The sequence below is a fragment of the Trifolium pratense genome, linkage group LG2 (genome assembly GCF_020283565.1).
Source record: "Trifolium pratense cultivar HEN17-A07 linkage group LG2, ARS_RC_1.1, whole genome shotgun sequence".
Lineage (NCBI taxonomy): Eukaryota > Viridiplantae > Streptophyta > Magnoliopsida > Fabales > Fabaceae > Trifolium > Trifolium pratense.
Genome location: NC_060060.1, coordinates 71365579 through 71485745, shown reverse-complemented (window position 1 = coordinate 71485745; position 120167 = coordinate 71365579). Strand labels below are relative to the sequence as shown.

Below are 120167 nucleotides of genomic sequence, written 5' to 3'. Positions count from 1 at the left end.
GATGACATCATGATTTGAATATTACTACGTGAGCATGAGACTTTTGTTTGTGTTTTGGTTGCTGGTTGGTTGGTGTATATATAATATATGTGTGTGTGGTGGGTTGGCGACTTGGTCGTCTTGGTAACTACAGTTGTAGGGGAACCTGCCAAGCACCTTCCTTCCATAATAAAACAAACAAACAAACAAAACCCCCTTTGATTCTTACACACTTCCTTTTTTGAGTAATGTAGTGAATGAAGCTCTTTCAATATTGACATCAAGCTCTTTAGAATCCAATTAAATATTCACATGCTTGTGTTTATTTAACTTGTAATTGAACAAGTGAGGTAATGGTATAGATGCTAATTAAGAACTAAATATTAGGATTATTGTTTTGAAAAGATCATTTTCAATTCCTTAAAGAATTTAATATTTTGGGAGGAGATTCTCTCCGGTTACTTTATCTTCATTGTAATTATGGTAATTAATTTTGAAGAGTTGTTTACATAATAAAATAATTAAATGAAAGATGTATGTATAATAACACTGTATCTCCTCCATTGATTTTTTCACAGGAGACAATTTAAATCCGAATACACCACATAATTTTTGAGATAATACTATTTTAATTTTTTCACATGTGCTCTTAAAATATTTATTAATTAGTATCATTTTTTACCGAAAATAATCTTTTTCCTAAATCAAGTTTAGAATGACCGAAAATAATTGAATGATGCATATTGAATAACTATAATTTGTGAACAAACATTAAGGCATGTCAACTAAAATTACAAGATAGTAGTAAATCAGTAACTCATTTGACATGTTTCTTTTGCCATGACCATGAGATGTAAATGCCGTTAATCTTTATGTGTCTCAATAGCATATCAAATGATTTTGGATTTGTCTGAAATTTTACACAAATGATCTATATGATGTAAACTTTCAATCCAACGGTGGATTTTATAAAATTTATATCGGTTAAAACGTTATTGAGAGGTGTAACATTTGGTGTCAAACTAGTTGGTGTCAACGGATCCTGACTCATATATATATATATAATTTAATGAAAAATCTTTTGGGTGCAATTGATTTTGAAAAGAAAATCAAAAGAAGATAAATATGTGTGGGGAAAAGGTAAGAAGTATTGTGTGCGCAGAGGAATTCTAACTTGGGCACAAACACAAAATAATATCACTTAGGCACACATACTCATAAATGTAAAAAAGTTAAAACAAAATTAAAATTGTCACATTACTTGGTCTTTTCTCTTTAATTTTTTTTACTTATATGTGTCTAAATGATTTTTTTTTGGGTTTGTGTCCAAATAAGAATTTATCCGTGTGGGACTTAGAATTTGAAGCTTTACGTTGAAAATTTGTTTTGGATATGTCCAACGTGTTAGGCACATTTTCATGTGTGCTAGACTGCTAGGCACAACATAATTTCCAAGCAGTGTACTGTTGGTGTTGTCCAATGTGCTGAGTGCGGTAGGAGCAACACTTGGCTGGACACGAGTTTTTGAGTACAGGATTTAGACACATACAAATTAAAAAAAAATTAAAAGAAAAATAAAATTATCACATCAAATATATTACTTTAGCCATTTTTACTTTATTTTGCTTTATATCTTGTAAGTGTGCCTAATAACAAATATTTGGGCTTGTGTCTAGAGAAATATTTTTCTGTCAGTAGAGTGTGTGAGGAAAGGATTCAAAGAGAGAGGAACACTTCCATAGGCACAAATACAAACTTTCAAATTTAGGCACACATACATACCTAAATAAAATTTAAAGATAAAAAAATTAATTGATATTGATTGATGTGACAAAATTATTTATGATTTAATTTTTACCTTTGATGTGTGTGTGCCTATATAAAAAAGATTTAGGGTTGTGCCTATAGTAGAATTTCTCTCAAAGAGAAGGTGAAGAGTAGTGTGGATGTATTGAATGTGTCAAAGAGAAAAGGTAGCACGTCCTTAATTTTAGAATTAGAGCTAAGTGTTCTGTATAATTATTTTTTAAGGATAAAAAGGTAATTATCACTATTTGATTTATTTATTTATAATTGGTGGCAGCGTGGAGATATCACGAAGGTCATAAGTTGGTGGGATCAAATCAATTTTTAATTGATTTTTAAGTATCAAAGGATGGTGCAAATTGTTTGGTAAAAAAGGGAAAGAGATAAAGTGAACAAAAAGATAATAAGAGCCTTTCAGTTGTTGCATAACATAAAGAAAGAAATATAAGATAGATAGTGTACATTTTTTTCCTCTCAAAATTTCCTAAAAAAAGAGAGAACATTGAGAATTTTTATTTATCTATATATATAATTTCTAAATAGTTCTCCTACTATCCATCTTAACCCTAATCCACATCATCCACTTACATCCAATTAAATCACACAATAATGCCACATCACTTCCTTATATTATATCATTTTCATCTCTATTTTTTTTTTTTATATTATATCAATCTCATAATAAATAATAAAGAATTATGCTTCTCCAATTATCCAAAAATTGATGTCACAAGATGTTACAGTTTTCTACATTATTATTGAATTATACCTCTCCAATTATCCAAAAATTGATGTCCCAAGATGTTACACTTTTCTATATTACTATAACATTCCTTAGTGACAATGAAGATGAACATATTTGGATTCTCTTTCAACATTTATCCCATTTAAATGTCAACCGTTTTCATAGAAACAACAAAGAGTTTATAATTTAGTCACACAAAAAAATACGAAGAGTGTATACATTATTGACTTAATTACATTTCTATTGAGTTTAGTTTTTAGTTAAAACAAATTACTCTTTCAAACTATAGCTCCTATCTACCCTCACGTGTCTGTTATAGTAGCTGGAAAAGCAAATCTAAAGTTGAAAGTTCGAATTGTTAATGTGTAGAATGTAACAGACAAATACAAATCAAACTGAGGTTACGTCTATGAATATGTTGTTTGTTGATGAAAAGGTGATGTACTATCTTGATATACTTCTCACATTTTCACAAAATCTCTATTGATGTTTTTTTTATTGACTTTTTCCCTTTTTTTTTACTTTGATCATTCAGTGTGATAAGATTCTTGCTACTTTGGGAAATAGTTTGGTTTCAAAGATAAAAAAATTGGTTGACGAAGAATCAACATATAAGGTTGAAAATATATTGGTTGGAGGAAGTGATAAGTACATCACTTTATTATTATTATTATTATTATTATTATTATTATTATTATTATTATTATTATTATTATTATTATTATTATTATTTTCATTTTCACAACACTTATTGTTACAATTTATATGAATAATTTTTCAACATTATAACATAAAATACCACATAATACCTGTGCATCGCACGGGTGTGAGACTAGTATATATTATTAAAAAAGAAACGCTTCCCATCTCTTTATTTTTAAGCTATCTTTGTCTTTCTTTTTGAAAATCATATTATTTCTCTCTTTTATTTTTGTCTTTAACTTTTTTACTTCTTACTTTCCACCATCTAACTAAATAAAATGACGATAAATTTTAACTCAACTCATTATAACGGTTATTACTAAATTGAACATCTTCAAATTTAAATTTAAGATATCATAATTATATATAAATTTTTAATTTTGTTTGATCTGAATAAAAAATACTGTACATAATAGTACATGACAGAACAACACATGATAAACATTTAAGGTATTGAACAAATTTTATATTGTACGGTGTTTTTGTGGACAAAAAGATTATTTTGGTATTTTATACAATTTGTGTAGAAGACAAAAGGTTGTCCCGTGGTTCAGTCGGGAACAAGAATTTCAGTTATTTTCTTGTTCCTTGCCCCACAAGTTTGTACAGTACCAGGAACGATTTTAAAATTAAACACAATATTGTCTATTCCTTTAATTTTTAGCAGATCAAACGTAGCTCTAGGCTCTGTTTTGTAAAAAATATCGGATAGCTGATAAGCTAGCTTATGGCGGATGAGCTTACATCGGATAGCTTATAAGCTAGATGATTGAATTTGTAGTGTTTGATAAAATTAGCAGTTGAACTAGCTTATAATTATAAAATGACAAAAAAAATGTTTAATTAATATTCAATTTTTTTCAATTAAGATGATAGGGGTAAAATTGGAAAAAAATGATAAGTTACAAGCTCATAAACTACTTGAAATAGCGTTTGAAAAATAAACTATAAGATAATAAAATAAACTATAAACTCTTTTTAAAAAACTGTTACCAATCTAAAAGCTCTAAGCTAGCTTATTGATCTATCCAAACATCCCTTAATAACATTTGTCACATGTAGAAATTATCCAAATGTAAAATTTATGACAACAACAAACAAAATTATCCGGTAAATTATAATATGGAACACTTCGTCAAGTGGTCGATGGTGGACCAGTTATGAATACCATTATAACGAATTCGAATTTTATAAAATTCATCGTTGGATTGAAAGTTTATATCATATTGATCATCCATAGAAAAATTTAGAAAAATTGAAAATCCTTTGATATGTTATTGAGACACATCAAGATTAACGGTTTATTAAATAACGTAAATCTTGATGGGTCTCGATAACATATCAAATGATTTTCAAAATTTTTTAAAAAATTCATGAATGATCTATACAATATAAACTTTCAATCCAACAACGAATTTCATAAAATTCATATTCGATAGATCACTTATCCACGGTGGACCACTCGTATCATTAGCCTCCAAATGTAACGTAACAATTTTACATGCTCAAATCACACTCTCCTTTCTAGTTTCTACCCTTTACTCTCCTTTCCTATTCCTAACTTCATTTTTTCCCTTTTGATCAAAAAATTTCCTAACTTTTTCCATTTCCTAATAACTTATTATACTTCTCAATTTTTGCTTATTATTGCAAGCTTCTCCTCTGCATCTTGATATCAAGTATCACCTGAATCTGTCTCTGATGGACAAGGAAGGTGCTGAACTTCAAACTGTTACAGTTTCAATGATGTCAGATTCTTCTCTTCATAATCAGGTGATTATGCAAAAACCCCTTTTGCTTCTTTGTTTAAATATCTAAATGCTGAATACCCTTTTGCCTGTGTAGCATGATTTTTCTATAGATCAAATGGGTTCTCATTGGTTTGAACCATAGGGTAGAAAATAATACAAATTTCAATTTTTTAGCATTTTTGGGTATAAAGAAAGTTTACTTTTTTATTTTCTCCCACTTTAAAGAACTGATTTCGTTCTTCTTCCATTAGATATCTTTGTGTCACTTTTCAGATTTTAATGAGTTAATGTAATACATATTTATATTTTTTAGCATCTGGGCTAAAGAAAGTTTCATTTTTTATTTTGTGCCACTTTGAAAAAAATTAATTTTGTGTTTCCATTGATATTTTTGTGTCACTTTCCAAATTCTAATGAGTTAATTAATACATATTTCTATTTTTTAGCATCTGGGCAAAATAAAGTTGTCTTTTTTATTTTCCGCCTCATTGAAAAAAAATTAGTTTTCTGTTTCCATTGATGTTTTTGTGTCACTTTCCACATTCTAACGAGTTAATGAAATACATATTATTATTTTTTAGCATCTGGGCAAAATAAAGTTTTCTTTTTTATTTTCTGTTTCCATTGACATTTTTGTATCACTATCAACAATTTAATGAACCAACTTTTAGTTTGATAAGTTTTTAGGCATGTGCTAGAAATAGAAAAGATGGTCCTATTTTGTTGATTTCATTTCACCACCCGTGTCTAGCGCAAGTGGTTGGCGTGCAGTGTATACCAGTGTTGTAAATGTTTGGTGCCGAGTTCGATTTCCGCTGATGAAAAAATATTTTTTTGATTTTGCAGTCGAGAAGACCTAGTCTCTCATCCCTACAAATACCAACAAGGACACTAGAAAGTGCATTATCTTCTTCTACTAAGACAGATGGTCCTACATTGTCAAGTCCAGGTTCCACTAGAGGACTGCCACCAAGGCCACATTCTACTACCAAAGTGAAGTCCTCTATGAGAAATTTACTTTCTGATAGGAGCTTTAGGACAAAAACCATTTCACAAGATAGCGAAAAGACAGTTTTGATTGTTCCTGATACTTTATCATCATCGGATAATGGTCCTCTAGATAATAAGCCTTCAACTTCAAGGTCCCTTTCACTTAATAAGATTTTGTTCCCTTCATCAACAAAAGCTGCACATTCGTTACCAGTTACTCCAATTGCAAATTCAGGCGCAGAGAATCTACATGGAAGAAATGTAGGGGGTGATTCCGAGTTAAATGTATGTTATTGTTTATGCTATTTTCATTATTGTCTCATGATTAAACCATTTACATTTGTATACTGAACTTCTCATAGCAAATTTTTTAAATATTTTTATGTACAAAAATATGATACATGGATGCAAATTTTCTTGTGTACAGAAAATGAAAGTGAATAAGCATATGACTCGATCATTTTCGGTTCCGGTTAATGTCAAGGCTACTAATAATTTAAGGCCTACAGATTCTAGGCGTCTGGTTCGTGTAATTTCAGTAAGACCACATCCAGCAACTACTGATGACAATTCAACTCTCAGTGATTCAATGCAAGAGATTGGTAAATCTTCATGATATATGGAACTTATACTTTATTCTATGTATCCCTTTTAAATCATCATGATAACCTTTTTATGATAAAAAATAAATTAAATAACTTAGTATGGTAACTTTCTTTTTATCTTTTGACATTTATTTTGTTTTCTTTGAGAATGATACTCTATCTTTTTATCTTCATAGATATCAAATAGGCAACGATGCCCTATCAAATTTTTGAATATCTATCAAGAGAGATTTAGACACAATTTTGCCATGACAGGCTTATTTGAAATTTCAACAAGAGGATATAATTTCCCGTTGCATTTATATTTGCACTTTTAATAATATAACTATTTTTATCTTCATATATAGTCTAAATAGTAATTTTGTGTGTTTTATCATGCCGTATTGTTCTAGTCATTGAAGATGCTTCTGAGGATATTCCAGAAGAAGAAGCAGTTTGTAGGATTTGTTTGGTGGAGCTTGCGGAAGGAGGAGATACTCTTAGGATGGACTGCAGTTGTAAAGGTGAGCTTGCACTTGCTCACCAAGACTGTGCAGTAAAGTGGTTTAGTATCAAAGGAAATAAGACATGTGACGTCTGCAAACAGGATGTCCGGAACCTTTCAGTAACACTCTTGAAAATTTCTAGCCCTCCAACTGTTGTTCGGCAGACATTGACTGCATCACAGCAGAGAGCAGTGACTAATTACAGGTAAAAGTTTAGTGCTGTGTTAACTTGTGTTCAATTCAATTTCTCGTCAAACCAACATATAAGGCCTTGTGATCTAGATTACACGGTCATCTAGAACATTTAAGTTCCAAGACCAACACGTTTCAGTACTTTTCTTTTCTTTGAATATAAAGCTGGTTGTAGTCTAGGGTTGTTGGGTTTCAAATGTCGCAAGTTGACTTTATATATAGTTAGTCCTTGGAAATTTATTGTACCTAATGAAGAGAAATCGCCAAAACTATGGAGGAAAATTTGAATACTGAACCTGAACGAGTCAAAAAGACTAATCTGTATGTAATTGGCTGTTAGGCTGTCTAGCAAACATGAAACTATAGAGAATTCTGAAATGTGTGTCTATGCCGGACAAGAAAAGGCTACTACAGAATTTTGAACTACATCGCATAATTATCCGGAAACAATCCTTTGTTAGGTCTATAAATTTGCGACAACTTACTAGACAATCACTGGCTTTCTAATTATAAAGCACTTTACAGGATCTGGCAGGATGTACCAGTACTTGTGTTGGTCAGCATGCTTGCATACTTTTGCTTTCTGGAGGAACTACTGGTATGCTACTGATCTTTAGAAACACCAACCTAAACTGTTCGATCATTTTAGAATACAAATAAAACAAGTTGAAGTGGCCTCTCCATTGGATCTGGTTCAAAATTATAATATCAACTGACATAAAATTGAAATTATAAATATTATGATGTAATCTGCCATCACTTTACTTTAAAATATTTTGTACAAAATGGAAGTATTCTGACTCAGTGATTTTTAGTGTACCAGGTTTCGGATTTGGGCTCACGTGCTCTCGCAATTTCATTGCCTTTCTCCTGCATTTTAGGCCTCCTTTCTTCTATGATTGCTTCAACCATGGGTAAGCTTGCTTCTTTATTTTTGCCTTAGCATGTCAAAGTAATTTTAGTTGAATGATAGTATTTGAGCCTAATCTGAAACGAAATCATAAATGTATCTTCAAAGAATTGGATCTATGAAATTTGGGATATGTCAATGAAATTATGTCTTTTTTCACGTTACAATGAATGCCAAATTGTTTCACGATTCAATCACTATATTTTCGCAAATTATTACAAGTGTCTAAGTGGCATGTCATTGTTTTGTCGTGTTGGCGTTTCATTGTTTATACCATGAGTGATGATTGGAACAAAACATGTGACCTGTATTATTCCTGTTCGTTAAACTCTCTGAAGTTCTACTAATCTTTTGCTGCCACAGACGTGATAATGACTTAATAACTTCTTGTTACCATAATCACTTATTAGCTGAAAATGATTAAATATGTTAAACAAATTTCAAATCACATCTTTTTTTTTTTGTGGCAGTGAGCAGGAGTTACATATGGGCTTATGCTTGCTTCCAGTTTGCATTTGTCATCCTGTTTGCTCATATATTCTATTCTATAGTAAGATTGTGTCCACTTTTCATCATGACATACTTGTCATTTTTCTCGATTTCAATTTTATGAAAGATGTCATTTATGTTAACACATATGCTTGATGTTTCTACTTGTAGCTTAATGTTAGTGCGCTTTTCTCGGTTCTTCTTGCAACATTCACTGGATTTGGAATTTCAATCAGCATGAATTCTCTACTAACGGAATATATTAGATGGAAAACAAACAGGCAGATTCAATCTGCTAATCAAAATATTATTTCGAGACAACTGCAGCAGCAGCAACAGCAGCAAGAAACTCAAAGACAACAACATCAACTGCAAAGGATGCAGCAAGAACAGCACCAATGACAGTAGTTGATACACAAGTGGTTGAGACCAGATTAAGTTTTGTTGTTTCTTTTTATTTATTTTACTCAATTTTCTATGCTACTAAATATTGGCATTTACTATGTAAACTGAAGACATATAGTCTAGGAATGTTTTGTTAAATATGAATATATTTAAAGAGTGTAAGGTTTCAATGTGCTTATAATATCTGACTCTCATTTTAAATCATTAAATTTTTGCATCAAGATTTAATAATATAGTTACAATTTAAAAATATCTGACTAGTCTAGGAATGATAAAATCACTTGTCATAAAGTCTTGTTGATGTTGACTGTTTCTGTTTGAACATCTTGCACGTTCACAATGTGTACATATTTAATTTCATGTGCACAAGAATCTATCTAGTAATTATTTTCTGTTGTTCAAAGCATGTAGAATATGACTTTCGCATCAAATTCTCATTTTCTTCTTCTCAAGACATTGAGCTTATAAATTATCTCTCACTTATATGTTGTTCAATCTCAATTTTTTCATTCAATGAGACTATTCACACTTGACATATTACAACAGAAATTCCTGTTTTATTATTTATAATCAAATATAACATACTTCACACTTATTAATCTCCTTTAGTTTATAATTAATCTCCTTCATTTTATAAAAAATAAATAAAAATAAGAACACTTCTCTCATTTCAGTTTTCATCTAACTACGTGACAGTAGGAGATTGCAACCAAGCAATTCATTGCAGTTTTTATTTTTGACCAAAGCAATTCATTGCTGTTAAAAAATGATTTTGTCGTATTTTTTCCTTGAATATCAAACATTAAAAATGAAATTTCAGAGAAGTCTTTGTGCATTCAAAAATGCAATCCACAAAACTTAATGATAAATAACACTTCATTTTCAGTACAAAATTTGTTAATTTAGAATATTCATTTAAAAATGCTAATTAAGAATATAAAAAAAATAAATAAGGAACTCCATGTGTGGAGTTGCACAACTACGAGAAACTAACAATATAACTGATCACTATATTCGAAATATCCATTCCAAAACAAGAGAGAGTAAGATCAGCTAATCATTGATGTCCAGACAATACAAGGAATTCTATGAACACAAAACTGTGAAAGTTTGAATGTTGATGCTTGATTCAACTATGCCGCTACATTTCAAATCTGTTAATATGGAAGTAAATTCTTCCAAATAGTGTCTGGAATCTCTTGGAGATGCAGGAGAGTTGCTTGAAATTGTCATGACTTCAAGATCTACTTTTTAGTCTTTGGTTTAGTTGCAGCTTCAATAAGTCTGTACATCCAACGGTCCAGCATCCCTGTTCATGTATACGAGTTTTACACAATTTGAGTGCAAGAAACAAAACAAACTGCAGTAGGAATAATCAACATTTAAGAACTTAATTGTGAATATCATAATTTTACGACCCTAGGAAGCAAGGGTATCACCTAATTATTTGAATTCTTGCTGAAAATGCTAAATCAGAGTAGAATTATACTAAACCAGAAGTCTAGTGTGTTGTGAAAACTTGGCTGGATTGCCTAGTTCGACTTGTTAAACCGGGAACCAATCAGATGTCTAGCTATGTTGCCTAGGTACGGGTACGGTACCGGTATCCGGTACCGGTACTGGTACGCGGTACGATATTTTTAGAAAATTTAAGGTACGGGTACGTTAGTATAAAATATTAGAAAAATTATTTTTAAGTGATCATGCTTTGAAGATTTAATTTTTTTTGTCTACTGTCTCAACTATTTTCAAAAAAATGAGAGATAATTGAAATATAATAAAAAATTATAATGTTTTAAGAGATTTTTCAACAGCCAATATGTTTTTTCCGTATTCATCATCATAAATCAACCAAATAAAAATGGGTACGGAATCGGTGCGTACCATACGAGTACCATGGAGTATCCGGTACTGATACGTATCCGGTACGGGTACTTCACCATTTTAGGAGTACCCCCATGCTACATAGATGTCTAGTCTCCTTAACCCAAAAACTGGTCCATCTCATAATCGGTGAAATGGTACAAATATCGTTGAACCGATACAAACCAGATAACAGCCAGCCACGTTCGATTTTATATTTTTTGTGATCTTTATTTTTAAGTTTAAAAACATATATTATTTTGCCAAATTAAGGTCCAATGACAAGTTGTAAACATTCATATTCGTGAATCTGTATTATTACTTATTGGCAAAATATAGCTCAAAACTATAATCATATGGAACACATGTGGTGCGTATTTAGTATTTAAAGGAAAAAAACCTGTTACGGCAAAGGTTCCACCTAGCACAGCACAAAGCCGAGTAATAAAATGAAGAAAACTGCGGCGCTCTTCCTTGATAGTGACGGTAATAGGTGATAGATCATACAAAAAGTATACAGCTGCACACACAAATCAATAGGAATTAATTAATATTTGAAAACTGAACCCATAACTCAGAAATGTATAATGCCAACTTCAAACAAAATCCAACCTGGCCATGTCCGATCAAATTGACTAGTAATGGGGGAGAAATATTCTGTAACTGAGAACTGATTTGTCGGTAGAACTTCTTTTGAGATATATCTATATTCAGTTGGAACAATCTGCATCATAAACAATTTGAAAACTCACTGTTATTCGGGCCAGGTTTAAAAAATATTCAAGAAAGAGCTCAATATTCAAACCTTTATATAGTATTTAAAAGTTCCACTCGCATCATGCAGAGTCCTTGTTGTGTCATCAAGTGGGTTATGAATTCCTGGATATTTGGGGCCAAATGACAAATCATGGATAACGTGACTAACGTTCACATTCTTCGCTCCATCAAAGATCTGAAGAAAACCATCACTATTAAATTAGGTAATCCGATATACACAAATCATGAATCTGAGGAGCATCTTTGTAAGCAAATTTAAGACAGGAAGGTCTGATACAAGCTGCTGGATGTCACATTGCAATAAACTTATCTGCTAATTCCTAATAAAGTTATTTCTTTGGCAGTAAATTCAATCTTCTTAGTAAGTTATGCACTAGTAAGATTTAAATAATTTATACCTGCACCTGTCAGCTTTAGGAATTTTTTTAAAAGGAATTATAATATGCATGTATGTTTAGCGCCTGCAATGAAGTATGGATTTAATTTTTTAGGAATTAAAATATCTTACCATTTGTGCAACATATATGTTTAGTCCGTGCACTGAAATATGGAAATTTCCAGCAACCCTTTGAACATCTAAAACGCCATAAACCTGCAATAGAATTAAACTGAATATTAACTTACTTTCAAAGTGGATGAAAAATACCACAAGCAATTCATGATATAGTAACTGCAGAATTTACCCTGCATCCTTCTCCATTTTTTAATGCCTCCTTCACCTTCTTGATAGTATTTTCAGTGGCTTCATCAAAGGTTTGTAAGTGAACTTTTTCTTCTGAATGCTCATGATGATCCTTACCATCATCTGTTGACAGTTTTCAAAAGGCTGTAAGTAAAAAGAAAGTAACTATAAAAGAATGCATGTGTAAGACAAATTGTGAGTTCTACACTTGTCATAATATGAACATGATACACAAAGTCAAGTGTTTAACAGTTAATGTCACACTTGTGTCAAAAAAAAAAAAAATTATGTCACACTAGTTAATATTTAATATGAATTTAGAAAACTATGATTTATGGCATAAAAAACGATAAATGTTGTAAATGTTAGAGATGATATAACAAGTACGGCTGTTTCCTCTTCTCTTTGCGATGTTGTAGATAATAAACGTTGGATGGAGAGTAGAGATAAATGTTAAGAGCAGTAGTTTATTCTATCAACAGAAATTTTTGAAGCAAAAAGAACCAGCCTGTGGTTTAACAACCAATAGTTTTTGTCGAGAACTAACTATGCCAAAGGTTTAACTTATTGGGTGAAGACACACAGATGATTTTTACACGTTAAAATGGGCCTTGCATAAGAGCTGTATGAGGATTGATAATGCATATGCTTAGCCAACCAAGCGTTGAATTTGACTTTAATTTGGAGTAACGCGACAAAGCTCGAACTATCCCACATGATCATTGAGTTTTAGTTGCTTTAACATGTGCAATATTGCACATGTTAGACAAAACCTAACAAATATTATGTGTGTATTTTCTATAAAATTGGTATATCTGCAATGGCATTAAACCTCTCATCATTCCATGCACCCTTTGACTGATGTTAAGTCTAGCATTTAGGACTAATTATTGAACCACTATTCCACCAACAGGAAAGATTTGTAGTAGGAGGGAATCCCTTTATTATCCCAATAAAAAGAAATGAATCTACTCGTCAACAAATGAAAAGAAACACATCAATTGCAACCCATGTAATTTTAACCTATAGTTTTGAAATTATATGCATGATGTACCAAGACATTACCGTGTTTGTGAGCTTCATGTTCATGTCCCTTTTCAACAAGATCAGATATATATTCAGTGCCAATTATCTGGCCATAACTGTTCAAACGAAGCTGCAATAAGTAAAACAAATTAGTGGAAATAACCATTAATGATACGAGGATTAAAAAAAAACTAAAAAGGGTTATAAATTCACTTGACACAGAACTCCATGGCTATTAATTAACAAGTAACAACCACCGCATATTCAACAAGTTTCTATTTATTAATATCTATTGAAAGTATACAAGAAAAGAAAACGTAGAGAAATACAATGAGCTGTGTCTCACAGTCACAACTGCGCAATAGGGGATTGATATAGTCATATATTGAATTAGTTTAATAAATGCAATGATACAACTTCTATTTTTCTAATTATTATAATCACGTGATTTGATTAGAATGTAGCCTCTATATATAATGAATGTGTGATGCTGATTCAAATATCATTTATCCAAGAACATCCCCAAAGGGCGAAGTGAAAACATCAGCATCTACTAGTTGATAATGTTGTCTCTAAAGTAGACTCTTCTCTTTGACAAATAAAGTGACAACCTATCTCAATGTATTTTGGCCTCTCAACATTGGATTCAAGGGTTTATGTTAACCAACTTGATTATCACATATAAGTATCATATATATAGTCTCCCCAAATTAAATATGATAAGCGTAAGCGACCCATCACCAAGGTTTACACCCGCAGGCAGCGAGCAAGAGAAGCAACAGCCGTGAACCATCAGCAGCAGGGCACTCAACACTCAAGGGGTGCAAGTCACCCAACAGTCACGACCCATCCAGTAGTACAAGTCACCCAACAGTCACGACCCACCCAAAGATTGCAAGGTCAGGAGATGCGAATCAGGGGGACATGACCTTTGGTGAAGAGACACACCCATCGGTGCCAGTAAGTGCATCCCAAGAGGATGCAACTGATGGAGAAAGGATGCATCATGCAACCCTTGGAGCCAAACAACATCAAATCTAGAGTAGTTACAAATGGGGACAGTCACAACCCTTCAGATTAATTGTGCCAATTGGGAACAGATGTTAAATGCAATATAAATAGAAGCAAAACAGAATTAAGAAGGCATTGTGGAAATTAGGAAGAATTTGAATTCAGGGACGGATCTATGGGAGGGCAAGCAGGGGCTTCAACCCCCCCTCCCTGCCAAGCATGATAATATTATATATATGTATTATGTTATTAATATGTAGTATAATATATGGATCATATTATTTATTTGTTTATTTGTAGTATAATATACACAAGTTTCTATTTTATTAGTCATTTTAGTTTTCAAATATATTATTAAGTAGTCAATTTAGTCTTCAAATGTGTTTTTCGTTGGTTAGTTTAGTCCATAAATTTGATAACAAAAGACACATTATGAATGTGTTTGCAATTTTAATATATTTAGGAATTAGGAACTATCATGATTTTGTATCTTAGACTTCAAATATACAATGGAGCAGCTGATCCCAAAAACCAATATAGTGATATAGCACATTGTAGGCAGGCCACTATACCAAAGCTAATGGATATCGTGCAAATACATTATAATATGAAAGACTAAAATATAAATGCAGAAAAGTTGAATAACAATTAAAATTAGAGCTATGTTTGTTATTAGTAATAAAAAAAATTCATAAAGCTATACTGCAAACATACAAATTAACAGAAGGAACTTGGGGAAATTTCTATGAAGTTAAACAAAGAGATAACACTGGTGAATGAAAGGGTTGAGCAAAATGGATTTTTGGTCCATTGTTGGTTATGGTTGGTGTACTAGCTGCTACAATTGCAAACTGGCTGTGAAATTGATACCTTCCCATCTCCACTAAAACTTTTTAATATCCTAGTTTTTTTTTTTTGTTGTTGAGAAAAACAACATCCTATTTATAACAGTCATTTTCCGTAAAACATTGTTCTGCTATGATGGCTTTATTTCCTCGAATGATTGACAATTATGACAATACCCAGAAGCAAAAAATTTATCAATAGGAGAGAACCTATCAAGTCAGCATCAGAATATTGAAAATTGAACAATATGAGTTATCTTCAAAGACGAGGCCATTTTGTGGGGTAGCTACATCCCAACGACCCACACATGGGAAATTTCAAAATTCTCTGTTTTTCTTTAAATCATTCCTAGCTGTTTGGTCAGGACTAAAGTTTTGGAGGAAAATTTTTCAACAAAGATTACTATTATAAACTGAGGGGAAAACTAGAAATCGATGTACACTCAGCAACTACCTAAACCTGCCATAGTAAGCAATGCGATAAATAAGTATTTGTTTTACTTTCACGGCGTATGAAAGAGTAGCAGTCTATTTTTTCTGACATGGAAGGATACTTCGAGTAACCTTGTAATGGATATCTCATATCGGCATAAAATAAAGCAAAATACAGACTCCTAGAAAACCAAAAACACATAAAAAGAGATATATAAAGAACTACTAATAAGCTTACTTTCCATATGTTTGTATCAAGATCCACCTCATGCTTGCCAGACATATCAATAGCATCAACACTTAAAACTGCCCACCGAAAATAACAAAGAATAACATTTAGAATCTTCATCATTGTATAGAATAACAAATCTGAATACACATCTAAAACCAAAAAGAAACTCGAAATCAACATGAAGCAGATAAAAAACATGTGCTAACCATCACAAGGTAGAGAAGGGAATGTCATATTTATATGAATTGGCAGTGTTTCTCCGCGTTTCAAGTCTACCGACATCTGCAAAAATTTAGTATAATAAGTGAAAATTATATGCATGCATACACAGCTTTTGCTAATATACATATAATACTATGAAGCACGGACACTCTTCGGATTACATGTGTTGGCACCGACACTTATAATTACATTGAATTGTGTCATTTTATCAAATTATTGTTGGTGTCCATGTCTATGTTCGTGCTTCATATACATATAATAGAACTATCATTGATATTGATATTATACAATGAGAACGAAATAATTACAACCAGACCCTTTTATTATTCAAAAATTAAATACAAAAACTACAAAATTAGCTTACTAAATTGAAGTTTAAACAAAATTAAAACCTGATGAACAGTGTAAGTTGTGAGATAATAACCCAGCTCGTGCAGAAACAACGTAGCCATTATAATCAAACCGATTATGGAAACTGCAACCCAATAAAAAAAATAATAATATAAAATAAAAATCACAAATTTCTTATATTAAAAAAATTCAGGAGAAACAAAAATGGATCACAGAAGGAAGAAAAATGGATTACCAAGAGCACCAGATTGAGTTTTCTGCAACAAGTGATCCTCTGCACGAGGAAATGCGTCGAGATTCTTAATAACTTGTTTCATTCCCATGTTTATTTTTCCCCTTTTTTGATGAATTGAATTGAGAAAAAGAGTGTTATGTATGAATGAATCGGGAAAAAGAAAAGGAAATTGTTGGAATTGAAGAGTGAATGGAGAGAGAAGTGATGAAAATGGAAGAGAACGGAAAATCCAATCGGAAGGAGCTATCAGCCACCGGTTTCAACCACCACCCGCTTCCGATGGTGTTTTCTTCTTCTCTTATTTTTTTTTTCTTTGTTTTGTTTTGTTTTTTCAAAGTCTTTGTTTTGGCCTCTTTTTGTCTTTTCAAATAAAAATCGCTATCCATGTGTTCCGGTGTCCAAAAAAACAAAAAAATTGAAGTAAATAAATTTTGAGAAAATTAATAGGTTATTAGTGTAAAGATGTGGGAATAGGCTAGGCCGAGCTAGGCTTTGCCAAGTCTGAGCCTGGCCTGTCAAAAAATTGAAGGTCTGAGCCTGGCCTGTGGCCTATCATAGGCTTAAATTCTAGGCGTGAGCCTGACCTTTTGAAAGTCTGATGTGGCCTGTTAGCCTGTTTAAAAGCCTATTTCATATGAACATATTTAAATAAATAATTATATTTATTTTGAAATATACTTATGAACTAATAAAATAATGTTCCATTTGATATTTTAGAGAATTTGACTATATATGTCATCATATTTCAATTCTAGTTTATAATAATACATTTATATATGTTAAAAACTAATGTAGATTAATAAACTTAAATTACTTAAAAAGTTAATAGATTTATAATTTAATCAAAGTATAAATTTTAATATATAAATAATAATCGTAATAAAAATATTATTCATGTTAACTTAAATATGTCGGCCTAGTAGGCCTCAAAGGCTTTTTTAATGGCCTGCGGCCTGGCCTTTTTAGCTAAATAGGCTTATAAAAAAGCATTGGCCTGCTCTATTTAAAGAAATAGGCTGGCCTGACCTGAGCCTATGTAGGCTAGGCCTTAAGGCCATGTAGGCCGGCCTGGCCTGTTCCCACCTCTATTAGTGTAGTAGTGTATTCCAATTTTAGAATAATGTTGTTCTTGCTGTTCTTATTGTAAACCATATATTGCAATCGATCGTTGGTTGTTTCAGTGATGACTGACGCTAAATTTGGTAGGGAGGATTACAGTTCGATCTTCCGCAACTACGATCGGATGTGGACTGTAACCACTTGATGCTAAATTGACCTCCGAACCAGAGTTAACTAGTGGTGAAAACCAAAAAAAAAAAAAATAGTCAAAAAATAAAAATTGTTGTGTGTGGCTTGAGGTAGAGTTCAAGACAAATGACACTCTTGTTGAATCAGACTCTTACTCGCTATGCAAACGTTCAAGTCTACGCTATTTTGAATTTTTCTTATAAATTCAAGTTGGGGATTTGTTGGAACAAAGACCATATTAGTGTCTGCATTGAAAATATATATTTTTTAGTCCCTCATTTGATATTAGAGCATACTAGTATGTATTTTGACAATATAAATAAATTAAGTATCACGTTGTTGAGGTTACACACTTTATTTATTTATTATTTATATTTTCAACCCTATCTAAAATGTGGTTATCTTCCATCTTCCATTTTTAAAAAAGATCAACTGTCCAAGTAAGCCCTACCACTAACCTTTGTCACAACCCTAACCCTAATCTTTTTAGCCTATAATAGTGTGACATTTTGGCCAATAAGTTGACTACACCTTGCTTGGTTACAAGTTGACTATGCTTCTTGAATATAGCTGGTATTTTGATCCCCTCATTTATGTGTTATACATGCAATGCCTTTGATTTAACGCTCATTAAATGTTGGTTCCTAAATGCTCACATATCTGTCAAGCAAAACTCACCCAAAATTCCAAAATCCTCTTTCACGCAAAACCTCCTTTTTTTTTCCACAAAGTATTCATCTACCTCTCTCTTTCTCAACCAATCTCAACACCTTTCATCAAAGAATTCATCTCCCTCATTTCTCATCTTAAACCCTTCACTTCTTTCACCACTCATGGATTCATCTTCACCACTTTCCATCACCACCGTCGCCGCCACTGCCACCGCGACCATCTACGGCCGGAACCCAACCACCACCGCACACCACCGACCCACTCCACCGTCGGTCCTCTCTCTCTCTCTCTCTCTCTCTCTCTCTCTCTCTTTCTCTCTCATTTTTTCTTTCTTTTTCTTCCATTGTTGTTTATAATTTTCATTATTGAATTGGGTATCAAGAAACAAATTGTGATGTTTAACAAAAATTAGTTGTGCATGTTCATTTTGTTTACAATTTCAACCTCAATTCAGTTTTGATTTTGTTTGTTAAGGATGTTGAATGTTTGATTGTTACCATTGAATTGAAAGGTGTTTTTACTTTTAGTAATGAAGTTGCAATTTTTACTATTTTCAATGAGTGATTGCACCACAACAAGAAGGTAAAATTGCTTCTTTTTTGTTAAATATATGAAAACTTTCTTTTTTCTCATATATATATATATATATATATATATATATATATGTTAGAATTTCACTTATTTGGTGGATTTCAAATTTTATTTACTCATCTTCTTGAATTTTCATGTTGCTCTTTTTCAGTTTCATACATGCAGCTCAAGTGTTCCATAAATGGTTTGCTTGAGTAAGTTTTTTTTTCCTTATTCTTGCCGATTCTATTTCTCTTTTTTCCATGTGTTTGGAGCCGATAGTTTAAGTTTGGAGTACACGAGGTGCCATTTTTTTCCCCTTTCTTTTGTGTTCTTTTATGTTTTATTTTATATTATTTTATATTTTTTGTAGAAGCTTCTTTTATGTTTTCGTTAGTGTAATGATAATCATCAAACAAGATTTGTTACAGCGATGTATTTGAATTCATGATAAGGTGGAGGATTCTGTTATTTGTGGCTTTGATGTTATAAATTGATTTATCATAGTATTCTTTTCTTTTCTTTTTTTTGGTAAAGATTTATCATAGTATATAATAATTTCATTACCCTATCTTTCATGTTCAACGCATCATGGAATATATGTTATCTCACTTTTTGCCTTGTTTGAATATTATTTTAAATCGGGATCTCATCGGCATCACCACTGCAAACACGGCGAGCTATGTTCGAGTCGGGTCGAATGATGATTGTTCGTCCCATTCACGCTGCACCAGAACAGGAATCAAATAAGGTAGAACAGATCATAAAGAGTGCACAAGAGATGTGTGCTGATGATCCAGTTAGTGGTGAATGTGTTGCAGCGTGGGATGAGGTGGAGGAACTCAGTGTTGCGACGAGTCATGTGAGGGATAGGAAGAAGGAATCTGATCTGTTGGAGAATTACTTTAAGGATAATCTGGAGACTGATAAGTGCAAAACTTATGATAATTGATTAATGAGATTATTAAACTTTAATTGTCGCTTTATATGATTAGTATGATTATGAGATTTGAGTAGTGCAGTTTTAATTGTGTGTATTTTTATGCATGTTTATCTTAGCATCATACAAACATATATAGCATGTTGTGAATTGAAATGAAATTGAACCAGTTGTTATAATAGATTCATAATGATAGTATTGCGGTTTTAATTGTGTGTATATTTTTATGCATGTTTATCTCAGCATCATATGTATATAGCATCTTATGAATTGAAATGAAATTGAATAAGTTGTTATATTAGATTCATAGTGATTATAAGTGATTAAAGTTTTAGCATCTTGGCGTAATTTAAAGTTTTAAACATGACATTTATTTTTTCTTGATAAAAAAATATTATGTGAGTTAAGTTAACAAGTGTCTTCAAAACACATGTTAAGAAATTGAAGATAGGAATTTATCTTAGAATTGAAGATAGAAAGTCTATCTTGAAAATTAATATACTTAATACTATTTTTATAGTATGTAGTTCTATAACATGTGTCATTGCTCATTAGTATAGGGCTGCTACTAAGATAAATTCACTATAATACTGAACAAGCACTCACACACACTTATGATAAATTGATAGTAGCTTAATATTTTGTATTCAAAATAATGGATATTTTTAGTAGATCTCAAGAACTAAACCGTCTTCAAAAATAGTTGGAAGACACAAAGTTTAAAATTGAAAAGGACCATGAAGTCCTCAATGACAAGAAAACCAGCCTAAAATTAAACTACCAAAGGCCACTCTTATATAGCAAGAGGAGATTTGTATTTCATTTTCCTGTTTCTTTCTTTGTTGCCAAACATCATTACTTTCTGTTGGAACATGATGAAGAATTAGAGGAAACTTGGTATTGAAGTAAACACATTTGTTAGAACCATTGGAAAAATCAATGGCTGGATTGTTGGAACATGATGAAGAATTAGTGTGTGAATTGAAAAAAGGCTCTTTGAGTCCCACATTGGAAAAATCACACTACTTGGTAGTGTTTATATATCACAAGTTGGCAACCAAGGGTGTGCCCTTGGGGTACCCACTTTTGTAAGAAAGGGAGACCACACACAATGTCGAATATCACACGCGCGCGCCGGCTCGGTTCGGGACTTCGGGCCGGGCTTGAGCTTGAGCTTGGGTGATATATTAATTTATTTAATACTAAGAAAAAGAAATTATTTCTTCAGTTTTTACTCACTTCTTTTTCTCTGCATTCTGAGAAAACTGCTTCTTTCCTTCTCCTTTTTCTTTCTTCGAAATTATTTTGTTGTTTCAAAATTTGAACGGTTGTAAACCGTAGAATTGATATTCGTATATCAATTAGAGTGGTTCGAAAATTCGTACCATATTTGGTGTTGTTCTGGCCGATACTACAGTGCAGTAGTTCATCGGTATTTATTTGATAAACGGCTGTTTTATCCTGGGGACTTCGCGGTTGATATACTACAGTGCACTTCTTCGAGTAGTTCCGCGAAACGTCTTAAAGAAAGCGACCTAGTACGCGACTCAGCCAATAATTTGTTTCTTTGCCAATTTTGAAAATTCGTTTTTCCTGTTTTTATAAACTCAGTAAAACCGTTTTACAACAATTTTAAGACGTTTCGAAAATATCATGGCAAACGAAGAGATTATTGGTAATTCATCTGTCGGTGCTACCGAAAGGCTGTTTAAGTTTGAGGGCAATCATTTCAAACGTTGGCAACAAAAAATGTTTTTCTTCCTAACTCTTAAAAAGTGTGCCTACGTTTTGAAACAACCCATTCCTGTGGTTCCTGCTGAAGCTTCGACTTCTGCTTCTGGAACTAATGAACAGACCGTTAACACCAACGGTGATGCTGTATCTGCCGAAAAAGACAAAGGCAAGGCCACGGCAGAACAGCTTAAAGAGAAAGCGCTGCAACTAGAAATAGATAGGCAGCTCTGGATTGATAATGATTATGTTTGCAAAAACTATATCATTAATGGATTGGAGGATGATCTGTATGATTATTACAGAACCTATAATACAGCCAGTGATGTGTGGGAGGCTCTGAGTAAGAAGTATGATACTGAGGAAGCTGGAGTGAAGAAGTATGCTGTGAGTAGGTATTTGAAATACCAGATGGTTGATGAAAGGTCAGTGGAAGTGCAGTCACATGAACTGCAGAAGATTGCTCATGAAATAATAACCGAAGGTATGCCTTTACATGAGCAGTTTCAAATTTCTGTCATTATTGATAAGCTGCCCCCCAGTTGGAAAGACTTTAAGAATCAGCTCCGTCATAAGACAAAGGAGTTTTCCATTGAGGGTCTGATTACCCGTCTTCGTATAGAAGAAGAATCTCGGAAACAAGATATGAAAGAGGAAGAAAAGATATTGGTTGTTTCTAACACCAATAAAAAGAAATTCGGTGCAGCTCTGAAGCCTACGGGCAAACCTTTGAAAAATCAGAATCAGAGCCGCATTCAAAACCGAGTTAAGAATGGTAACCCGGTTAGGGGCCATATTGCTAAGCAACAACAGCAACCACCACCTCCTAGAAATGACGCTGTTGAGCCTTTTTATTGCTTCAATTGCTGGAAAACAGGTCATATATCAAAGAAGTGCAGAAATCCAAAGAGGCCTAAACCGGCTAATCTTGCACATATTAATGTGAATGTGGCTGATGAGCCATATGCTGCTATGATCACCGAAATTAATATGGTCGGTGGTACTGATGGATGGTGGATAGATACTGGCGCTACTCGCCATGTCTGTTATGATCGTGCTATGTTTAAAACATACACGAATGCTGAAAATAAGAAGGTGCAGATGGGTAATGCTCATACATCTGATGTTGCTGGTGTTGGAGATGTTGTTCTGAAGTTCACATCTGGAAAGACTCTTATCTTGAAGGAAGTCCTTCATGTTCCTGAGATGAAGAAAAATCTTGTTTCTGGTTTCCTCTTAAATAAGGCTGGGTTTAATCAAACTATTGGGGCTGATATGTACACCATCACTAAGAATGGTATTTTTATTGGGAAAGGGTACGCCTCTGATGGCATGTTTAAACTCAATGTTGATTTTAATGTTATGAATAAAATTTCTCCTTCTGTTTACTCTTTGTGTGATTTTAATATTTGGCATTCTAGACTTTGTCATGTTAATAAACGATCTATTTTGAATATTAGTAACTTAGGATTAATTCCTAAACTTAGTTTTAATGACATAGAAAAATGTGAATTTTGTAGTCAAGCTAAAATAACAAAGAGCAAACATAAATCAGTAATAAGAGAATCTGAACCAATGGACCTTATACATTCTGATATATGTGAACTAGATGGAACCATGACTAGGAATAACAAACGTTATTTTATCACTTTTATTGATGATTGTTCAGATTATACTTTTGTTTATTTAATGAAAAATAAAAGTGATGCTTTTGATATGTTCAAAATTTTTGTGAAAGAAATAGAAAATCAATTTAATACGAAAATCAAGAGACTTCGTAGTGATAGGGGAACCGAATATAATTCTAGTTTATTTAATGATTTTTATAAACAACACGGAATTATACATGAAACGACTGCACCATATTCCCCTGAAATGAATGGTAAAGCAGAAAGAAAGAATAGAACTCTTACTGAATTAGTTGTTGCTATTATGTTAAATTCTGGTGCCGCTAAACATTGGTGGGGGGAAATAATTTTGACTGTCTGCTTCGTTTTGAATAGAATTCCCAAATCTAAAAGAAGCGAATCCGCTTATGAAATATTAAAGAAAAGACAACCAAACTTGTCTTATTTAAGAACTTGGGGATGTCTAGCCTATGTCCGTAAACCGGACCCGAAGCGAGTTAAACTCGCTAGTAGAGCCTATGAATGTGTATTCATTGGTTACGCAGCAAACAGTAAAGCATATAGGTTCTTCGACCTAAATGAAAAAGTGATCATAGAATCTAATGATGCAGATTTCTATGAAAATAAATTTCCCTTTAAATCAAGAAATAGTGGGGGCACTGAACAGGATAATATTCCTGAGTCGAGTCACTTACTAGTGATACCAAACGCGGATAACAATGACGAAGTAGAAAATGAACTTCGTAGAAGCAAACGAGTAAGAGTTGCTAAAGACTATGGTCCAGATTATGCGACCTTTACATTGAATGAAGATCCAGCAAATCTTCAAGAAGCCTTGTCATCGATGGATGCAGATCTTTGGCAAGAAGCTATTAATGACGAGATGGATTCTCTAGAATCTAACAAAACATGGCACTTAGTAGACTTACCTCCCGGTTGCAAACCAATTGGTTGCAAATGGATTTTGAAAAAGAAACTAAAACCCGACGGCACGGTTGAAAAATACAAGGCTCGTCTTGTAGCCAAAGGTTTTAGACAAAGAGAAAATATAGATTTCTTCGACACATTTTCACCCGTCACTAGAATAACGTCCATTCGAGTACTTATTTCAATAGCAGCTATTTATAACTTAACTGTACACCAAATGGACGTTAAAACTGCTTTTTTAAATGGTGACTTAGAAGAAGAAATCTATATGGAACAACCCGAAGGGTTTGTTATACATGGACAAGAAACTAAGGTCTGCAAGTTAGATAAATCTCTGTATGGTCTTAAACAAGCTCCGAAACAATGGCATGAAAAGTTTGATAACTTAATGATATTGAATGGGTTCAGACTCAATGAGAGTGACAAATGCATTTACTATAAATGTGATGGCAACATTTGCACTATAATATGTCTCTATGTAGATGACATGTTGATATTTGGCTCAAACCTTTCTGCCATAAATAATGTGAAATCAATGTTGAGTAACAACTTTGATATGAAAGACCTCGGAGAAGCTAGTGTGATTCTTGGAATAAAAATCACTAGGTCTGAGAAGGGGATATCCCTAGATCAATCACATTATGTGGAAAAGATCCTAAAGAAATACGGTTACTTTAACTGTAAACCTGCCTGCACACCTTATGATCCCAGTGTAAAACTGTTTAAGAACACTGGTGATAGCGTAAGACAAACAGAATACGCGAGCATCATTGGTAGTCTTAGGTATGCCACTGATTGTACTAGACCCGACATCGCCTATGTCGTGGGACTCTTGTGTAGGTTTACCAGCAGACCCAGTGATGAGCATTGGCACGCTATTGAGAGAGTCATGAGATACCTGAAAAGGACCATGAATCTCGGATTACACTATCAGAGATTTCCAGCTGTACTTGAAGGGTACAGTGATGCTGATTGGAACACCTTGTCAGATGATTCCAAAGCTACTAGTGGCTTTATATTTAGTATAGCCGGTGGAGCTGTATCATGGAAGTCTAAGAAACAGACCATTTTGGCACAGTCCACTATGGAATCTGAAATGATAGCACTAGCAACTGCTAGTGAAGAAGCAAGCTGGTTGAGATGCTTGTTATCTGAGATTCCCTTATGGGAAAAACCTATGCCTGCTGTCTTGATCCATTGTGATAGTAATGCAGCTATCGCTAAAATTGAGAATCGTTTTTATAACGGTAAAAGACGTCAAATTAGAAGAAAGCACAGCACAGTGAGAGAGCTCATCACTACAGGTGCTGTGAGAGTGGATCATGTACGCACTAATGATAACCTAGCAGATCCTTTGACGAAAGGACTGGCTAGAGAGAAAGTCCAAAATACATCTGTCAAGATGGGACTAATGCCTATGAAGTGAATTACTTATGATGGTAACCCAACCTAAAAGACTGGAGATCCCAAGAATTAGGTTCCAATGGGTAAACAACAAGTTGTGAGTAATATGAGATGAACATGCAAATTAAGAAGCATGAATCCTGAAATGAGAAAGGTTGAGTTAGCAAAACTCTTAATGAAATCTATACTCTATAGGAGTGGAGTACATCAGGAGTACTCTTGATAGAATCACCTATATGAATGTGGAACTGAGGCCGGTTCCTCTGGAGTTTCGGGGCGAATTCCTAGAGCATTCATGAAACTGGGATAGACGTGCAGGGCCATTAATGCACGGGCCTTAGAAAACACCTTAAGAAAGGTTGTGTGCTGGTTTGAGGAAAATCTGAGATAGAGTTCCAAGACTAAACGTCACTCTTGCTTAATCAGGCTCTTACTGGCTACGTGAAGGTTCCAAGACTTAGCTCACCTTCGCTTATGCACAATCTTACTGAAACGTTTAACGTTATGACTGAAACAACTTTTTTAAATTCAAGTGGGGGATTGTTGGAACATGATGAAGAATTAGAGGAAACTTGGTATTGAAGTAAACACATTTGTTAGAACCATTGGAAAAATCAATGGCTGGATTGTTGGAACATGATGAAGAATTAGTGTGTGAATTGAAAAAAGGCTCTTTGAGTCCCACATTGGAAAAATCACACTACTTGGTAGTGTTTATATATCACAAGTTGGCAACCAAGGGTGTGCCCTTGGGGTACCCACTTTTGTAAGAAAGGGAGACCACACACAATGTCGAATATCACACACGCGCGCGCGCGCCGCCGCGGCCGGCCGGCTCGGCTCGGTTCGGGACGGGCCGGGCTTGAGCTTGGGTGATATATTAATTTTTTTAATACTAAGAAAAAGAAATTATTTCTTCAGTTTTTACTCACTTCTTTTTCTCTGCATTCTGAGAAAACTGCTTCTTTCCTTCTCCTTTTTCTTTCTTCGAAATTATTTTGTTGTTTCAAAATTTGAACGGTTGTAAACCGTAGAATTGATATTCGTATATCAATTAGAGTGGTTCGAAAATTCGTACCATATTTGGTGTTGTTCTGGCCGATACTACAGTGCAGTAGTTCATCGGTATTTATTTGATAAACGGCTGTTTTATCCTGGGGACTTCGCGGTTGATATACTACAGTGCACTTCTTCGAGTAGTTCCGCGAAACGTCTTAAAGAAAGCGACCTAGTACGCGACTCAGCCAATAATTTGTTTCTTTGCCAATTTTGAAAATTCGTTTTTCCTGTTTTTATAAACTCAGTAAAACCGTTTTACAACACTTTCTATTGTTTTCTTTTCATTTTTCTATTGAAAGAATGAACCATGAAAGTTGGGCAACTCTAGGCTTGAAATTCCAGCTTTGGGATGGGATAAAGTTATTGAAGTTACTCCTTTTGGATGTTATAATATCTACAAATATCTTTGCAAACTAAAATATCTACAAATAATTTTATCAAATTAAAAAACAAGTTGTAATTTTTTAAAAGAATAAAACCACGAAGTCCCTACTTCCCTTTCACACTGTACCAGCTATAGCTGTTTTCATCATATTTCAATTTTAAGTTTTTGTTCATTTTTAATCTTTTTAAAAGTTGTAAATTTATAATTGTATCGGTTGTAAGTACATTGATTATTAACTTATGAATTATGGTAGAGACAATCTTAAATGTGATGATTTATGTTGGGTCATCACGAGGGGGCAGCCGGGGATCATCCATATTGGGCTTAAGAACAACTCTACAAGTGAGTTGGACACCATACTCTTACCCAAAACCTTAAGGTGTTAGGTTTATGGGTCCTCTCACTTATAAAGTGTTCAACCTCCACTTTTCTAAGGAATGTGGGACTTAACCACTCACACTTGCCACAACAATCTTCCCCTCAAGTGTGAGTCCATCCACTCTTGGATATGCTCCCCCTCAACCGGAAGCTTTCTTCATCCTACACTTGTACCGCCGTAAGCCACACTGCTCCACGGGACTCGCCGCCTGACCACCTTTGTCAGGAAGACTTTCGATACAAGGAGCCAGTTCAACCCTTCGTCGAACCATCGGCTCTGATACCACTGTTGGGTCATCACGAGGGGGCAGCCGGGGATCATCCACATTGGGCTTAAGAACAACTCTACAAGTGAGTTGGACACCACACTCTTACCCAAAACCTTAAGGTGTTAGGTTTATGGGTCCTCTCACTTATAAAGTGTTCAACCTCCACTTTTCTAAGCAATGTGGGACTTAACCACTCACACTTGCCACAACAATTTAGTGTAGACTTACTTCCTCCTTCATGTCAAACACCAATATCTCTCATTCTTAATCCAAATATATTTGCCTTTCTATTTCTAAATTACCTGCTTAACTTTTTTGCTTGCAATTCAAGAATTAATTACTAAAGTATGTTCTTTGCCTTTCTTTTTTACCAGATATTTCATTCCATCTGACGGTATGCAATAATATAGTACGGTTTAACAGTTTCAATATGTTGTTACATTTAAGAGGTATTTGAAAAGAAAGCTCTCTTAGTTTAGTTCGGGGATTACTCAATATACCTGTCTTTAAGAGCGCGCCGCTGCGCGCATGCGTGTATAAGTTGTTTTACGATCAAAGTGAAAATATGAAAGTAAACTTTAGCTTATTGTTGGGTTTTGAATGTTGGCTACAATTTTGCAAAAACAACAATAGCCAACTGCTGGACCAAAGATGCTGTAGCATGTCCGTACAACATGTGTCTCCTGAAGCTTAAGCGCGTTATACTCTGTTTTGAATCTTTGGAAGATTTGATTTACAAATAAAGTTCGTCATCATCCAGCTGGCCAAAACGCGTCTTCCACTCCAAGTAAAATAAAAGGCGGTTTGTTTTATTTGTTACAAAAATATGTTTCAATATTTTTGTATCAAATCTTTTAATTGAAGAAAGATTTTTTTTGGAGTAAATCTTTTCTCAAAAAAAAAATTTTGGGACTGAAGATTTTGTTGAAGATTTATTTTTCCAGTAAATCTTGCGAGCTATCATTGAAGATTTAATCAAGATATTCTGAAGACCTAACTTGAAGATCAAGATTATTCAAAACTATAAGGGCCCGTTTGGTGCGCAGGATAGGATAGAGATAAGATATGATAAAAAGCTGGATAAGGAAATGATAGGATAGTGACGGGATAAACATATATCATGTCATGTGTTTGGAGCACACCGGATAAAAAATAGGATAGCATTATATTATCTTGTCATGTGTTTGGTGCAACTTAATATTGACAATAAAATATCTATTATATATTTAAATACCCAAATTATATTAGTGAAACAAATACATATTTTTAAAATAAATAAATTATTATATTTTTAATTGACATTACAAATTAATAAATAATCAATCAAAATGTAACTTTTTATAGAAAACAAAAAATAATTATTTTTTTTTAGGAACAGGAGCACAATTTATTCAATTAGGAATTAGAAGCATATGAATACTAATTCACAAAAACAAACCGATTCAATCTCTGAGAAACAAATCCTTTGATGATTAGAAGCAAATCAATTTTGGATTGTTACATGAAAGAAGGTGGAGTTGAGAGAAAAGAGGTTGTTGCAAATTAATTGTGGATTGTAACATGGTGGAATAGGAAGGAAGGTGCAGGAAATTGAATTGATTGTAGAGAAGAAGATGACAGTGATAGTTGCAGCAAACGAACGATGGATCGAGAGAGAAGAGGAGGTTGGTACAGAGAATAAATGACAGTGGAGTAAAAAATAAAATAAGAAAAAATACGATGTTGGTAGAGAGTGAGAATCGAAGGTCTTTCCTGTGGAATAGAAACAATACGCGTGTTACCTCTATCCTATCAGGTTGCTAACCTACCAAAAAATAAGGATTAAAATAACAAAGGAGTAATATGATAGGATTATTAATAGGTTAGATTTATCCTTTCCTCTTGGTGCAACAAACAAGAGATTTAAACAGGATATGATAGTTTTATCCTATCCTGTCGCCTTATCCTGCGCACCAAACGGGCCCTAAATACATAGGCCTAATCGTTGTTTTACTCATGTAATCTAAATCGAGTCTACAAAGCGTGAGTTTTAGGGTTTAGAGTGTTTTAATTGGGAGCCTTTCTTGTATCACGTTGATGCAAGCTTAGGACTAAGGTTTGTGTTGTAAGTTGTGTACTAACTCCGAAGCTTTTAAGCAAGGAGGTTAGGTAGTTTTGTAATCGATACCTTAAACTTTTAAGCACGGGTATAGTTCGATTGTTTCTTGAAGGGTGACTTCGCCATTGTTATTGCTTGTAAACTATCACAACAGGTTGTGTAGTAGTGAAAGGGAGTGAGACGAGGTCTCATATCTAGGAGTTCCTAGGTAGAGTATAGCACAGGTAGTCGCTAGGTGATAAGTCGTAAACGGGTCGTTTGCTGAGGGCTTAGAACTAGGGCTATTATAGTGGATTCCTCCTGGATTGGTATCCCCCAGAGTAGGTGTGTTTACACTGAACTGGGTTAACAAACCTACTGTGTTCTTTATCATTTTGCACTTTATTATTTTGTTAGTCTGCTGCGTTATATACTTAAGACAACTGCTGTAACTTCTGTCACAACACTTGTTCACAGCATGCCAGGAATTTCACTTATAATAACCTATATAGAGAATAACATGATTAATACCTCGATCAATTAAGTGTATTTGATAATTGATATTTAATTTTTCAAATTGAAAATCCAGGCCTCTTCCATAAGACTTTACAAACAATAATTCAAGTAGATGGAGAAGATCATTGAGGTGATAGAGAACAAAGTGGACAACTAGAGAATGAGAGAAATAGACCTGTCAATGCAATACCAATTGCTGAAGGCACGCTAAGTGTGAAAAAGGGTGGCAAATTATGCATTGATTCTGCAATATTGGGGTGAAATTGGTTATCTGATGAAGGTTTTGTGATGGGTTCAACTGTGATTGGTGAAGGAAAAATGAGTACACCTGTTGGTAGTCACTACTTAATACTCTTGATTTTATTTTTTTTGTTCATTGCACGATGAGTTTTCAATTAATCTCATATTAGTTTGATTCATGATTTTGTTTTATTTTTTATAGATGGTGTCTTATGATGGATTTTGATCCATGTTGATATTTCTAGACTTCAAATATTATGGTAGTCTTGAAACTAGCTAATAAACTGTCAAAACATCCAGAAACAAGCCTAGGAACATGCAGCTTTGATCATGAAGAACTGATCCATATGACACAGGACTCTTTATTAGTATTTAGGTAAATATTAGTTAGGTAAATTTGTCATAGGTGTGCGCACAATTTTGTTGGACCAAGGTCTTCTATCAAACCGAGCATTACTTTATTATGTTATAAGCACCACCATGAAGTTGGAATTGTCTTTTATGATTAAGTTTGTATGAACTTTTGTGATATGGCTATTTTGTATGAACTTTTATATTATCACTTTGTATGAACTTTTTTTCTGGAAAAAGCACTTTGTATGAACTTTGGTTTCTTAATATCTTGGTTTTAATTTTTTGTTTGAGTACTAATATAATATTAATTAGTGCTTAGCTCACTTAATTGTGTTTAATTTATATCATTCTCTTAATTTAAATCAACATTCATGATTGACAACATCCATGATTGACATATATATGACGTTTCGCCGAACTCGTGCAACGCGTTGCACGGGACAGAGACTAGTTGAGTTGTTGAGAGAAAATAGGAGGAACTGAACCTAAATCTAAAAACCCTATATATAAGTGTTACGCCTAATATTAATAGTAGTGTGTGAATAGATTGTCTTACACATGTTAACACAAGAAAGAAAATGAAACTGCGTCAGCTACTCAATTCCAACAAAGGTAAACATATGTTGCCATGAGGAGCTTATTTTAACTATGTCACAATATACAAAGTAAACAACAAAGGTTGGTGGTATCATTTGTTTTGTTTGAATAATGGTAAATGATTTTTTTTCCAACATCAGTATCAACTAATCTGACTTAGGAGTCAGTTCTGACATCAAGTAACTTCAGTATCCTTCCGATTGCAGTTGTGGGAGATTGAACGGTGGTCCTCCCTACCAAATTCAGCGTCAATCATCACTGAATCAAGTAACGATTGGTAATGATAAATGATTTAAGAATCATCATTATCGATTAGTTGCTTTAATATATATATATATATATATATATATATATATATATATATATATATATATATATGAGTCATGATCAAATGATACCAACTAGTTTGACAACAAATGTTACATCTCTCAATAATTTTTTAACCGATATAAATTTTATAAAATCCACCGTTAGATTGAAAGTTTATATCATATAGATCATTTGTGTAAAATTTGTTAGTTTTGATGCATCTCAATAACATATCAAACGATTTTGTATTTGTCTGAAGTTTTACATAAATGATCTATATGATATAAACTTTCAATCCAACGGTAGATTTTATAAAATTTATATCGGTTAAAACGTTATTGAGAGGTGTAACATTTGGTGTCAAACTAGTTGGTGTCATTTGATTCTGACTATATATATATATAAAACATTAGCGTGCATAGGCATCACATGATAATTATGACATCCCAACTATGTTGGCACCCCATAATCATCACCTATCATTTGCAGCACCCAAATAAATTTATTAAAAAGAAAGAAAAAGAGACAAACTTGGGGGGACTAGACCAAAACCCAAGGAAACAATAATACAAGGAACCTACCACTACCTCTGAAATCTGACACGCAGTGAACACAATGCTGCACAAGATGCTATAGCCTATGTTGCAGCACGACAGTCGCAGAACACAGTAAATAAATAAATAAATTGCAGAATAATAAATAACACAGATAGTTGTTAACCCAGTTCAGTGCAACGTCACCTACTCTAGGGATACCAATCCAGGAATGAATTCACTATAATAGATCTAGTTCAAAGCCCTCGACCAACACCCGGTACTTGACTTATCACCTAGACACTACCCGTGCAATCCTACCTAAGAACCTCTTAGATAATGAGACCCCGTCCCAAATTCCCTCTAACAACACGTACTATGTTGCTGTCAATAATAATAATCACGATGGAGACACTCTCCTAGAAACTAGACCACACTCTTGCTTAAAAGCTTATGAGTGAATCACACACACTAACTCCGTGCTTCAAAGCTTAGGAGCAGCTTACAATAAACAACCCAAACCCAGTCCTAAACTTGCATCAAATCGACACAAGAAAGGCTCACAAAAGACACAAACTCTAAACCTTAAAAACTCACACTTTGTAAAATACACGGTTTAGAATGCACGAGTTGAATAGCTTGAGGCTTCACATATTTATAGTCTTCAATTGTCTTGATGTCCAAGCTAGGTCTTCAGACACAATACAGCTGTAGGAATTGCGGCCAACCCTATATTATTTTCAAAAATATAATTTGTTTGTTTCATGTGTTACCAAACAAAAAAAAAACGCAAAAATATAATATAATTATATTTTTGTTTTAAATAACATTCCTTCAGCCGACTTCAATAAAACTTGCTGAGCAAGGCTCGTTTTGCCCAGGCGCACGTGCTTGAATATATAATTGAAGCAAATCTTAACTGAGATTTGAAATAAAAATTCTGTACTAAAACAGAGCATCAGGATGTTGTACTATGATGCTACAGCACCTCAGTCCAGCATTTGGCTGGTTGGCTTTTGCAAAAATGTAGCCAATCAAAACACCAACAATCTCCCCCTTTGGCAAATTTTGGCTAAAACAACCTTAGGCCAGTGCATAGAGAGATACAGTCTAAACTTTCCTTCGAGTCAACATAAGCACACAACTAGGAAAGAAAGTAGAACGATGCTAAGCTATTTAAACTTTCCTTCGAGTCAACATAAACACACAACTAAGAAAGAAAGTAAGAAGTTCATCAGATGAAAGGATAGCTAGCACGTAAGCATCAGAGGCATACAACAGCGGAACATATCACATCTTAGCCTCAAAGTACAGATAGAGAGAAATAAACTCTCACATAGTGGATTCAAGATCGGAGAAATAAACTCCTTAAAATTTAAGCAACGCCACAGAGAATAGGAAAAATAAATTCCTATATAAACATGCATATCATAAGTAGTAGAAAAATAAATTCTACCTACTCCCCCTCAACATATGCATAAACTTCACTCCCCCTCAAAACATGCATATAGACCAACATGCTATACTAGATGTTATAGCATTCTTCATCACATAATTTTACTCCCCCTTTTTAGCCATAAATTCTGACAAATAAAGTCAGTACCATAGAATAGGAGCAAAAACAAAGATCCATAGAGTACCAAGTAGCATAGAGTCACAGGATATCAGAACATAGGGAACCACATAGTACAAATTACAAACCATAAGGACTAAGCCTTCAAAAATAAAATCCAGATAAAGAGAAAGTTACATCCAAAGAAAATAAACAGATCATATGGAAGGACTTTCATCAGTGGCCATCTCCTCTTCTTCAGTTTCACCACCTGCAACATCATCATCAAGGGGAACACCGTGGGAAGGACCTACTCCAACCTCCTCTGCTTGTGTCTGCTCAAGCTCCAAGGCTTGGATCACACCATCCACCAACTCCTTCTTTTCACCCAGCATTTTACTAACCTCCCTGAGATTAGCAATCATCTGTCTCTTAGTCATGCCTGCAGTTGGTTTCTTCAAGGATGCTACAGCAATGTCTGCAGCATGTTTACCTTCCAGCAATCTAAAATCCATTGTCAAGGCTGAAGGTCTAGTGACAGGCACATCAGACTTAGTGCAGATATCAAGATGTTGGGACAAAATCATATCACAGATCATGGTGGGAAAAGCTATTGGCATCTTTATAGCAGTAGAGGAACCATGTAGAATTGTTGCATTAAAGATATAGGTGCCACAATCAAAAACAATACTAGTACCTATGGCATAGATGAGTTTAGCCAAACCTGTAGCTACACTATTGGAGTGTGTAGTGGGAACCTAGTTGGCTGCAGCAATTTTGTTCAGCAGAGCATACTTTGTGGTCAATTTTGCAGCAGACAATTTCTCAGCTTTTGGCCACACTTTCACCTTGTCACCAGTTATTGTCTTGCATACTTCATTCATAGACATCTCCAACTCAGGTGCAGGAACATCACATCTATCCAGATGTTGGTTGTAACACCCAAACCCATTATTTTTATATTTCTACCTTAGTAAAAAATCTTTTTCAAAATACGCAACGGAAAGTAATGTTCGATATTATAAAAGTTGTGGTTCGAGTATTACATTCTTCAATCAAAATAATACTAATGTAGTTAATTAGTAAAAACAGTGTTTATACAAAATAATCATTTCTCAAAATGTATAGTTTTACAAATAAATATCGAAAGTCATAAAGACCCTATAGTCTAAATACAACCCTTTCCCGTGTCACAATCAGAGCGGAGCTTCATCGACGACTCGACATCGAATACCACAAAATCCTGTAAAATCTGGACCCCCAACGATCCAGCACATAACACATAAAAGAGAGTTAGATAACATACTCAAAATAATACAAGTGTAAGTAAATTGTACTTAAACACTTCTTCATAAAAACATGCATAATCATACATTATACATATACATCACCATCATTCATGCATATTCATATATCATGCATATTACTTCATTTATCACATAATCAATTATCTACAATTATATACCAAACATATAGTTTCACGTCGTCTCGGACAATACCAAAACATCAACAAATACATTGTTCAGATTATGGTCATGACGGACCCTGCGTTGTTCATTTTATAGTCATGACGGACTCTGCTACTCACATACGGATTAACAATCAACATTTACCAAGTATGTGTCAAACATCATTTATAATAAAATGCACACATAATCCCTAATGCAATCTAATGCTTCACATTCATGTTATGTCCTCTAAACACCTCTAATGCATGTGGTACCATCGTCTTTATCAGAGTATTTCACCTCCGATATCCGTCTTTATCAAACAAATATAGTTCGATATCCTTCTTTATTGGACAAGCCAATATCCCTAAATATTCATGATGCATGCACTCAAACTCATGAATATATTCATCAATAATTTTGGCATATAGCCCGTCAACAATAACGTGGAACACTATCCAACGTCCGTCTTTATTAAGATAATCAATACCTTAATATCCGTCTTTATCGAATAACATAATTCGATATACTTCTTTATTAGAATAACATACTCTAATATCCTTCTTTATTAAGTTGATTAACACCTTAATATACTTCTTTGATATTTAAACAAACATCATCAACAATCAACAACAATTATAATTCACAAATATAATCAACAATTCATCAACACATCATTATAAGCATCAACAAGCATCAACAAGCATCAACAATCATCAACAATCATGTAAGAATAAGATACTGATTCAAAACTACATGCAAAGGAAGATCGCAGATGAAAAACTGGTGAAAACTGCAACATTTTCGCCTGAGGCGAAACAAATTTCGCCTGGGGCGAAATTCTACTGGTCTACTGGTTGCTCACTGACTAATTTTCGCCTGGGGCGAAATATATTTCGCCTGGGGCGAAATCTCTGCAGAATTAACTGGTTCTGATTTCTGTAGGACAGCCTCTCATTGCAACGATCATAACTTGGGCTACGAAAGTCCAATGGAGACGCACATATACTCGTTGGAAAGCTAACAAACAGGGCTACAACTTTTATGTTGGCCACTAAAACCAGTTCACAACGAAAAGAGGTCAAAATTGCACGTAAAGGTTCAGACCTCATAGATAACAATTTTCTACATTTCTCATTTCAAACTCTAAACTCCCAAGACTCTCACATAAACCATTTTTCATGTTATAAACCCCAAATAAGTTCATATTCAAGTGCAACAAGCATATCTAAACACAAAAGGACAGTTCATTTCTCAGATCTACGTCATAAACATCGAAAAAGTAAAGATTGAACACTTTTTCATCAAAACTCTCAAGAACACAAAGTTCTTGAGTTTAATCCATTAGAACACTCGTTTTTAACCATTATTTTCGTTCATTAATCCTGTTAAAAGCATGTTAAACATATTAAGAACCTTAGAAACGATTTCCATCAAGAAAAATCCATTTCAAACTAAAACGAAAATGGGGTGGAGGAAGTTCGGGTGAGGAGAAATCGACATTCTCCCCTTCCTCGAGTCACCCACGAATATGAAATCTACTCTCTTACCTGGATTCGAAGAAAACACGACGAAGATCTCGAATCCCTAGCTCTCCCCTTGCTCTAGCTCCCAAGCTCTCCTCTTCTCCTCTCAAGAACACAAGAACCATGAGAAATGAATTTCTCTCTCTCTTCCTTGCCCTTAATGGGCGCCCCCTCACACACACTCAAGGCCCATTGGGCCTCAAGCCCAATTGGCTTGGCCCAATAACACGTTAACTCTCTCTACTCGCTTAATAACTAAAGTACTCGATAAATAACTCAAGTTATTAACTTAATTAAAATGCCACGTTAAATAAAATATTTTAACACATAAAAATAATAATATGAAAATTGGGTCGTTACAACTCTCCCCCACTTAAAAGATTTTCGCCCTCGAAAATTACGCAACTAAAGCAACTCCGGATAACTCATGTATCCGACCCTCCAACAAAACGCTCAAAACGCTACACATTACCAAGTTTGACAAAATTAGTTTATCCCATCCAACACAATTTTTGTCCATTTATCAACAAGAGATCAAGGACGGCCAGTTCCTCAATTTGTCGATAAATATTCAACAATCATGATATCGGCACAAACCATTCTTATCAAACCGCTAAAACATCCACTCCGCACGAAACATCCACAGACTCACATTCTACGGTACTCACAACTCTACCCCAAAATAGGTATAACCAATCGAACTCTCCGAAAGATACTTCCGTGGAATACTTCCACAACTCCATAACTCCACAAATCCTATAAGTCTCTGATTCCCTCATGGATCACTTAACCGTGTTACATCACTTATTCATATTCGAATCTTATTCCAACTTATCACTCGATAATTCAATTCCAACAATCACTTGATGACCAACATTCTCAAACTCCATTGACACATGCTAAAAACTACCGTCTCTAACCGTCAAATTCCTTTTCTCACATTGAGTCGAATCCCAACACGACTATTCCGTTCCCAAGTAATCTCTCAACCAATATTTGCATTCCTTAACGCAAACATTTTCCAATACCACTTCTCCTTAATCCCTTAGCAATTTGCTACTTCAAAATTAGGCTACCACCTAAAATTGGTTCTCCAAATGATCATTACCTCTATCTTGTTGATTCCAACAACATCTTCAATTCTCTCACACTCCACCTATCCATGTTCCCCATCATCTTGTATTGCAACAAGCACACTCTTCTCCGTTTATTCACTCATCGAATTAAATCCACAAAGCTCCAAATACTCGTCATACGATCTAATCCCATCCATTAAATTCTAATCGACCTTTGTCTTAGTATTCTTACTCATGACTCCTTGTCTAATCCCAATATGACATCTCTAGAAAATTTCCAAAATTCTCGTCCAAATACCTTTTAAGTTATGCACCAAGTCACTACCGTTTCATCATCCATGATGAAACAATTTAAAATCCTTTACTTCATTGTCACCGATTGTGACCATACCTCATCAACATCCACGATGCATCTAACAAAACTAGTCTCTACCGACTCTTCCATTCCACAAATCCAAATTCCTTAACAAATACTTACTCACTCTTAACACGTTCTCCAACGGCTAACTTTCTTATTCTTCATCATTCAAAAATAATACCTCTCTTTTAGCTTCATCTCCACTTCTAGGATCTCATTCAACTTCGACACAAATTGCCCTGTCATTATCCAAATCCAATTACCCTTTCTTCGGCAAGCCTCTCTCAAAATCCTTCGAATCGTTATCCTACTTCCATCTTCGAATTAACTCGACTACTCATACAATCCTTACTTCCAACGATTCAATAAACATACCAATCCTATTATGATATTTCTCAATTCCATTCTTATTTACTTTAAAACCTACTTCCTTTCATCGATTAATTAACACCAACGGTTCACTAATCTTCACATCTCTTTCTCTAAGCTTCTCAAACTTCTTCCGAAAGTCACTCCACACACTAGACTTAGAACTCCAAATTGTTCAACCAACTCATCCTACTATCATATGCACGACTCACATAAAGCTTCTTACTCCAACATCCGGTACAACATCCGATCCCCTTGGATGACAACTTACTTCAAAATCATCACCTCTCAAGAATCCTAATCACTTCCACTTCTACATATTCAACTTCTTCTAATCGAATAGGTACTTCAACTTCGCTCCACACAAACCATATATCCATACTTCTAGTGCAACACACGATCCTTGATCGTCCCGAATGCTCTTCATCTTACTTAACCAATCTCACTAACGCCTCACGGCGAAACACTTGGTCCGACAACTCCTCTTCTAGTAGTTTCTCAAAACTTGTTGCGCCCATTCATTCCACTTTGAACAACGTCGCCAATTCCTAAATATTCCGCTTCAAGAACATCTCTACTCATCTCATCTTCTCATGATCGAAACATCTCGGAGGGATATAACCTTCTCCCCCACTTATCTCAAACCCACCTACACTCTTCCACTAGAACTTCTGGTGTTCACACCTAACGGTTCTATCGTCTCTAAACATATTCTTCCTAAGAGGAAACTAGTATCGACATCGTTTACACGCATGTCACATACAGGGGAAAAACCCAACCCACGATACCTAAACACTAACACAAATTCATGCAAGCATTCAAGTAACCTATACTTCCCTCACTTCTCAAAGTTAGGAAATCAAAACAACACAAGAAAAATGAACATTGCATAGCAATAATTCATACTCACATTCAATCAACTCAGAACAAGACGTCAACGAAATAAATTTCTTGTCTGGCTCCCTCGCTTAGCAAAAGCTAGCGAGCTCCCGGCGAGACAAGTCAAAAACACTCACAGGATTTAGCAAGACTTAGCGAGACTCAGCGAGGTTCATTCTTCGCCTAGCGAGCACATCCAAAACTCTGGGTGCTCTGCTACGGTTTTGAACTTACGCTCACTAAACTCTCGTTTTCTCGACTCACTAATCCACAAAATCCAAAACATCAAGCATATAACATCATTATATACTTGAAAGTACAAATTAGAATCATGCATCACAATTACAACATAGAATTATGAGATCTTCATGTTTTTACTCATAAAACGCATAGCAATTCAAATGCCTAGTAATCATCTAGCACATGTTATAAACAAACATATAACAAACACATACCAGGACACATTAATATCCTACTCTTCTCACCATTTTGAAAATTAATTTTCACTCACCCAAAAGAAAATAACTCTATATTTTCACCAAAATCTTCAAGAAATAATATTAGTTTTTAAAATTATTTCAAATCATTACCACATGCAGTTTTATATCATGCCGGATCGTCACATGCAGTTTTATATCATGCCGGATCATCAACAATTAGCAATAAGCATCAATCCATCAAGTTTAAACTACAAAAAGGTTAAACTCTACGCATATACAACTATTATAAACATAGGAGTATAGCACTCACACCATTACTCACAAAAAGAACGAATAATTTAATTCAATTCACATCACTCATAGTTCCTAAATGAACAACATAAGTGATTTCACAAAACAAACACAACAAAATTGTTAGACAAACACGACTGACACACAATACTCACTTGGTCTGACTGCACAGACCTGCTCTGATCGACACATAACCCACACAGTCCGAAGACGACCTGCTCTGATACCAATTGTAACACCCAAACCCATTATTTTTATATTTCTACCTTAGTAAAAAATCTTTTTCAAAATACGCAACGGAAAGTAATGTTCGATATTATAAAAGTTGTGGTTCGAGTATTACATTCTTCAATCAAAATAATACTAATGTAGTTAATTAGTAAAAACAGTGTTTATACAAAATAATCATTTCTCAAAATGTATAGTTTTACAAATAAATATCGAAAGTCATAAAGACCCTATAGTCTAAATACAACCCTTTCCCGTGTCACAATCAGAGCGGAGCTTCATCGACGACTCGACATCGAATACCACAAAATCCTGTAAAATCTGGACCCCCAACGATCCAGCACATAACACATAAAAGAGAGTTAGATAACATACTCAAAATAATACAAGTGTAAGTAAATTGTACTTAAACACTTCTTCATAAAAACATGCATAATCATACATTATACATATACATCACCATCATTCATGCATATTCATATATCATGCATATTACTTCATTTATCACATAATCAATTATCTACAATTATATACCAAACATATAGTTTCACGTCGTCTCGGACAATACCAAAACATCAACAAATACATTGTTCAGATTATGGTCATGACGGACCCTGCGTTGTTCATTTTATAGTCATGACGGACTCTGCTACTCACATACGGATTAACAATCAACATTTACCAAGTATGTGTCAAACATCATTTATAATAAAATGCACACATAATCCCTAATGCAATCTAATGCTTCACATTCATGTTATGTCCTCTAAACACCTCTAATGCATGTGGTACCATCGTCTTTATCAGAGTATTTCACCTCCGATATCCGTCTTTATCAAACAAATATAGTTCGATATCCTTCTTTATTGGACAAGCCAATATCCCTAAATATTCATGATGCATGCACTCAAACTCATGAATATATTCATCAATAATTTTGGCATATAGCCCGTCAACAATAACGTGGAACACTATCCAACGTCCGTCTTTATTAAGATAATCAATACCTTAATATCCGTCTTTATCGAATAACATAATTCGATATACTTCTTTATTAGAATAACATACTCTAATATCCTTCTTTATTAAGTTGATTAACACCTTAATATACTTCTTTGATATTTAAACAAACATCATCAACAATCAACAACAATTATAATTCACAAATATAATCAACAATTCATCAACACATCATTATAAGCATCAACAAGCATCAACAAGCATCAACAATCATCAACAATCATGTAAGAATAAGATACTGATTCAAAACTACATGCAAAGGAAGATCGCAGATGAAAAACTGGTGAAAACTGCAACATTTTCGCCTGAGGCGAAACAAATTTCGCCTGGGGCGAAATTCTACTGGTCTACTGGTTGCTCACTGACTAATTTTCGCCTGGGGCGAAATATATTTCGCCTGGGGCGAAATCTCTGCAGAATTAACTGGTTCTGATTTCTGTAGGACAGCCTCTCATTGCAACGATCATAACTTGGGCTACGAAAGTCCAATGGAGACGCACATATACTCGTTGGAAAGCTAACAAACAGGGCTACAACTTTTATGTTGGCCACTAAAACCAGTTCACAACGAAAAGAGGTCAAAATTGCACGTAAAGGTTCAGACCTCATAGATAACAATTTTCTACATTTCTCATTTCAAACTCTAAACTCCCAAGACTCTCACATAAACCATTTTTCATGTTATAAACCCCAAATAAGTTCATATTCAAGTGCAACAAGCATATCTAAACACAAAAGGACAGTTCATTTCTCAGATCTACGTCATAAACATCGAAAAAGTAAAGATTGAACACTTTTTCATCAAAACTCTCAAGAACACAAAGTTCTTGAGTTTAATCCATTAGAACACTCGTTTTTAACCATTATTTTCGTTCATTAATCCTGTTAAAAGCATGTTAAACATATTAAGAACCTTAGAAACGATTTCCATCAAGAAAAATCCATTTCAAACTAAAACGAAAATGGGGTGGAGGAAGTTCGGGTGAGGAGAAATCGACATTCTCCCCTTCCTCGAGTCACCCACGAATATGAAATCTACTCTCTTACCTGGATTCGAAGAAAACACGACGAAGATCTCGAATCCCTAGCTCTCCCCTTGCTCTAGCTCCCAAGCTCTCCTCTTCTCCTCTCAAGAACACAAGAACCATGAGAAATGAATTTCTCTCTCTCTTCCTTGCCCTTAATGGGCGCCCCCTCACACACACTCAAGGCCCATTGGGCCTCAAGCCCAATTGGCTTGGCCCAATAACACGTTAACTCTCTCTACTCGCTTAATAACTAAAGTACTCGATAAATAACTCAAGTTATTAACTTAATTAAAATGCCACGTTAAATAAAATATTTTAACACATAAAAATAATAATATGAAAATTGGGTCGTTACATTGGTTGATGATGGCTGGTGAGAAATCAACACATTTTCCCTCACATACACCTTCAAGTATTCAGAACTTAAGGGGTTATCACAATCAGCTGGGATGTTAACCAGGAATTCTCTGGTCAGCTTCTCATAGCACTTTCCCAACTCAGACACAGTCTTTATCAGCCCAGCTTCTTCTATCAGACTCATAATATCTTGACATTTCAAGAGTTCTTCACTTAGGTTCCTTTCCACAGCCAGTCTTCTTTTGACTACAAATTTCCATCTGTCAACATATTCAACACAGTGAAAAGAGATATTATCAATTGGTACAGATGGTATATCAGAGGTCATTCTTCTTTTCTTAGAGGATTTCTGAGGGGATGCTGCAGGAGATGCTTCAGCATCCTGGTCTTCCTCATAGTCAGAATCACTAGAGGAAATAGTCTTCCTCTTCACAGTTTTCTTCTTATTTTCAGAAGCTACAGTGACCTTGCTCCACTGTTTCTTAGGCCCAAATGTAGCTTTGGTGACTTCAGAGGGAGTGGCTATACCTTTTCCAGTACTACTTCTCAGCCTCCTAGTTATACCAGCCCTAATCACAGGAGTACCTTTCTCATTATCAGGAAGCACAGAAGTATTTGGTGAATCAGGAACTATAGGATCACTAACATCAACATGTGCTGCAGATGCTGTAGCATCATTTGCAGCATCTTGGTCTGGAACTAATTTCTCACCAAAAGTTATCTCAGACTCAGGATTGGCCTTAGTAGCAGCGCCAATATCATCAAAAGTATTATCAGGTTTTTCCAAAGAGGTTTCTCCCAATTTTGCAGCAGACCCAGGGTTTCCTAGTCCTAGGGTTTCAGTACTTAAATCAAATGCTAAATTTAAGTTTTTCTTACTAACAACAGGTGCTCCATCATTAACATTTGGAGTAGCAGGATTGTCAAGGTACAGTTCACGCATCGTATGAACATTTTTGGGTGTAGATTTGGATTTAGAACTCTTACCGGTTTTCTTCAATTCAGATGACACACGAGAAGTCGATTGACTTCCTTTAGAGCTTTTCTTCGAAGTGGTCTTCTTCGTCTTCGTTATTTCTTCAGGAAAGACCGTCGAAATTGGATATGCGATGGTGATTTGTTGAGGAAGAGAATCATATGAGGGTGTGATGTCGTCGTTCTTTGCAGGAGAAGGATTTTGAGAGCTTGACATGATGTTTGTTGGATTTTGATGGAGGTTTTTGATAATGGTGGTTAAGCGAAGAAGTTGAGAGGTTGTTGAAGAGAGAGAATGGATAGAGATAATGTGATAGAGGGAATGATGGAGTTGTAGCGCGTGAAAGGGGAAGTTATGGAAGTTTTTGATTACTTCCCTTAATTTGCGTGCACCAATGAATGAAGTGAAGAGAACCACTTCAACTGCACGCCTTTTGTGCTGTAACTGCTACAAATCTTCAAACAGGCAAATACCAAGTTTGCCTCGCAATTTTTCAAATTGAACTGCATCTAGAGCCTTAGTAAAAATATCAGCCAATTGTTCTTCAGTTGAAATATGCTCAAGAGTCACAATACCTTCTTCAACTAGATCTCTAATAAAGTGGTGCCTAATATCGATATGCTTCGTCCTGCTATGTTGGATTGGATTCTTTGAAATATTGATTGCACTAAGATTATCACAGTACAATGCCATAGCATCCTGTACCACATTGTACTCCAACAACATTTGTTTCATCCATAATAGCTGGGAACAGCTACTACCAGCTGCTATGTACTCAGCTTCAGCTGTAGATAAAGATACACAGTTCTGTTTCTTGCTGAACCAAGATATAAGATTGTTGCCTAAAAAGAAACAAGCTCCTGAGGTGCTTTTTCTATCATCTGCACAACCTGCCCAATCAGCATCACAATACCCCACTAGCATAAAATTCTCACCATGAGTATACAAGATTCCATAGTCACATGTACCATTCACATACTTCAAGATTCTTTTCACTTGAGCAAGATGACTCATCTTTGGCTCAGCTTGGTACCTAGCACATACTCCTACAACAAAAGTAATATCAGGCCTGCTGGCTGTAAGATACAATAAGCTTCCTATCATACTTCTATAAAGACTTTGATCAACATCTACTCCCTTTTCATCTTTGGTAAGCTTTAAATGGGTTGCTGCAGGTGTTCTTTTATGAGCAGCACTTTCCATACCAAACTTCTTCACTATATTTCTTGCATACTTGCTTTGGGAGATAAAAATAGTATCTTCCATCTGCTTTACCTTGAGCCCAAGGAAGTAGGTTAGTTCACCTACAAGACTCATCTCAAACTCAGACTGCATTTGCTGCACGAAATGTTGTACCATCTCACTAGACATTCCTCCAAAGACAATGTCATCAACATAGATTTGTGCTATCAGAAATTTGCCTTGATCTTCTTTCACAAATAGAGTCTTGTCGTTTCCTCCCTTCCTGTAGCCTTGACTAATAAGGAAATCAGTTAATCTTTCATACCATGCTGGAGGTGCTTGTTTTAATCCATATAGCGCTTTCTTTAATTTATAAACATGATTAGGAAAGCTTGGATCAACAAACCCTTTTGGTTGTTCCACATATACTTCTTCATTTAAGTACCCATTGAGAAAGACACTTTTCACATCCTTTTGAAATAACTTGAATTTTAGAATGCATGCCACTCCTAGAAGCAGTCTGATGTATTCGAGACGAGCAACCGGAGCGAAAGTCTCATAAAAATCTATCCCTTCAATCTGTGAATATCCTTGTGCAACCAGCCTTGCTTTGTTTCTGGTCACAGTCCCGCTTTCATTAGACTTGTTCTTGTAGACCCACTTGGTACCAATCACATTGGCATTTTCTGGTCTAGGAACTAAGTCCCAAACTTCATTCCTCTTGAAATGATTTAGCTCTTCTTGCATAGCATTTATCCAAAACTCATCAGTGAGGGCTTCCTTCACATTTTTGGGTTCAAACTTAGACACAAAACAAGCATTAGAAACTAAGTCAAGTGTCCTTCTAGTAGTAATTCCTTGATTAGGATTACCAATAATCAGGTCTGTAGGATGATTCTTTTGAGTACGAGTGGAAGGACCTTTCTTTGGAGTAGCAGAGATTTGTTCAGAAATGTTAACCTCTGTATCATTCTTGGATTCCTCAAAAGTTTCAGAATCTTCACCACCTGGGATAAATGCTGTAGCATCTTCTGCATCATCTTTAGCAGTTTCACTTAAAGTGTCATCTATTACCACATTTATAGATTCCATCATGGTTTTGGTTCTACAGTTATATACTCTGTAGGCTCTGCTATTTGTTGAGTATCCCAAGAATATGCCTTCATTACTTTTAGGATCCATTTTGGTTCTTGGTTCTCTATCAGACAAGATATATCATTTACTTCCAAACACATGAAAATGCTTAACAGTAGGTTTTCTATCTTTCCATAATTCGTACAGAGTAGATGTAGTTCCAGATCTCAAGGTGACACGATTATGAATGTAGCAAGCAGTATTGATCGTGTGACAACGCAATGGTACTGCAAGTATACAGTCGTGTCGTGTAGTTTTAAAAGATATCGAACCCAAAGGACCAATAATCGACCTACCGTATTCTAGTGTTGCTTTGTAAATCTAAGGCTAATGATTTAAAGGGTTATGATTAATTGAATAACTAAAATAAGAGAAATAAATATTTTTTTAGATTTTTAATATGTAAATAAAATATTGCTAGGACGTGCTATTAGTTGCTTCAGAGGGTTCAATACTTAGTTCGCGCTAGACAAAATTACTACCACATCTAATTGTCGTATTTTAATAAAATCGATGCTCCAGGCGAAAGCCGTTCTCACTTCCAGCTCTCACAACTCTCATCATGAAATTAATAAAATACTTTACAAAGTAGTTGCATTACTTCTAGATTTTAGTGGTGTAAACAATTAAATTTTCGAAACTATATTGTTTTAAAAATACAATTCAGATAGTATTATAAATTATAAAGGTGGTGCTTAACTCTCGTCCTCACACCCGCTAATAAAATACTCTTTGAAAAACAATATAATTTAATTAATTCTAATCCCAACTCTCGTTGCGAATTAGATTTAATGTTCAGTTTTTACTATCTAGTAGAAATCTCACGCTCTCGCTCTATTGATTTTTACTTTAATTAATTCTCACTCTCGTGACGAATTATAATCAACGCTTAATTAAAAACTGCTTAAGAAAATAAAACCGTTGTCAGTTTTCAAGAATTATATTTAATTTAAAAAACACTAATCTCAGCTCTCGCAAATCTTGACTAGCGTTATACTTAGATAAAATAAATGCTCAGCTCTCACGCGCTCACTTACCTATATAAGTACCTTTGAAAATCAATATAAAACTCATTAATCCTAAATAGCTCTCGCGGACTTAGAACTAACGGTCAGTTTTAACTATCCGACCCTAAACCTCAACTCTCGTCAATGTTGGTTTAATGCCTTTAAAACAATCCTCACTCTCGTGACGAATTATTTGAAAACGTATTTATTTAAAACTGGTGGTTGAAAACTATTAAGCGCGAATTAACTACCGAACCCCTATTAGCTACTAACTACACATCCTAGCAACGCTAAATTTAGCTAGACATAACTAAAAATAAAGACATAAAAATAAAATAAGCAAATAAATAAATAGACATAATAAAAATAAAAACAGAAATTAAAAGCATAAAATAAAAGCAATAAAATAAAGACAAGAAATAAATAAGACCATAAAATAAAATAAGAACCTGAATTAAAAAGAAATCTCGAGTACGGATTCCGACAGCGTAACGGTAGGAAAATAAAAAAAACTTATTTTATTCTCAACGGAGAATAAAATAATACTAAACTCTCGACTTTAGAGAAGAAAACCTTGTGGTACTAAGCCTAGTTTTCAATTCTCTAGTCAAGTGTTATCAGTTGGTTTTTTTAGAAAGTGGAGAAAAGGGACCTATTTATACTAAATTACAAGAGACAAAAGAGCAAATCTGTCCGATGTGGGACTTAAGGAAAAGTAGCGCGTTGCCGTTGGATCAACTGGACGTCCATGATGAAAGGGAGTGGCGAGGGCCACTTTGGTGCATGTGGCGGTTGCCACTTTTGGTTGGCTGGCGAGCAGCACTTGTTTCCTTGTGGCAGGCGCCACTTTGGGCTTCTTGGTGACCGTCAAGTGTGTTTGGTGGGCTGCACATGTGTGGCCCAATTGGCTGCACATGTGTGGTCCTTTTTGTCCATTTTTGCTCCTTTTCGGTCCGTTTTCGCTCCTTTCTTCAACTCGTACACTTTTTATCTGTTTATTTAAAATACGAGAAATAAGTAACGATTCATAATATAAAACTTCGAAATCGAAATAAAAATAATTAAAATATAATAGTAAATTAACTAAATAAATAGCATATTTTTAGGCGTATCAAACTCCCCTAAACTTGAACCATTGCTTGTCCTCAAGCAATTTAGCTTGCATATAGAAAACATTTGAAATGCGAAGCAACTCACACACACAGACTTAGAGGAAAATAACATCACAAGTACTCATACGTGGTCAGAAATTCAAATCGGCTAAGATTAATTAGTTAGGTTCTTTACACAATCAAGAAGGGTATTTCAACGACACACAAAGTTCTCCCTCTTATACATATCGAATTCGGATCATGCCGTTGTACTAAAATCTAAATCTTCTCCTTTGTTTCATCCTTTTTCATTCTAGACAGTCACATTAAGACCCTTTATCTATGTCACACACATGGTAAGAAAATCGGTTAGCGTCTTTATTCATCTTTTTCAACCTGCAATTAGCTTGATGATACAAGTTTTGATGATACAAATTTTGTATTAGCAATCATATAAATATTTTTTCAAGGTTTAACCGTATTACCACAGTATGACCTTATATATATTTTTTTCTTTAAGGTTTAACCGTATTACCACAGTATGACCTTAAGAATTTGCTTAGATGATTCGCTTATATTCTTCGACAAACCTACTTAATGTGTGACTTTATAGATGGTGTCCGACTGGATAGATAAACTACTAAAGGATTCCACAAATTTAAATCAGGAGATTTTGGCACAATGGTTATTCAAATTGATATCTATACTAGGGAGACTTCTGGGTGTTGGAAAAATACCGATTTTGTTGTGAAATTCCCTAATTTCCTTAACTTAGCCTCTCGTCTTTTCTTAACCTATATACTTTCTAAGTGAGCTATTAGCCTAAGCCTTTGAAATTTTTTTTTTATTGGTTCAAGGAAAGGAAAAATTTAAAATTTACCCAAAAATAGTGCTATTATTTTATTTGCGAAAAGGGAAATTGTACTAAAAATAAAATAACTGAGAAATAAAGTAAGGATGGTAGAATACTCCCCTAAACTTAAATCCAACTGTGTCCTCACTGTTGAGACTCAAGTGTAGCTTTGGAGCACAAAACCTGGTGGAGAGATCATGAGGGAGGATGTTGATAATTTTGGAAATTGTTGAACTGAAGCCTCAAACCGCCTAGCTCTTGTATGACATTGTCGAGCTGTTGTTGACGGTGCTCTTCGGAGCTCTCCCACCTATGATAATAGCCCTGCATCTCATGTTGGTTTTGAAGAATTTCGTCTTGCTGGGCTTGCATGAATGTCATTCGTTCCATCATCTCCTCTTGTTGTTGATGCATGGCATAGAATAATCCATCGCGCTCTTGATTTAATGCATTTTGGGCGCGTATCTCATGGAGTACATCATCGATGGAGCTTTGCCTTGATGAGGAGGAACTACCTGCAAAAGTGTTAGAAAAATGTGTAGTGTGTGCAGGTGGAACAATGCTTGCGCCCCCACCAGCGGCAACATTTGGAGAAATGTGCGTGGGAGCTTGATCACCGTCGTTTCGTGATCAAAATAATTTTAAAATAAAAAGTAGTACAAGGTAGTTAACCTTGGTCGTTTCCCAAAGACTCACAATCAGTTTAACAATATTAGGCACAATTCAAAAGCTATAAAATCTGGGGTTTTTGTTTGTGGAAGCAATAACAAAGATTACGAATTTAATTAATATAAAAGCAATCAATCCATTGGTTTTAGGCAACTTTGTTTATCATCTATCATAGGTTCTTATATGAATATTCATACAGTTTATGCTTCGGCTGATTATAGAACTAATTTAACAAGCGAAAATCAGTTTTATAACGAATTCGTTGATTAAGCACCAGCGTGTTCGACTAACTATGGCGATGATCAAGCGTCACCAATAACACAGTTAAAAATCATAACAATAATTCGGCAGCCCTATTTTGCAAGCGAAAATAATATAACAATTTCCTATTCAGATTAATTTGAACAAGCGTGAATTAATTTGAATAGTCTCAATGTTATGAACGTGAAACAAAATAATTAAGCATCAATTGCATCAACTCATACACAAAAGAGAGACAAGAAAATTGATATATGATAAGCATAAACATAACGATTTGCTATTAAAACCGAACCTCAAGATTCGAGAACAAAGTTCCTTACACCAATGGATCAATAGAAGTTTAGTTCTCCATGGAAGATGACGGCTGCTCTAGGGTTTGAATATTTCGTGAACAGTGAATGATAACCCTAGCTGCCTTTTTTCGGTTTAAATAATACATGGAACGGGCCTCAAAACAATTGGGCCGAAAAATATAAAGTTGTGCTGAATTAAATTCGTCTGGAACATAAACGCAATTATTTGACACACTTGCGCTCCGAACTGGGTTTTGGCCTCAACATGAAAGTCGTAGCTCTTGATCTCAGCTTTCCAACGCATCTTCCCGCGCCTCAATCCGATATTTGTAACTCCAGTTATGACCTGCGGACCGGAAGGGTGTCAAAGTGCTATTTATTCATAAATTAAGTGCGAAAGTAAAATAGAGTTAGAAATAAACTTAAATATAAAAACACCTTAAAATAGTGAAAATAGTAAATTAAACCATAGGAATACACTAGTACAATAGTAGAAGAATGTGCATTAAAATGCACTGATCAAATTCCCCCACACTTGAACTTTTGCACTCCGAGCAAAACTCAAATGAAAAATTTAAAAATAAATCACAAGCAGTCAACATATTCCAGGTTTCAAGCTTCAAACCTTGGGTCAAAATTCAAAGATTGGCACAATTCTTATCTATCAACTTTCAATAATAATCTTGCGTGTGTGTGTGTACTGTCTCCCACTGTCAACCAAAGTAATGTCAAGATCCCTCTCTGAAACTACCATTCTAGATGCTAAGTTGTCATTCTTTTCCTATAATTTTGGATTTAACCAGAATTTCAGACTAGGGGGGGCTATTTCTTTTCAAGAGATCAAAAGCTTTTCAACATCAACTCAGGGGCAACTACCTTCAAGCTTTATTATAGTTTATTATTATTTATTGTTTTTAAGCTTTAGGTACTACTCCACCTTTTCACCTGACGGGATCTTACTTGTAATAAGTCCAACCTGTTACTCAGAGTAGAGCATCCTACACAGCACTTGTTCCTCCAGTTTCGAGCACAGGAACTTGTTCCTCCAGTTTCGGGCACAGGAACTTATTATATTCATTAGTTTTAGCTCTTAAACAGTTTCCCTTTTTCTCAATTAATAGCAATGATCGGTCTATCTGTTACTCTAGCCTTTCCCCCACACTTAGTTCTAATCATACCTCCATTATATTCAAATTAGAGAACTTAGTCTAAAGAATAAATATTTCAGAGATTTATCTAGACATTACTAAGTTTGACAGTGTTCAAGCAGTTGTGCATTAAGTTGCAAAGACTATCATGTCAAGTATCAAAACAAAAAACTCCAAAAATTTCACTGACCCTACAGCTATCTGCCCTAGCCTTAGAACATGTGACTACTCATGATGATTTATTTTATTATTATTTTTTTTTTTTTAAAACACAAAAATGTAAATGTAAATGTAAAATGTCCCTCCCCCACACTTAAACCAGACAGTGTCCGCAATGTAATCTAAACATAAAGTGAGAGTAAAGGAAGGAACACACCCGAGGGGCTAAGGTGTAGCGGCTGGTGCTGGTGCTTCTATGTCTGGTGGTTTTGGTGGAAGCCCTTCCAAACTTTTATGGAGCAGCTTCAACCGCTGTCCTTTTGCTTTGAAAACCTTGCCAGTACCTGTACTTTTAATTTCTATAGCACCAGAAGGAAAAACATTAGTCACGACAAAGGGGCCAATCCACTTGGATCGAAACTTACCAACCATATCTTTCAGGCGAGACTTAAACAGCAAGACTTTTTGGCAAACAAAAAATTTCTTTTTGGAAATCATCTTATCATGGAAGTGCGTAGTCTTTTCTTTATCGTGGGAGTGTTTGGTTGGGGCAGCCGGAATGTCAAGAACTTTAACCGTACAGACCGCCTCATTGACAACAACTTCACCTGTATGAATGTTATTATCCTGCAAATCAGATTCAATCTTAGCACAAACAGAGCAAAGGTTAGTGTTAGTAACTAAATCCATATAAAAAACAGAATGTTCTTCCACGGGATGTTTCATGTCATCAAAAATGTTAAACTTAGCGACAATGTCGCCAAACTCCATGGACATGGTTCCATCATAAACATCAACTTTTGTTCTTGCCGTTCTCATGAATGGTCGGCCTAGAATGATGGGTGCCCTGCTGGAATTAGTTTCACCCTCCATGTCTAGAATGTAGAAATCTGCAGGAAGAATCAAGTCATTAACTTGCACCAGGACATCTTCTACCTTCCCAGCAGGGCGGGCATTGCTCCTATTTGCTAATTGCACGATTAAACCTGTAGGCTGCAAAGGACCAAGATCAAGGTTATTATAAATAGAAGTAGGCATAACATTAATACCTGCTCCCAGATCAAGCATACAATTTTCAAACTTGCGATCCCCAATGGAACAGGGAATAGCAAAAACTCCTGGATCATCACACTTTTCTGGCATGGTCTGACTGATAACTGAGACATTAGCTGAGGAACCAGTTTTGGGCTGAATGAAAGCAGAAACATTTCGTCCCAAACTGATTCTCTCATTTTCCTTCAACTTCCTCTTGTGTGTGCACAAGTCTTTCAGGAATTTTGCATATTTAGGAATCTGTTTAATTGCATCAATGAGAGGAATGTTAACCGCACATTTTCTGAATACATCTAAAATCTCCTTGTCTTCCTCAACTGTCTTCTTGATATTTTTCTGCACCCTTTGAGGAAAAGGAATTGGTGGCACATATACTCTTTCTTTTTCGGGTTCGGTCTCAATTGTAACAGAAGGAGGTTCAGGAGCAGATGATGATGCAACGGTTTTCTTCTTCTTTTTCTCTGGAGCTGGTTCTGACACTCTTCCGGATCTCAAAGTAATTGCACTCACATTCACATTCGGATTCGGCACTGTTTGTGCAGGAAGGTTACCCGAGCCTTGAGCTTGTAGTTGGCCTATTGCATTGGCCATTTGTCCCATCTGCGTTGTCAGGTTCTGAATGCTAGCATCTGTTCGTTGTGCCAGTTGCTTGACAAGGTCTTCCAGTGAAGAAGTGGCTGGTGGGGCAGCAGGGGCTGCAGCTTGTGACTGATTCCCATATTGGAGGTTTTGATGATTCCTCCAACTAGGGTGATATTTGTTGGTGGAGAGGTCAGGATTGTTGTACCTGTTTTGATTGTAAAGGGCTGCTGCTGCTGCATATGCTTGAGGAAGCTCAGTTATTGTTTCATCTTGTAGAATGGGGCATGTATCAGTCGGGTGCTCAGAAGAAGTACAAATACCACACACTTTTGCTGGTTGAGCTTTGCTAACTGCCAACTTTTTCACCAAGGAAGTAAGTTCATCAATTCTAGCATCAAACTTGGTTTCGAGCGCCTTGATGGAGGAAGAGGAAGACTGAATCTCATTTACACTTGCAGAATTATTTCTGGTTGTAAACTGTTGCGAGTTGAGTGACATGTTTTCGATCAAGGCCTTTGCAGCAGCTGGAGTTTTATCAACAAGTGCTCCACCACTTGCAGCATCCAAAATGTTTCGATCCATTGGTAGCAACCCTTCATAGAAATATTGGATGAGTAATTGCTCGGTGATCTGGTGTTGGGGACAACTGGAAACTAGATGTTTGAATCTTTCCCAGTACTCTGCCAATGATTCGTTTCCTTGCCTAATGCCGCATATTTCTTTTCTGATTGATGCTGCTCTAGAAGCGGGAAAGTATCTCTCTAGAAAGACCTTCTTCAGATCATTCCAAGTTGAAACAGAAATTGGCTCAAGGTAGTAGAGCCAGTCTTTAGCAGCACCTTGTAACGAGAATGGAAAGGCTCTCAACTTGATGTGGTCTTCCGTGATACCTTCGGGCCTCAATGGTGTGGAGCACACAACCTGAAATTCCTTTAAATGCTTGTGCGGGTCCTCACCTGCAAGACCATTAAACCTTGGCAACAAGTGTATTAAACCAGATTTTAGTTCAAAAGGTACATCAACTTCAGCATATTCGATACATAAACCATTGTAATTGACATCAGGAGCAGCAAGCTGCCTTAGTGTTCTTTGTTCAGCCATGTTATCAAAAGCAAGTTTAGAATCAAATAAAGTATGCAAAGAGAAACTATGTAAGAATCAGAATCAGACTCGTTAATGAAACAAATAAAAAGAAGAGATATGGTTAAAATAGATTCAAAAAAATATAAAAACACGAAATTTAGTCTAATTAATTAAAATAAGAATTTTGGAAATTAGTTTGGAATTTTCTGAAACTATAAAAACAGAAATAAATTAAAATAAAATAGTAAAACACGGAATTTGGACTTTTTAGGTTGCCGTCACCTATTTTGTCCCAAAATAGGGGATTTTAAACTCTGATTTTTTTCTGATGAACAGGTACAGGAAAAACTCGATTTAGAAAAGATTTTCCAGAAAACTGTTTTTTTACGAAAACTGATTATTAGGGCACGTAAAATCCAGAAAACACGAGAAAGCAAAGGCTAGAACGCAACCACACAGAAACTGAGTCTAATATTAGCTAAAATCAATTGAGAGTCCCCGGCAACGGCGCCAATTTGATCACCGTCGTTTCGTGATCAAAATAATTTTAAAATAAAAAGTAGTACAAGGTAGTTAACCTTGGTCGTTTCCCAAAGACTCACAATCAGTTTAACAATATTAGGCACAATTCAAAAGCTATAAAATCTGGGGTTTTTGTTTGTGGAAGCAATAACAAAGATTACGAATTTAATTAATATAAAAGCAATCAATCCATTGGTTTTAGGCAACTTTGTTTATCATCTATCATAGGTTCTTATATGAATATTCATACAGTTTATGCTTCGGCTGATTATAGAACTAATTTAACAAGCGAAAATCAGTTTTATAACGAATTCGTTGATTAAGCACCGGCGTGTTCGACTAACTATGGCGATGATCAAGCGTCACCAATAACACAGTTAAAAATCATAACAATAATTCGGCAGCCCTATTTTGCAAGCGAAAATAATATAACAATTTCCTATTCAGATTAATTTGAACAAGCGTGAATTAATTTGAATAGTCTCAATGTTATGAACGTGAAACAAAATAATTAAGCATCAATTGCATCAACTCATACACAAAAGAGAGACAAGAAAATTGATATATGATAAGCATAAACATAACGATTTGCTATTAAAACCGAACCTCAAGATTCGAGAACAAAGTTCCTTACACCAATGGATCAATAGAAGTTTAGTTCTCCATGGAAGATGACGGCTGCTCTAGGGTTTGAATATTTTGTGAACAGTGAATGATAACCCTAGCTGCCTTTTTTCGGTTTAAATAATACATGGAACGGGCCTCAAAACAATTGGGCCGAAAAATATAAAGTTGTGCTGAATTAAATTCGTCTGGAACATAAACGCAATTATTTGACACACTTGCGCTCCGAACTGGGTTTTGGCCTCAACATGAAAGTCGTAGCTCTTGATCTCAGCTTTCCAACGCATCTTCCCGCGCCTCAATCCGATATTTGTAACTCCAGTTATGACCTGCGGACCGGAAGGGTGTCAAAGTGCTATTTATTCATAAATTAAGTGCGAAAGTAAAATAGAGTTAGAAATAAACTTAAATATAAAAACACCTTAAAATAGTGAAAATAGTAAATTAAACCATAGGAATACACTAGTACAATAGTAGAAGAATGTGCATTAAAATGCACTGATCAGAGCTCTATTAGGCACAGAATCATCAAAGATAGTCATAAAAAAAATCAAAAATAAAAGAAAGCAAAAATTTAAACAAGAATTAAAGAAAACTCATGGGTTGCCTCCCATGCAGCGCTTTGTTTAACGTCGTTAGCTCGACTATCTAGATTCTAAGTTTTGGGTTGTATTTCATGTAATTCTAACTTAGAATAATAATCTGAGCTACTTGGGCAGAAATAGTGCTTAAGACGTTGTCCATTAACAATAAGAATTTCATTAGATTTGTTCTTTATTTCGACAGCGCCGTTTTGGAAAAATTTAGTTATTTCATAAGGTCCGGACCAACGGGAACGGAGTTTTCCGGGAAAGAGTTTTAACCTAGAGTTAAAAAGAAGCACTAATTCTCCTACCTTAAATTCTTTTTTAAGTATGCGCTTGTCATGCCACTTCTTAGTTCTATCTTTATAAATTTTAGCATTCTCATAAGCGCTTGTTCTGAGTTCTTCAAGTTCGTGAAGATCAAGGATTCTTTTCTTCCCCGCTGCCGTGTAATCCATATTTAGTGCCTTGATAGCCCAAAAGGCTTTATGTTCAAGTTCGATAGGCAGGTGACATGATTTTCCATAAACTAGATTAAACGGTGTAGTTCCTATAGGGGTTTTATATGCCGTCCTATAGGCCCACAAAGCCTCGGGGAGTTTGTATGACCAATCTTTCCTAGTAGCAACAGTCTTTTCTAGAATTTTTTTAATTTCTCTATTCGAGACTTCTACTTGCCCACTAGTTTGTGGGTGATAAGGGGTTGCTATTCGGTGTTTTATCCCATATTTAATTAATAATTTTTCAAAGATTTTAGATATGAAATGGGAGCCACCATCGCTAATAACAAGACGGGGCGTACCGAACCTAGGGAAGATTATATTTTTAAACATCTTAATAACTACTTGGGTGTCATTTGTAGGAGAGGCTAAAGCCTCGATCCATTTTGAAACATAGTCGACAGCGACAAGTATATATTTATTTCCACCAGAAGATGGGAAGGGTCCCATGAAATCTATCCCCCAAACATCAAAGATCTCTACCTCTAAAATTCCTTTTTGTGGCATCTCATCGCGTCTAGATATGTTGCCGGTGCGTTGGCATCGGTCGCAGTTTTTAACAGCGATATGGACGTCTTTCCATAGGGTAGGCCAAAAGAAACCAGATTGTAAGATTCTGGCACATGTCTTTGAAGTGCTAGCATGCCCTCCAAAGGGGCAGAATGACATTGGGTAATTATATCTTCCATTTCTTCTTCAGGGACACAACGACGAAAGAGTCCGTCAGGGCCTCTTTTAAAGAGTAGGGGCTCGTCCCAATAATAGTTTTTTAAGTCATGGAAGAATTTCTTCTTTTGTTGGTAGGTTAAACCCGGAGGTAGGACTCTAGCTGATAAGTAGTTTACGAAGTCAGCATACCATGGTAAAGTACTTTTAACGGAGCAGACTTCTTCCTTTAGTTGTGTGGTATTGGATAGTTTTAAGGATAATTCAGCCGAGATAGTTTCTAATTGAGCCATGAGTTGTTCGTAAGGGAATTCGTCATTGATGGGTACTGACTCAGGCTCAATGCCCTCTATTCTAGATAGATGATCGGCTACTACATTTTCGGTTCCCTTTTTGTCTAAGATCACTAGGTCAAATTCTTGTAAAAGTAGGATCCATCTTAGAAGCCTAGGTTTAGCATCCTTCTTATTTAATAGGTACCTAATAGTAGCATGGTCTGTGTAAACAATTATTTTGGATCCTATTAGGTAAGATCGAAACTTATCTATCGCGAATATGACAGCTAAGAGTTCCTTTTCAGTGGTGGCGTAGTTCATTTGCGCAGGATCCAAGGTTCTACTTGCGTAATAGATCGCATGAAGCTTCTTATCTTTTCGTTGTCCTAAAACTGCGCCTATAGCGAAATCACTAGCGTCACACATGATTTCGAAGGGTAAGCCCCAATCAGGTGGTTTGATGATTGGTGCGGATATAAGGGCTGTTTTAATTTGTTCGAACGCTTTTAAGCATCCGTCGTCAAAGATAAACTCAGCATCTTTCATTAATAAGCCAGTCAGAGGCTTGGTGATTTTAGAGAAGTCTTTAATAAATCGCCGGTAGAAACCGGCATGTCCTAAGAAACTACGTACTTCTCTTACTGTTTTCGGGGGTGGAAGGTTTTCTATGACTTGAATTTTTGCTTTATCTACTTCAATCCCCTTATCGGACACTACTTGTCCAAGAACTATTCCTTGTCGGACCATAAAGTGGCACTTTTCCCAATTAAGCACAAGATTTACTTTTACGCATCTTTCAAGTACTTTCTCTAGGTTCGACAGACAACTTTCGTAGCTTTGCCCACAAACGGAGAAGTCATCCATAAAGACTTCCATGATATCATTTATAAAATCAGCGAAGATTGCCATCATGCATCTTTGAAAAGTTGCGGGAGCGTTGCATAGTCCGAAGGGCATTCGTCGGTAAGCAAAAGTTCCGTAAGGACATGTGAAAGTGGTTTTCTCTTGGTCATCAAGGTGAATAGGGATTTGGAAGAATCCTGAATAACCATCTAGGTAGCAGAAATACGAATGTTTAGCCAATCGCTCGAGCATTTGATCAATAAAGGGTAGAGGAAAATGGTCTTTTCGAGTGGCTTTGTTTAATTTCCTATAATCTATGCACATTCTATGGCCAGTTACAACTCTTTGTGCTATAGATTCTCCTTTTGCATTCGTTACAACTGTAACTCCCCCTTTCTTTGGTACGACATGTAACGACCCATTTTTCGTATTCGTATATTTTATTAAATGTTATTTTATTTATTAATTGGCTTTTATTATTTTAGTGAGCGACGAATAATTATTTAGCCGAACGTAAGTTATTAGACGCAAGAACCTTTGTTTTGGGCTTAATGGGCGTGAGAGGCCATATGGGCCTAAGCCAATTGGGCTTGGTTCATGACTTTTAGGGAGAGGTATTTAAAGGAAACTTGTCATGAGACTTAGCTCATTTCATGACTTTTGCCTTAGAAGCAAGAATAGAGCAAAGCTAAGCTAGGGTTTGATCAAGAGAGAAAGCTTGAGCAAGGAAAGGCTTGGATCATCATCTTTGCTTAAGGTAAGAGATTAGAATTCATGATTCTTGAGTGGCAAGGAGAGGGGAGATTGTCTATGTCTCCATTCCTGAACTCTCCCACTCAATTTCTTTTAGACTTTTGATTAAGCTTTTGTATGTGAGTGTGATGTTCTTCATCATCACTTTGTATGTGTTAATCACTAGCTTGATTTCATGAAAAATATGCATGTGTTTGGATCATGTTGAAAAAGTTTATGAAAGTTGCTTAAAACCCAAGAAATTGGCATGATTTTGATTGTTAGAGGTATTTGGATGTTTGGAAGGGATAATTAATGTTCCTTGATACCATATATGTTTGGAATGGCTGTTTATAAGAATTTATAACATGTTTGGATGAATTTTTGAGTTGATTCAATGTTAAACCGCCTTATTGAAACTCAAGAACAGATATTTTTCTGGTATAGTTCGCTAAGCGACCAGGAGTTCGCTGTAGCGAACATGTTCGCTGAAGCTCGCTATCTGTTCGCCATGAGCAGGTGATTCCCTGGTGAGGTTCGCGTAGGCTCGCTAAGCCTTCGCTCAGCGAATAGTTCGTTGAAGCTCGCCAATGCTCGCCATGAGCAGGTGACTTCCTGGATCGTGGTTCGCCATGTCTCGCTGAGGCTTCGCTTAGCGAGGGCCTCTGTGACAGCAATTTTTGTTAATGTTTGTAAGTGTAATTAGGCACTTGTAACATGGTTTAAGGGTATCCTTACATGATTGTTGATACATGTTGATACTGTTAATGCTTATTGTTAATCGTTATATGATTGATAAACGTGTATGCAATAAGTTGTAGCTTAAAGTGAGCAATGTTATGTTTTGGCATTAATTTGCAATGTTAAGTGAATGTGTTAGGATTTGTGTTCCCGCATTCATAAAAGAGTAGCTTCGAGCTAGAGAATATCATATGGTTGATATGTGTATACATACATGCATTCATGATTGTATGTGAACATTGGAAACTTGGGTTCCAATAACGAAAATGGATTATGTGTCCATAATGAAGCCGAGGATCGGATTAGATGAATCCATGAGTCCGGAGTTGCTATCCAACAGGATATAAAACTGTGTTGGCTTATCCAAGGGAGATAAGATGGTTCGGTAAGTTCCGACATATCCAGCAAGATATAAAACTGTTCTTGGTCCACCGTTGGTGAGACACCTTGGTACCACATGCATTTAGTTATGTCTAGGGATGGCATGACAGTGAATTGATTGGCATTAGATACCTTAGGGTAAATGCGCATATATTTGATAAATGGTATGTGACATTATTTGGTTGAATTGTGTTGCACTTTATTAATTGATAATCGTTTAGTGCGATGTTTTGACGTGAGTTAGAATATGTATGATGTAGTTCGAAAGTGTAAGACCTTTCTTGTGCTCGTATGATATGCGATTATGTTTTCTAACTCTCTGCTTTGTGTTATTTGCTGGACCTTTGGGGGTTCAGATATTCAGGCTGAGGACTGTGCCGACGTTTAGACTGCTGTTTTAGCTGGGTGTTGAAGTACCTTTTGGTGAGGAGACTTAGCATAGATTACTCCTCTTAGTACTAGCTTTTGGTTAGAGTTTGTAAATAGTAAATGCTCTGGTAATGTAACATCGAGTCGGGGGTTACGCTTGGATTTCATCGTATATTGGTGTTACCTTTTGATATGCTAGTTCTTGTATAAGTGACATCCTTAGGGATGAATATGGCTTATGTATATATATATGTATATATATGCATGCTTGGTTTGATTGAATCCGCTGTTGTTTTTCATGTTAAATTTCATGACGCTCTGTGTGTATGCTTGTATTTTAATTACCGCGTGGCACTCTGCCTTTACACTTGTTGAAAAGTTTTTAAAATTACGTTTTTAAGGGTAGTATGGGTTAGGGTGTTACACGACATGTACTGGGCTGACCCATTTACTATCAGATATGGGATATATGATTCCTACTTCTAGAAGCTTTTCTACTTCTTTCTTAACTACCTCACTTAGAACTGGATTGATCCTTCTTTGGGGTTCCCTAGAGGTTTTACCGTCTTCCTCTAGCGTAATACGATGCATACATATTGAAGGACTAATTCCTTTTAGGTCAGTGATGTTATACCCTAAGGCAGTTGGGTATTTTCTTAGAATGTTCAGAAGTTTTTCAGTTTCTAACTTTCCTAAATCCGCACTGACTATTACTGGTCGTTTGAGGTCTTTATCTAGGAATTCATACCTTAAATTTTCGGGTAGAGCCTTGAGTTCTAAAGTTGTCTTGTCAAGGTGAGGTGTAGGATCTTTAGATTCGGCTGGGTCGTCTTCATCGTCTTTATGAGTTTGAGTATCAGAGGTTTTTAGAATTTCAGAATACTTAGCTTGATCCTTTTCCACTTCTTTTCTACATTCTTCAATGACGTCTAGCATGTAGCATTCATCGTCTATTGCTGGTGCTTTCATGAATTGAGTTAAGATAAACTCAACTTTTTCTTCACCCACTTCAAAAGTGAGCTTTCCTCTCTTTACGTCTATTATGGCACCGGCAGTTGCTAAGAATGGCCTTCCTAAAAGGATAGGTGTATTGGAATCTTCCCTTATGTCCATAACTATGAAATCAGTTGGGATAAAGAATTGTCCTACACGTACGGGCACATTTTCTAAAATACCTAGAGGGTATTTGACAGAACGGTCAGCAAATTGTACGGACATTTTTGTTGGTCTTAGTTCTCCCATTTTCAGTTTTTCACATAAGGCTACGGGCATTAAACTGATACTAGCTCCTAGATCACATAGGGCTCTATCTATTACGTACTTTCCAATGACACAGGGTATGGAGAAACTTCCTGGGTCTTTTAACTTAGGGGGCATTTCGTTTTGTAATATGGCGCTACACTCGGCAGTGAGCATGACGGTCTCATCATCCTCGATCTTTCTCTTGTTAGTCAAGATATCTTTGAGGAATTTAGCATATGAGGGCATTTGTGTGATAGCTTCCGTAAAAGGTATTGTGATGTTTAGTTTTTGTAGAAGCTCTACAAATTTCTTAAATTGCCCTACATTTTTGGATTGTACTAATCTTTGAGGATATGGGATGGGTGGTTTATATGGTGGTGGAGGAACGTAAGGTTTCTCTTTCTCTTTGGTTTCCTCTCCACTATCCTCTTTTTCTTTTGGTTCACTCTCCTCGGCTAGTTTATTAGAACCTTGTTGCATGGCTGGGTCATCAGGTTTTGAATTTGTTGGTTCATCTAGTTGTTTTCCACTTCTTAGTATAACAGCATTGGCTTGTCCTCTTGGGTTTTGTTGTGGTTGACCAGGAAATGTTCCTGCAGGAGCAGAGGTAGATGCTTGTTGTTGTGCCACTTGTGCTATTTGAGTTTCAAGCATCTTATTGTGTGTGGCTAGGATAGCTAAATTGCTTGTTAACTGCTTAATTTGCTCATTAGTGTGTATGTTTTGATTTAGGACTTCCTTGTTAGTTTGAGTTTGTATGGCTATGAAGTTCTCCATCATCAATTCAAGGTTAGACTTCCTAGGAGCATTTTGAGCAGGTTTTTGGAATCCTGGTGGTGAAGGAGTAGGTGCTTGGCCAGGTGCATACAGAGCATTGTTGCTTTTGTACGAAAGGTATGGATGGTTCCTCGGACCTTGGTTGTAAGGGTTTCCTTGAGTATAGTTCACTTGGTCTGGGGGGACTTCCGTCAAGAGTTGACATTCAGCGATAGTGTGCCCTTGAATTCCACATAGTTCGCAATTTGAAATTGTTGCAGCCACGGTGGCTGCAGGTGTTGTGGTCATACTCTCCATCTTTTGAGTTAGAGCTTCAAGTTTGGCTTTAACAAGGTCAAGCTCGTTTACTTCGTACATACCGCCTTTCGTTTGAGGCTTCTCTACGGATGTTCTCTCGTTTCCCCACTGATAATGGTTCTGAGCCATGCTCTCGATAAGCTGATAGGCTTGGTTGTATGGTTTATCCATAAGTGCGCCACCAGCTGCGGCGTCTATTGTCATTCTTGTATTATACAAGAGACCATTGTAAAAGGTGTGGATAATTAGCCAATTTTCGAGTCCATGATATGGGCATAGCCTAATCATGTCTTTGTATCTTTCCCATGCTTCGAAAAGAGACTCGTTGTCTTTTTGCTTAAATCCATTAATTTGCGCTCTTAACATAGCAGTTTTGCTGGGTGGGAAATGTCTGGCTAAAAAGACTTTCTTTAACTCATCCCATGAGGTGACTGAGTTAGACGGTAAGGATTGGAGCCAAGCTCTAGCTCTATCTCTTAACGAGAAAGGGAATAAACGAAGTCTTATAGCATCGGGACTGACACCATTTGCCTTCACGGTATCCGCGTATTGCAAGAATATGGACAAATGTAAATTGGGGTCGTCCGTGGGGTTTCCGGAGAATTGGTTTTGTTGTACGGCTGACAACAATGAAGGTTTAAGCTCAAAGTTATTTGCTTCAATAGCGGGGGCAGCGATGCTATTATGCGGTTCTTCTTGCGAAGGAATAGCGTACGACCTTAGTGGTCGTTCTTGTGGGGCTTCAGCCATAACTAAATCGGGAAGAGGAATCTCTAATTGATTTTCTAAATTTCTACGTCTTAAAAGACGTTCGGGTTCGCTAACTAGTTGCACCAATCTTTCGCCTCTAGAGCGAGTGCTTGGCATGCAACAAACGAACTAATAAGGGAAAAATAAAAATAAAAATAAAATAAAATTGCCTTAGTCTCTACGGTGTAACACTAGAGTTACAATATCGACTAAATTGGTCCCCGGCAACGGCGCCAAAAACTTGATCGTGTGACAACGCAATGGTACTGCAAGTATACAGTCGTGTCGTGTAGTTTTAAAAGATATCGAACCCAAAGGACCAATAATCGACCTACCGTATTCTAGTGTTGCTTTGTAAATCTAAGGCTAATGATTTAAAGGGTTATGATTAATTGAATAACTAAAATAAGAGAAATAAATATTTTTTTAGATTTTTAATATGTAAATAAAATATTGCTAGGACGTGCTATTAGTTGCTTCAGAGGGTTCAATACTTAGTTCGCGCTAGACAAAATTACTACCACATCTAATTGTCGTATTTTAATAAAATCGATGCTCCAGGCGAAAGCCGTTCTCACTTCCAGCTCTCACAACTCTCATCATGAAATTAATAAAATACTTTACAAAGTAGTTGCATTACTTCTAGATTTTAGTGGTGTAAACAATTAAATTTTCGAAACTATATTGTTTTAAAAATACAATTCAGATAGTATTATAAATTATAAAGGTGGTGCTTAACTCTCGTCCTCACACCCGCTAATAAAATACTCTTTGAAAAACAATATAATTTAATTAATTCTAATCCCAACTCTCGTTGCGAATTAGATTTAATGTTCAGTTTTTACTATCTAGTAGAAATCTCACGCTCTCGCTCTATTGATTTTTACTTTAATTAATTCTCACTCTCGTGACGAATTATAATCAACGCTTAATTAAAAACTGCTTAAGAAAATAAAACCGTTGTCAGTTTTCAAGAATTATATTTAATTTAAAAAACACTAATCTCAGCTCTCGCAAATCTTGACTAGCGTTATACTTAGATAAAATAAATGCTCAGCTCTCACGCGCTCACTTACCTATATAAGTACCTTTGAAAATCAATATAAAACTCATTAATCCTAAATAGCTCTCGCGGACTTAGAACTAACGGTCAGTTTTAACTATCCGACCCTAAACCTCAACTCTCGTCAATGTTGGTTTAATGCCTTTAAAACAATCCTCACTCTCGTGACGAATTATTTGAAAACGTATTTATTTAAAACTGGTGGTTGAAAACTATTAAGCGCGAATTAACTACCGAACCCCTATTAGCTACTAACTACACATCCTAGCAACGCTAAATTTAGCTAGACATAACTAAAAATAAAGACATAAAAATAAAATAAGCAAATAAATAAATAGACATAATAAAAATAAAAACAGAAATTAAAAGCATAAAATAAAAGCAATAAAATAAAGACAAGAAATAAATAAGACCATAAAATAAAATAAGAACCTGAATTAAAAAGAAATCTCGAGTACGGATTCCGACAGCGTAACGGTAGGAAAATAAAAAAAACTTATTTTATTCTCAACGGAGAATAAAATAATACTAAACTCTCGACTTTAGAGAAGAAAACCTTGTGGTACTAAGCCTAGTTTTCAATTCTCTAGTCAAGTGTTATCAGTTGGTTTTTTTAGAAAGTGGAGAAAAGGGACCTATTTATACTAAATTACAAGAGACAAAAGAGCAAATCTGTCCGATGTGGGACTTAAGGAAAAGTAGCGCGTTGCCGTTGGATCAACTGGACGTCCATGATGAAAGGGAGTGGCGAGGGCCACTTTGGTGCATGTGGCGGTTGCCACTTTTGGTTGGCTGGCGAGCAGCACTTGTTTCCTTGTGGCAGGCGCCACTTTGGGCTTCTTGGTGACCGTCAAGTGTGTTTGGTGGGCTGCACATGTGTGGTCCAATTGGCTGCACATGTGTGGTCCTTTTTGTCCATTTTTGCTCCTTTTCGGTCCGTTTTCGCTCCTTTCTTCAACTCGTACACTTTTTATCTGTTTATTTAAAATACGAGAAATAAGTAACGATTCATAATATAAAACTTCGAAATCGAAATAAAAATAATTAAAATATAATAGTAAATTAACTAAATAAATAGCATATTTTTAGGCGTATCAAGTATTCATGGCTTCTGCCCAAAAACCATGAGAAAGTTTCTTTGCATGTAACATTACTCTTGTAGACTCTTGTATAGTTCTATTTTTTCTTTCTACTACACCATTTTATTATGGTGTGATGGGAGATGAGAATTCATGCATAATACCTTCAGAGGCATAGAAGTCAAAAAATCTTGAATTTTCAAACTCCTTACCATGATCACTTCTGATCCTTAATACAACATTATTTTTCTCCCTTTGAAGTTGAATACATAGATCTTTGAACACATCAAAGGTTTCTGATTTCTTCCTAATAAAATTTATCCAGGTGTATCTAGAGAAGTCATCAACAATAACATAAGCATACCTTTTTCCTCCTAAGCTTTCAGTTTGCATAGGACCCATCAAATCCATGTGTAGAAGCTCAAGCACTCTGGTGGTGGTAAGATGCTGCAGCTTTTGATGTGGCATCTTGGTTTGTTTTCCAATTTGACAGTCACCACATATGCTTCCTTCTTCGATTTTAAGATTTGGTAGACCTCTGATTGCTTCTTTAGATATTGCTTTCTTCATGCTTCTTAGATTAAGATGACCAAGCTTTTGGTGCCATAGTTTTACTTCATCTTCTTTCGTGATTAAGCATGTTGACATATTTGCTTCTTCTTGGGGCACCCATAGGTAGCAGTTGTCTTTTGATCTGACACCCCTCATCAAAATCTCACCTTCGTTACTTGTAACCAAACATTCAGACTTGGTGAAGTTTACTTTCATTCCTTGGTCGTATAGTTGACTAATGCTTATCAAATTTGCAGTCAATCCTCTTACTAACAGCACATTGTTTAGTTTAGGCAAGCTATTACTTTTGAGCTCCCCTATCCCAACAATTTCTCCTTTAGCACCATCACCAAAAGTTACAAAGCTGGTTGAATAAGACTTTATACCGACAAGAAATTTACTTATTCCGGTCATGTGTCTTGAACAGCCACTATCGAAGTACCAGTCTTCCCTTGATGAGGCTCTAAGTGATGTGTGAGCAATCAGAGCAGTAATCTCTTTCTCAGGTTGAGTTGTATCACTTTTCTTCTCATTTTCAACTTTAGGTTTCCATTCTCGTTGAGTGGAGGGAGTTGTGGAAACAGGTTTATGCTGAGGACGTCTGTTAGGGTACCCAAATAGTTTGTAGCAGAAAGGCCTTATGTGCCCTTTTCTACCACAGTAGTGACATCTCCAAGAATGGTGTTTTCTTCTGTTTCTTGAAAGGAGATGCTGCTGATGATGCTGCGGCTTCTAGTAAGGCATCCTTTGCTTCTGAGTTTCTCTAGGATCCATGTACATGAGGTCAGGACTATATTTTTTGAATTTGTTGACATTCTCATAGCTAAGCCCAATATTCTTAGGCTTTCGAACATTTTTCTCTAAGATTTCTTCCAGTTGACCATCAACTTTATGAAGTTTGTCAAGATGATCATCATCTTTATACAGCATGTCAGAGAATTTTCTCAGTTGCCAAATGTCAGCATTTAATTTTTCAATGACTTCCTTAGCTTCTTCAAGATCAGAGGATAGATAATTTACCTTCTTTTGAAGTTCCTCCATCTTTGATATATTTTCAAATTTTTCTGCTTTTAACTCATTGATGGTTACCTTTTGTTTCTCAATGACCCTGCATATTTCTTCACTCTTAAGACAAAGTTCCTTGTAGGAGTCAGCAAGCTCTTCATAGGTTACCTCTCCATCATCAGATTCTGTATCAGATGTAACAATACCTGTTAAGACTGAGATATGTTTAGCAGTTATAGATGCTGTATCATCTTCTGAATCATCATCCTCAGACCAACTGACAGTTAGCCCTTTCTTTGTTCTCTTATGATATGTTGGACATTCAGGTCTGATGTGACCATATCCTTCACATTCATGGCATCGAATGTTCCTGTTTAAGTTTGATTTTTCATCACTCTTTGGTTTTCCTTGATTTTCATTGCTGCGCATAGTGCCTGGAGCATTATTTTTGAAATTTGATCTGGGTCTTTTATCCATTCGTTTCAGAACTTTGTTGAATTGTTTTCCTAATAACACCATAGCCTCAGAGATACTCTCATTAGATTCTTCTTCATTATTTTTAGATGAGAAGGCAATGCTCTTATTTTTCTTTTCAATTCTTTCATTTGCAGTACTTTCATAAGTTTGGAGTGATCCAACCAGTTCATCCAGCTTCATCTGAGATATGTCTTTGGCTTCTTCCATAGCTGTGACTTTCATATCAAACTTCTTTGGAAGGGATCTAACTTTTCTTCGGGAATTTTCTCCCCCAAAGAATCAAATTGATTATCATAATCTAGAATAGTCATATGAAAATCTTGAATCGTTTCCTCATCCTTCATACGTAAATTTTCAAACTGAGTAGTAAGGATCTGTAACTTAGACATTTTTACCTTAGGGGTACCTTCATGAATAGTTTCAAGAATCTTCCAAGCTTCCTTTGCTGAGACACATTTTTTTATCAGTTTGAAGATGTGTTTGTCTACCCCATTGTATAATGCATATAATGCTTTCGAGTTTCCCAAAGCAAGCTCATCTTCTTCTTTAGACCAGTCCTCCTCAGCTTTTAGTTCAAGTGTTGGCTTTCCATCTTTGTCCATGACCACAGGGGGGTCCCATCCTTTCAGAACAGCTTTCCAAGTTTTGCTATCCATAGATTTTAGGAAAGCAATCATGCGTGATTTCCAATAATCATAGTTGGAGACACCAACGAGAAGCGGTGGTCTGCTTACAAGCCCTCCTTCTTTGTCCATGTTGCCAGACATTCTCCATGGAGCTCACCCTATAACAAGAAAGGGTGTCTGCTCTGATGCCAATTGAAATCTGGCACGCAGTGAACACAATGCTGCACAAGATGCTATAGCCTATGTTGCAGCACGACAGTCGTAGAACACAGTAAATAAATAAATAAATTGCAGAATAATAAATAACACAGATAGTTGTTAACCCAATTCAGTGCAATGTCACCTACTTTGGGGGATACCAATCCAGGAATGAATTCACTATAATAGCTCTAGTTCAAAGCCCTCGACCAACACCCGGTACTTGACTTATCACCTAGACACTACCCGTGCAATCCTACCTAAGAACCTCTTAGATAATGAGACTCCGTCCCAAATTCCCTCTAACAACACGTACTATGTTGCTGTCAATAATAATAATCACGATGGAGACACTCTCCTAGAAACTAGACCACACTCTTGCTTAAAAGCTTATGAGTGAATCACACACACTAACTCCGTGCTTCAAAGCTTAGGAGCAGCTTACAATAAACAACCCAAACCCAGTCCTAAACTTGCATCAAATCGACACAAGAAAGGCTCACAAAAGACACAAACTCTAAACCTTAAAAACTCACACTTTGTAAAATACACGGTTTAGAATGCACGAGTTGAATAGCTTGAGGCTTCACATATTTATAGTCTTCAATTGTCTTGATGTCCAAGCTAGGTCTTCAGACACAATACAACTGTAGGAATTGCGGCCAACCCTATATTATTTTCAAAAATATAATTTGTTTGTTTCATGTGTTACCAAACAAAAAAAACGTAAAAATATAATATAATTATATTTTTGTTTTAAATAACATTCCTTCAGCCGACTTCAATAAAACTTGCTGAGCAAGGCTCGTTTTGCCCAGGCGCACGTGCTTGAATATATAATTGAAGCAAATCTTGACTGAGATTTGAAATAAAAATTCTGCACTAAAACAGAGCATCAGGATGCTGTATTTTGATGCTACAGCACCTCAGTCCAGCATCTGGCTGGTTGGCTTTTGCAAAAATGTAGGCAATCAAAATACCAACAACCTCATTAAAAACCTTTCCTGGAAAACCCCAAGGGATAAAACCAAGGATAGGGAAAAAGAGTGCAGTGAATTTAATGAAATCTAAAAGACGGAAGACCCATTAAATTACTAATATAATCTCCTTGAACACTCGGTGGAACATTGTCCCACCAGTAAAAACCATTAACATTAATGCCTAAAGGAGCCATTCTATCTGCACAACAGTTCCCTTCACGATAAATGTGAGTCGCTCTAAAATGCATGGTTTTAGTCAACGTCAAGCAATTGAACCATCTATTACGAAGCTTCCAAGGGACAATGCGGGCGGACTTAAAAGCTAAATTAACCAATTGTGAATCGGATTCAATCCAAAGATTGTTCCACCCTTTTGAATGAGCAATCTCAATAGCACTCATAACACCTATAAGTTCAACATGAAGGGCGTAAGAGTTTCCAATATTAATAGAAAACCCCCCAAGAAAAGTAGCAGTATTGTCTCTAAAAATACCCCCACAAGAAGCAAGACCGGGGCTACCCAACGCTGAACCATCTGTGTTGCATTTAACCCAATTATAAAGCGGAGGTTGCCACAATTGATGACAAGTGCTTTGGGATGATGGACATTGACATTAAAAGCTTTCAAAATGATGAATTCCTGCATGGAAATGAAAGAAGCTTTTTTAGATAAATTTCCAGATAAAGAAACATTGGAGATAATTGAGTTGACCGCAGATCTCCAATGAATAGATTTTCCCTCAAATCTATGTTGGTTCCTGCACCACCGTATAGTATTAAAAATATTAACAACTACAGAAATAACAACAGTTTTACATTGAAAGTTCCAATTTTTGTTACAAATATCAAAAATAGAACTAACAGTACTTGTGTCAACGTGCAAAGAAAGAACAGAGGCAAACCAATGCCAAATATCCTTAGAAAAACAACAATCACAAAAAATATGATGTATGGTTTCAGCAGCCTCCCCACAAAGATTGCATTTGGAGACAATATAACAACCTCTACGAGAGAGAAGATCATCTGTAGGTAATCTATTATGCATGATTCTCCACATCAAACAAGAATTAGAGGGAGGAATATCCTCACACCAAATAATTTTAGCCCAAGGAATATGTTGCCCTATAGGTCTGTGAAACAAGTAAGCATCTTTAAAAGAAAGGACCCCGATATCAGAATGAATCCATCTTAACTCATCATTAGCTTTACTAATTGGAATAGAGACAGAATTTAATAACGGCACCAAATTAGGATAGCTCGAAGTAATAGAGTGAGGAATAAGCCAATGGTCATTAGCAATAAAGTGTGCCACCTTAGCCTATAATAGAGCATGAGAATGGCGAGGAATATCCAAAAGGTCCACCAAAGGGTCACCCACCCAAGAATCTGTCCAGAAATTAATCTGGTCACTCTTACCAAGTTGCCAACAAGTATTATCAGTAACACTAGGTATGTGACGATTGATACTTGACCAAATAGAAGAAGAAATATGATAATCAATAATACCATAACTACGCATCACTCTAGCTTTGAGAAGAGACGCCCAATGATTAGATGATGAAAATAGCTCCCAACACAATTTAAGATTCACAGCTTCATTAATATGTCTTAAAGAATGAAGACCAAGACCTCCTTCATTGGTGGGAGTGCAAACTTTATCCCAAGCAACAGTAACTAATTTACGCTGATCTACATTACCACTCCAGATGAAATTTCTAATCCACCTGTCAACATCTTTCAACAGACTAATAGGCCAAGCATATATCATGAAACTATAGATCAACATTCCATGAATAATACTCTTAACAATTTGAACTCTGCCTGCAATGGATAAAAGAGAGGCTTTCCAAGCAGCTAATTTAGCTTTAATTCTATCCGCAATCAGTTGAAGATGGCATGCTTTTGGCTTCCCTTTAAAAATAGTCACACCAAGATAAATAAAAGGCAAAGTTCCAATAGAGAAACCCAACATATCAGCAATTCTATTAGTTCTGGTAGTAGAAATAGATCCAACATAGAAAGTGGACTTAGATGGGTTAATGATTTGCCTAGAAGCTTCTCCATAACGTTGAAAAAGTCCCCTAAGAACATTAATATTAGCTAGAGTTTCCCTGCAAAAAATCATAACATCGTCAGCATAAAGAATATGAGAGGGAACAGAATTACCCCGAGTTCCAGGAATAAGCTGAAGAGATCCATCTTCAACAAGCTTTGTAATGCTTCTGCTTAAAACTTCCCCTGCTAAACAAAAAAGAATAGGAGATAATGGATCCCCTTGACGAACCCCTCTTCTGCAAGTAAAGTAACCGGACGGCCGACCGTTGATAACAATAGACAGACATGCTGAATGAAGAATCACTTTGATCCAATTACAAAACACGAGACTAAAACCAAAAGTGTGAAGCACTTTTAGGAGAAAGTCCTAGTCTAAAGTGTCAAAAGCCTTCCTAATATCAATCTTCATGACAAGATTACCACCAAAAGTTTTGTTATTTAACATGTTAATAGCCTCAGATGTCAAACAAATGCAATCAGAAATTTGTCTCCCTGGAATGAAGCCTCTTTGATTGGAAGAAATGATGGTAGGAGAAACCTTAGCAAGTCGACTTGCCAATATTTTTGAAATAATCTTGAACTTGAAGTTAGCAAGAGCAATAGGCCTAAAGTGATTAATAGTGTAACGACCCAATTTTCATATTATTATTTTTATGTGTTAAAATATTTTATTTAACGTGGCATTTTAATTAAGTTAATAACTAGAGTTATTTATCGAGTACTTTAGTTATTAAGCGAGTAGAGAGAGAGTTAACGTGTTATTGGGCCAAGCCAATTGGGCTTGAGGCCCAATGGGCCTTGTGTGTGTGAGGGGGCGCCATATGGCCATGAAGGAAGGGAGAAACATTTCATTTCTCATGGTTCTTGAGTTCTTGAGAGGAGAAGAGGAGAGCTTGGGAGCTAGAGCAAGGGGAGAGCTAGGGATTCGAGATCTTCGTCGTGTTTTCTTCGAATCCAGGTAAGAGAGTAGATTTCATATTCGTGGGTGACTCGAGGAAGGGGAGAATGTCGATTTCTCCTCACCCGAACTTCCTCCACCCCATTTTCGTTTTAGCTTAGAACGGATTTTCTTGATGGAAATTGTTCCTAAGGTTCTTAATATGTTTAACATGCTTTTAACATGATTAATGAACGAAAATAATGGTTAAAAACGAGTTTTCTAATGGATTAAACTCAAGAACTTTGTGTTCTTGAGAGTTTTGATGAAAAAGTGTTCAATCTTTACTTTTTCGATGTTTATGACGTAGATCTGAGAAATGAACTGTCCTTTTGTGTTTATCTATGTTTGTTAAGCTTGAATACAAACTCTTTTGGGATTTATAACATGAAAAATGGGATTTTTGGGTGATTTGGTGTAGAAAACGCCAGAATTTCGCCCCTGGCGAAATTGTTTCGCCCCAGGCGAAAATTGGTCAGTGAGAACCAGTCATTCTGCAGTTATTTCGCCCCAGGCGAAAATGTTTCGCCCCAGGCGAAATTGTGTCAGTGAGGTTTTTCGCCTCAGGCGAAAATGTTTCGCCTCAGGCGAAAATGTTGCAGATTTCGCAGTTTTTCATCTGCGATCTTCCTTTGCATGTAGTTTCGAATCAGTGTCTTATTCTTACATGATTGTTGATGATTGTTGATGCTTGTTGATGCTTGTTGATGCTTATAACGATTGTTAATCATGTATGAAGTATAAATGAAGTATATTAAGGTGTTAATCAACTTAATAAAGAAGGATATTAGAATTATGTTATTCTAATAAAGACGGATATTAAGGTATTGATTATCTTAATAAAGACGGACGTTGGATAGTGTTCCACGTTATTGTTGACGGGCTATATGCCAAAATTGTTGATGAATATATTCATGAGTTTGAGTGCATGCATCATGAATATTTAGGGATATTGGCTTGTCCAATAAAGAAGGATATCGAACTATATTTGTTTGATAAAGACGGATATCGGAGGTGAAATACTCTGATAAAGACGATGGTACCACATGCATTAGAGGTGTCTAGAGGACATGACATGAATGTGAAGCATTAGATTGCATTAGGGATTATGTGTGCATTTTATAATAAATGATGTTTGACACATACTTGGTAAATGTTGATTGTTAATCCGTATGTGAGGAGCAGAGTCCGTCATGACTATAAAATGAACAACGTAGGGTCCGTCATGACCATAATCTGAACAATGTATTTGTTGATGTTTTGGTATTGTCCGAGACGACGTGAAACTATATGTTTGGTGTATTTTGTGAATGATTGATTAGGTGATAAATGAAGTATATGCATGATATATGAATATGCATGAATGATGTTGATGTATATGTATAATGTATGATTATGCATGTTTTTATGAAGAAGTGTTTAAGTACAATTTACTTACACTTGTATATTTTGAGTATGTTATCTAACTCTCTTTTATGTGTTATGTGCTGGACCGTTGGGGGTCCAGATTTTACAGGATTTTGTGGTATTCGATGTCGAGTCGTCGGTGAAGCTCCGCTCTGATTGTGACACGGGAAAAGGTTTTATATTGTATATAAAGTCTATTGTCTAGGTTGTTTTGTATAATCAATAAATACATTATTTGATTCAAAGAATTGTATAAACACTGTTTTTACTAATTAATTACATTAGTATTATTTTGATAGAGGAGTGTAATACTCGAACCGATATTCAATAAATTAAATGTGATTTTCCGTTGCGTATTTTGAAAAAGATTTTACTAAAAGTAGAAATATATAAATAATGGGTTTGGGTGTTACAATTGGTATCAGAGCCCCGTTGTCTTCGGACTGTGTGGGTTATGTGTCGATCAGAGCAGGTCTGTGCAGTCAGACCAAGTGAGTATTGTGTGTCAGTCGCGTTTGTCTAACAATTTTGTGTTGTTTGTTTTGTGAAATCATTCATGTTGTTCATTTAGGAACTATGAGTGGTGTGAATTGGATTAATAGATCCATTGTTTTGTTGAGTAATGGTGTGAGTGCTATACTTCTATGTTTATAATAGTTGTATATGCGTAGAGTTTAACCTTTTTGTAGTTTAAACTTGATGGATTGATGCTTATTGCTAATTGTTGATGATCCGGCATGATGTAAAACTGCATGTGAAGATCCGGCATGATATAAAACTGCATGTGGTAATGATTTGAAATAATTTTAAAAACTAATATTATTTCTTGAAGATTTTGGTGAAAATATAGAGTTATTTTCTTTTGAGTGAGTGAAAATTAATTTTCAAAATGGTGAGAAGAGTAGGATATTAATGTGTCCTGGTATGTGTTTGTTATATGTTTGTTTATAACATGTGCTAGATGATTACTAGGCATTTGAATTGCTATGCGTTTTATGAGTAAAAACATGAAGATCTCATAATTCTATGTTGTAATTGTGATGCATGATTCTAATTTGTACTTTCAAGTATATAATGATGTTATATGCTTGATGTTTTGGATTTTGTGGATTAGTGAGTCGAGAAAACGAGAGTTTAGTGAGCGTAAGTTCAAAACCGTAGCAGAGCACCCAGATTTTTGGATGTGCTCGCTAGGTGAAGAATGAACCTCGCTGAGTCTCGCTAAGTCTTGCTATATCCTGTGAATGTTTTTGACTTGTCTCGCCGGGAACTCGCTAGCTTTTGCTAAGCGAGGGAGCCAGACAAGAATTTTATTTTGTTGATGTCGTGTCCTAAGTTGATTGGATGTGAGTTTCTTGTCTTCTTGTGTTTGTTAGGACTAGAATAAATGTGAGTATGAATTATTGCTATGCAATGTTCATTTTTCTTGTGTTGTTTTGATTTCCTAACTTTGAGAAGTGAGGGAAGTATAGGTCACTTGAATGCTTGCATGAATTTGTGTCAGTGTTTAGGTATCGTGGGTTAAGTTTTGTCCCCTGTATGCGACATGCGTATAAACGATGTCGATACTAGTTTCTTCTTAGGAAGAATATGTTTAGAGACGATAGAACCGTTAGGTGTGAGCACCGGAAGTTCTAGTGGAAGAGTACGAGTGAGTTTGAGATAAGTGGGGGAGAAGGTTATATTCCTCTGAGATGTTTCGAACGTGAGAAGATGAGATGAGTAGAGATGTTCTTGAAGCGGAATATTCAGGAAGTGGTGACGTTGTTCGAAGTGGAATGGATGGGAGCAACAAGTTGTGAGAAACTACTAGAAGAGAAGTTGTCGGACCAAGTGTTTCATCGTGGGGCGTTAGTGAGATTGGTTAAGTGAGATGAAGAGAATTCGAGACGGTTGGAGATCGTGTGTTGCACTAAAAGTTTGAAGGCATCATTTTTGTGGACCAAGGTTGAAGTACCTGTTTGATCGGAAGGAGTCGAATATGAGGAAGAGGAAGTGATTATGATTCTTGAGAGGTGATGATTTTGAAGTAAGTTGTCATCCAAGTGGATCGGATGTTGTAGCGGATTCTTGAGTAAGAAGTTTTACGTGAGTCGTGCATTTGGTAGTAGGTTGAATTGGTTGAAGAATTTGGAGTTCTAAGTCTAGTGTGTGAAGTAATTTTCATAAGAGATGTGAAGATTAGTGAACCGTTGGTGTTCATTAATCGATGAAGGGAAGTAGGCTTTAAGGTAGACGAGAAGGGAATTGAGAAATATCATAATAGGATTGGTATGTTTGTTGAATCTTTGGAAGTGAGGATTGTATGAGTAGTCGAGTTTATTCGAAGATGGAAGTAGGATAACAATTCGAAAGATTTTGTGAGAGGCTTGCCGAAGAAAGGGTAATTGGATTTGGATAATGACAGGGCAATTTGTGTCGAAGTTGAATGAGATCCTAGAAGTGGAGATGAAGCTAAAAGAGAAGTATTATTTTTGAATGATGAAGAATAAGAAAGTTAGCCGTTGGAGAACGTGTTGAGAGTGAGTAATAGGAGGTCATGTTGGAAGTGACTTGTGTTAGGTGAGAGTTTGCGAAAAGGATTACCGCACATATGAGTAGATGTTGTGTTTGAGCACATATAGTAAGGAGTTGAAGGTGATGCCTAAGGTAAGTGTCAGAGAGCATTTGGTAGTGCCCACAAGATAAGAGTGAGTAAGTATTTACTAAGGAATTTGGATTCATGGAATGGAAGAGTCGGTAGAGACTAGTTTTGTTAGATGCATCGTGGATGTTGATGAGGTATGGTCACAATCGGTGACAATGAAGTAAAAGATTTTAAATTGTTTCATCATGGATGATGAAACGGTAGTGACTTGGTGCATAACTTAAAATGTATTTGGACGAGAATTTTGGAAATTTTCTAGAGATGTCATATTGGGATTAGACAAGGAGTCATGAGTAAGAATACTAAGACAAAGGTCGATTAGAATTTAATGGATGGGATTAGATCGTATGACGAGTATTTGGAGCTTTGTAGATTTAATTCAAGAGTTTGATTTTGGTATCGAATGTACTAAGGAGGAGTTTAAAGATAGCTATCCAAAGAGAGATGATGATTGGTAGATGTCGGAGGTGAATAAGAAACCGATGAGTGAATAAACGGAGAAGAGTATGCTTGTTGCAATGCAAGATGATGAGGAACATCGATAGATGGATTATGGGCGAATTGAAGTTGTCGTTTGGAATCAACGAGATAGAGGTTATGATTGTTTGGAGAACCAATTTTAGGCAGTAGCCTAATTTTGAAGTAGCAAATTGCTAAGGGATTAAGGAGAAGTGGTATTGGAAAATGTTGCGTTAAGGAATGCAAATATTGGTTGAGAGATTACTTGAGAACAGAGTAGTCGTATTGGATTCGACTCAATGTGAGAAAAGGAATTTGACGGTTAGAGACGGTAGTTTTTAGCATGTGTCAATGAAGTTTGAGAATGTTGGTCATCAAGTGATTGTTGGAATTGAAATATCGAGTGATAAGTTGGAATAAGATTCGAATATGAATAAGTGGTGTAGCACAGTTAAGTGATTCATGAGGGAATCAGAGACTTATAGGATTTGTGGAGTTATGGAGTTGTGGAAGTATTTTTACGGAGTGTGTTCAATTGGTTGTTTTAGGGTAACGTTGTGAGGCCGTAGAATGTGAGTCTATGGATGTTTCGTGCGGAGTGGACGTTTTAGCGGTTTGATAAGAATGGTTTATGCCGATATCATGATTGTTGACTATCTATCGACAAATTGAGGAACTGGCCGTCCTTGATCTCTTGTTGATAAATGGACAAAAATTGTGTTGGATGGGATAAACTAATTTTGTCTGTAACGACCCAAAATTTAGTATTCGTTATTTAATTATTTTATTACGCGAGGGCGTGATTTATAATTAAATGATTAAGCGGCAAATAATCATTTAGCGAGAACGTAAGTTAATGAGCGAGAAGTTATGTTGTTTGGGCCTTTGGGCGTGGAATAGGCATTGGGCCTAAGCCAAGTGGGCTTGGATCCATGAGAATGGAGAGAGCTATAAGTAGCATAAGTTTGGGTGAATAGTCTCATAAGTTACAATTCCATGAGAAGTTCAAGAGCTTAGCTAGGGCAAGGAGCTCATGAGGGAGAGGAAGAGCTCGTGGGAGAGAAAGAGAAGAGCAAGCTTGTGGATTCGTCGAGCTAAGGTACGAGAGTTAGATTACATATTCGTGAGTGATTCGAAAGAGGGGAGGATGTCGATTCCTCCATTCCCAAACTCTTTCCACTCTATTTTCTTGTGGGTTTTGTGGGTGATTTTCTTAATGGAAAATGGATTCTTTTGATCCTAACATGTGTAGTGAACTCATGGTAGATGAGGTAAACAACTTTGGGGAGTTGAAAGTGGGTATATGTAGATGTTTGATCAATGATTTGCATGTTTTGTTAAACTTGCTTAATATGCAAGAAATTGACATGATTATGATTGTTTGAGGTATTTGGATGTTTGGAAGGGATGATTAATGTTCCTTGATACCATATATGTTTGAAATGACTGTTTATATGAATTTATAACATGTTTGGATGAATTTTTGAGTTGATTTGATGTTAAATCGCCTTATTGAAACTCAAGAACAGATATTTTTCTGGTATAGTTCGCTAAGCGACCAGGAGTTCGCTGTAGCGAACATGTTCGATGAAGCTCGCCAAAGCTCGCCATGAGCAGGTGACTTCCTGGTGAGGTTCGCCAAGTCTCGCTAAGGCTTCGCTTAGCGAAGGCCTCTGTGACAGCAAATTTTGTTAATGTTTGTAAGTGTAATTAGACACTTGTAACATGGTTTAAGGGTATCCTTACATGATTGTTGATACATGTTGATACTGTTAATACTTATTGTTAATCATTATATGATCAATAAACGTGTGTGCAATAAGTTGTAGCTTAAAGTGAGCAATGTATATGTTTTAGCATTAATTTGCAATGATAAGAGAATGATGTATGTTTTATGACATAAGTGTAAATGAAACCTTGTGTGTATAAAAATGAGTATGCAGATAATTATCATGTGAATAATTATGAATTGAGTGATAGGATATTGTGTTATCCTAATGTGTTAGATGTTGGAATTGTGTTTCCGCATCAGTGAATGAATAGCTTCGAGCTAGATAGCGTCATGTCTTTGATGTGTTTAAAAGTAATCATGCATTCATGAATAATTGTGTTATGGGAATCATGTGAATTCCAATAATTGATGAAAATGGTTTATGTTTATGAAAAGTGGTCGAAGATGGGATCATGTTATCCGAGATCTGGAACCCATATCCAAACATGATATAAAACTGTGTGACTCCTCTTTATGAGTGAGATGGTTGATGATAACCGAGATCCGACATGATTTTAAACTGTATTGATGATGATCCTGCATGATCTAAAACTGACACCATCCAGCAACGATGTAAAACTGAATGAGATGGTCTAAGTTGGCCAGCATCCTGCATGATGTAAAACTGATGTAGAGTCCGTGCATGACTATAATCTGAACAGTCCGTGCATGACTATAATCTGAACAGTCCGTACATGACTATAATCTGAACAGTCCGTCATGACTGAAATCTGAACAATGTAAATTGGTACCACATGCATTAGTCGTGTCTAGGGATGACATGACATTGGATAGTTGGCATTAGATGCATTAGGGTAAATGCACATGTATTTGATAATTGTTATGTGACAATATCTGATTGGATTGTAATGTGTTTTCCGTATGTGTTAAGCTTTGGTATTTACTAATTGTTTAATACTGTGATTGTTGCCATGACTTGGTATGTGAGTAGAGTCCGTCATGACTATAAAATGAACAAGTGTAGAGTCCGTCATGACTATAAAATGAACACTTTGGTAGTGTCCGAGAAGACGTGAAACTATATGATTGGTGTGTTTGTAAATGAATGATTAATTGGTAGTCGTATTTGACGATGTATGTGCGTGAGTTAGAAATGTATGATAGCGTGTGAAGTGTGTAGTATACTACTCACACTGATATTTATGTTTATGTTTTCTAACTCTCTGCTTTGTGTTAATTGCTGGACCTTTGGGGGTCCAGGTTGACAGGTTATGTGTTAGCCTCGTCCGAGTGCAATGGTGAAGCTCTGCTCTGATTGAGACACGGGAAAAAGGGGTTTTTATATGTATATGCATGTAGTCCTCTTAGTATACTCTGTTGGTCTTAAGCTTTCATTTGAAAAGTATCCGTTTTGTATAACTAATAACGCATCGTTCGATGCGAGGTTTTGTTTTTAGTTCATTCGAATATTTTACTAGATAAATGTATTAGTATTATCTTTGAATGAAGTTTGTGATATTCAAACCAGCGCTTTATAAATCAGATTTTCAATTTTTCCGCTGCGTATTTTCGAAAAAGATTTTATAAAGGCAGAGTTAATTAAATAACGGGTTTGGGTGTTACAAAGTGGTATCAGAGCCGGTCGTCTTCGGACTGTGAGGTTAGGTGTCAATCAGAGCCGGTCTGTGCATTCAGATCGAGTGAGCATGTGTGCCAGTTGTGTCTGTCTTTTCTTGTTGTGTGTACTTGATGCGATTGATACTTATCATTGTTATAAGTTATCAAGTCAAGTAGTGGTTGAGTATTTTTATGCTTAAAGTTTTAAAAATTTGTGTGGTTTGAACTTTTGGTTTGTAGATGCTTATTGCTAATAGTTGATGATCCAGCATGATGTAAAACTGCATGTGATGAAGATTTTGTTGAAAACTTAAGATTATTTTCTTTTGAGTAAGTGAAAATGAATTTTTCACTAGAGTGAGAAAGGAGTAGGATGTAAGTATATCCTAATGTGTGTTGTTATATGTTTGTTTATAACATGTGGTAGATTGATTACTAGTACTTAGTGTGGTTCTTTAATTGAACTATGTGAATGTATTCTCATGATGAGAACTTGTTTTAGAACATGCTATGTTTTATACATGTTTGAGTAGATGTTGTAAGTATGCGGGCAAATGAAATGTAATGCATGTACTTGACTCGATGTCTTGTGTACATGGATGTTTTGTTGTCTTACATATATTTTAGTTATAAATATATGTATTGACATGTTGTTGTGTTTATGTATGCTAGTTGTTACGTAGGTTGTTACATTAGCATAGATGGGAATAGTGTGTTTATGTATTTTGTAGTGGTGTGTATGTCAAAAGGACTGCACCGGGGTTTTGAGTAGATGCTTAGATATCTTACCTTATGTTTACCCTTTGCATACGACATGCATGTGAATGCTGTCGGTATTAGATTTCTCTTGGGAGGAATAAATTTGGAATCGATAGGACGGTTAGGTGCTTACACCGGATGTTCTAGTGGAAGTGTAAAGGTGGGTTTGAGATAAGTGGGGGAGAAGATTTTGTCTCTCCAAGATGTTTCGAACGCGAGGAGTAAGGACGAATAGAGATGTTCTTGAAGTGAATTGTTTAAGATTGAGTAGCATTGTTCGAAGTGGAGTTCTTAATTGGAGAATATTTTTGGAGGAAGTATCAGATGATCATTTCGGAGTGAGTCGGAATGAAGTTGTTTAGCCGTAGGGAGAATGTGGCCATTGGGGAACGATGGAGCAGATTGAATGTTAAGTGAACACCGTTGCTGGGAAACGGAGAAGACGTGTGCGTCAAGGGTAAGAAAACCTAGTGATGATCATACGACGAGTATGCGAATGGTGGGTACCTTGAGGGTTAAGTTAAGTGGGAGATTGATGTCAAGGATGGAAGGTGTGGTTAGGGAACTGAAAACCCGATTACAATCAGTGGGACTGGTGGTGTTTCTAGCGGAACTCGTAGCAAGAATGTTCCATTGTTTGGTTGTCTTTCACTTGATGGTTCATCCTCAAAGAGGAGGAAGAGTGATAAAGATGGAAGCTTTGTTGATGAAAAGTTTTCAGAGGAATCTGATGAGAGTTGTGTTGGAATCAACAAGACGGAGATCATGGTTGTTTGGAAATCAACTTTTGATAGTAGCTGAGATTTAAATACAGAATTACTAGGTGATCAAGAAGAGCCTAGGAAGGATTTATAAAGGTTGAGTATGTTTGAACCGAGTAGTCATTTCTTGGAAGGATTTGAGAAGCTAAGTGCGAAGTGTTACCTTTGGATGTTTGGGGATAAGAAAGTTAGCCTTTGGAAACGTGTCGAGCACGAGTATTAGAGAGACGTAAGAAAGTGACTTATGTCAAGTAAGAATTTGCGGAAAGGACTATCTCACACATAAGTGATTGTTGTGTTTGGAAAATGTGTATTAAGAATTTGGAAGCAATGCTCAAAGTAAGTGTCAAATGATGTTTTGTAGCAATTGGAAAAAGTTAACTATGAAATGGAAAAGTCGGTGGAGATTAGAGATGTCGGACACATCGTATCTATGGGAATAGTATAGTAATACCATGTGGGAAGGAAATAAATGATTATGGATATTTTCGTCGTGAACGGTGGGATGATAGTGAGTCGACGAGTGACTTAAGGTAATATTTTGGATAAGAATATTTCGACGGGAAATGATGTCGGGAAGGTCATGTTAAGGAAGTCAGAAATTGGATAAGAGATTATTTGGAAAATAAAACAGTTATGTTGAATGTTCGACGCAATGATTTGGGGAATTGCAAGGAAAAAGAATTTGACGGTTGGATAGTATATTTTTGGCATGTGTTAAGAAATTTGAGAAGTTAGACAGCAGATGAGTGTAGAGGTTGTGCTACCGAATGAATAGTTGGAATGAGATTCGGCACAGTGAAACGACTTAAGAAAATGTTGAGAACCTATGGAACTTAAGGAGTTGCGGAGTATGCAACAGAGGTGTCTATTCGGAGTGCATTAGACGGAGTAGAATTTGTTTTTGGGGCGGTGCTGTGAGTACCGTAAGATGTTAAGAGAAAATTTTAAGTAGTTTGATGAGAATGGTTTATGCCATCATCACGATTGTTGACTATCTATCGACAAATCAAGGGATTAGCTGTCCTTGATCTATTGTTGATGAGTAGACGAGATTGTGTCGATTGGGATTGACTGATTTTGTCAAACTTGGTTTGGTTTGGAGTTTGTATGTTGTGTTGGTACGAATCCGGAAGAAGTGTGAATTTGAATCGGAGTTTGTGTAAGAGACCGTATCGGTTAAGGTATTATGACTAGAAAACCCGTTGGTTAGAATGCAAGTTGGGAATTAGAAAGTCGGATGAGAGAGTTTATCCGGAGTTGTGTTTTAGTCGGGTAATTTTCGAGGGCGAAAATCTTTTAAGGGGGGTAGAGTTGTAACGACCCAAAATTTAGTATTCGTTATTTAATTATTTTATTACGTGAGGGCGTGATTTATAATTAAATTATTAAGCGGCGAATAATCATTTAGCGCGAACGTAAGTTAATGAGCGAGAAGTTATGTTGTTTGGGCCTTTGGGCGTGGGATAGGCATTGGGTGAATAGTCTCATAAGTTACAATTCCATGAGAAGTTCAAGAGCTTAGCTAGGGCAAGGAGCTCATGAGGGAGAGGAAGAGCTCGTGGGAGAGAAAGAGAAGAGCAAGCTTGTGGATTCGTCGAGCTAAGGTACGAGAGTTAGATTACATATTCGTGAGTGATTCGAAAGAGGGGAGGATGTCGATTCCTCCATTCCCAAACTCTTTCCACTCTATTTTCTTGTGGGTTTTGTGGGTGATTTTCTTAATGGAAAATGGATTCTTTTGATCCTAACATGTGTAGTGAACTCATGGTAGATGAGGTAAACAACTTTGGGGAGTTGAAAGTGGGTATATGTAGATGTTTGATCAATGATTTGCATGTTTTGTTAAACTTGCTTAATATGCAAGAAATTGACATGATTATGATTGTTTGAGGTATTTGGATGTTTGGAAGGGATGATTAATGTTCCTTGATACCATATATGTTTGAAATGACTGTTTATATGAATTTATAACATGTTTGGATGAATTTTTGAGTTGATTTGATGTTAAACCGCCTTATTGAAACTCAAGAACAGATATTTTTCTGGTATAGTTCGCTAAGCGACCAGGAGTTCGCTGTAGCGAACATGTTCGCTGAAGCTCGCCAAAGCTCGCCATGAGCAGGTGACTTCCTGGTGAGGTTCGCCAAGTCTCGCTAAGGCTTCGCTTAGCGAAGGCCTCTGTGACAGCAAATTTTGTTAATGTTTGTAAGTGTAATTAGACACTTGTAACATGGTTTAAGGGTATCCTTACATGATTGTTGATACATGTTGATACTGTTAATACTTATTGTTAATCGTTATATGATCAATAAACGTGTGTGCAATAAGTTGTAGCTTAAAGTGAGCAATGTATATGTTTTAGCATTAATTTGCAATGATAAGAGAATGATGTATGTTTTATGACATAAGTGTAAATGAAACCTTGTGTGTATAAAAATGAGTATGCAGATAATTATCATGTGAATAATTATGAATTGAGTGATAGGATATTGTGTTATCCTAATGTGTTAGATGTTGGAATTGTGTTTCCGCATCAGTGAATGAATAGCTTCGAGCTAGATAGCGTCATGTCTTTGATGTGTTTAAAAGTAATCATGCATTCATGAATAATTGTGTTATGGGAATCATGTGAATTCCAATAATTGATGAAAATGGTTTATGTTTATGAAAAGTGGTCGAAGATGGGATCATGTTATCCGAGATCTGGAACCCATATCCAAACATGATATAAAACCGTGTGACTCCTCTTTATGAGTGAGATGGTTGATGATAACCGAGATCCGACATGATTTTAAACTGTATTGATGATGATCCTGCATGATCTAAAACTGACACCATCCAGCAACGATGTAAAACTGAATGAGATGGTCTAAGTTGGCCAGCATCCTGCATGATGTAAAACTGATGTAGAGTCCGTGCATGACTATAATCTGAACAGTCCGTGCATGACTATAATCTGAACAGTCCGTACATGACTATAATCTGAACAGTCCGTCATGACTGAAATCTGAACAATGTAAATTGGTACCACATGCATTAGTCGTGTCTAGGGATGACATGACATTGGATAGTTGGCATTAGATGCATTAGGGTAAATGCACATGTATTTGATAATTGTTATGTGACAATATCTGATTGGATTGTAATGTGTTTTCCGTATGTGTTAAGCTTTGGTATTTACTAATTGTTTAATACTGTGATTGTTGCCATGACTTGGTATGTGAGTAGAGTCCGTCATGACTATAAAATGAACAAGTGTAGAGTCTGTCATGACTATAAAATGAACACTTTGGTAGTGTCCGAGAAGACGTGAAACTATATGATTGGTGTGTTTGTAAATGAATGATTAATTGGTAGTCGTATTTGACGATGTATGTGCGTGAGTTAGAAATGTATGATAGCGTGTGAAGTGTGTAGTATACTACTCACACTTATATTTATGTTTATGTTTTCTAACTCTCTGCTTTGTGTTAATTGCTGGACCTTTGGGGGTCCAGGTTGACAGGTTATGTGTTAGCCTCGTCCGAGTGCAATGGTGAAGCTCTGCTCTGATTGAGACACGGGAAAAAGGGGTTTTTATATGTATATGCATGTAGTCCTCTTAGTATACTCTGTTGGTCTTAAGCTTTCATTTGAAAAGTATCCGTTTTGTATAACTAATAACGCATCGTTCGATGCGAGGTTTTGTTTTTAGTTCATTCGAATATTTTACTAGATAAATGTATTAGTATTATCTTTGAATGAAGTTTGTGATATTCAAACCAGCGCTTTATAAATCAGATTTTCAATTTTTCCGCTGCGTATTTTCGAAAAAGATTTTATAAAGGCAGAGTTAATTAAATAACGGGTTTGGGTGTTACATTGTCAAACTTGGTAATGTGTAGCGTTTTGAGCGTTTCGTTGGAGGGTCGGATACAGGAGTTATCCGGAGTTGTTTTAGTAGCGTAATTTTCGAGGGCGAAAATCTTTTAAGTGGGGGAGAGTTGTAACGACCCAATTTTCATATTATTATTTTTATGTGTTAAAATATTTTATTTAACGTGGCATTTTAATTAAGTTAATAACTAGAGTTATTTATCGAGTACTTTAGTTATTAAGCGAGTAGAGAGAGAGTTAACGTGTTATTGGGCCAAGCCAATTGGGCTTGAGGCCCAATGGGCCTTGTGTGTGTGAGGGGGCGCCATATGGCCATGAAGGAAGGGAGAAACATTTCATTTCTCATGGTTCTTGAGTTCTTGAGAGGAGAAGAGGAGAGCTTGGGAGCTAGAGCAAGGGGAGAGCTAGGGATTCGAGATCTTCGTCGTGTTTTCTTCGAATCCAGGTAAGAGAGTAGATTTCATATTCGTGGGTGACTCGAGGAAGGGGAGAATGTCGATTTCTCCTCACCCGAACTTCCTCCACCCCATTTTCGTTTTAGCTTAGAACGGATTTTCTTGATGGAAATCGTTCCTAAGGTTCTTAATATGTTTAACATGCTTTTAACATGATTAATGAACGAAAATAATGGTTAAAAACGAGTTTTCTAATGGATTAAACTCAAGAACTTTGTGTTCTTGAGAGTTTTGATGAAAAAGTGTTCAATCTTTACTTTTTCGATGTTTATGACGTAGATCTGAGAAATGAACTGTCCTTTTGTGTTTATCTATGTTTGTTAAGCTTGAATACAAACTCTTTTGGGATTTATAACATGAAAAATGGGATTTTTGGGTGATTTGGTGTAGAAAACGCCAGAATTTCGCCCCAGGCGAAATTGTTTCGCCCCAGGCGAAAATTGGTCAGTGAGAACCAGTCATTCTGCAGTTATTTCGCCCCAGGCGAAAATGTTTCGCCCCAGGCGAAATTGTGTCAGTGAGGTTTTTCGCCTCAGGCGAAAATGTTTCGCCTCAGGCGAAAATGTTGCAGATTTCGCCGTTTTTCATCTGCGATCTTCCTTTGCATGTAGTTTCGAATCAGTGTCTTATTCTTACATGATTGTTGATGATTGTTGATGCTTGTTGATGCTTGTTGATGCTTATAACGATTGTTAATCATGTATGAAGTATAAATGAAGTATATTAAGGTGTTAATCAACTTAATAAAGAAGGATATTAGAATTATGTTATTCTAATAAAGACGGATATTAAGGTATTGATTATCTTAATAAAGACGGACGTTGGATAGTGTTCCACGTTATTGTTGACGGGCTATATGCCAAAATTGTTGATGAATATATTCATGAGTTTGAGTGCATGCATCATGAATATTTAGGGATATTGGCTTGTCCAATAAAGAAGGATATCGAACTATATTTGTTTGATAAAGACGGATATCGGAGGTGAAATACTCTGATAAAGACGATGGTACCACATGCATTAGAGGTGTCTAGAGGACATGACATGAATGTGAAGCATTAGATTGCATTAGGGATTATGTGTGCATTTTATAATAAATGATGTTTGACACATACTTGGTAAATGTTGATTGTTAATCCGTATGTGAGGAGCAGAGTCCGTCATGACTATAAAATGAACAACGCAGGGTCCGTCATGACCATAATCTGAACAATGTATTTGTTGATGTTTTGGTATTGTCCGAGACGACGTGTGTAACGACCCAATTTTCGTATTATTATTTTTATGTGTTAAAATATTTTATTTAACGTGGCATTTTAATTAAGTTAATAACTAGGGTTATTTATCGAGTACTTTAGTTATTAAGCGAGTAGAGTGAGTTAACGCGTTATTGGGCCAAGCCAATTGGGCTTGAGGCCCAATGGGCCTTGTGTGAGGTGAGGGTGGCGCCTTATGGCCATGAGCTAGGGAGAGAACATTTCATTTTCTCATAACTTTGTGTTCTTGAGAGGAGAAGAGGAGAGCTTGGGAGCTAGAGCAAGGGGAGAGCTAGGGATTCGAGATCTTCGTCGTGTTTTCTTCGAATCCAGGTAAGAGAGTAGATTTCATATTCGTGGGTGACTCGAGGAAGGGGAGAATGTCGATTTCTCCTCACCCGAACTTCCTCCACCCCATTTTCGTTTAGATTGGAATGGATTTTCTTGATGGAAATCGTTCCTAAGGTTCTTAATATGTTTAACATGCTTATAACATGATTAATGAACGGAAATAATGGTTAAAACGAGCTTTCTAATGGATTAAACTCAAGAACTTTGTGTTCTTGAGAGTTTTGATGAAAAAGTGTCAATCTTTACTTTTTCGATGTTTACGACGTAGATCTGAGAAATGAACTGTCCTTTTGTGTTTAGATATGCTTGTTGCACTTGAATATGAACTTATTTGGGGTTTATAACATGAAAAATGGCTTATGTGAGAGTCTTGAGAGTTTAGAGTTTGAGATGAGAAATGTAGAAAATTGTTATCTATGAGGTCTGAACCTTTACGTGCAATTTTGACCTCTTTTCGTTGTGAACTGGTTTTAGTGGCCAACATAAAAGTTGTAGCCCTGTTTGTTAGCTTTCCAACGAGTATATGTGCGTCTCCATTGGACTTTCGTAGCCCAAGTTATGATCGTTGCAATGAGAGGCTGTCCAATATTTCCGCCTGAAACGGCAGAGCAGTGAGCAGCCAGCCTTTCAGATGTTTTTCCGCCCCAGGCGTAAACATTTCCGCCTCAGGCGTAAAGTTCCGCCCCAGGCGTAAATATTTCCGCCCCGGGCGTAAATACTGCAGTTTTCACCAATTTTTCATCTGCTGTCTTCCTTTGCATGTATTTTCGATCAGTGGCTGATTCTTACATGATTGTTGATGATTGTTGATGCTTGTTGATGCTTGTTGATGAAGAATGATGTGTTGATGAATTGTTGATTATATTTGTGAATTATAATTGTTGTTGATTGTTGATGATGTTTGTTTAAATATCAAAGAAGTATATTAAGGTGTTAATCAACTTAATAAAGAAGGATATTAGAATTATGTTATTCTAATAAAGACGGATATTAAGGTATTGACACTAGTACAGAAAACACTTTTTACATCTGGCCAAAACCCCATTTTACATCTGACCCCAGTCAGAGGTAGACGTACAAGAAGTAGTAAGTTTACGCTTTTTACATCTGACATTCGCCAGATGTAAAAGTATCCCCTTTTACCTCTGTTCTCGTGTTTCAGCTGACCAATTTTTTTTTTTAATTAAATTGGACCTTTTACATCTGACCAAGTCACCAGATGTGAAATAGTAACTTTATTTAATTTTTTTTCTTTCAAAATCCTGCAGTTCTTTCTTTTTATTTATTTTATATTTTATATCCTATTTTGTAATTAAAAAAAACTAAAATAGCATTACAATTCAACATTCAACCAAAATACAATTATATAATATGATCAAATGTCATTAAAGCAAAATACCAAGTCATTACAATTCAAGCAAAAAACCAAGTCATTACAATTCAAGCAAATACCAAGTCATTCATCCAAAATGTTAATTCAACATTCAAGCAAAATACCAAGTCATTACAATTCAAAAGATCACAATTCAAAACATCATAATGAGAGGGTACTGAAACAAAAATGGACCTGAAGCTGCTTGGTGGAAAAGTGTAGACTGTGTGGAACTAAATGAAATGCAATTAGTTAATCACCTAAGTACTATTCTTTAAAACACAAGGGATCGTACAGCAGCAGCAACTAGCATAGCGCCCTTTCCATCTAAAAGTACACCAGAAGATGGTTTACTTGTATAGACTATTGCTTCTTTAAGATTGAATTGAAGTACTTTTCTACTTATGTATAAAGGACACTGCCCTTCTGATCTTCAACAACATGTATTCACAAACATTCCCGGCCATCTGCACTTGCTTCTGCAGCATTCAAAATTGACATTGTTCCAGACAAGGGAACCAACCTGCCAGAGATAATTTCTGATTAAATGAGATAGCATACACGTTTAATTGGCCTACACAAATTTCAAGCTAAGAAAACACTTTGTTCAACTGGCATCTTTTAGAAGAGACTAGGAGCAAACAAGAACCTTGATTTACATGTGAGAACGAAGAATGAACAAGAATGTACCTAATATCATGCATTTGTAATTTTGGAAGATGGTTGTGATGGTTCCACAGATGGTTGTCCAATTTGGAAGAAATCGTGCATTTGTAATCTTGCAGCTTTTATCATGTCCGTGGAAAGAGGAACCGAAATTAGAACCACAGCTGAAGCTTTCTGCAGGAGTCTTCAGCAAGAGCTCTCCATCAAATGTTTCTAATCATAAGCTGCTGCGTAAACCAACTTACCAAATAACAAAACAACCGACGAATAATCAAAGCATATTAACTACTGTGTGCAAGGACAGGACCAATACACTATGCACATTCTGTAATGAATTACCAAATAATGATTTTCTCATCAATATACAAAACTTCTTCAATCATAATTTTCTCCACAAGGGTTTACTCCAGCCATCACGCCTAATAAGGCTTGTATTTCATGACTGGAAACAAACTTAAGGTGTGGAAAAAATAAGCTAGACTCATTCTTTTCTATATTTTATTCCCAGATTGCTTGAGAATTCACATTATTACAAGTAATGGATTGAGCATCAGTCTGACTACTGTACAAATTTACTATAGTAAGGTAGAAATGAACAAAAATGGCATCTTCAGGAGAAAAAGAATACCAAAGAGCAGCTATCACCTTATCAACAAATTCACTGTATTACTTGATTGTCACGCTAGAGTCGCCTTCTTGCCTTTTACATCCCTTGACTGCAGCCATTAAAAAAAAAAGGCATAGCTAAAACACAGTGGACAGATTTTATTTTATTTTCTATCAAGTGCGATGGACAAAGAAAAACATGAAATATCTCATTACATAATTATTATCTACCCAATTAAATCAAGAAAATAATGCAATTACCCCGTATGGTACGTATTTACTTAAAGAAAATCTAGGATAAATATATGCTTAGTCATCTTAACCCGTTGTGATACATAGGAGTCTTTTCTTGGTACATGGCTCACTCATGTAGGCTTGAGAAATCAAAGAAAATGACTCCATAATAGAAACTTGAGGTTAACATCACACAAAAGTCTATCATCTTTTATGGTTGAAGTTACATCACCATTTTCAGTCACTGAAGATAATTTGAGATAGATTTTAGTGATTTTAAAATGTATGATTTTAGTGATTTTAAAATGTATGAGGGTTTTAACAAGTTTAGACATATTTTGAACTTGCATGAAGAAATATTTTACGTGACTGACTAGTGAAAAAGCAACAATTATTATGTTGACTCTTCAAAATATTAACTGAAGGTTTGCTAGAGTTGTCTTATTATACGAGCTGATGTGTTTTAATTGTCGTAGCACAAATCTCATGGTCAATTACCCAGTATCCACCAAGCAACAAGCTCCGACTCACATCCCTAAACAAGGTTTGAACTCACTCTGGCAGAAACTTAATATGTTTTAAAATTTGAAACTCAGATCACCTCAATGGTGTAGCATCATCTTATTCAGCTTTTAAGATATGAAAGTAAGTTGAAACTGATTCAAACATTTTTCCCCCAACTTCACATAAAGACTTAACAGAAAATATAAATACCAGAGGAAGAGAGGACATAGGGATAGGGAAAAACCTGGGCAGCAACAGAAAAGCAAGAGAGAAAGGATCAGTTTTAAGCTAATTGAATGATATCCTAAAGAATTCAAAGAGACAAAATACCTTGAGTGGGTGCAGGACAACCATTGTCCGAGGAGCTGTTTTGTTCAATTCTTCCCTAACATGATATTCAAGGCGACTGACAGATATCAAAGTGCTATCACTGCAGAAGAAGAATTTTATTTGAATTATGTACTACTGAAGTTAAATATCAAGTTTATTTCAAATTTTAAATGCAAAACCAGGGTTTATGTTATTGATCTTCTTGTTGCGGATGAGGTACACTCAATGAACAACAAAGCTTCACACATGCACTTTCCAAACAAAATTACAATACAACCAAGGAAGAATAAGACATAATGAAAACTTATGCAAACAGAACAGTGTCCATGGTGAAATAATTAATTTGGAAAAGACACTGAAATAGCTTCTACGGAATCTAGCTCGGATACTGAGTGTAGTATTCTGCTAGACACATATCAGAGAAGAAGTACTATATATATTCCTACAGATATTCCATACTGAGTGTAGTATTCTGCAAGACACATATCAGGAAGAGAGAAAGTAATAACAACAGGATTTCTTACTTTCAATCAAAGGAAATCGAATGCAGACAAGCTCATCCTTGAGTTCACCATCAACAAAATCCCTAGCATGCCAAACACAGGATTTCTCATTCCCAGCATGCTCTTGAACATACACAGTAGGTATAACTGCAACAATCAATAACCATAAAAACTTAGTATAGTATCAAAATTGCGAAACAAAGATTAAGATGCAACAAAAACAAAATTCAACAAAATCACGTACTGAGATGATTGGCACAGATCTTGAGGGTTTTGGATTGCCTCATGAGAAGCCTAACTTTACCAGTAACCTTATGCTTCAAAAACTTAACAGTACCAGCACCTCTTTCCTTCCACTGATTTCCATCTTTATCGAACCGATAAAGCTTCGATTTGCTGCGATCAATGAAAACGATGAACAATGTAAGTTAAAACCCTAAAACGAAAGAAAAAGGGAAAAATATGAAATGGAAAAGACGTACAGATCTAGAATTGCGACTTCGTCTTCTTAGCCTGTAGTGACGGCAACCTCTTCCAGTTTGACGATGGTAGCGACTTGTGCTCCGGTATCTTCGTCATCGCCGACGGCTGGTGCAGAGAGGCTTCAATTTGTTTCACTGACTTCGATTTGGGATCTAGGGTTCGCGAACCACCGAGAGAGATGACGAAATTGAGAGAATGAGTGAGAGAGGACGAGTGAGAGTGAGGGATTGTTGTGATTGAGAGAGTTTCGAATTGAGAGAGGAATTGAGGGTTTGTTGTTCTTGAGGGTTTGGTAAAATCGCGTGACCTTCCTATTGTTCTTGAGGGTTTGAAGTTGGCGAGAGTGTATCAATCCTCTCAGTGTTTTTCTGACTTAAAGTCACTTATTTGGTTCCAAAAAGTTTGTTTTTTTTTTTTTTACTCAACATGACGTATTACATCTGACTCTATTATGGCCAGATATATATTTATTTTAGATAATTTTCGCCATAATTACAATATTGCCACCGCGTTCAGTTTTGTTTCTGGTAATATTAGAACCAGATGTAATAAGTTATGTCTATATATTTTTCCCTTCAGTGGATATTAGTATCAGATGTAAACGCTACTCCATATAGCGTTTTACATCTGACATATGCTCGTCAGATGTAAACTACTTGTGTAATATGTCATATTTGTACTAGTGTGATTATCTTAATAAAGACGGACGTTGGATAGTGTTCCACGTTATTGTTGACGGGCTATATGCCAAAATTGTTGATGAATATATTCATGAGTTTTGAGTGCATGCATCATGAATATTTAGGGATATTGGCTTGTCCAATAAAGAAGGATATCGAACTATATTTGTTTGATAAAGACGGATATTGGAGGTGAAATACTCTGATAAAGACGATGGTACCACATGCATTAGAGGTGTCTAGAGGACATAACATGAATGTGAAGCATTAGATTGCATTAGGGATTATGTGTGCATTTTATTATAAATGATGTTTGACACATACTTGGTAAATGTTGATTGTTAATCCGTATGTGAGTAGCAGAGTCCGTCATGACTATAAAATGAACAACGCAGGGTCCGTCATGACCATAATCTGAACAATGTATTTGTTGATGTTTTGGTATTGTCCGAGACGACGTGAAACTATATGTTTGGTATATAATTGTAGATGATTGATTATGTGATAAATGAAGTAATATGCATGATATATGAATATGCATGAATGATGGTGATGTATATGTATAATGTATGATTATGCATGTTTTTATGAAGAAGTGTTTAAGTACAATTTACTTACACTTGTATTATTTTGAGTATGTTATCTAACTCTCTTTTATGTGTTATGTGCTGGACCGTTGGGGGTCCAGATTTTACAGGATTTTGTGGTATTCGATGTCGAGTCGTCGGTGAAGCTCCGCTCTGATTGTGACACGGGAAAGGGTTTTATATTGTATATAAAGTCTATTGTCTAGGTTGTTTTTGTATAATCAATAAATACATTAGTTGATTTAACATTTGTATAAACAAGTATTTTTACTAATTAACTACATTAGTATTATTTTGATTGAAGAATGTAATACTCGAACCACAACTTTTATAATATCGAACATTACTTTCCGTTGCGTATTTTGAAAAAGATTTTTACTAAGGTAGAAATATATAAATAATGGGTTTGGGTTTTACAACGTGAAACTATATGTTTGGTGTATTTTGTGAATGATTGATTAGGTGATAAATGAAGTATATGCATGATATATGAATATGCATGAATGATGTTGATGTATATGTATAATGTATGATTATGCATGTTTTTATGAAGAAGTGTTTAAGTACAATTTACTTACACTTGTATATTTTGAGTATGTTATCTAACTCTCTTTTATGTGTTATGTGCTGGACCGTTGGGGGTCCAGATTTTACAGGATTTTGTGGTATTCGATGTCGAGTCGTCGGTGAAGCTCCGCTCTGATTGTGACACGGGAAAAGGTTTTATATTGTATATAAAGTCTATTGTCTAGGTTGTTTTGTATAATCAATAAATACATTATTTGATTCAAAGAATTGTATAAACACTGTTTTTACTAATTAATTACATTAGTATTATTTTGATAGAGGAGTGTAATACTCGAACCGATATTCAATAAATTAAATGTGATTTTCCGTTGCGTATTTTGAAAAAGATTTTACTAAAAGTAGAAATATATAAATAATGGGTTTGGGTGTTACAAATAGCATCTGCTTCATCAGACTTAGGAATAAGAACCACATTATTAGAGTTATAGTTAGGAAGAATCCAACCATAGAAAAAAATTGCAACACGGCCTTGTACACATCATTCGCAATTATGTCCCAATAAGTTTGATAAAAAATAGCTCTGAAACCATCTGGACCCGGAGCCCCGTCTTTATTCATAGAAAAAACAGCATCGTGAACCTCCTGCATACTAGGAAGACAAGTAAGAGAAAAATTTTGATCATCCGTAATAAGGTTAGGGATAACTTGATCAATAATACCATTATCAAGACACATGTTAGGAGAGCTAAAAATATCTTTAAAATAGTTTACAACATGACTCTCAATATCACTTGCATTAGTTATCAAATCATCACCATTACGGAGAGAAGAAATAAGCTTAGTTGCATATCGAACTTTGGCTAACTGATGGAAATACTGAGTATTACGATCACCGTCAGTATGCCACTTAATTCTCGCTTTTTCATGCCAGAAGTCTTCTTCAAAGTGAAGAGCCTTAGCATACTCCAACTTAGCAACTCTTTCCTGCTCCATCAGAATATCATTATAACCAGTAACATCAATATGTTGCTGAATTAAATCCAAATGAGTAGCAATTTCTTCAACTTTTAAATGCACATTACCAAACACATTATTATTCCAATTCTTAAGGTGAGACTTAAGAGTTTTTAATTTTTGAGATAAAATAAACATAGGGCAACCATGGATAGAAGAATTCCAAACCTGCTTAACGACATTGACACAGTCATCATGTTTAGACCACATACGAAGGAATTTGAATGGAGAAGCATGTCTCACATTATTGTTGTTGTGAAGATGTAGCATAATGGGATAATGGTCTGACTCCCTTTTAATGAGCGTATTGCAACTAATCGAGGACCAAGCATCAATAAATAAAGTATTACAAACTGACCTGTCCAACCGTTTTTCGGTATAGCCCCTACCTCTTCTACCATTTGCCCAAGTGAAGCGTGCCCCTTTAGTAGGCAGATGAATAAGATTATGAGAATTGGTCCAATCCTGAAAATCTTCATAACAAATTCTGGCTGGAGTATTACTTCCCCTATATTCATGCATGCCAAGAATAGTATTGAAATCTCCAATAAAGCAACGAGGAAGATCACCATTTGATTGCTCCGCATTAAGAGCAGCCCATAGATCTCTTCTCTTTTGATAATCAGTTGAAGCATAAATAGCACTAAAAACCATGTTTTGCTCAGAAATTTTGATCATAAATGAAACATGTTGATTTGAAGTGTGCAAGACAGTAGGATTGATATCACTGGAACACAAGCACCAAAGATTGGGATCATTAGTTCCTCTATCATTAACGGCAAAAAATTTCATATTAACAGAATTAAGTAAACTCTTAGGAAATTTATGAAAATGTATCCAAGGTTCAGCAATAAAGAAAAAACTAGGTTTGTGTAGAGTACATAACCTTTTAAATGCCAATTTAGACGAAGGGTTGACAATTCCCCTTATGTTCCAATAGATGCAATTCATTTGGCAAGATTTCGGGATCCTGCCCTAGTGAGGGTAACACGCGTCCTGGCTTGCTGCTCTTGCTTTTTCTTTGTCTTTTTCTGCGACTTAGTGAGAACAATCTCGAAAGGTTGATCCTCTGTGTTGTCTAGAGCTAATTCTGCTTCCTGATTATTCCTCTGTTCCTCCGCCATATCCGCCGGATTGAATTTTAAGATTTGCACATCCTGATGAACCACCTTGGGTATATTTGGATTATCATCATTGGCATTGAAATCATGCTCTATTGTCTCTATCGCCTCATCAGTAAGCTTGTCACTGATGGGGGTGTCCGGCACAAATTCAGGCACTTCCTGAGTTATTCGAAGATTCTCATTACCATTCACAAGCTCCTGGTCTTCATTTCCAGACTGGCTAATGTGATTAACATTCACAACATCCTCTTTATTATGTTCATTTGCATCGGGTTGTGCTTCACTCCCACTTGCAGTTTCATTATTAACAGGTTGTTGCCTAGGTTGATTCTGACGATTATCACGCACCTGTATGAATTCTTTCCGCGGTTTAGAAACCTTTTTACCCATGTCACGAGCTTCAGTTTCAACGGTTTTATTCCGTTTGCAATTAGCATTATTATGACCAATATGTTTACAATAGTCACAAAAATTCGGGAGATTTTCATATTCTATCTCAACGAAGAATGCAAATCCCTTACGTTCTACTAATACTTGATATCTGAGCTGAACGCTTAAATCTACATCAACAAGAATACGTGTGTGTGTTTTGAAATTCTGTTTTAGTTTATTCATTTCATATTTGATTAATTGGATAGGTCATTATTTCCCTAAGCTTGTTGCTGTAACACCCTAACCCATACTACCCTTAAAAACGTAATTTTAAAAACTTTTCAACAAGTGTAAAGGCAGAGTGCCACGCGGTAATTAAACACAAGCATACACACAGAGTATCATGAAATTTAACATGAAAAGCAACAGCGGATTCCAATTAAACCAAGCATGCATATATATACATATATATATACATAAGCCATATTCATCCCTAAGGATGTCACTTATACAAGAACTAGCATAACAAAAAGGTAACACCGATATACGATGAAATCCAAGCGTAATCCCCGACTCGATGTTACATTACCAGAGCATTCACTATTTACAAACTCTAGTCAAAAGCTAGTACTAAGAGGAGTAATCTATGCTAAGTCTCCTCACCAAAAGGTACTTCAACACCACGCTAGAACAGCAGTCTAAACGTCGGCACAATTCTCAGCCTGAATATCTGAACCCCCAAAGGTCCAGCAAATAACACAAAGCAGAGAGTTAGAAAACATAATCGCATATCATACGAGCATAAGAAAGACCTTACACTTTCGAACTACATCATACATATTCTAACTCACGCCAAAACATCGCACTAAACGATTATCAATTAATAAAGTTCAACACAATTCAACCAAATAATGTCACGTACCATTTATCAAATATATGCGCATTTACCCTAAGGTATCTAATGCCAATTAATTCACTGTCATGCCATCCCTAGACATAACTAAATGCATGTGGTACCAAGATGTCTCACCAACGGTGGACCAAGAACAGTTTTATATCATGCTGGATATGTCGGAACTTACCGAACCATCTTATCTCCCTTGGATAAGCCAAAACAGTTTTATATCCTGTTGGATAGCAGCTCTGGACTCATGGATTCATCTAATCCGATCCTCGGCTTCATTATGGACACATAATCCATTTTCGTTATTGGAACCCAAGTTTCCAATGTTCACATACAATCATGAATGCATGTATGCATACACATATCAACCATATGATATTCTCTAGCTCGAAGCTACTCTTTTATGAATGCGGGAACACAATCCTAACACATTCACTTAACATTGCAAATTAATGCCAAAACATAACATTGCTCATATTAAGCTACAACTTATTGCATACACGTTTATCAATCATATAATGATGAACAATAAGCATTAACAGTATCAACATGTATCAACAATCATGTAAGGATACCCTTAAACCATGTTACAAGTGCCTAATCACACTTACAAACATCAACAAGAATTGCTGTCACAGAGGCCTTCGCTAAGCGAAGCCTTAGCGAGACATAGCGAACCACGTTCCCGGAAGTCACCTGCTCATGGCGAGCATTGGCGAGCTTCAACGAACTATTCGCTGAGCGAAGGCTTAGCGAGCCTACGCGAACCTCACCCGGAAGTCACCTGCTCATGGCGAGCATTGGCGAGCTTCAGCGAACCTATTCGCTACAGCGAACTCCTGGTCGCTTAGCGAACCACACCAGAACAGAATATCTGTTCTTGAGTTATCTAAGGCGGTTTAACCTCAAATCAACTCAAAAATTCATTCAAACATGTTATAAATTCATATAAACAGCCATTCCAAACATATATGGTATCAAGGAACATTAATCATCCCTTCCAAACATCCAAATACCTCTAACAATCAAAATCATGGCAATTTCTTGGGTTTTAAGTAACTTTCATAAACTTTCCAAAAATGATCCAAACACATACATATTTATCATGGAATCAAGCTAGTGATTAACACATACAAAGTGATGATGAAGAACATCATACTCACATACAAAAGCTTAATCAAAATCTAAAAGAAATTGAGTGGGAGAGTTCGGGAACGGAGACATAGACAATCTCCCCTCTCCTTACCACTCAAGAATCATGAATTCTAATCTCTTACCTTAAGCAAAGATGATGATCCAAGCCTTCTCTTGCTCAAGCTTTCTCTTAGCCAAAACCCTAGCTCTTGCTCTATCTTGCTTCTACTCACTCAAACTCAAAGAAATGAATTTATGATACTATTCATATGTTTGACTTGCTACTTATACTACTTCTCATGTCATGAACCAAGCCCAAATGGCTTAGGCCCATGCCTCTCACGCCCCTTTAAGCCCAAAACAAGGTTCTCGCGCCTAATAACTTACGATCGGCTAAATAATTATTCGTCGCTCACTAAAATAATAAAAGCCAATTAATAAATAAAATAACATTTAATAAAATATACGAATACGAAAAATGGGTCGTTACAGTTGCTAATTAATATATGATATGATGACCCCTTGTTTAATTTAGCTAACACTAATGCTAGGTTTTTGGAAAATGAAATTGTTTTTGTTTATGGCTTGTTCAAGTAATGACAAATTTGAAACTTTAAGTTTAACTTAAGTGGCTTGTGTCATTTGAAAAGTTAGAATGAACAAACTGATTGATTTATTTATTTGGTTATGCAAATTAGGACAATTTTTATTATTTTTTGTTCCTAATTGTGTAAAGAAAATTGAAGTTTATTCTATGTCTTGTGTGTTACTAATATTAATATTAATTTATTTTTAAAGTGATCTTAGTATCATTAGTTCTTTCAAATTAATAATGGTCATATAATCCCTTTTACTTAAAAGTGGTCTTAGTTATCATATGAGATTGGTCTTAGTACCATATTAGAATTATCTCAGTGTCATTATTGATTGATATTGTAGTATCAATACGGGTGGTATGGTAGTACCATTAACGAAGGTGTATTTCTTGCTCAATTTCTACAATGCAGTAGTCTACTTGCACAATTTTGGGCAGTGCCGCGAAACATCTTAAAGAGAGCGATCTAGTCTACAACTCAACCCAGTAATTTCTTCGGTGGAAGAAAAAATTATTTTTAAACGTAAACTTAACAACAATAAGTCGTCTACAGTGTTATGACTGAAGGCGACTTGGTTAAAGGCTATGCTACCTTTCGAATTGTGGCTCGGCCAGTCTTGTCCTATTGACCCTTATTTAAAAGTTTGTCTATGCTTTCTTAGTTAGAAGAAGAAAGTTGGGACAGAGGCTTACAAGTCTATAGAGTCGGAAGTCAATGATAAAGGTTAATCATTACAAGGGTTTTTAACTCCGGCAAAAAAAAAAAAATTATGAAACACAAGTTTATAATCAAGAACATTAAATAGCTTTGTCACCCAACCACAAAAACAAATCAACATGTCTTCCTACTCAAAACGGTAAATAAATTTAACAAGAAGTTAAAGTATAAAGAGAAAGGAGAGAACAATTCAATGAATACAACCATAATGTATTATCTTTTGTGGTTGTATTATTTGTTTGTTTTGACAAGGATGTGCTTTGTCTTGTATATTAGGTTGAAGCTTAATATTGGTGAGGTTGATTTTGGTTGCTTCTTTGTTTTAACAGGGTGTTGTTCCTGTTTTATAGAGTTTTCTCTACTACTTATTTAACAACAAATGCCACTTTCATGACATAACAACTAGAAAAATTGAAAGAGTAAAGTAAAGAGACGAAAACTTAATCTTCCACCGACAAATTCGATGTTTATTTTAAGCAAACTGATTTAGTACATAGAGATAAGACCTTATTTAGTACCTCAAACAAGTCCTTACCTAATACATAGAAACAAAATCTCATAATACATAGAAATTAACAACAGAGAAACACAATGAAAAACATATAAAATGACACAGAAATACGATCAACAAAGACTTAAGTTAGTTCATTTCTTTTCAGTTGGAGGCCTCTGATGGGAGTGGCACCCAAACAATGTGCTTTACAGGGAAGAAATGACACAGTGGACCTTCCCCAGGCTTCATTCCAAGATACTTGAATATGATATGATTAGGAGGCATGTCAGATGTGTCTAGGTGGCAAATGGCCAAAGCATCCATAATGTCTCCATATTGACCCTTTAGAAGAACTTTGAAGATCCTGCTCCCTATGTCTAGATAATGACAATAGTAAAGAGCATAAGGGTAAGGCCTTGGGTGACAAGCTACCCATTTAGGAGCATAGATATCCTTTGATACTTCCAAAATGGTGTAGTTCTGCAAAGCTGCACCTGATGTTGTGGGGTATTGAGTTGTGAGAATGTTATATTTAGCGTCAGCACCAATAACACTATGAACAAATTCAACCATAGACTCCATTGAAGTAGGACAAGCTTTGGTCTCCCCTTTTTGTAGTGGAGATTCGCATTGATCAATTATGTCTTGCATATCTTCACCTTGAGGAGAATTTTTTGTGAGCTTAAATAGTTGAAGAAGGCTTGGTACTTGTGACTTGGATAAAGGAATGGAGTCGGCTACTTTTTTTGGCAAGAAATTAGCATATTCTCTGATAGGAAATGACAAGGTCATTACATTCCCTGCATACATATCTTCTATAGCGAAAAAAGCCATCTTGAATGCCTCTGTATGGTCAACTTTAGAAGATAATTTATCATTTGGTTTTGCATGTGAGTTTTTCAACAAACCATCAAGGTAAGCTTGAGTCGAGATGTGGGTAGCTTTTGATTTGTCAACTTGGCTATCTTTTAACCAACCATCAAGGTAAGCCTGTTTGATTGTTTTTTCGTTTTGGTCTTGGTTATCTTTCAACCATCCATCAAGATAAACTTGTTTGGAGTCAGCGGTGGATTTTGCTTTCTCATCTTGACTATCTTTCAACCATCCATCAAGGTAAGCTTGGTTGGAGTTGGTGTTGGATATTACTTTTTGGCCATCTTTCAACCATCCATCAAGATAAACTGAGTTGGAGTTGGCGGTCGACTTTGCTTGGTTGTCTTTCAACCAGCCATCAAGGTAAACATGATTGAAGTTAGGGTTGGATTTGTCATGGTTATCTTTCAACCATCCATCAAGGTAAACTTGGTTGGAGTTAGGGGTGGATTTTGTTTTCTTGGCTTGACTATCTTTCAACCATCCATCAAGGTAAGCTTGCTTGGCGTTAGGGGTTGATATTTCCTTTTGGCCATCTTTCAACCATCCATCAAGATAAACTTGGTTGGAGTTTGCGGTCAACTTTGCTTGGATGTCTTTCAACCAACCATCAAGGTAAACTTGATTGGAGTTAAGGTTGGATTTTTCTTGGCTATCTTTCAACCAGCCATCAAGGTAAGCTTGGTTGGAGTTGGAGTTGGATTTTTCTTTTTGGCCATCTTTCAACCATCCATCAAGGTAAACTTGGTTGGAGTTGAGGGTTGACTTTGCCTGGTTGTCTTTCAACCAACCATCAAGGTAAATTTGATTTGAGTTATGGTTGGATTTTTCTTGGCTATCTTTCAACCAACCATCAAGATAAACATGGTTGGAGTTGGGTTTGGATTTTTCTTTTTGGCCATCTTTCAACCAGCCATCAAGGTAAACTTGGTTGGAGTTTGAGGTGGATTTTGCCTTCTCAGCTTGGTTATCTTTCAACCATCCATCAAGGTAAGCTTGGTTGCCATTTGGTGTGGATTTTGCTTTTTGGCCATCTTTTAACCATCCATCAAGATAAGCTGGATTGGCGTTGGAGGTCGACTTTGCTTGGCTATCTTTCAACCAGCCATCAAGATAAGGTTGATCAGCTTGTTTTTCATTCTCTTGCTGAATCTTCATATCTCTGGCAAAGCTTCTGTGGTCATTCTACAATGCAATTGAATAAATAAGTATTAGAGAATAACAATTTAACTACATGTTTTGGATGATATATATATATATATATATATATATATATATATATATATATATATATATATATATGATCACATATACAAACACAAATGTTTTATTATGAGATACATATTTTACTACACAATGAAGATAAATTCATTTTGTATAATAGCATATTTTAAATAGAGTTTAATTGTCGTGCACCGTCGGTGCAATTTTTTTTTACACAAGCATCAAATGACGCGTTGCCACATCCAGGGGCGTCTCCGAGTTTTAGGAGGCTCTGTGCAAAATATAAAAGTGGCCCCTTAATAAAAAAAATTATCGATTTAAAATGCATATAATATAAAAAAAAAAACATTCTTGTAAACATATAAATTATCAATATTAAATCTTACATTAAACTAAATGGAACAAGAAATACAAAATAATTATCTTTGAATATAACGTCAAAAAGGAACATCATAATCTAAGATTAAATTTTATGCAAAGATTAAAATGGACTAGAACTATATTTACGAGTATAGATAACTAATATATTGATACTCATGATATTTATGAACATTTACAATATATAACTATTATTTTATGGTCTAAAAATTAATCTATTAATATACATCTGATATTTTATAGGTATAAATAATATATAAGTAATATTATAGTACCTCAAAATTTTGAGTTGAGGCTCTCAAAATTTTGAGGCCCTATACCGTCGCACGCCTCGCACATGCATGCGAGCCTCCTCTGGCCACATCATTTAATAAAGGTGACACATCATGTGTTTTTAATTACCATACATGATGTATCCGTATATTATTGGATGCATGTGCAAAATAACTTTACACCGACGGTGAATATAAATTAAATACTTTTAAATAACGAATAATGTAGGACCGTTTAGTTTGTGTGAAAAGTGTTATATATATTTTTTTATATATATTTTCATTCTAAAAGTGTTATATATATATTTTTATTATTAAAAAGGTAAATTAAAAAATATTTAAGAAAATAAAAATAGAGAACATATTTACAATTATAAACATCATTTTACAAAATCAAACATATAATGGACATAAAAACAACTTAAGAGGAAGATATTAACGCATGCATGAAATATAAATTCAACGAGCCCAATTGCTAATAAAGATGAAAATGAGCTAGTGATGATGGATATGATAAATAAATGTAAATTGAAATGTAAAGAATAAAGATACAAAAATGCATGCAAGTAAACACGATGATCAAGAGCAGCACAAGGATAAAAAAATAAGGGTGTTGCTAATTAGTGCACCCCGCACTAATTAAGAAATTCTTAAAAAAATAATATTTATATTGAGAAAATCAAAATTTAGATTTTTAAAGAAAGTGTTTGACTATACAACTTTAAATAAAAAAATTTCAAATATATATACTCTTAACTAATGCATCAGGTGCACTAGTTAGCATTTGCCAAAAAATAACTATGAATTAAGATAAATTATAAAGGGGCTACTCCCACTTGTTATTTACCAAAAGCCCACTTTCTATTGTTAAAACCAATTTTAAATAAAAGGGTAATTTTTTAAGTTTGTTATTTTTTTTTAAAAAAACATCATAACCGTTTCTTACATTTTTGCGGGCAGTGATATTCTAGTTGTGAGATTTTTTTGTGTTAATTATTGTGAGACTTACTTAAATCCACCGACTCTTTTTTCTTACTCAATAATACCAACCATAATTATGGTAATAAAAAAGGTTAAAGAATATATAGTAGTTTCGTTCATGGTATTATGCACGAAATGATCATTTGCAAATAATTTTTTTTTTGACAAAAAAAAAACAACTACCAAAATAAATTGAAAAAGATAGCGAGAAAGCTGTTATGGAAAAAAACGGTAATTATTAATAAAGAAGAATTTCTTATAAGTTTTTTATATAAAAATAAATGGAAATTACAAAAGTATTCTTTTTTGAAAATGCTATTTTTAAAATAAAAGATGATATTTTAGTAAACTCTAAGTGGAGTATACTTGCTAACTTCCTCCCACCTAAAAATGTGGGAGTAAGTTAGCAACCCCAAATTATAAATTATAAACTCATTATGATCAAGAGTAGCACTAATTAAAATGATGAAAACCGTAAATGTAAAGATATAACATGCATGCACGTAAACTCACAATAATCAAGAGCGTGACAAAAAAATGAGAAATAATGACGGATTACTATAAATAAATTATCAAAACCGGAAATAGCCGTTTCAAAAAAAAAAATATGTAAAGAGATAAGCATTAATGCATTGTATGCAAGTAAACTACTTACAATGATGAAGAGCAAGACAAAAGGGAGGAGAAAGAGAACAACTTTGTGCGCCATATCTTACTGCTATGCTTATTGTTGGAATACTGATGAATTGAAGTACAAAGAAGTGTGCTTTTTATAGGTGAATGAGAAGAAAAACGACAAATAATAATCACATGTAAACACACACTAGAACATCTACTTTTTAGATGCATTGAGAATTCAATGTATCTAGCCTATAATATATACTAAATACATTAGATACATTGAGAATCTGATTCGAGGGAGTAATATTTAATTTAGTCAAAAAAAAGACTTACTCCCTCTGTCCGAGAATAAATGACTTGTTTGACTACATTATTTACATTTTAGATACATTGAGAATTCAATGTATCTAGCTTAAAATATAGACTAAATACATTAATTATCTTTGAATTTAAAAACCACTCCCTCTAATCCTATATAGTCCACTTTTTTGGTACATTGGAAAACTAATGTATTTGGACTATATTATAGTTTAGATACATTAACATTTTAATATACCTAAATAGTAAAAATTCTCTTATAATTAGGACTAGAGGGAGTATAAGAAAACTTTCACTATTTAGATTCATTATAAAAATTATGTATTTTGACTATAATATTGTTTAAATACATCAATTCTATAATGAATATAAAAACTAGTAAAGTTTTTCTTATATATAGGACCGGAGTATTTAGGACTCGAGAGAGTAGTATTTAACTTAGTAAAAAAAGACTTACTCCCTCTGTCCAAAATAAATGACCTGTTTGACTACATTGAGAACATCTATTTCTTAGATACATTGAGAATTCAATGTATCTAGCCTATAATATAGACTAATTACATTAGATCCTCAATGAATTTAAAAACTACTCCCTTTAGTATCTAGACTATAATATTGTTTATGGTTAATTAGTTAAATGGTTCCTTAAACACATTTTATGTTTCATAATGGTTCTTTAAAGTAAAAAAGTCCGGATTGGTCCCTTAACTATATGACCATTAGTCACAATGGTCATTTCTATTAATTTTTAACACCAAATGTATTAAGTGGACCACCATTGCATGTGGTCCACCATAGATCTCAATAATTCTTTTAATTTAAGACATTTGATCTTATTGGAAAAAAATAGCCATTGAATTTTGAACGTACACTATATCTAATAATGCACCATTATCAACTAAACTTTTTCTCTATTTCTTCATCTTCGTTCTAAATTTCTTTTTCACATTTATCATCATCTTCATAAACCTTCAACCAAAACTCAGATCTGAGAAAATTAAAATCCAAAATCAAAGTTTTTCATGTGAATCTAAATCCAAAAAAACCCAAATCCTAAAAACATTGTTAACGCACAAGATGTTGATTTTTTTTGGATTGTTGTGGATAAATTGAAGCTTAGTAACTTTGATTTGTGTTGTTAATTTTCTACTTTAATGTGTTAATTTTGTACTTTTAATTAAATTGTTGGGTGGTGAAGGTTATCATTTTTAAGGTTAAACATGTTTTTGGTCCTTATAATTTTTCAGAATTTTCATTTTAGTTCCTGAATTTTTTTTCCACACTTTTTAGTCCCTAAAGTTTTTTCCGTCAATGTTTTTAGTCCCTACTTTTCATTCAACTTGTGTATACTTTCACATTTTTGTATTCATGTTTATAATATTATAAGAACATCTCCGATAAAAAACTAGAATTTTTTAAGATCAGATGAATTATTTATGAATTTTTATGTGCAAAAAACTAAAAAATTCATATTAAATTAATCTTTTGTTAAAAGAATTTAAATTTTTATAACAGAGATTCATATAATGTACTAAACATGATCGAAAAAAAAAATAAAATTAAAATGGTATGCACGAGTTGAATGAAAAGTAAGGACTAAAATGAAAATTGTAAGAAACTTTAGGGACTAAAAAGTGTGAAAAAAATCTTCAGGGACTAAAATGAAAATTCTAGAAAACTATAGGGACCAAAAACATATTTAACTCTTATTTTTATGGTATTGGTGGTTTATCTGAATTGACTGGTATGGAAAAGAGGTCTAGAGAATGGAATTTCAATGATTGGAGATGGGATGGTGATTTGTTTTTAGCTAGCCACGTAAATCCGGTGCCGGCGGAAGGTATGAGAGTAGGACAACAATTTTTCCCTCTCGAGTCTGGGATCTCGGTGGCTGGGGTTCGTCTAATACCTCTTACCAATTTAAGGATTTTTTTTTATGAAGTTGTTGATGAACATGAAGAATAAGAGAGAGAAGAAGATGCAGAATAAAAGAAATATTTACTTTATGATGGTTTACCATTACATTCACTAGACCTGCAAATCCTACCATTGCATTTTTAACAAAATGATCAAACGGTTCATATAAAAACAAATTAATGGAGATGACTATTGTGACTAACGGTCATATAGTTAAGGGATCATTGTGAAACCTAAAATGTCTTTAAGTGACCATTTAACTAATTAAGCCTATTGTTTACATACATAAATTCTATAATGAATATCTTATATATAGGACCTGAGGGAATATATCTTTGTTGGTGTAAGCCCTAGAGGCCAATTATTTATAATTGCATGATACTTGTATTGGACAATTTACTTATTAAATAAAGGTTTTTCTTTATTATGTTTATGTGTTAAATAATAATAGAGTCCCTAGAATAGTAAGTTCATTGAATGGAACGTTAAGTGTGACTTAATCGTGAGAATCCATTACACATGAGAATACTATTCTTAAAACATCCGTAGTCGAGCTTTACTGTGAATTGGGATAACATCAAAACATAGAGACTATTATGTTGGTAGACTGCTGATCACATCTCACGGATCATAGATAAAGAGTTATCAAGTCTTCACATAGATATAAATATTAAGAGTAATATTTATATCGGATTGACCCACCATGAGAATACTACATAGTATGTTATGAAATGTCATAAGATATTCTCATAGTGATAAGTGGTGTATTCCACCCTTCGACCTGAAACCACTATGTTCCCTAGATGTAGGAGTGTAGTACTTTGTCGCCATTCAAAGTTATCCGTAACAGGATGACTATAAAGTTGGTTGATGGGTATTCCACGAATCATGCTAAGGGACATGAGTGACCTAGAGTGTGACAAACCATGGAGGACACGAGATGCTACTCCGGCGAAAGGGAAGGTGTTCGCCTTGTGGGGCTCGGAGCCAGATGCATGAGGTAACTAATTTTCGAGGACGAAAATTCTATAAGTGGGGGAGAGTTGTAACGCCCCGACTTTTAGAATTATTCGTTTATTTTGAATTTAGTTAATCCTTGTCTATTTTGTTAGGAATTAATGGTTTAGATGTTTTTGCGTGATTATCTAATTATTTTAGCATGTTAAATAATTAGTTGACGGAAATTTGAAGTACATAAGATGAAGTAGGAAAATAAATGATTTAGAAGTAGTTAGAGAAATTGGGCCTTGTAGCATGAATTGGGAGGTAATAAAATAATAATAAATATTAAATAATAAAACAAAATCCTCATAACTTGGAGACATAAAATAACCTAGTTTTTTTTTATAAGTAGGCTAAAGTAGTGACAAATTAGGATTGCCCACTATTTTACCGAAACAGAAAAATAAAATAGAGAAGAAAAGAGAGGATTCACGAGAGAAAGAAAGAGGAGAAAAACCACGGAGATCACTACTAGACAGGTAAGGGGTTTGTTCAACTCACTTAGGGAATTATGGATTTATAGTTTTATGAATGCGGTCGTCTTATTATTAATTGCTAGTGTTATTGTTGTTGTGTTGTTGTTGCTACTATGCGTATTGGTTGCTTTCCAATCACCATATGATATTGTTGCTCTTGTGTGTTGTGTTTGAAAAATCGCGTCCTATGTGCTGTTAAGTTTGAATGAGTTGCCAATAAGGGTGTTGTCATCTTTATAGAAAGGAAAAGAAAAGGAAGAAAACTTTAAACACCACAATTTTAGTAAACTAAGATTTTGTGTTACTAACACACAAGCCACTGTTCCCATGATGATTTGGGTGTCTAAACTAGTTTACAGAAGTAACTAGGATAATCTTGGGTTGGACTTTGAACGTCCATATAAGAGGTTGTTGTTCAATTTTAAAGAGAGATTGGACCCTCTTTTTACATGCGATTCAATTGCCGAATATTAAAAATAATTATAGGTATCTCTTTAAAATCGAACGATGATCAAAAAGATATATAGAACGTTGAATATCGTTGAGAAACGAGAGAGAAATAACCGGGTCGGATTCCGGGTCGCACGACCCGTTTTACAGCAAACCGGGTGAAGAAGGAGGTGAACAGTGTCACTTCCCTTCGCCCAGTCCCAGCCTCGGAGAGTGGCGGCGCGTGAGACCTCCAGGAGACTCCAATTGTTTTATTTCTTTTTACAGTAAAATAGTAAATAATTTTACGAGAATTTTGGTACCACTTTGATAATTTTTGGACACTCGTAGCTATTTTTAATTAATTATTTAGAGTAAAAATGTGATTAAAAATATTATAATTTCGTGAAAATTTCCCAAAAAAATTATGTACAGTATTTTGAATATTTAGAACCCTTTGGTGTGATTCACTCTCTCTGGTTCCTAGATTTGAAATTATTTCATAATTGTTGTCTATTAAATTGAGTTAATTTTCTAACTAAAATTGCAAATCAGTTTTTAATTAAATTACTTGAGTCGGGGCTGTTTCGGGTATTGGTCGGTCGCTGTTAAAAAGAGTAAACTAATTAGTTGGACTAAGATTGGACTATCGTTGGTGTTGTCTTAAATCGTTGTTCGTTATTAGTAGCGGTGTCGTTTTAGTCATGTTGTTGTAGTTGGTTATTAATAAGTGTTGAGATATATTATTAATAACGATGTTGAATTATAATATTATGATTATAATGTTGTTGAAGTATTATTATTATTATTATTATTATTATTATTATTATTACTATTATTATTATGAGGTAGTCATGAGGTAGTAAAGATGTCGTAATGATGTCATATATATTATTATTATTATGAGGTAGCCATGAGGTAGTAAAGATATCAAAATGATGTCGTATATATAATTATTATTATTATGAGGTAGCCATGAGGTAGCAAAGATGTCATAATGGTTATCGAATTATATATTATAATGGTGTAGTAATGATGTAACAATGAAGTTGATGAATCGTTGGTAGCGCGTGTGTATTAGCTTGTTGAGTTGTGGTATCTAAGAGTTGTGTTGTGTGAGTATTCAGTCGTCCAAAAGGATAATATGTTGCTTGTTGTTACTATGTGTTTGGCTACGTCTTATATTACTATAGAATTCAGTTAATTGTGAGACGTTGTTACTCACCCCTTTTTTGGTTCGCCCCTACGATGTGCAATCGTAGGTTTTTCAGGTAAACAACGATGCTTAGCTGAGAGTCCGGAGATGGCATTAGGAGCTGTCTTCCTTTTGCGTTTTCAATAATTGAGTCGCTCTGCTAGGAAGTCCTATGGGGGAACTCTAAATTTTATTTTAGTTGATTTATTGCGTTACGAATTTTTAAATTGAACCGTGGTGTTTACCTTAGTAATTTGAATCTTTCGGACAAATTAGTTTTGTTTATGAGTTTGTTTCCGCTGCATTTTTATTAAAGAGACATTTTACAAAAAAAAAATTAAAGGGTAAAAATTAAGGGTGTTACAACTTGGTATCAGAGCAGGTCGGTCCAATCGGACCAGGTCGTATCATTTCTAACTTTTGTTTTTCAGGGTTTTGTGTGGAGAAATGGCCGGACGTAATGACCTTGCTATTGCAAACGCGTTGAACAATATTTCCCAGGCCTTTGGGAATATTCAGGGTAATGCGGAGGAAGAGAGGCTGGATAGATTTTTGAAGAATAACCCTCCCACGTTCAAAGGGATGTATGATCCTGAGGGTGCACAGGATTGGCTTCAGGAGATTGAAAGAATATTCAGGGCTATGGCGTCGACAGACGCACAGAGGGTGACATTGGCAACCCATATGTTGAAGGGGGAGGCTGACCGCTGGTGGGGCAACGCGCGACAGAGAATGCAAGCGGCAGGCATCCTAATCACTTGGGTCGGGTTCAAAGGGGCCTTCTTGGAAAAGTACTTCCCTGCTGATGTTCAGAGCAAGAAAGAGATGGAATTCTTGGGGCTGAGCCAAGGTACTATGTCGGTGGCCGAATATGCTGCCAAATTTGAAGACCTGATAAGATATTGTCCCCACTACAACAATGTTGAGAACGAGAGGTCGAAGTGCGTCAAATTCGAGAATGGCTTGCGACCAGAGATCAAGGCAGGTATTGGATATCAAGAGCTCCGTCAGTTTGCTACCTTGGTCAATAAGAGTCGGATCTATGAAGAAGATAACAAAGCTAAGAGCAACCACTACAAGGCCTTGAGCGACAAGAAGAATGCGGGCCAGAACCGCAGCAAACCATATGACAAGCCGAAAGTAGATCAGGAAGGTAAGCAGAAGACTACTGATGGGCATGACACAAGTGGGGGAGGCCGTTGCTATAGGTGTGGCGAGACAGGACACAAGATCGCCGAGTGCAAGGCGAAGAATCTGAAATGTTATAAATGTGGAAAGCCGGGACATTTTGCAAATGAGTGTAAAAATCCCGTGATTTGTTTTAATTGTTCAGAGCCAGGCCATATTAGTACCGAGTGTGACAAACCATGGAGGACACGAGATGCTACTCCGGCGAAAGGGAAGGTGTTCGCCTTGTGGGGCTCGGAGCCAGATGCATGAGGTAACTAATTTTCGAGGACGAAAATTCTATAAGTGGGGGAGAGTTGTAACGCCCCGACTTTTAGAATTATTCGTTTATTTTGAATTTAGTTAATCCTTGTCTATTTTGTTAGGAATTAATGGTTTAGATGTTTTTGCGTGATTATCTAATTATTTTAGCATGTTAAATAATTAGTTGACGGAAATTTGAAGTACATAAGATGAAGTAGGAAAATAAATGATTTAGAAGTAGTTAGAGAAATTGGGCCTTGTAGCATGAATTGGGAGGTAATAAAATAATAATAAATATTAAATAATAAAACAAAATCCTCATAACTTGGAGACATAAAATAACCTAGTTTTTTTTTATAAGTAGGCTAAAGTAGTGACAAATTAGGATTGCCCACTATTTTACCGAAACAGAAAAATAAAATAGAGAAGAAAAGAGAGGATTCACGAGAGAAAGAAAGAGGAGAAAAACCACGGAGATCACTACTAGACAGGTAAGGGGTTTGTTCAACTCACTTAGGGAATTCTGGATTTATAGTTTTATGAATGCGGTCGTCTTATTATTAATTGCTAGTGTTATTGTTGTTGTGTTGTTGTTGCTACTATGCGTATTGGTTGCTTTCCAATCACCATATGATATTGTTGCTCTTGTGTGTTGTGTTTGAAAAATCGCGTCCTATGTGCTGTTAAGTTTGAATGAGTTGCCAATAAGGGTGTTGTCATCTTTATAGAAAGGAAAAGAAAAGGAAGAAAACTTTAAACACCACAATTTTAGTAAACTAAGATTTTGTGTTACTAACATACAAGCCACTGTTCCCATGATGATTTGGGTGTCTAAACTAGTTTACAGAAGTAACTAGGATAATCTTGGGTTGGACTTTGAACGTCCATATAAGAGGTTGTTGTTCAATTTTAAAGAGAGATTGGACCCTCTTTTTACATGCGATTCAATTGCCGAATATTAAAAATAATTATAGGTATCTCTTTAAAATCGAACGATGATCAAAAAGATATATAGAACGTTGAATATCGTTGAGAAACGAGAGAGAAATAACCGGGTCGGATTCCGGGTCGCACGACCCGTTTTACAGCAAACCGGGTGAAGAAGGAGGTGAACAGTGTCACTTCCCTTCGCCCAGTCGCAGCCTCGGAGAGTGGCGGCGCGTGAGACCTCCAGGAGACTCCAATTGTTTTATCAGTGATGCTATATGGAACGACAAAAATCTGCACGACTGCTTGCACGACCACGTGATATGCACACTAGTTTCCTTTTTTGATTTTTATTTTTTACAATTAATTGTGATAGAAAATCTCGGCACGCGTGGTTCATAAATCACTATAGCCACCGCTATTTGCCGCTAACACCATAACTGATCTAAACAAAGTATCCTTATCGCCGTGGTTGCCGTCTCCATTGAAACCTTCATCACTGTTGTTTTCTCACCGTGTCGTCTTTACCGTTGGCGTTGTTGTATTCACCGCCGCAGTTCTCATCGCACAACTATAACTGCATACAATTGCTGCAATTCCCTGTTTCAGAAATCAATTTCAAGAGTGAGTATAATTTGTCTATTTATTGCTTTTTTTATACTCGTTAGGTAGAAATCATGTTTTTTTTTTGTGAGAGCAGAATCCTTGTTGTTCTGATATTGTTATGATTTTCCCTGGTTTTTTTGCTGTTTCATCGGTCATAGGTGTTTGTGTTTTTGTGAGTTTTTATAGGATTGTTTTGTTAGTAGAGGTGTGATGTTTCAGCTGTTTGAATTTGTTTAGTGTTTTGCTTTTAGGTAGGTGTTTTTTGCACTTGAACATCTTAAAGGTCTATCCCTGCTATATGCAGGTGCTTGTACTGCTTTTCCTTTAGCCAAGGTTGTTCTTGTGCCTAGTTTCTTAATAATATGTTTGCTATCAAAGAAATATATATATGCTTTACCTTACTAATTTAGTTGATTAATTTAAGTTTTTGTTTTAACAAAATTGGTGCATTAGTGGAGAAAAGATTTACTTCTTCTGATCAAGAGGAGAATGATCACATAAATGAAGGTTTTGATGATATGCAAGAAGCAAATATTGCCCACGAAGATGAAGAACCTAAGGTTGGGATGACATTTATTTCCGAAGATGAAGTTACCACATATTACAAGAATTATGCTCGATGTATGGGTTTTGGAATTAGTAAAATCAATTCAAAAAATGCAGATGATGGAAAAAAATACTTTACTCTAGCATGTAGTCGGGCAAGAAAGCATACGAGCAATTCAAAAAATCTTTTGAAGCCAAATCCCACCACAAGAACACAATGTAAGGCTAGAGTAAGTGTGGCTGTGTCTTTAGATGGAACAATTACGGTTTCAAGAGTTGCACTTGAGCATAATCATGAATTAAGCCCAACCAAGTCAAGATATTTTAGATGCAACAAAAATTTGGACCCTCATATCAAAAGGAGACTGGAGCTTAATGATAAAGCTGGAATTAATGTAAGCAGGAATTTTCGGTCCATGGTTGTGGAAGCGAATGGATATGATAATCTTACCTTTGGGGAAAAAGATTGCAGAAATTATATCGACAAAGTAAGGCGGCTTCGACTTGGGACAGGTGATGCTGATGCCATTCAAAACTATTTCGATAGAATGCAAAGAGAAAACAATCAATTTTATTATGTTATGGATGTGGATGACAAAAGTCACTTACGAAATGTATTCTGGGCAGATGCCAGATCTAGGACTGCTTATGAGTATTTTGGTGAAGTCATAACTTTTGACACTACTTATTTAACGAATAAATACGACATGCCTTTTGCTCCTTTTGTTGGAGTAAATCATCATGGCCAATCAGTTTTGTTAGGTTGCGCTCTATTGTCGAATGAGGATACTAAAACCTTTTCTTGGCTGTTCACAACTTGGTTGAAGTGTATGCATGGACGTGCACCAAATGCTATAATTACTGACCAAGATAGAGCAATGAAGAATGCAATTGAGGTCGTCTTTCCGAAAGCTCGTCATCGGTGGTGCTTGTGGCATATAATGAAAAAGGTTCCAGAAAAATTGGGTAGACTCTCTGATTATGAGTCTATCAAAACACTTTTGCATGATGCTGTATATGATTCGTCGAGCATAAGTGATTTCATGGAGAAGTGGGGGAATATGATTGCATGTTATGAGCTACATGATAACGAATGGTTGAAAGGGCTGTTTGAAGAACGACATCGTTGGGTTCCTGTGTATGTTAGAGACACATTTTGGGCTGGAATGTCAACTACTCAAAGAAGTGAAAGTATGAATTCATTCTTTGACGGGTATGTGAACTCAAAGACAACATTAAAGCAATTTGTTGAGCAATATGACAATGCACTGAAAGATAAAATTGAAAAAGAAAGCAAGGCTGATTTTAATTCATTTAATACAACAATTGCTTGTATAAGTCGTTTTGGCTTTGAGTCTCAATTCCAAAAGACATTTACCAATGAAAAATTCAAAGAAATTCAAACAGAAATTTCTTCTTTGATGTACTGCAATGCTTTCTTTGAGAGAAATGATGGTTTGAATTCAATATTTTGGGTTATAGAGAGTAAAAGAGTATATGATAGAAATAAAGACATAAAGTTCAAGGTATTTTTCAACGAGAAAGACTTCGAAATACAATGTGCATGTTGTCTATTTGAGTTTAAAGGAATTTTATGCAGACACATCCTTTGTGTTCTTCAGCTCACAGGTAAAACAGAGTTGGTGCCGTCTTGTTATATTTTGTCAAGGTGGAGGAAGGATATTAAGCGAAGACACACACTTATTAAATGTGGTTTTGATCATTTAGCTGGAAATATTGAATTGCAACGTGTTAGTAAAGCTTGTGATGCCTTTTACGATGTTGCTTATATGGGGATACATACTGAAGATGATTTATTGAAAGTGATGAATTGGATCAAGGATTTGAAAATTGAATTAACTTGTAAACAAAGCTCTCCTGTGATTATAGAAGAAGAGAGATTAGTTCAAGATCATGCGACTAAAATTCTTGATCCTATAGTATCACAAAAAAAAGGACGACCTCGCGAAAAAAGGAAGACTTCTAAAGTTGATCAAATTGTGAAGAAGAAGCTTGCAAAAAAGAAGACTAAAAATAGCAGTAAAAAGAGTAACAGTGGTCAAACACAAGAAGAGGTGACCTTTAAAATTCTCAAGTTTCTTTTCTATAGTTAAATGTAATACATGGATGTCTAATTTTATGTTTTTTGTGGCAGAGGTTTCTATCAGTTCAAGAAACTGAAAATGCAGGGTTTTCTACATCTCAAACCATTGATGACATTGACACACAAGAGAGCATTCAAGTAAACTTAGCTCCCTTCAATCCAAATAAAAAATATTTTGTTGAAGTAAATCAGGTGCAGATTCAATCACTCTTTTACTTTTATTTGAACATTTAAAATCTATATGGGAATAAAAGATTCAATACATTTGTTTTACAGGTTCCATATTATACTCAATCTCAAATCATAAATCATAATCTTAGCTATGCAGAACTTTTAAAGGTATTGGATGATTATATTTTTTTAAAGTTATATAGTCAAGTTTTAATATAGATTACTGATTCTTACATTCATGTGTTCTTTTGTAGGCACAACACCATATGAATGATAAACCATCATCATCAGGACATGAATGAACCACTGATTTTGGAGATGAGAGTTGAAGATGTCTAATTTGCAAACTTGAAACAACTATTTGACTTTGTTTTATATCAACATTTAAAATTTTAATGTTATTGATGTTGAAGCACTCTTTGTTTTTTATTATTGTAGCAACAATTAGTTTTTTATTTGAAGTAAATTTGTCTTTACATAAAATTTTACATATGCCAAGTTTTCTGAAACTTCTGTATGATTTACAATGAACTTACAGATGTAGATAATTTGCGATGTAGTAATATGCAATTGTGCCATCTTTTGTTTCTTTGCTATCCAACAGAACTATGTAATCTTGGTACAAAGATTATTAGATGCAGATAATATTGCAAGCTTTCTAAACAATAATAATCCAAAGTTATGATCATATTTTTATTGTAATCTTCCATCACTGTGATCTAAATCTACAACATGATAACCAAATACATTGGAGTTGATAGCTTTTGTTTACATTTTTAATCAAGCATTAAAATAAATATAAGACTATAGCCCTTAGCAATAGCATCTTCACTCGATTGACATTCCACGCCTACTGATATCCAAGTAATTTTCCACGCCTACCGATATCCAAGTAATTGTGGGATTTGTTGAGTTATTTCACAAGGCGATCGACACTCTATTTCCAGTGTTTTGCAGCTTGGTCTCCAATTATTGGTGTCGTTCGAATCGATGTGCAGAGCAGGCATTTTCTGAGTTAACTCGAGTCTGCATAAAGTTTGTTTTGATCCTGTTTCAACTGATGTGCTGCAATTCAAATTAAGAACAAGAGAAGAAAATAGTTATACAATAACTAAGACTCTATGGCTTTACTACAAAGTGTATTTTTTCATTGAGAAAAAATATCAAACATTTGTAAGGTATAAAATAAGGCTTAAAATAAGTGGAACTAAAGCTTAAAATAATTTGTGGTGGGATTTGGCATCAATGTCAAGCCACAACTAACTGTTTATTGTATATGCACCAACCTAATCCAATGATATAACTTAAGCTTCAATTTTAAAACTATTCAAAGTCAAAACATTGACACATAAACATTACCGATATCCAAGTAATTGTGGGATTTGTTGAGTTGTTTCACAAGGTGATCGACACTCTATTTCCGGTATTTTGCAGCGTGGTGCTCCAATCATTGGTGTGGTTCGATGTGCAGAGCAGGCTTTTTCTGAGTTAATTCGGGTCTGCATAAAATTTGTTTTGATCCTGTTTCAATTGATGTGCTGCAATTCAAATTAAGAACAAGTGAAAAAAATAGTTATACAATGACTAAGACTTGATGGCTTTACTACAAAGTGTATTTTTTTTCATTGGGAAAAAATATCAAACATTTGTAAGGTATAAAATAAGACTTAAAATAATCTGGGTCTGCATAAATGTCAAGCCACAGCTAACTGTTTACTGTATATGCACCAACCTAATCCAATGATATAACTTATAAGCTTCAATTTTAAAACTATTCAAAGTAAAAACATTGACACATAAACATTACCTCTTTTCGTTTGATAAAGATTGCTTCCCAGAACCCATTTTCCCTTTTTGCACCAAACACCACCACTATATATATTCCATAGATACACTATCCACAAAGGGAATCCGAATTGAAACATATGGTCATTCATCTGCAGCTTTGTTGTGGGATTGTATTGTTGCGGTGGCATCGCCCGAGTCACGGCGACAATATCATTCGACGGCGTTGTGACGGGACCTCAATCGATGAAGTTGCAGGCAAGGGAGTTCGGTGGTGCGTGGAAGAGAACGCTGAAGTTTGAGAATAGAGAAGATTGAAGGCTCGGGAAATAGCTTCGCGAAGAGAGAGAACGGTGATGAACTCAGATTGTGAAGAGAGAGAACGTTGATGACATAATTTAATAAGGTGGCCACGTATGTCGTTGGATTTGCACGACACATTTTGTCGTGCTTCCCAGCATTTTCCTTGTTTTATTTCTTTTTACAGTAAAATAGTAAATAATTTTACGAGAATTTTGGTACCACTTTGATAATTTTTGGACACTCGTAGCTATTTTTAATTAATTATTTAGAGTAAAAATGTGATTAAAAATATTATAATTTCGTGAAAATTTCCCAAAAAAATTATGTACAGTATTTTGAATATTTAGAACCCTTTGGTGTGATTCACTCTCTCTGGTTCCTAGATTTGAAATTATTTCATAATTGTTGTCTATTAAATTGAGTTAATTTTCTAACTAAAATTGCAAATCAGTTTTTAATTAAATTACTTGAGTCGGGGCTGTTTCGGGTATTGGTCGGTCGCTGTTAAAAAGAGTAAACTAATTAGTTGGACTAAGATTGGACTATCGTTGGTGTTGTCTTAAATCGTTGTTCGTTATTAGTAGCGGTGTCGTTTTAGTCATGTTGTTGTAGTTGGTTATTAATAAGTGTTGAGATATATTATTAATAACGATGTTGAATTATAATATTATGATTATAATGTTGTTGAAGTATTATTATTATTATTATTATTATTATTATTATTATTATTATTATTACTATTATTATTATGAGGTAGTCATGAGGTAGTAAAGATGTCGTAATGATGTCATATATATTATTATTATTATGAGGTAGCCATGAGGTAGTAAAGATATCAAAATGATGTCGTATATATAATTATTATTATTATGAGGTAGCCATGAGGTAGCAAAGATGTCATAATGGTTATCGAATTATATATTATAATGGTGTAGTAATGATGTAACAATGAAGTTGATGAATCGTTGGTAGCGCGTGTGTATTAGCTTGTTGAGTTGTGGTATCTAAGAGTTGTGTTGTGTGAGTATTCAGTCGTCCAAAAGGATAATATGTTGCTTGTTGTTACTATGTGTTTGGCTACGTCTTATATTACTATAGAATTCAGTTAATTGTGAGACGTTGTTACTCACCCCTTTTCTGGTTCGCCCCTACGATGTGCAATCGTAGGTTTTTCAGGTAAACAACGATGCTTAGCTGAGAGTCCGGAGATGGCATTAGGAGCTGTCTTCCTTTTGCGTTTTCAATAATTGAGTCGCTCTGCTAGGAAGTCCTATGGGGGAACTCTAAATTTTATTTTAGTTGATTTATTGCTTTACGAATTTTTAAATTGAACCGTGGTGTTTACCTTAGTAATTTGAATCTTTCGGACAAATTAGTTTTGTTTATGAGTTTGTTTCCGCTGCATTTTTATTAAAGAGACATTTTACAAAAAAAAAATTAAAGGGTAAAAATTAAGGGTGTTACAGTTGATGGGTATTCCACGAATCATGCTAAGGGACATGAGTGACCTAGACGGAATTTACCCCTC

At 35.4% G+C, this 120167-nt stretch overlaps 6 protein-coding genes, 1 non-coding gene and 2 pseudogenes across 7 annotated transcripts; 3 read left to right on the top strand and 6 right to left on the bottom strand.

Moving 5' to 3' along the window:
* The first annotated feature begins 4732 nt into the window (after nucleotides 1–4732).
* Nucleotides 4733–9309, top strand: LOC123911202. Its single transcript, XM_045962570.1, has 8 exons — nucleotides 4733–5005; nucleotides 5830–6258; nucleotides 6401–6575; nucleotides 6971–7268; nucleotides 7781–7853; nucleotides 8079–8169; nucleotides 8636–8715; nucleotides 8826–9309. The coding sequence occupies exons 1-8, from the start codon at nucleotides 4934–4936 to the stop codon at nucleotides 9054–9056; spliced, it is 1449 nt and encodes a 482-aa protein (XP_045818526.1). The 5' UTR covers nucleotides 4733–4933; the 3' UTR covers nucleotides 9057–9309.
* A 734-nt stretch (nucleotides 9310–10043) lies between these two features.
* Nucleotides 10044–17076, bottom strand: LOC123911201 (endoplasmic reticulum-Golgi intermediate compartment protein 3). The gene is made up of 11 exons (XM_045962569.1): nucleotides 16736–17076; nucleotides 16542–16624; nucleotides 16134–16209; nucleotides 15934–16001; nucleotides 13447–13537; nucleotides 12383–12504; nucleotides 12208–12291; nucleotides 11728–11874; nucleotides 11535–11646; nucleotides 11323–11442; nucleotides 10044–10368 (listed from the first exon to the last, which is right to left on the bottom strand). Exons 1-11 carry the CDS (start codon nucleotides 16821–16823, stop codon nucleotides 10304–10306), a joined length of 1056 nt encoding a protein of 351 aa, XP_045818525.1. The 5' UTR covers nucleotides 16824–17076; the 3' UTR covers nucleotides 10044–10303.
* Nucleotides 17077–34342: 17266 nt separating this feature from the next.
* Nucleotides 34343–44336, bottom strand: LOC123905365. Its single transcript, XM_045954970.1, has 3 exons — nucleotides 43192–44336; nucleotides 34920–35042; nucleotides 34343–34859 (listed from the first exon to the last, which is right to left on the bottom strand). Exons 1-3 carry the CDS (start codon nucleotides 44334–44336, stop codon nucleotides 34343–34345), a joined length of 1785 nt encoding a protein of 594 aa, XP_045810926.1.
* A 5246-nt stretch (nucleotides 44337–49582) lies between these two features.
* Nucleotides 49583–54653, bottom strand: LOC123905364. The gene is made up of 3 exons (XM_045954969.1): nucleotides 54263–54653; nucleotides 52262–54145; nucleotides 49583–49902 (listed from the first exon to the last, which is right to left on the bottom strand). The coding sequence occupies exons 1-3, from the start codon at nucleotides 54651–54653 to the stop codon at nucleotides 49583–49585; spliced, it is 2595 nt and encodes an 864-aa protein (XP_045810925.1).
* Nucleotides 54654–63447: 8794 nt separating this feature from the next.
* On the top strand, nucleotides 63448–63554 carry LOC123912007. The gene has a single exon (XR_006810860.1). It is a non-coding gene; the product is annotated as a small nucleolar RNA R71 (small nucleolar RNA).
* Nucleotides 63555–69820: 6266 nt separating this feature from the next.
* On the bottom strand, nucleotides 69821–96748 carry LOC123905363 (annotated as a pseudogene).
* Nucleotides 89693–93544, bottom strand: LOC123908604 (annotated as a pseudogene).
* Nucleotides 96749–101242: 4494 nt separating the features above from the next.
* On the bottom strand, nucleotides 101243–105538 carry LOC123911200 (BURP domain-containing protein 9-like). Its single transcript, XM_045962568.1, has 3 exons — nucleotides 105464–105538; nucleotides 102670–103138; nucleotides 101243–102450 (listed from the first exon to the last, which is right to left on the bottom strand). The coding sequence occupies exons 1-3, from the start codon at nucleotides 105515–105517 to the stop codon at nucleotides 101243–101245; spliced, it is 1731 nt and encodes a 576-aa protein (XP_045818524.1). The 5' UTR covers nucleotides 105518–105538.
* Nucleotides 105539–113390: 7852 nt separating this feature from the next.
* LOC123911199 (protein FAR1-RELATED SEQUENCE 6-like) lies at nucleotides 113391–117603 on the top strand. Its single transcript, XM_045962567.1, has 5 exons — nucleotides 113391–113748; nucleotides 114184–116351; nucleotides 116432–116572; nucleotides 116657–116719; nucleotides 116806–117603. Coding segments are annotated over exons 1-5 (2421 nt in total). The 5' UTR covers nucleotides 113391–113747; the 3' UTR covers nucleotides 116854–117603.
* The last annotated feature ends 2564 nt before the right edge of the window (nucleotides 117604–120167 follow it).

Coding starts and splice junctions, on each gene's coding strand:
- LOC123911202 (XM_045962570.1), top strand. CDS start 4,934: ATGGACAAGGAAGGTGCTGAACTTCAAACTGTTACAGTTTCAATGATG. Junction 5,006..5,829: donor ATTCTTCTCTTCATAATCAG/GTGATTATGCAA, acceptor TTGATTTTGCAG/TCGAGAAGACCTAGTCTCTC. Junction 6,259..6,400: donor GGGGTGATTCCGAGTTAAAT/GTATGTTATTGT, acceptor TCTTGTGTACAG/AAAATGAAAGTGAATAAGCA.
- LOC123911201 (XM_045962569.1), bottom strand. CDS start 16,823: ATGGGAATGAAACAAGTTATTAAGAATCTCGACGCATTTCCTCGTGCA. Junction 16,625..16,735: donor AACTCAATCTGGTGCTCTTG/GTAATCCATTTT, acceptor ATTGGGTTGCAG/TTTCCATAATCGGTTTGATT. Junction 11,647..11,727: donor CTTTTAAATACTATATAAAG/GTTTGAATATTG, acceptor TTTATGATGCAG/ATTGTTCCAACTGAATATAG.
- LOC123905365 (XM_045954970.1), bottom strand. CDS start 44,336: ATGTCAAGCTCTCAAAATCCTTCTCCTGCAAAGAACGACGACATCACA. Junction 35,043..43,191: donor AGTTCTGAATACTTGAAGGT/GTATGTGAGGGA, acceptor ACATCTGGATAG/ATGTGATGTTCCTGCACCTG. Junction 34,860..34,919: donor GCTGCAAAATTGACCACAAA/GTATGCTCTGCT, acceptor ACACTCCAATAG/TGTAGCTACAGGTTTGGCTA.
- LOC123905364 (XM_045954969.1), bottom strand. CDS start 54,653: ATGGCTGAACAAAGAACACTAAGGCAGCTTGCTGCTCCTGATGTCAAT. Junction 54,146..54,262: donor AATCAGAAAAGAAATATGCG/GCATTAGGCAAG, acceptor ATTTCTATGAAG/GGTTGCTACCAATGGATCGA. Junction 49,903..52,261: donor TATAGAAATTAAAAGTACAG/GTACTGGCAAGG, acceptor ACACTTTTGCAG/GTAGTTCCTCCTCATCAAGG.
- LOC123911200 (XM_045962568.1), bottom strand. CDS start 105,517: ATGGCGCACAAAGTTGTTCTCTTTCTCCTCCCTTTTGTCTTGCTCTTC. Junction 103,139..105,463: donor TTGTCTTGCTCTTCATCATT/GTAAGTAGTTTA, acceptor ATTGCATTGTAG/AATGACCACAGAAGCTTTGC. Junction 102,451..102,669: donor TGATGGATGGTTGAAAGATG/GCCAAAAAGAAA, acceptor ACGCCAAGCAAG/CTTACCTTGATGGATGGTTG.
- LOC123911199 (XM_045962567.1), top strand. Junction 116,573..116,656: donor ATTTTGTTGAAGTAAATCAG/GTGCAGATTCAA, acceptor TTTGTTTTACAG/GTTCCATATTATACTCAATC. Junction 116,720..116,805: donor GCTATGCAGAACTTTTAAAG/GTATTGGATGAT, acceptor GTTCTTTTGTAG/GCACAACACCATATGAATGA.